The 144179-nt window shown below is 38.0% G+C and overlaps 4 protein-coding genes across 5 annotated transcripts; 2 read left to right on the top strand and 2 right to left on the bottom strand.

The window, feature by feature from the left end:
• Positions 1-17541: 17541 nt before the first annotated feature.
• On the top strand, positions 17542-21665 carry mterf2 (mitochondrial transcription termination factor 2). 2 transcript variants are annotated; one of them, XM_049483624.1, is made up of 2 exons: positions 17542-17630; positions 18439-21665. In XM_049483624.1, exon 2 carries the CDS (start codon positions 18471-18473, stop codon positions 19587-19589), a length of 1119 nt encoding a protein of 372 aa, XP_049339581.1. In that variant the 5' UTR covers positions 17542-17630; positions 18439-18470; the 3' UTR covers positions 19590-21665. The 2 variants fall into 2 exon arrangements, with proteins under 2 accessions (XP_049339581.1, XP_015461644.2); XM_015606158.3 differs by having other exon boundaries at positions 17560-17630; positions 18469-21665.
• A 3946-nt stretch (positions 21666-25611) lies between these two features.
• zgc:153031 (dihydrofolate reductase) lies at positions 25612-31035 on the bottom strand. The gene is made up of 6 exons (XM_007250532.4): positions 30844-31035; positions 29369-29418; positions 27975-28080; positions 26488-26614; positions 26238-26353; positions 25612-25786 (listed from the first exon to the last, which is right to left on the bottom strand). The coding sequence occupies exons 1-6, from the start codon at positions 30945-30947 to the stop codon at positions 25708-25710; spliced, it is 582 nt and encodes a 193-aa protein (XP_007250594.2). The 5' UTR covers positions 30948-31035; the 3' UTR covers positions 25612-25707.
• Positions 31036-32549: 1514 nt separating this feature from the next.
• On the bottom strand, positions 32550-43856 carry cry1b (cryptochrome circadian regulator 1b). The gene is made up of 13 exons (XM_022679638.2): positions 43041-43856; positions 40577-40685; positions 39825-39967; positions 39047-39231; positions 38485-38573; positions 37801-37941; positions 37361-37672; positions 36729-36880; positions 35940-36142; positions 35105-35197; positions 34677-34757; positions 33952-34008; positions 32550-33655 (listed from the first exon to the last, which is right to left on the bottom strand). Exons 1-13 carry the CDS (start codon positions 43196-43198, stop codon positions 33570-33572), a joined length of 1809 nt encoding a protein of 602 aa, XP_022535359.2. The 5' UTR covers positions 43199-43856; the 3' UTR covers positions 32550-33569.
• Positions 43857-50221: 6365 nt separating this feature from the next.
• btbd11b (BTB (POZ) domain containing 11b) lies at positions 50222-143772 on the top strand. The gene is made up of 17 exons (XM_022679637.2): positions 50222-51408; positions 109076-109225; positions 122695-122899; positions 125042-125194; positions 126616-126781; positions 128057-128146; positions 129785-129886; positions 131175-131268; positions 131414-131549; positions 131839-132044; positions 133858-134036; positions 137750-137855; positions 139349-139451; positions 139585-139666; positions 140625-140693; positions 140799-140912; positions 141376-143772. Exons 1-17 carry the CDS (start codon positions 50481-50483, stop codon positions 141583-141585), a joined length of 3093 nt encoding a protein of 1030 aa, XP_022535358.2. The 5' UTR covers positions 50222-50480; the 3' UTR covers positions 141586-143772.
• Positions 143773-144179: the final 407 nt, after the last annotated feature.

Raw genomic sequence — 144179 nt, 5'->3', positions numbered from 1 at the left:
ATAATGCACCAAGAAGGAAGCTTTATATGTGTGATTGTAAAGATGATATATGAATGTATAGTGTATAATGTAATTTATATGTTTGAAAAAAGAAAACTGTACAATTAAAAGGAGACTAGAACCCTATTTGGCTGCCTCTAGCCTAGATATAAAATGTGATACGGTAGTTGCTCACGTATGTTGAAGCTGGGCCTGTAGATCCTGCACACTCAAAGGTTGTCGAAGCCGGCATCCAAGCTGGTCCCATAAAAGGCATGATTGGTGATAAATCTGGCAACTGGGTAGGTCAAGGTAGTGTAGCTATCTGTGGGAGACATTTCTAGGAAACCCCTTTTGAAGCCCCCTTTGAGGCAAGTGAGAAGCAAGTGAATTTGAAAGGGTTGGTTAGCTTATGGATTACTATCTCTTTTAGTCCAAAGTCTGTCAACTGGAAAAAATGTCTTTGAGTGCATCGTAAAAGCATGTCTAGCAGTTAACAGTCTCTCACCAAGAGGTACACTACCCCAAAATAGAAGCTTTTTGATAGAAAAGCAGAGGCAAAGCTGTTTATGTCCAATTGCGGCAAGACCCAGTGTCTAAATAGACCACACTACAGGCAGATTTTTTTTTTCAGCAATCCAGGGTGCATTATTTTTTTGTCATTGGGCATTTTATTGCAGACAAAATTGAGGTGCTTGATGTAGCCTCCTCTGTTTCTTTTAATCCGCTCTGGATCTGTTTTCCTGGATGTTGTGAGAAAATAAATGTTTATTTTAGTGCCGTATTCCAAAAACAATGCCTAGGCTTACACAATATCTCAGATACATTCATATTTGTGAGCCTCAGAGGACCCTGACATTTTATTTTCCAAATGCATCATTCATGCTCCGCGGGCTGACGGGTCATCCATGATCTCCAGCACTTTCTGCTGTCACAGCCTTTGTGATTCATTCCCTGATGTCATCTCTTCATTCAGTGGATGCCTCCTAGTGGATAGTGCATTTCTGTACAGGATCAAAATAAGGCACAGTAAAACTCTGGCACTGTGTACACTACATGGCCAGCCATGTCAGCAATTCATAGGTTTTTAATAAGTGATGTAGTTTAAAGCAGTGATTTTGAAACTGTTCCTCAGATCCACAAAATATAAAAAGAATGTAAATAAATAAACAGTATAAACACATGATTATCTGTGCACCTTAATATTTTTTGTATTCAGTCCTGCATTTTCAACCTGCAACACATTGGGACAGGGGAAATGTAGGGTTAGAAATGAGGTAACAAACTTACTAATGATGATGATTTTAAACAGGTGATGTGTGAAGTGATTAGAATGATTTGGTACAAAATCATTGTCCATCAAAAGGATCTGCACTTTGTTAAAATAAAGATTGGAAGGAATTTCTTTCTTTTCACTGTAAAATATCATTAAATGGGAGAAATTTCAGTATGTAAAGGGCAAGGGCACATGCCTAAGCTGAACACCTGTGATCTAAATCCATCAGATGGCACAGCATCAACTTTTTGGAATGTGTTGCAGGCTGGATGTATGTATATAAATGATAAATTATATGTATAAAAATAAATATTTAATTTGCTCTCAGAGTAAAATATATGAAGAGTGCATCAAAAATATCATTGCGTGGTAGAAATTAGAGCTGTGTTAATGTGATAATGCTTGCGATTAATCTGGAGTCTAGAGTGACATTTTAAAGCAATGTGTTTTTAAAGCAATGTAAACACTTACATATACTGTAAAGTTCAGAAGGTAGATTGCATTCTATTTGCTGCTGGCATGTTTCCTTTCCAAGTTATTGAGCATGAAATATGGAGTTATCGTTCAATTATTTTAGTCCCCCTCCCAAAAATACAAATACCATCATTTAAATATTTTAATGATGATTTTAATCATGATTAATAAAGCGATTGACACAAAAAATTACATTTAAATAGCCACTATTAAAAGCCGTGTTAGAAACAGGAAAATATGTAATTAATTTGATTAATTACACCATTTTTCAGCTGACCACTGAACGTGGGTGCTGAATTACTTGGGTATTATTGGGTATAATTTACATGCCTAAAAAGCTTTTAAAAGGTGATTTAAACAAGTTCAGACTGAGTTCTAAAGCTACCAAGGGCATGATGACCCACATGAAGCTAAGCCAAGAAGACAGTGATATCATTGAGCATTTTCATTGTGAAAAATGTTGTGACTGGCCCTTTTGTAGCAGACACTCACTTTACTCAGAATGGAAAGTCACTGAGTTGGTTCTGACTGGGTGCAGTTCAGAAGAGACTGGGCTGGCTGTCATTGATGTCGGTTGGCATAATGACAAATTCCACAGCCAGCGAGTTCAGTGGGTCCCACCAAAAGCTCAGAGCTGAAAATGATTCCAAGTCTTTGAAGAAAAAAAACTTTACTCTGCTTTGAGTTTTCGAGATACATGAAAGCATGCAGCATAAATACATTTTTAACACACACACACTGGTGTGCTGATTATTTTTAAAATATGGTCTAATGAGGAGTGAAAGGATTTTTTTGCACAAAAGAATGTGGTCAAAGAAAAGATGGCAGATAATGAACAAAATCCAAGTTCAAAGGGGCAGCACCATATTTTTATACCAAATTAAACTTATACCCAGTCTTTATAGGCAAGCCATTTCACTCTGCGGCCATCTTCACAAAGCCACTCATACAAGACCAACCTTTCATCCCTTTGAATATGGAGAAACCAAAATATTCTAAACTGAAGGAATAATTACAATTTGAACTACATATTTTCAATTATGGACAAAGTAGGACAAAAACCATATGGACAGTTTATATAGTTTGGCTCCATAATGCACAAAGTGATTCCTTTGGCCTGGTATGGCTTCTGCACTTGCACAGATCTCCATATATCCCCCCTTTACTCATAGTGTACGCAACAAGCTATTTGGCTCTATTTGTGAAAGGGCTGAATTTTATCCTTGAACTGACACTGCGTAGGGTGTTATGAGATCTCCCAATAATATTCCAATTAGTAGTTTGTATCCTTATTAATAACTTCTCTGACTTTCAGGCATAAAATGGTGAGCACTTCTTGGGGGAGAAATGGGATTTCAGGAGTGTAGTGACCTCTCTTATTCTTTAATACTCTATAAAAGGCACTGTCTTACAAGACTTGTAACAACAAATGTAGATAGAAATGTGCATTTCCTAAAGGAATGTGCAGCTTAATCATTACCATTGCAGGCAGTTGCTAAGATGTTGCTATGTGGTCACTAGAGTAAACTAGCTGGTGTTTCTACTAAGTGGTTGCTGTGGTATACCAGGTGGTTGAAATAGGTGTTGCTAGGTGAATGTTATAGAGATGCTTATTGATTGTAAGGATGTTCCTAGGTTGTTGTTAGGCAATTGCTATGGTATCCTAGGTGGTTGCTAGCATGTTGTCAAGTACCAAGTGGTTGGTAGGGTGTTACTAGTGTATTCGTATCAAATTATACATTAGATCATGTAGCAGAATTTGTATACAAGCCTGAATTGCACAATTGGAGTGAACACTCTGGACATGTAACATTATGGGCACTTACCTAACAGTTCAAAGCTATATTAAGAGGTTTAGCAACTAGTGGCCCTACCTCATTTAAATGCACACTTTGATGCCCTAATCCAACAGGACAGTACTCGTCCACAGAGCGCTTCTTCTGTCTTAAGAGTTTGCTTTAAACACAAATATTGTGCCATGGCCCCCCACGTCTTCAAAACTATTATCCCTCACAACATCAACACTCTGGTCCTTCTGCATAATCTGCAGAAACTACGTAAATGTTCAATCTGCATGGGATGGATTATCACCGGACACCATTAGGAACCTTTACAACTCCATGTGGAGACATCTGGTGTGTGGATGAGTGTTGATGTGTAATGTGCTTGTGTGTAAAAACGTGGAAATTGTAAAGCATCCTTGGGTTTCTAGAAAGAAAGCTGTATAAGTTGAACTTCATTTATTCATTCATCTGGCATGTTGCAATACACATGTATTACACAATATTTCTGTTTGTGTAGCACAATAAATATTGCTCATATTAGTCTACGTATTTTAATCAATTGTTTCCTTACTAACCTGCATCTTACTTATAAATATCAATACAATCTGACACTTCTTTCTGGGTGCAAATTTTTATTTATATCTATAATTGTAAAAAATCTACAATATATAATTTAAATTTATTCATCTCAGGTGAAGCTGTACACATGACCATAGCAACTACCTAGCAACATTATAGATGTTGATATAAATAAAAGAGCTTTGCAATGTGCAATCATAATAAATGACCCAAAATCATGAACACTGACAATATTTGAGTTACTTGCTTGCTGCATCAAACGTGCAGAAATTCATGTGCTCTAATCCAGTTTAAGCCCTCTGCTCTGACTGATTTCTTCTTGCTGTACAGATCATTAGGAAAGAACACATGGTTTGAGTAAAAGCTTTGCTGAACAGAATCATAGACACTCTTCCTGAGACCCTTGGGATGGACCTCGGAACTTTGATGAACTGTTTGATAAGGCTTACCTCTCTTCTTTGCTTTGCTTTCCGTGTCTGGAGAACCAAGAAATATCTCCACAGTATTAAATTGCTCATATGGTCTATCTTCATCAATGTTTCTGAGATTACAGGGCTCGTCTCTGGCAGACAGTTCTTCAAAAAGGCCAGCACTCGTAAGGCCCAATTTATATACCTGATTGTGAAAGCTCTTCTCCAGTCTAATCTGTCACTATCACTTAAGTATTTCTTGGGCTTTTCATGTAGGACAATAATGTCAGACTCACATAAATCTGAAATAAGCTGCCTGAGCCTGGTCTTCACAGCGAAGCCAAAACATGGTTCTGGAATCTTCTCTCAGGTTTGGCCTTTAGATTTATATTAGCATTTTGAGACATTAGCTTATATCTTGACTGGGCTGCAGTGGGCCTTATTTTCATGATAAAGACCAGCCCACCCGGACCTTTTATTCTGTTAGCCAACTGTTTTCTCTGTGACCTTTTAGCCCATGCTTATCAGTATCATTTGTTTTGATTTTGCTACTGTGGGTGCAGGAAAGTAGCTTGATGTTGTGTTAGGCAGCGCCAAGATTCATTACCCTTTCATAAGAAATTTCATACTGTTTACCTGCTCATAACCAGAGCTGACCAATTGTAATGGGCAGTGTACGTGCTAACATGTACAAGAAGGACAGAGCTGGCTTTCTTAATGTTCCAAAAAATGAAGAACAAAAACAGCATTTTACCACTTTACTTTTCAGATATCTTCATATAAATAGATATATAATTATTTATATTGTGCTCATAATCAGTAGTGAATTCTATTTATAGTAACATTATTGATATTATCACTATTATCTTTTTACACTTATTTAGATTTTTCTTCAATTATTCATTAATTTATGTTATTTTCTCTTTGTTCTGACGCTTGTTTATCATCTATTTTTTTATTTAAAAATGTTTCTCCTCACAATTACTCTGGATGTACTTTCACTATCTTTTCAATAGATGGCAGTGCTGGCAATTTCCAGAAATTAAAAAAAAGTCCCTCAAACTTGCTTCTCTAGCTGAGATGCTGATATACAGTAGCTAACCACCTGACCACACAACCATATGCTTTCTGCGGTAGATTAATCATTCTCACACCAGTCCTCAGGGTCCCTCAGATATGAACGATACAGATGGGCTTGTACAGCGTCAAAGCTAAAAACTAAAAAATGCTATTTTAGCCCGTTTTATGACACTGAGATGCTGGGTGTCAATTTTATTTACAGTTTGATTTGAACTGATTCATTAAAGAATATTTCAGTTCTTATTCAGTTATTTTCAACATATTTTAACCTTATGAACTACATTAATTTTAAAATGAATTAACCCTTATCTAACTCTTACAGTTAATGCTTTATATAGTATATATAAATATATATATATATATATATAAATATATAGTATATATAAGTATGTATAAATAATTTAACATGTCCATAACACTACACCAGTGTACATGTAATGTAAACACTTCTCTGTAATTCTCACACAGTTCTACACAAGGAATAAGAAACATAAGAAATTCCATAATGTTTACCTATTCATAACCAGAGCTGACCAATTATAATGGGCCAACAATTAATTTACAATAGTAAAGAAAATAGTCTATATATGTGTATTTGTTTTCAACATCTGATTTTGTGCAGTTATCAGATTACCATGTAAATGTAAACACGCTCTGAGGGTGGTGGAAGGTGGAATTTAAGTGCGCAGCCCAGATTTGCAATGCATCACAGGTGTCAGTTAGGAAATATGACTCTTGCCTGGAGGCTTAATTCCAAATGGCAGTTAGGGAGGATGATGGCCTTTTTGATGAGTGAAGACACAATGGGCCGTCCCAAAAAAACTCGCCTGTCTACCTGTTCTGCATTTCTAACTGTCTCCAGATGAAGGACCTGGTCATGAATCATGAGCTTCTATAAAAAGAAAAGCAAACATTGGGCTGATGGGTAAGCTACTGGTAAGTTGTGTGACAATAGCTACAATCACGCAGTGGGAACCGACATGTAAATTATTATAATCTAGAGACTTTTCAAAGATAAACAGTAGCACTGTCTGGTCTGTAGCGTTTGATAAATACATACGTCATTTTTATGATCCTCGACGAGTGGGGATGTTATGACTGAATACTGTCATAATGAAGAATAAGGAATATTTGGCAGGTCTGGGATAATCAGTCTGTGCTGCACAGCAGTTATTAGATTAACCTATGTGTCTGTGTAAACAGCTATTATAGAAAATGATTTATGTCTAGCGCTATGTCTAGTGTTACTGTGCTTGCTGATATTTTTAATGCTTTTCAACCACCTCATCGCCATAAAATTACATTGAGTGCTCTGAGGCTAAACTCAGGGGTTTGTGTGTCTCACGATGGTACTCCAGATGACCTCAGAAAATTTGCATTATGCACAAAAATAATGAGTAAAATCTATAGATTTGTTTAAATCTGTTTAAATCTTTAGACCCTCTGTGTCCACACTTCAGTCTCTCATCATTAATAAAATTACTATCATTATCAACATCAGTTTCATATGCCCTACAATAGAACCCCTAGCACAATTCCCAATGGTTTCTTTAGTAGAATTAATAGGTGAATAATGTAGATAATGTAGCGCAGTTCACCACACTGTGCACCAGTTATTATCTCAAGATTTTCAAAATGTGTTAGTAAGCACACAGCATTGATCAGAAAATATGATCAATAATTTACATAACAGCCCCACTAGGTGGTACTTGAGAGCTTTAGATCATTTGTCTAACAGTTAAAGAAGCGGATCTTTGCACACACACATATATATAGGCAAGGCCAGATTTAGAAGAATGCATAGCAAGTATATGCTTACCAGTTTTATAAAGCTTCTTTCTCATAAAGTACCCTACTGCTGCAGCTTTACACTGCATAATTGAACCTATCAACACAGCACTCTGTTCTCCAGACATCATCAGCACGCTTCCATCCTCTCACCCATCGACTGCTGCTTACCGACCCAGCCTATTAGAGTCAGGGTAGTAATAGGCTCAAGTCTGCAATTTACAGAAACGTGCTGCTGGCACACTGAAGGACACCAAAGTGAAATGAAAGCGGGGAAATTGTACGGCCTCTGATCAAGGAAGAGATGACACACAGAGCTGCTGCTTGTAATCTGCAGTTCATCATGAGGGTCCATTTTTTAGACAAAACATTTTCTAGCCGTAACATTCATGCAGTGCTAAATATATAACTTGTAAGAAAATCTAGATCAGGATAAAATGTTAAGCATTCTCTTCATTTATTTGTAGTGTTTGACTCATTTTCCCGAAAAATGATTTCATACTGTAAGTATGTTCAGAGCTTTATGATGCAATAATGCATAATAACACAAATTTTGATTTAGTTATTTTTAGAGCTATGCTTCTGGAGTACCAGTGCTCGTTTTCCCTTCCCCCCCCACTCTATTGTAATTTAGTAAATGCTAAGGCTCTATACAACAGTGACATATCAATTAACTATTAAATGACTATTTGCCTGTTTAAATGTTTTCTCAAATATAAGGAGAACTTGAAATAACATTTGTTTTTGCAGTATTATTTTTACTCTTTGCTACAGCACAGAAACACTCATATATGCAGGATCACAGTCCTCCAGGAGCACTGATGGATAGGCCTGTCACAATAAATGTTATTGATTTATTGCGCAATATAAAAGCCTTAATCATTTTTGATAATTGTGTTTACTTCAGTGTTTGTTTACATAATGAACAACAAGATTTTCAGTTCTTAAGGCGTGTACACATTAAAACACACAAATATGCTGCAATCTGACATTTTAGTATGAATAAAAAAAACCTAAAACACACATTTCCTGAACAATGATTAATTTAAACAAATTGCCCTTTCAAAGAGTATAAATGCATTTTATGCTTTTATTAACATATCAGTATAAAATGACAATTATTTTTGGGACAAAATTGGCTATTGTGACATACCATCTAATGGACCTACTGTACCTTATGCATAAATACACAAATACCACAAAACAAAAAGTTTAACACAGAAAAAAACATACATGCACATAAAAACCAAACAAAAAGAGTGACGCATTACCCATAAATTTGCCTACCACAACTACAAAAATGGCATGACTGTGGTGTCAGTAGGTTCTCCAGGTTAACGAAAACTGTAATTAAAACAATGCACATATAAGAGCTCATCCCATCACTGCTTTAAACAATGTTGACAGGTAAATTCAGTATATGCTTTGGGCTGTTGGTTTAGCAAATTCCAATAGTTTGAAGCGTGCAAGCGTAGATGTGACAAGTAAGCAAACCAACTGGTCTTGTCCTCACTACATAAGGAAGTGTCACTTTGTGCCAAGAGCGGTTTCGCATTACTCTCATGCCATGCTTTATCTGCATGACTGCCCCCAAGTCTCACTTATAATAATTCCTTTGTTTTTTTGTTGTTGTTTTTTTTGTCTGCGGTTGCAAAATTATGCTAACAGGCAAATTCAACTATTCAAAATCAGAAGATACCTATTGATGTACACCAGTGTTTTCCAGCTCCAGTTCTAAAAGGTTTTTTTAAAGTAATACTGTAATTGAGCAATAATACAAGGCACCTGCAGACATAAATGAAGTTGGTAAAACAATTACACTCTGAAACACACTCTTGAAAGCCATATGTACATGCGCATTTTCCATTTTACAGTCAGTGACCTATAGATTCAAATGTGGTAAAATCAAACAAACAAAACACATAAGCAATAAACATAAGGGATATTGTAGAAAACATTGTGCAAATGTCATAATCTTCCATACCAAATATCAAAGCCCACTAGTTTGTATAATGAGGTTTTAAAGGACAATTCTACTAATATTTCAGAAATTCTACATAATTCAGTGTTGGAGATGTAAGCAAAGTCATTCAGTGTGGTTATTGAGACATAGCTCATTGTAAAGAGATTTACTATGATTTACAAAGAACATAATAGGAACCAGAGGTCATACAGTCCACAACGTTCTGCCTGTACTTATACACGTTGAAAGAAATATTTTTTTAAAATGTGTCAGAAGTGTCCAGTCTTATCTGTGAGGCTTTGTGTTGCTGCAGTTCTTCATTCCAAATATGCTGACATACCCCATAAATTCTGTAAAAAAAATTGTGGCTTCCTCATTAATGGTTTCCTCATTGCTGGTTTCCCCATTGGTTTAACTTACAAACAACTGAGACAGTATCCATTGCGTTGCATGTATTTGCCAATTGGTCATCATTAGAGTTTAATAAAAGTAATGAAGTCTTTAAACGGATCAAAACCTAAAACTGTATCTTAGAATGCTTTCATGTTTTATATTGTCTTTCTATAGGGGCATTAAATGTTTTAGACAACTGGTTCCTATTGACTATCCAATTCTTTATAACTAAGTATTACTCACCAAACCTGCTTACAATAACTTTGCTTACTTCTTTATCATTTAATTAAGTTGTTATGTGAGGGTGCGATTTTCCTGTGTAACTATGGTTTGCATGATTATCCTTATGCATCCATGTTGGTCAAAAGCAGCTTTTCTGCATGGCAGTGAAATTCCCTTGTCAAGACTATGAGGCTTCCCAGGTTGACAGTCCAAATGTCTATAAATTCCAGGGTTCCTCTACTCTTTAGGCAAATTAATCAGTGGTTGAGATACAGCAGTTTCCTTTTTCTGCACAGATGGTTCAGCACGGCTCTGATTGGTGGCTTTTTTCTTAACTTTCAATATTATAACAACAGTCACTATTGCTATTAGTAGTAATGTCCCAACCACTCCCCCAATCACTGCATACTGAGTTGTGCCAGAGACAGGCTCAGGTTCATTCTTAGGATGAAGTACAGTATGTGATTTAACTCTAGGCTCAAGTGTAGAAGCTGATGTAGATGGAATATTGTAATGACGTGGAGATTTAGTAGTTAATAAACTGGATATAGACTTGACCTTCAGCTGCACCACTTGCTTAAGGAGACACTTGTCTGTGTTTTCTTCTTCGCCCAACCAATCATAATCATCATTATTGGTATCATCACTGTTCTCACCTTCACCCTCTAGTAAATCATCAAAGTTCTCGTCAGTGTATTCATGGGAGTTGTCCAGAAGAACTATGCACCAGTACATTCCACTGTCTTCTAGAGTGATCTCAGTGATTGTGAGAGAAGTGTCTTCGATGTGCAAATTGGCAGACAAGTTTACAGGAAGGTCTCCTGAGTCATAAATGAGTTGTTCTTCGAACTCGTCTTCTAGCTGTCGATACCATTGGATGTTGATCGGCTCTTCTGTGGGCGAAGTGCAACCCAGGGTAACTTTATTTCCCGTATACACTTGAATATTATCTGACACCAGTTCAGAGCAAACCGTGATAAAGTACTCTGCCAAATTGGTGGAACACTTGTATTCCCCGGAGTGATCAAGTGTGATGGAGGGAATGACCAGTGAGTAATCTCCTGCATCTTTATTCATTGATATGTATATCTCACTTGTGCTCGGTGTTGTTGAGTTCACTGTTCCAAAAGGTGTTTTCCAGTATATAAGCCTTGCATTCAAGTGCTCTGATAAACATGACAGGACTGCCTTCTCTCCAACACTGTAAAAAACAGGCTGCACATCATTAATTTCTGGTAGCTGTATATTGTGGAAACTCTTGCACTGCTCTCCTTCCATGATGAGGCAGGTGAAGTGGCGGATGTCTTTCAGACCTTCCTGTGAGATGTGTAGAGAGGAACCTCTATCCCGCACCTGAAGAACATCTTTCATTTCCTCTAGTAGTGGCTTTAGAGATGCCTTGGTATCTAAGAACAATGATGTTTTGGATCCAGGGTTTTCTTCCCTGTACCATTTGATGGTTGCATGTTTCCATTCAGAATAATTGGCACCACACACCAGATCGATGCCATCATCTGGGTCTAAGATAATCTGTTCAGAACTGACCTCCTCATCACACACATACAAGTAGTGTTCATGGTGGTAAATAAGTTCATTGTCCTTCCAGCACTCTCTAATGTAGACACCTGAATCAGAGACAGTAAGGTCCACAACTTGCATTCCAAGTAGCTGGTTGAGTATGTTGGTAGGACTGATCCGGCCCCTGTAAGCCTCAGGAGATATATCTGCAGCATTGGACGAGTTGCCCAGCAATTGCTTCCCCTCGGATCCCTCAGTTCGTTTGTACAATAGGATGTAGTCCACCGCAAAGCAGTAACCCAGCTCCAGCTCTCCTCCCACTGCTCTGAAAATAGGGTCCGGTTGCTCCTCAGCCAGAGCCTCAGCCAGCAGCAAAACCAGTAAAAATCCAAATTTGGTCATTGTGAACGGTGCTAGTTTTCCACAAGAGTGCTTTCTGCTTTCTGAGGGAATTTCTTTCCACCCTGAGAACTGAGCAACCTGTTTCTGAGGTTTGGCATTAAGAACCGCCCATGTCATGATGCACTTCTTGCTTAATTTGCTTGCACTTCTACTTCAACTTTCCCTTGCTTTTATGATTTTTGTGTTGCAACCCAAACCAAACATGCGACTCATTTATCAGCCGTGCTATGATCATGATCTCTTCAAGCATTCTCAAATGTATTATCTTTGTGCTTCATAAATAAAAGAAAATGCGTCTGGTGTGTGGTTGGACAGGTTTACTGTTTTCTCCATGTGTGTGTCTGTATGTGTGTGTGTGTGTGCATGCGCGTGTGGGTGTGTGTTAAGGGTGCAGATGCCAGAAAGTTTGCACAAGGGGAAAGTACACAACGGCATACCCATGACATCTCACACTGTGTGAAAAGGGTGATAAGCCTTCGGATGTTTGTATCAACCCAGTTCACTAGAGCATTGAAGAAAAACTACAGAGAGTTCAAAGCACAGTCCATATATCCGTCACGCACTTACAGACATTCACACTAACTCCTCTGTGTCCCACGACCTTGCAGAGCAGTACAGGTAGAGGAGGTTACACTGTTATCGCAACATTGTATTTTTTCACTCATACTTGTGGTTTAGTAAAACATTCACTAGGCTCGGTGGGACTGTGTTGCTAAGTACAACTCAGTGTTTTGTTTTGGAGAAAAGGCTCTCATATTAATCTACCTTCATCAGCTGCACTTTAGGTGGTGCTTCCTATCCAAACATGCAGAGATTACAATTACTTATTAAATGAAGTCTTCTGAAACTTCACTGCAAATGATTTATTAACTGACAGTTCTTTTTTCGTTACAAAAGGAGCTGTATTACAGTGTCTATGTGTTTCTTGTGCTTTTACAGAGAAAAAAAATCCCAACTAAGCTTTATACACAGAGTGCATTTTTTAAAGTTTTTTTTTTCCCAAACATTAAATATGTGAGCTGATTGGAATAAAAAATGCCTGGATAAGGTTTTACAAGCCTATTTACAACCCTCAAAATGAAAAATTCTAATTTCTAAATTCTAATTTTAATGCATAGAAGATTACGTACTTAATTATGAACTCAGTGTTATTTGGCTGGTTTATGTCTTCAGTCCCCTGTATGTATGAAATAGCACAGCATAGCTTTAATTTTACTATAAAAAGAGCACTATAAGTACTTCTCAGTATTCCCAAATGCCTACTGCATAGTGTTTCTGTCCTTTTCTATTTGATGAAAGTGTATTCAGTTTGCCTTAGCTTTTAGATTATCTTTTAGCTCACTACCAGCCTATCCTCCCTGCATGAAAACCAACAATAGTGCATCCTGTGGTTGGCCCTTCTCTGATTGGTGCTTTATTCACTCATTTTAATGTTTTTTTTTTTACTTTATTACAAAGAATATGAAAATAAAAAATGCTGTGCTGTGCTAGTATCTGTACTTACTACAAATCCCCAATGACTAAATTTCTGCACTGAAGCTACCTGAGTGCTACTTTGCCTAGTGGAGAAACTAATAAACTACAGTTGCAGTTAATTAAGGATTTAAGGAAATTAAAAAAAAAAAAAAGAATTGTTTGTGAGGCATGGGGTGTGATACTCTACTAAACCTCATAATGTTTATGTCTCTATATTGTCAAATTCTAACCTTGATAGACATCGAAACCTTGTTCTAGCTTTAAGTCATTATATAAGCATTATTAGAAGATGAAGATTTTAACAAGATGTTTAATTTTCAGCCATAATTTAAAGTCTGCACAATGATGGTGTCAGGCCCACATACTATCCTTCCTGAAGTATTGAGAACTGACTCCTCCTGCTCACACCTGATCCTTATCCTCTTTTTTAGCCAGCTTTTTAAAACCTGAGCTGATCTCAATATTCATTCTTTTGTGTTGTTGCATCCTTGTATTCTCGTTTGACATGATCTCCTGCTGCTCAAGTTGCATTTCAAAAACTCCAGATCATATTTACCCAGAACAATTAAAGTTCCTGAATGTGTTCTTTTTCCTCCCCCGATAACCAAGGATGCATCAATTGGTGACTCACTAAGAAAAATAAACAGAAATACCCAGAATTCACTGTCAATTCCATGCAGATTTGATGGCAAAGACACTTTTCAAACCCAAAATTATATACTTTTAAGGTAGAGTTTTAACTTAAATAATCAATCTATTTGTGGTTTTAAAAAATAATGCAATGCAATTATACAATAAGAAATGATTAAAAACGTAGCCAGACAGTTGTTCACCTAATACAAACAACTTTCGTTTATATTGTTATGTTGTAAGGCTTGTAATAGCCTGCTGTGATAGCCAGTCTACAGTGCTGTCATTTAATATAGCTAATAAAATAGTACATAGCATCTCAGTAGAAGTCATTTGTTCTTGTGTTTTTGTTTGTTTGTTCTTGCGAGGTAACTGCCAGAAGCCCATTCTTCACGTTTTTGTATTGAAAAACGTCCCTGGACTCAAATTCTGCCTCCTTGCATGGTATTGCCACTCAGACTTTATTGATCTGTGTTCCCCTGTGTTTTTAAATTCCCTGTTTTTTGTTTCTTTACTTTTAGGCCTGTCCTCTTAACTGCTTTGTGCTCTGTTGTTTATCATGAAAAGGATCTACATTTGCATCTCACTGCTGTGTCTGGGTGTTACAAATGAGATTTGACATTAACCAGATTTTAAATTTTAACTAAAATTCAGTGTCTGCCCAACATCTTTCTGATGTCAAGCTAATGTCAATAACCTACTGTTCACTGTTCCACCATTCACAACCTACTGGTCAACTATTCCAAGGTAAATAGAATTTTCTTTATCATCCAAGCTCATCTTTAATTGATCAAAATTTGCACAATCAGTAATTATATTATGTATCATTAGTAGCTCTAGAAGATACTTCGTATCCATTCTCTAAAAAAAAACAGACATCCTCAGCTCTTCACTGTGTAATTCTCTGTGTGCACTCGCATCTGATTCCATTCTCTTTCTTAATATAAAGCAAATGTTCACAGAGTTGCCAGATTGGAAGTGGAGGCTGCCAAGGGTGGGCTGTGGGAACAGCTTGAAGAAGCAGTCATGATCCAGCATTGTGATTAAACTCCCAGGCTGCGTCCAGAAACCCCAAAAGTGTCTCCTTTTTCCTACCGATCCTCCTCCTCTCCTCCGTGACCCGGAAACTGATTTCGTGACGCCATCTTGCCTCCTGTCCGAATACCGTAGGAGACGAAAGAAGCCGCTTAAAATCCACCTGTAGTAGGCTTCCAACGGAGGTTACATCAGTGTATCCTACTCCGGAAGACTTTTAAGGATTTTCCAATGACATCACTGCATCCACGCCCACAGAGCACGAAAATGGGGAAGGCAACGCCCAAATATACGTCATAAACATATTAATTAACTAGGTTCCTTATCAAATTAAACAGCCAGTAAAGCAGTAATATAATTTATAGTTTAGATAAACTGTATGCTCAGTAAAACTATATTTATGACCCTATGTGTATCATGTTATACATATAAAAACATATATTATTTATAATATATATATATATAATTTTAATTAATTCATTTATTTACTTATTTATTTTAACTTAGGGACTGATGAGGAACTGAAACCCTCATAAGGCTGAGGTCAGACAGGGCTGCCAGAGTCACTGGTCAGAGATGCGGCTGGGAGTAAACAGGATTTTATTGGAATATCTGAATTTTTAGCTGTGTGTGATAGTAATGTTCTGAAACGTGCTGAAAGTGAGCGTTGTGATTGGCTCAGTTCAACGGTAGTCAACATCCTATCTAAAAGGGATCAGCTGTCCCATTTCCCCAATTACAGCTCCTTCCCTCCATTCCTCCTCCTCCTCTCCTCTCCTCGATTCCTCCACCTTCTTCCGGGGTAGGAGAGGAGGAGTAGGAAAGGAGGAGTAGGAGAGGAGGAGTAGCAAAAGTTTCTGGACGCAGCCCCACTGTGACTCACTCTCCTCCACTATTCAAACTAATTGTGCTCTGTGTTGATTATGGTGCTTACCGTTGCCGGTGCAGCTTTAGGAAAGTCTGCTGTTTGCCATTGACGTTGACTCCAACAATGTTGTGTTAAAAAAGTTAGATTTTTACGAGAACTTCAGAAGAAATCTTCTTCAAACGCCGTTTCAGTAAGAATAGTAATGTTTAGGATTAAAGTCTTGTCTGAGTCTGGACACCGGTCACATCTTAGGGTGCTTTTACACCTGCTTTGTTTGGTCCGAACCAAAGTAGCAGGTGTGAAAGGGTCCGCGAACCACGGTCCGGACCAAAGTAGCCGGTGTGAAAGGGGCCTTGTAGTGTATACACAGTATTTAAGCCGGACGACGCGGCACATTATATTTAAAGTCCGCTAACTGCCCTGTACATTGTTTACTTCCGTTTAGGGGCGGGGCTAAGACATGATGCTGACAAAGTGGGCGGGACTGGACGGCATGACGCTAACAAAGTGGGCGGAGCTGGACGCACTGGACGTCCAACTCCGCCTTCCTGCAGACTGCAGTCAGTACCCTCTCAAAATAACCGGAAAAGCAGGAAAAATGAGCCGTGGATACAGTTGCTTCAGGAAAAGCACGTTCGTTTGGCGAATTTGAACTAACCTGCTGCTGCTGGTAAAAAAAAAAACACAATAGCAGCACTACTATGGAGACGAAATGAATCTGTTCTTCGCTCCTTAAACTGCAGTGCTAAAACAAAAATAAGCGGACCAAATATATACAATGTAGCAAACCCATGAACCTTGGTTCGGACCACGGTCCGGACTTTCAGGTGTCAACCTAGTCTCAACCTTTTTTGGAATCGTCATTGTCTTGGTTTTGAAGTAAGGTGAAAATTGTTGCCAGGACCAGTCCATCTTTCTGAGGTTATGTTGATTAGGATCTTTTAATAGCTTAACAATAACTTGGGCAGTTTTTTCAATCATATGAGACCAGCCCTTAATTTCTATGAATGGGACTGAATTAATTTAAACTGAATGTCAAGTTACAGTTGTTTAACATATAACATGTGTTAAATCACGAAAAAATCTCATACAAATGGTAAAGGACAATTTGTAGTGTTTGGGTAAATAACACAGTTTTGGCTTTTTATGGCTATGGCGCAAGTGAGTTGTTGTTTTTTTGTTAAAGAGCAAGACTTTGTTCATAAACAGACATGTGTTAAAAAAAACTCCTATTCAAATGTTAAATGGCTGCATGAATGGCTGCATGGTCTCTTAAGAAATAGTGTAATATTATTCCTAAATACATCTCATATAATGAATACAAATTATTATACAAAGAATTAGAAATCAATGTTTTTTTAAAAATCTTAAAATCTTTCAATAAACAGCAATAATGGAAATGTGGTACACTCGATGTTCGTGCTATAACGTGTTATTAATGTTCAAGCAATTATTGTTTTTCTCCATTAATGACAGTAAGTTGAGATCCAGGAGGTAAAAATCCAGTCCAGGGTTGAGCTCCAACTGCATAAGGAGCTGAGCTGCAGTGCTAGTGGAGTTGCTCTGACAGCTAGAGTACAATCCTGGGGTGGATCTTTTCTCTCTCAGTGCAGGAGCACAGGTTTCAGTGTTGCTCCTGTACTAACGGGGTCAGTATTGAGGCATTTCGTGTCGGTAACAGCACAATAAAGAAAGTAGAAACACAGAGTGTTATGGTTTTATAAGGGAGTCTGACCGCTGCTGATATTCTAAGGTATGATAAAGACTTTTCTCATGGGTTCAGACAGACTGAGTTATTAGTGCTGTTTAAAATCAAAGGTTGAAACTGCTTAACTTCTACTGATTTCCACTGACTGACTGTATTATCTGCTACTTACATTGCAAAAAAATACATTTTAGCATGTGACATTCTCTCATTTCAAGGCACCAGTCAAGTTATTCTGATTTTTTGTTTTAATTATATTAAGTTTTACTTCACTTTTTTGAGGCTTAATGATGAATTATTTTAGTATAATTACTATGAAAACAAGCTTACCCCTTTGCTTAATGTAAGCATATATCTCTCAATTCACATATATTTTGCCTAGTTTTTGCCCATTGTTTTTTTTTTTGTTTTTTTGCAGTGCACTGACTTAACCTATTATGTTACTTTATGCTTATTTATTTTTATTATCTTGTTAATTTAACAACAATAACAACAACACTATTTCTGATGTTATTAGAGTATACATATAAATAATATACATAATAATAATAAAATAAATAATAATGTTTTAGCTAACCTAGCTAATAAACAGTAATTTTGGTTTTTAATGGTCAGGCAGATATGTCTCTGCCATATGTGTCCCATAATTTCTTTACTATTAATCTACAATGTAGAAAATTGTACCATTTCATCCCTCCAGTTGTTTGCCATTGTGAATAATGACATTCTGCTCATGTGCGGCTGCTTCAGAGCTACTCATTCTTTTTACATTGCTTAGACAGGGTGTCTGGATTCTTTTGGACATGCAGTGTATTTTGTGGCAAATTATATATTTTTTTCTGTTTTTATCCTTCAGATAAACTGTGCTGACCTGTGATATGTCCAGCCATGCTGCGCACCCTGACAGTGCCCTTATGCCAGCAGGCCCAGCTGCTTTTTTGCCTCACCACCAAGTCCTGCTCTTCCAGCCAGATTGAGAACGGACTGACAGTAAATGCACTTTACAACCTGTCAGTTGACATCTCCAAGATCCGAAAGCTGAAGGGATGGGTGTTGCGTCAGAGCCCAGCTTATACCACGGAGACAGCGACTCTGTTGAAGGACATGGGGGCCAGTGGGCCGGTCATCGCTCGGGTGTTTGAACTCCACCCAGAGGCTGTCCTCTGCAGACCAGAACATTTGGAGGCTCAGAAAGAGCTGTGGATGTCAGTGTGTGCCAGCCAGAGGGATCTGGTGGGCATCATCGAGAAGTTTCCTGCCTCGTTTTTCACCCCGCCCTGCCACCTGGACAGCCAGAGAGCCAACGTCATGTTTTTCCGAGGACTGGGCCTTAATAAACGCATTGTTGCGAAGCTGATGGCCAGTGCACCGCAGAGCTTCAGCAGACCTGTGGAGCAGAATGAGGAGATGATTCAAACCCTCCAGAAGACGTACATGGAGCTAGGTGGGAATGAGACTAGTATGAAAGTCTGGCTGCAGAAGTTGCTCAGCCAGAACCCGTATGTGCTCCTGAAGCCTCCGGCAGTTTTAAAGGATAACCTGATGTTCCTGCAAGGCCGGGGCTTCACAAGCACTGAGCTCCTCCAGCTACTGTCCAAGCTTAAAGGCTTTGTCACAGAGGTCCAGCCTGAGTCTATGGACCTCACTTTGGGTTACTCCCAGGACATGCTGAGCTGCACGGACACTGAACTCAGACAGATCGTGCTTAAGTGCCCGGCCTTGCTCTACTACTCTGTGCCCATCTTGGCAGACAGGTTCAACGGACTTCTTAGTGCAGGAATCAGTGTGCAGCAGATCATGGAGACACCAACAGTCCTGGAGCTGACCACACAGATTGTTCAGTATCGTATACAGAAACTGCGCTCTTATGGTTATGACATACGGACAGGCAGTCTGGAGGCCCTCAATGGCACCAAGAAGGACTTTGAGATGAGCTATGGGAAACTGAAACTGAGGCAAGAGAGGCCACTATTTAACCCTGTAGCCCCTCTTAGGACAGATGAGTGAGAATTCTTTTTAAAAAAAGATACTACCTCCCCCTAGACCAGTGGTCTCCAACCCTTCTCCTGAAGGTCTACGTTAATTTTCCAACCCAAACCCAACACACCTCATTTAGGCAATCAAGGGCTGCATTCCATACCAGAATGCCACAAATAAGGCTCTATATGACTTTACTCGACTTTCCACTACATGACTTGTAGCAGATTATAAACAGACAGGGTATCTCACACACATTACATTACATACAATTCTATTTGGTGCTGAACTGAAACACAAACGCCTCTAAAACATGTGCCTGGTGCTGAGTAAACACAGAAGCACAACAGCTAGATTCAACCATTGTTTGCAAAGAGTCAGCATGCTTTGTACAAACTCTAGAGAAAACTGGAGCTCAATAGCACGGCACGTATTGGTCTCTGCCCGATGTACAAGACAGATTTTGGGTTCTTAAATTTGAATTAACATTTCATCCTTAAATGATGCTGCAGTATGGGGACGTGTAGGGCTAATACCAAAATGTAGCTGCTGCATTATTTAAGTTGAATGTAAAATAAAAAATATAAAAAACTGCATAGTAAGTTCAAGGTCTAGTCTGCACCATGCCCTCACACTATACACATTTTTTTCCTTCAACCATTGACTCTGACTGCTGAAATATCTGCAGTTTAGAACCAAGTGGCACAGTCTCAGCCGAACTGCAAAACCCTGCTAGAAGCATAGTGAAAATCACCTAATGTAACCCTGGCGCAAGGCTATGTTTAGACTACTAGCCCAAATAATTTTTTTCTAGATTGATTTTTGATGTTCTGGACAGACAGAAACCACATTTAAATTGCTATTACAATCAGATTTGTACAGATCTGTCCTGGTCTAGACTTGATTTCAGCATGTCTTTTGCATCACTCACTGAGCAGAACAGAGATGACCTCATCAAATCCAGATCCAAATGTGCGCATCCAAAAAGAGCGCCAAAGGTTACTTGCCACAGCAACCATACTGATGTAATATGTTTGTAATGTACAGCCATACAAACCTTATCTGATCACTTGTTAATAAAAGTGTGGACAGTCATGCAAACAGATCTGATTTAAGAATTAAAACCTATTTTTACTGCAGTCTCAACACAGCTTAAATACAGTGTAAAAATTGGACCCATCCAGGGATGCAGCCGGCTGGGATCAGGAATCAGCTGGCTCAAGTAGAGTCAATTAGATAGATGGAATAGGGGTTGGTGACCACTGCTCTAGATATCTCAAGTAAACATCTTAAGCCTTTAACTTAACTTAATTCAGCTCTATTTATTTTTCTGCATGCGGTGCTAAAATACTTGACAGTTTCTTCTTACTGCATTATGGGATATGTCTTTGTGTTACATGTATAACTGTGGGTGTAAAAACACAGCCTTTGATTTAATTGTTGCTGTATATTTTGACTTTGATGTCAGTATTCTTCATATTGAAATGCAGTGTGCCGGTTCTTGCTCATAGATTTTATGTTGCAGTGCCTTCAGCGATGTTTTGTTAACAAATTTATATAGCTTTCAGATTGCTCCATAATTCTCATCATGCCGTGTGATGTAGACCGAGGCAGGTATGAGAGAATAGCTCTGAGACTCTGTTTCAATAAATAAGTGCTCAGAATCAATAAACACTGTCACCAGCGTGACACGGTGCAGCCAGAATCTCATTTGAGACCTTTAGTACTTTTTCTGCCCTCTGGGCTGCTTTAAAGAAATGTGGTTCTTTTTAGTGATAGAATAAAAGCTCTTTTAAAGCTACACAAACATTGTTAATCAGACATGTTTAATGCTGATGGATTTTTCATTTGATGCATTTTATGATGATGTTGATTCAAATATGTCCATTTAAATATGTCCATATTTGAAGATATCAGAGAAATTCTGAGCACATATCTCTAATCAGTCAAATCATATGGCAGTCTTTTGAAACAAGAATCAGCTTTATGCACCACCTTAAAGCTGCGCCTTACTGTGCCACAATGTTGTATGGTTCTAACTGGGCACTGTTAGATGTTCCTCTGGTGTATAATGGTACAAAATCAGGACAGATTGTTCTAAATTCAGTTTCTGCACATGAATGTATTGAAAGTGAGGTTAAATAAGATATTTACATAGAATTTCTTCTTTTAAGCCTCAGTGTTAAAACATTGTGTTTTTACACCTATTAAGAAATATCAAAATAAGATTAAAAAAATTAAAATGTTAAAAAAAAGATTAAAATGTTATTCATTTGATTTAATTAATTTTGTTCACCATAGCATACATTAAACACCTTAATGTTTTTCTCTTGCTTGTGATCTATGTGCATATTCCAAAAAAAGAACAGCATTATGTATTTATTCATTCACATAAATTCACATCACATAATAAGAGTTTTGCAAAAATACTATAAAATGTTTTATTAGAAATTAAAAGTTAAATTATATGCATTTAATAATTTATTGTTACCATGACAGTGTCACAATTAAGTTCAGTGAAAGAGGCTTAAACAACAGTAAAAAGGCTCAAACAGCACTGCACAGCTCTGTCCTCAGCAATTTTCTTCTGTGTTCAGTAGCTGTAGTGTTGTACAAAACATCATTAAAGTTGTTGCTACTCACTTGTTAAATCTACAGGCAGAATGCCTAGTTGTCAACACTAAGGCCAGCTAGCTAGCCTAGCTATTTATTTGAATGCTTTATTTTAAGTAATTTATGCAGTAGAAATTGAATGAACTTAAACCTGCCATTTGTTGGCTGTTTGCCAACTTGCTGACAGCATTTTGTAGAGCAAATATTATACAACGTATCTGGGACAGATGGAGTATGGATGTGCTGCCACTGCTGAAATGATTTAGTTTAAATGAGTCATTGTTCAGTAAAAAAAAATATCTTGTATGTTCAATTCACTTTCAGCAAATTAGCTTTTTGCCTCGGACAAATATTTTAGGTTGCTAAATATTCTGTTCATCCCTAGATTTAATTGATTGACAGTATTGAAGCATCTCCTAACTGTTAATGCCAAACAGATTTACTCATTTAGAGTTTTTCTTCTAGTCTTGTTCTAGCCTATTGTTCATCAGGCTTTGTCCTCCTCTTTCTCGGTCAGCGCCGGCTGAGCTTCTCTGGCCCCTGCCTGCCTTCTCCTTCCTGCTAATGACACAGTGAGTTATACCCAAAAGCATAGGAGGTTAATAAGAGGGGGTATAAATAGTTCTTTTTCATTTAAAACGTGACACTGGGTATTATTAGTGAGTGTTATACATTGGTTTTATGGGACATAACTCAGGGAAAATATGAAAATAGATGACACATGCAATTAAAACCTCTCATTTCCTGCTCTGCCTTCAGTATGGTGGGATATTAAGGTGGTAAATATTCCATGGTCATGCAGATGAGGCTGAACTGATGTGAGTGCAGAGACGAGCCCTCTGTGGCTCCCTGCTCTCCACTGCAATTCATCAGCTAGCTCCTAATCACAGACACTGTGGAGAAGTGTATTCAGCACCTTCAGGAATTGCTGCCCAACATAAAAGGTAGAAAATAAACTGTGAGAAGGGATAAACAACTGCATGGAAATGTTGAAAAATTATTTATATCCAGAAGCTTGATCATTTTATCTTTGTAATTTTGCAATGCTAAAATGTTGATATTTATTGTATTTTTCTGCAGAATAAAAATCATACAAACACACAGATAATCTCAGTCAAATAGAGACCACTGTTATTTCATAGACCTCTGCTATAAAATATATTCACTAGGCCTGTTAGTTTATACGATATACTGTCACACAAATAATAAGCTTAATGAGCTTAACGATGGTATCATCATTTAGAATTGTTTAAATGGAAAATACAAAATAAAATAAAAACTCTGCATTAATGGGCTCCCCATGCATAAAACAACAAAAAAACAAACATAATAAACAATATCAGTCATGCCTATGTGTTGTACAATTAGTCAAAAATATATTATAAATTATAAAGTAATTATTATGACAGTACTAATGTAATTATATAGTGCTTACATATATAATGATAATAAAATTGTGTCCAAATGCTATTATGAATGAAGCAGTAAAAATGCTCCGAAATGATTTAGGGTAAAGATTTAAGTTTTTTTGCAATATAATATGATAGGATAATTTAAAATAATTATAATTGCTGGAGCCTGCACATATACATATAATTTATATAATGTATTAATCTATATGAGGTACTGTATGACAATAATTATCCTTTGATACATGATTTTCTCCATTTTTATCTCCTTTTTGCTTTTAGGCAGGTTTTATTGACTTCCATTCTAAATTAAAACATATTTATTCCCTTTTAAATTTACTGTTTTGAAGATATGAGGTTTTTGTGTGACAGTGACAATATATAAAATAATTGCTGAGTAGTTTAGAAATGGTTGCTGCATTTGTTTTACGTTAATGAAGTCTTTCTCCAAAATAAGAAAATCTGTAACAGTACTGCTGAAGTAGTGATAACTGGGTTTATGGGACAATATGGTCTTTTAAAACTGGTATTTCAGAAGTTATCGTCGTTCTTTTGCTGTAAATTGTGATTTGCATTATTCATATCCTAATTAAAACATATGGGCTTATTTAATTGTTGGCAAGGCATTTATTTATTTATTTTTACCACATATTAATGACGGATATTGTAATTGATTTAACCTGACTGATGGCTCCATCTAGTGGATGGATTGCTGTGAACAGTTCAGGTTCCTGCTCAAACACACTTGACTGAAGTCATGAGTTAATGACAAGGTTTAGTAGGTGTGTTTAATAACACACATTTTTAGGCTTGAATTCAGTGTTGTATATGTCAATGTAGAATTCAAATCAGCTAAATCTCAACAACACCTCTGAAGGTGTCTTGTGGTATGTGGCCTCAAGACATTAGAATCAGGTTCTTTAAAAAGTCACATCAGTGAGCCACTGGTTGCTCGTCCTTGTCCTCTTTTGCCTGATGTCTGGACATGTTCTGGCCAAGTTATCAACACATTACACACATAACACAGCTCTTGTGAGGCTCTAATTTTAATGATGTCCAGTTTTTCGTTTTTGGTGAGTTACACATGCCTTAAACACTACACACTAAATATAACCAAGAGTTACCTTCAAAACTCCTCAGTAGCATTGTAATCCAATACTTTCTTCTGGGTGCAAATATTTTTTGCAATTATTTGTTTGATGATAAATATATAATGCTCTGCAAAAGGGACCACTTAAAATGATGAGATTCTTTCATTTTACCAAATTAAGAACCTCTGAAATATAATCAAAAGTAAGATGGATAATCACAAGCCATTAAACCAAACTGAACGGTTTGCATTTTTGCACCATGAGTGGCATATCCAAAAGCAGTGGGTAAGACTGGTGGAGGAGAACATGCCAAGATGAAACATGAAAACTGTGATTTAAAACCAGGGTTATTCCACTAAATATTGATTTCTGAACTAAATGACAATATTTTTTGGAATATTTGGAACTTAGGAGAAATGTTGTCAGCAGTTTATACTATGTTCATTTTACTCAAACATATACCTATCAATAGCAAATTCAGAGAAGCTGATTCAGAAACTTAAGTGGTCTCTTAATTTTTTCCAAAGGTGTATATAAGATTTAGGTTTTCAAGCAGTTTTCATGACTAATCAATAAAGCTTTGGTGTGTTTAAGAAGATAAATGGTACAGATCTACTGCCTTCACACAGCAGATGGTATATTAATACAGTTTATGGGTTCTTGGTCCAGGAAGGCCGGACTCCCACTGGTACTCCTCCCTCCGCTAGTCCAATTTATCTTTGTTGTGTAACCATGGTGACGCTGTGGGATGAGTAACAGTGGGTCTGGTGAGTGGTCACAAACTGTTATATCTTTCATTGTGAGAGATGACACGCTCCTCATTGGCACTCACTCCTATTCGGCCATCTGCTGCTGCCTCCAGTCATGTGGCCTGTGATTGGTTATGCAATAAATACATTTCAGCGCAGAGTCAGAAATCAAGATAAGAACCCTCTCATATATATTTTTTAGTATTTTATTTAATTGCAAAAAAGTATAAAACCTCATAAAAATTGGAAAAATATATTGTCCTATATTTTCATTGTTGCTTATTGGTCAACACATTTTCTTAAAGACTTGAAACTGAAACTTAATTCCATTTTCTTCTTGGATCTCATGTGGGACACCAGGAAACCTGTATAAAATTAGAAAGAAATTAAGATTGTGCTCAGAAAGAACTTAGTTATTACACAAGGGCCACAGCAGGTCATGTTGTGGTCTAGCAGTTCATGTAAAAAGCTTTATAGTAAACACAGAATTTACATAGAATGAAAGATACCCAACTTTTGTAAAAGCACAGAAACACCAGATCTTTTTTTTTTGCTGATTAACTTTTAGACACGGTTGTGGACAGCATGTACCTGAGTTAAAGTAGAGATACGCATGGTAAAATCATTGTAAAGTCCTCCCTTTAACCCTAACCCAAGTCCTTTAGACCTTCACTTGAGTAAAAGTACAACAGTGTTTGCCTTTGAATGGACTTAAATATTAAAAGTATTTACAAATACTTTTAACAGTACCAATCCATACAATTTTGTATTAAGGTACATGTAACTCAGTGTAGTCTGTAACTCTAAATTTACTACCTGCTTTGTTTCCTATAAATATTCCGATCGAAATCTGGGAAGAAAACATCACAGTCGAAGTCAGCCATGATGTCAGTGAGGTAGATTAGATCACACCATGGATGTTCCATAGCTTCCTGTTAAATAAAAGAAAATCTAAAAGAATCTATCCTCTGAGTTCATTATTTAACAGTAATTAGTGGATAGACATTCAGAACTGATTTATGAAGGAATAGTTTAATAATAAAAAAACTGTGCTTTTAAATCTCACCCTGTAGACCTCAGTTCCTCCGATGACCCAGATGGTTTCTATCAGGTCACTGAGTGGAGGCTGTGAGGCCAAGCGGATCGCCTCATCAAAGTCCTCACAGATGTAGTCGGCGAGCTCTGGGGGAGACCTAATAAGAAAACAGTAGTTATATGTATGCTTTATATATTTTAAGCTATCTTCCTCAGGTTATTTACCTCACAATGTGATTTTACTTTTGAAACATGAGGCATTCTGGGTATTAATAAAAGCGGAATACTTTATTCTTGACTTGTTATATTAGTTTACAATGTAAAAAATCGGCAAGTTTTTGTGATTGGTTCATGGAAAATATCATTTTACCTTGCATTATTTCAAACAAACATAGTTTAGGTTAATGGAAAAACTATTTTTATTGCACAATTCTCTATAACTCTATAAATTTATCTTCAGTGCATATCTAAAACATTTAATAGAGACTCATATTTTGTAATCTGTAAAGATACCAATACATTTTTTATAAAACTTATTTATACCAGCTAATAAGTTAAATATATTTAATCTTTCTGAAGACAGTAATGTTCCTTTACTTTTTACAGTATGTTATAGAAAGTAATGACTATCTATTCACTACCTAAATACACCCACACCCTAAAACGTCTGGGTTGATTTTTGGGTTGGTCCATATGCTAGGTTAAGTGTGCTTTTTTTTAGCATTTCCAGAGTGCTATATTAAATAGCTGCTAACAGTGTCTGTGTGACAACTGTATTGCAGTTGACTAACATTAGCTTACCAGCTAAAATAATACAAAAAATACCTACTTAGCTCACTTGAATCGAACTTTATATCATTATTATAGGGCCGTGTCATTACTGTGCAGTATTACTGGTAGACATTGTGACAGACTAATAAATACTTTATTTTATTAAGATAAGTCAAGGGAAATACAAAAAAATGTTGGGCCAAAACTGAAACTGAAGATTATAAAAAAAAGCAAATGGCCAAATACAAAACGTGTTTTTTTTTCGTAGGTGTTAATAAGAATAGGATAGAATAAGTTTTGGCCAACAATGTGGAAATTCATATTTGGTTACTCACAGCATGAAGACATCAACAACACATATATTACAAAAATAAATAGATTTCAACAAAATTAATCTTCCATTTTTGCCAAGTCCATAAATAAATAACATAGAAGTATTTTGGAAGGAAATTTGGAAGGAAAATGTTGTGACTTATTTGGCCAAACACAAAAAGTGCTTTTTTTAAGCCAAATCATTATGATGCTAGCCAAATATTCAATACATCCCCAAATTAATAGTACCATTTTATTTACCATGTGTATTCAAACTCAGCACAATAACTCTCATATAACCCATTAATGCTGTATCAGCCTAACCCAGTATTGTTCTTCAGTTGAGTTGTTTTTTTAGTGTGTAAATGGATTGTCTGTTTTATGTCAACACCTATTGTTCTTCCTTTATTTGCTTGATCTATTGCATGTGCTTACCTCAGCTTTTTGGTCAGAATCACATGGAGAGTATTGGCCAGGGGTAAAACACCCTCTGGGCAAGAGAACCAGGTATACCTGCCCCATACCAGCAGGTTTTTCTTTCCTGTGCAGAAACACCACCAAAACTTACTTATAGTAATTTGACAAACTTGCATACAGAACATAACTATTACAAGTAACATTTTCTCTGTGTGTAACATGTACATCCTACACACCACTTTCCAAAATTACTGTATTCAAGTAAACAGTCCTGTTCAGATGCCCAGCACATGTCACCCACACCTGGTGCAACTTATCTGTTGATTACCAGGTTTAGTGAAAGTGCAGGAAATCCCTAAACTGCCGGATTGCATCCCTGCAGAACCGCAGGTGAAAAGCTCTGCTTTTTTAAGACCTTAAAAGGTCTAAATGCTTAAAAGTGGCTCCCATTAAAATATTTCAAGAAAGTACATAGTTTATAACATTTAAAGTGGTTAAAGCAGCTTTACATCTAAGTCATATTTAAGTAAAACAAAGGTTACTGTTGTGAAATAAGTAGACATATAAACTTATGCAACCGGAAACTTACGGAAGTAACTTATATAACTGCACAGTACCCTCAATACAAATACATTCAGCATGAAAGAAACTAAAATATATTAGGTCTTATTCTCCTCTAGTTTTTTGCTCTCATGTTTTTTTTTTAGCAATTTTATGATGTACCCATCATACAAACAAAAACAGTTTCAACCAGTAGGAACTGTCAGATTGTAATGTTATTTGGAAGAGATAAAACATTACCAGCAACAATACATGCTAAAAAAATAGATTGATATGGGCAATAATTATTCAGCTACACATTCATAGGTATGTGTAACGCATGTGTAAATAAGCATGCCAGATGCTTCGACATGGTGTTCCCAAAGGTGCCCTGTGATAATCCATCTCATGTAGGTAGCATAGCATCTATGTCTTTAAGGCAAGCTGTTTAGACAGCAACATTATGTGGACAAGCACTGTCCTGTTGAAACAGGAAGGAAAAATTAGGGCAACTGGTTTCAGGACCTTTTAACATAACTTTAGGCTGTTAAAGTGCCTGTAATGAAGACCAAAGTTAATAACTGAGTGAGCAGAACTGGTTGTGATGAATGACAGAATACAGGTGTATCTAATCACACAAGCTATTTATGTGTGTTCAAAGGTGACAGCAGTCTATAATGCTAGAGGCCATACTCCTGACCCCATGCGTTTTATAGTTTACTGCGCCATATAACAGGTCTCAGTAGGGGTGAGGCCTTACATCAATGTAGAAGATCTTTTTTTTGTTCACAAATATGTGCCTGCTCCTACATCCAGTGTGTTTGTGTGTGTGTGTGTGTGTGTGAACACAGGTGTGCAGATGCTCTCCTTACCTGGCTTACTCACGGCTGTGATCTTGTCCAAAAAGAACTTAAACTCTGACCTGTTGAATACAGAAAAGGCTAAACTGTTTTATAACACTCTTTTATGAAACGTAACTGTGCTTCAAATGGCTCTTTGAACAATGCTGACACAAAAACGAATTTAGGTTCCTTAAATACCCATGTTTTTTTAAGCTGTGTACATGTGAAGAACCCTTTAAATGTATAAAAAAAAACACATAACATAGATGATTCTTCATAAAATCTATAGTCTTTCTTCACTGGTTGTTCTATGGCAATGCTTAAACATACAGAAATCTATAGGTAATATATTCATTACAAATGTATGACATACATTAGAAATGTATATTAAAACATAGGGATTTACCTGCAACTTAGATTTGTCACATTTGGAAATATGACATATGTTCCATCTTGTTTAAAACTGGGATTTTTTTCACATATATCACAACACATATTTCTCAGTATTTAATACATATATCAACATGTGTAATATATTTGTATCAATATGCAAAATAAAATAATACACACATCCTACTTATCTAGTTACTACAGTGAGATTGCAGAACTGATCAATTACTTATGGGACTGGAGGAAATTGGAGATGGAGTGGGGTTCTGATCATCCAACATTCTGACCCCTAAAGCTATTGGTTTTTGCAACCAAATTCTCCCAGCAATGCTCCAAATCTACTAGTAATCTGGTAATCCAAATTCTCCAACAAAAAAAAAACTAATTACAGAAAAAACAATGAATAAGCAGGTGTCCCAGAACACTTTCTATCTGTGTGTCTATTGATTATCCATACTCATTACATAATCTCTGATAGCTCAGAATAATGAATACATGTTAATATTTTAACTATGGAAAAACTACCTTTAAACAACCTTCATTTCTCATTGTCTCACAGATGTTGGTTACGTTTTGATTTATAATAATTATTCTTATTGATATTTAAATGCACCTTTCTATACTGCAAGAACACAGTGCAAGCTATGGGAATAAAAAAATCAATGTTGAATCAATGTAAAAGTATATATATTTTTACATATATTGTACATATTTTAAATATATTTTGATAATATCTTTGTTATTGATTTTTACAATTAGGAATCTCTGCATTGTAATGGAGTATTGCAATTGTAACAAAAAAACATGGGGGGTTAATTACGTATAAAAGTACATTTTAAATATATTTGAACCAGCCCACACAGAACAGCCCAGACCAGCAACAGTCATCTGTATACAGAAACGAGACCTTATGAAACTGCTGCTGCTGTTATGAAACGCTGTGTATTCATTATTAATGAGACCTGAACAGCCTCGGCTGCTGAGAGTCTGGCAAACTCTGCCTCTACCATTCAGCTCACATAAAGCACGATCAGCCACACGGCCACGTCAGCCGGGCACGGCGCGCGCTCTACAGGGAGAGATGAGTGATCGGTAAAAAGTGAACGGGGTCTTACGGAATGCTCCACGGTAGCCGGCCGTCTTTGCCTATGCCCATGTTGTTACAGGCGGCCGCGATGAGGCGTATCGGCTTCCGCTGCGCTCCGTCCTGCCCGCTCATCCCCGCCGCTGCTCCGGACGCTGCTGAGGGGTGTAGTCGCACGCGCAGCGGTGGTAGGTGGAGGCGCGCGGTTCCCGCCCGGACATTGAACCTATTGATCGGATGCTGTGATTTATAATTAAAGGGCCAGAAGCCTGTGCTTTAATGAAGCTCACCTTGTTCAAGCTGCTTTTTTCTGTGTACAAAATGCATGAAATGTTAAGTGTAGTGATTCATTCTCTCTGTATCCAATTCATAGGAATAACATACGTCCTGACATTGACAAGCTGTCTAGGTTCTAATGAGCAATTACTATTCATACCCATTAAAGGGGAAATCCGGTTTAAAATGGACTTGTGGTATAGTTAAACATGAGTTAGAGTAAGAGCTTCTGTTAAATAACCCGTCTCCGTTCTCACCCAGGATTGCAAAATACAGCGCTTTTACCTGATGCTGCCAACCAACTTAAAATGCTAGTGATAGGGGCATAGAGTTACCCATGCTGAGAAATCCCTATCTTTACATCATTAACAAGCTCAACGTAGCGCCACACTTCATTAGTAGAATTCTGAGGGTCCTGACATTTAAATCGAGGCACTGAGAACTTTGAAAGAGCACAGATAGTTTATTAAAAACGTAATACCTTGAAGTAGTCCTCTGGGCAACGCCGTCTTTAAATCAAGTCACGATAATTGACTGACGAACACAAATGAATGAATGAATTTTGCCTGCTTCATTCGTGCTCGTCAGTCTGACTTATGGTGACTTAATGGCAGAACCAGAAGAACTACTGCAACTAACTAATTGTGTGCATAAACACACTAGCTGTACTCTTTCAAATTTCTCATTGCCTTGTTTTAAATGTCAGTCACAAATTTGCAAGGCAGGGGGGAACAAAGACCAGGATAGAAGAACCCTGCCTTTGACTTGTAAAGGCGTCCTACAATGGAAAACAATATTTTCATTATCAAGGTGAATAAAGAGTTCAGTGCAAAGAAGTGACATCCTGTGAACTCCAAATACTTTTATCAGGATTGCCTGCTCCTTAAACACATTGTTGCAATTATGAAGGGGCTTGTTAATGAGCTGATTAATTGAATCAGGTCTGTTAGGATAAGGGAAAGGGGCACCATGACCAGAATTGAGAAACACTGCCCTAATCTAATAAACATATTTTTCTACTTATATAACTTATTTTATATAGTGCAAAGTGTAAAGTGCTATATATAGAACTAACTATCTATTAAAACATAATGTGAAGCTTTCCCAGAAGACCTGAAACTGCAGCAAAGGGGGACAATATCCCAATAAATATCCTTGATTTAAAAAGAACCATTGGCAGAAACATGTTGGGGGGAGCATAATACACATCTTTCTCAGAACACTGTCAGCGAATACATTTCTACCTTGTGAGTAAAGATGGTGCACTGAAGCATCCAAAGTCATTTTGAGTTATTGCCAATGTCAAGAAAAAGTCGAACCTAATCACTGAAGCCATTGGGGTGTTTAAAGGTGGCACTGATTAATTCATTTATGACTTTGTTTAAAATGTCCCCATTTAAACAAACATTTCTTTAAACACTTTGAGAAAAGTATTAAAAAAGACCTTCACAAGCACTGATCAACAGGTCTAATGTTTATGATTTAAGGAGGCTTTAAAAAGAGCACATACCAATAATTCAAAACAAACTGGTATGGCTTTCCATATAAAAAATAACAGTTGGTCTGTAACTAAGCAAGAAAAAAGGTATTATATACAGAGGTATGGTGACTGAAGTACTTGCAGTACATGCATATATACATAGCAGGCTGTATTGTCCCTGTAGTTGTAGAAAAACATACTTTAATGGACTCTTAAGCCATTCAATTATTTGATAAACGTCATCTCTGCTTTATATAAAAATAACAAGTGGGGTCACTTTAGTCACTTGGTTATTTTCTAATTGTAACAAATGCATAAAATATTTCACAATGCATCAGTGTTCGGTTTCAATGTGTACAAATAAAATTGGTCAAATTGCATTAATTAATGTTGCCATTATAGCTTCATTGTAGCTTCATATTTAAATGTGATATGAATTCAATAAAGCTGAGTTGGCTTGTTACCACTGTTTGCTTTTTTCAGTAAAAAAACCAAAATTGAGCTCTACCTCATTGTGCTATTTTTACGTTCATTGCAAAACAGGAATCTCAGAAATGGGGCAGATACAGCAACACGAACGATAAGATTATGCAAGACACGCAGATTTGCATATGCAAAATGAGACAAATATGCATGAAATATTGGAGTGCCTGAATGAAAACATGATACATAAACCTGGCAAACACAAACAGACATTTTCTTTGACAATTTCAACATGAATCAAACACTGTAAATACTTACAGTGCTGTAAATATACACAGTATGCCACTGTACACAGCTTATAAACTGGGTTTAGTCACATGTACCAAAGCATTAGTTTACTTAAGGACTACATGTGGAACAACACTATGGCCTAGCATAGAGGAAAAACTTTGAGGTGGAAGATGTGAAGGCGTGACGTGAACATATAAGAGTACTTTTAGGGAATTTCAGTCTTTAGGAACGTGTCCTGTTGCCAGCCTGAGGAGAGGTGGGTCAAGGTGACATCTCTGTAAGTGTGGCTAGTTACAGCTCTGTCTCTGAATCTTGCACCCATTGCTTGATGATGGGTCCTCACTGTGCCGCTTCATAGTACCTGTTCCTCTCCCTTGAAGAAAGATAGATAAATAAATACAGTATGTCATATGAGCAGCACAAACAGACGTGTGCATGTACAGTTAACTGCTACAGTTTCCACTACAGCATGCAAATTCAATAACTTACAGCTTAGATTGTCTGGGTGGCACATTTTGTTACTGTATTAACTCATAATAGAGTGTATTAACTTTGTAACAGTATGTGCCAAACCAGGACTACCTATCCGTGACCCCTGTATCGTAATATTTTTATTAAAAGTGCAAATACTATTATACCCCTAGATGACAATATTCCAGCTTGGCTTACCTCGTGCCTGCTTTGAATCCTGTCTGTGAGATCCAGCTCTACCAGCTCCTGAGAAGCCTTTAATGTGAGCAAAACAGCACTCAATCAATGTCTTATCTCCGTCTTATCCTCAATTTGCTAGTTTTCAGTAATGTTGCTGTCATATTTTTTTAACAGAAAAAGAGAATTTGTAAAGAAAAATGTACACTATATCCTACAGAGACCCAGTAAAAAAGTATTTACATTTTCTTAACGCACAAGCCGCCCAAAATGTTCTAACATATATCTTTGAGTGGCAAACATCGAGTATTGCTTGCTTTGCGAATGTAGGAGTTATGTAATGATCTTTTAATTTCATAAACATAAACAAAACTGGAAGATGACAAATCTTAAGACTAAAAGAATTCCTGCAGAGATTTGCCCCCACTGGTTTGCATGTTCTAAAATATTTCCAAAAACCTATTCCACTCAGCCCTCTGCTTCCTAAGTATGAGAACTGGATAAAAATAGCAGTCCTGTGGTCCTCTGCAGAGGAGACTTAATAAAAGCTGTAGTTTGAAAGGGTTCAAATTAATATAGATTTCTGAAATCTATATTAACTTTAAAATTGTAAAGAGTTCCGATGCGTGTTTTTAGCATAGTGAGTGAAAAGAACTTCTATCCTAAATCCATTACCCACAACAATCCTAAAAAACAGTCACTTGTTCCACAGAACAGAAACTGTACAGAGCAGCTTCAGTACTCACCTATCTGTTGCTGGGCAGGTTGTTGGTCACTTTGTGTGTTTGCGGAGAAATCTTCTCGAGGGTAAGCTGGGGTTAAGTGCACTGAAAGACGGAGAAAATTCACTTAGAACCAGACAGGATATTAAACAATTTAAATAGACATAAAACACTTCTTTCAGCTACACAGGAATATGTCTGGCTTGCTCACACTAGCACAGGATATGGAAGGAACACACAAGAGCTCCAGTTCAGAATGTCCTGATTATGATGAACCTTAAGGATTGAAGGTCAATTATAATCAGAACCCAGGCTTGAGCTCTTTCACTGCGAAGGAAAATTCTAATAGGCTCCTATTTTATAACTGTTTTATAACCTCAGTGACATCATGCTTCCTGAGGTCATGAGATGTTAAGAGAAAGCTTAGTGCTGTGAATGAGGAGTAAAAGTACCTGCAGCACTGCCCTCCTGTGTGCTGTCACCAGAGCCTGATCCTCCATTATCACCATTACCACTGGAGTTGGACGGTACAGAAGCCAGAAGCCCTGAGGTACAAGGTGAAAGAATATAATAATATTTATGATGGGAAACAAAGAAAACAAATCTGTGTTTTACCCACAAAATATACAATTGTTAAATATAATATTCTAGAGATACAAAGTTCCTACTGCCCTGTGTAAGCTCACACTTTCAGTATTTTTGCTTGCAGCTACAGACCTGAACAACTTGCACTCTCAAAAAAGGTGCTACAAAGGGCTTTACAAGTAATGCCATAGGACAATCTTTGTAAGATATTAAAACTTTTGTAAAAAATAATCTACATTTTGTAGAAATATTCTTTAAACATACACCATAAATAAAAGTGGTTTTAGACTGAGCAATTAATCAAGCAAATTACTCATAAGACCCATTTTGAACGTTAATACTTTCCCCACGGTGTGTGTGTTCATGTTCTGCCCCTTTAAAAACATAGTACTATTTACATAACTCTGTCCCATCCAGGCTATGACATTAAAGCAACATGGAACACTGAGCCAACTAAGCAACTCAAACAGCTTAAGCCAACAAAAAATGCTGTGTCTAAAATTTATTCAAATAACTGTTCATTGACTACAATCAAGGCAATTAAATTAGGATATTGAGATCATGTCATACAGCACTAGTTCTTAGCATCTTTATCTTTACCGTTCTGCATTTGTTAATTTATGCTTTAAAAAACAAAGAAATTATAATCGACATCCTGTCATTTAAAATATGATTTAACTGTTCAACTTGCTTGACACTTACCAAGACCCCTGTAGCAGGTCAGCTGCTGGTAGATCTGTTTCATGCGCTCAATGTTTATTCTGCTGGCCTCTGCATGGTTGACCATGGGTTTGGGGTAGTGCACCCCGATTATGCACTTAGCAAGCTTCTGCACCCCCTCGGGTGCATTCCATGGATCATAAATGTATTTGGCAGGAAACCCCCTCAATATGGGTAAATATCGACTGCACACAAGGAGAAAAAAAAATATTCTTATTTATAAAATAAAACATCTTCACATATAAAGTTAATTTAAACATATACTGTATAGACAAAAGTATTGGGACAGCTGCCCACTCACTGTTCCTTAAGTTTGTTTTGCACACTTTCTTTTTCTGATTTTGTGGAAGTAGCTGGAAGAAGCTATTCTTCTGTACAAGGCAGGCAATTTACTAGTTTCTGGAACACTGCTGTATAGATCTGACTGTATTTTGTGAAAAATGCTTTAATAAAGTTGAGATGAATACATCTCAATCCAAAATAACATTGGATGGAGCACCATAATTTCAGAAAACACAGTTTCATTACTTCACATCTCAGTATTAAAGGGCTCTATACCCCTCTAGCCCATGCCTTGAGAGTCCCATTCTATTGGAGATTGACTTGTAGAATGGACTACAAGCACTAGACAAGCAGTGTATGTGCATTTGCACATCTGTGTCAGCAATGGGTGCAGCTAAAGTATCTAAATGCATTCATTAGAATGCTTGTGTCCACAAACAGTTGGACATATAGAACATGTAAGGGGTAACACTGGAAGAGAGCTGTTACCGTATGTAGTCTCCGTTAGGGTCAGTGCGGCGACCAAAACCCACTGGGCAGTAACAGTGGAAGAACTGCTGGAAAAACGAACTACAGGACAGCCACATCCAGCTGCCTGCATTCACACTCCAGTCTGCGTCCAACAACAGCTCCTCGAACACCTGAATTACACAAAAAAAACACAGACAAATAGATTAGTTAAACCTTTTCAAATTCATCCAAACTAATTAAAATGACACCTTTCAATATGTTATGGCTTTATGCACAAAGTTGTAGCTCCCCCTACAGTTTGGAAGTGCAAATTCTACTTTGACTTAGCCCTCATAAAGAACATGTATTACAAACACATTTTTGAGCGAGCTAAGGCAAAGAGACCGAGCTCTCACTGCAATAATGCCTATTCCATTTTATGTTACTAACTGCAAATTAGCAGCAAGCCAATACCAATGAAAGCCAACAAACAGCAACAACAGAGATACTAATCCTGTTATAGCTTCACTGGAACATCAAAAGGATTTAAATATGTTGCTATTTTAATTTGTTGAAAAAAAAAGTTTAAATGTGAACCACCTTCAGCTTCATACACGTCTCTTTTTTGCGGCAACTTTTTCCAGAACTGCCTCATTAAAATCACACTCTACCTTCATGCCCTCCTCCCAGCTGATCCACAGGTCTCCTCTGGTGAGGAAGCAGGCGATGGCATGTCGAGCCAGGTGGTGAATCCAGCCCTCTTGCCTCAGCTGGGTCATGATGGCATCGATCCAGGGAAAACCTGTCCTGCCCTCTGCCCACTTGGCGAGTGCCTCTGGGTTTCGATCCCAGGGAATCTGCACACAGACAGGGTTGCCCTCCATCTTGTCAAAGCATGGGTTGTTGGTGGCAGCTGTGTAGAAGAACTCTCGCCACAGTAGCTGACCATAGAGAGACAGTGGAGGTACACTATTCTTCTTTACCTGAAATGGAGAGAAAAGTGGTCCATTACACCAAAAGCAACATGTTTAATGGTATCCTAAGGAGTTAGAAAGATTAGCCATACATTTTACACACACATAAATTAACCCAAGTCTGTATTTCTGCTCACCTTTCTGTAGAGGTCTGTGAGTTTGAAGTAAAAGTGTCTGCAGGAGAGGCATCCGAAGCGAAGGTAAGGACTCAGGCCTGTAGGGCTAGCCAGCAAGGAGTTGGCATTCATCCTGGGACGCTCAAAGTTAGCCACCCATGCCTGCAGAAAATCAGGTTTTGGAAGAGAAAGAGTTAAATACCACTGAGACCTGTATATAATAAACCACAAAAAAATTCTTTGTCCAGATAAATTGTCTTAATGATTCATGTTGTGTAGTGGAGCAGAAAAATAAGCAGCTTTTAAATTACACATTAAAAAATGTATTACAGGAGTACAGTAATATGTATAATCTAGCATAATGCAGTTTTAGCACAAAGTCAGAGGCAGAGGAACTTTGATGGAGCTGCACATCAACACATACATATTTCCCTGTAGGAATAACACTGTAAAAAAAAGTCATGCCACAACTGCTTGGTGACCATAACTGCAAGAACATCACGTCACATATAGACTACCCTGCCTCCATTAAGGCTTTACAGATACAAAAATACAATTCATTACACATTATTAGTATGTAATCCTTCCCACCAAACACTTGCATAAAACTCTCTCTGACATTTGCATGAAAAAAATAATCATTTCAGTGATGTAAAGTCCCAAACACTAAAAACTACTATTATGCAAATTCAACCTCCTCCTCACCTTCCTCTCCAAGTGTCTCTCCAGACGAGTCAGAGCCTCCGTCTCTCCCCCTGGCCACACGGCAGAAGACAGACCCTCCGTCTCAAAGCCTACAACAGAATGAACAAACAATTGAACATTAATATTAACATTAACAAACACACTTAAAACCTACTAAGATGTGATTAGTTTCACCTGGGGAGGGGTGAGTAATGGTCATTGCACTACAAGACATTCATAAATATCCTGGTATTTATGATATGGAGATATAAGAGTGGCTACTTCATTTATGTACTGCGTGAAAAGGAGAAAATCCACCACACAAAATACCCAGCCAACTGCACACCGTTACCAATAATTAGGTGTAGTTTGAGAATTAGCAGCTAGATTTTCAGAACAGAAATGTTGGCTATAGGCTGGGTTTGAGTCCTAGTCTATAGGCTCCTTGTGTATTTTTTAAAAATGTGCATACGAACAGGACAAATGCCAGAGAATCTCTGATAATGTAAAATTAATCCTATCCAAGTGGGACTGTTTTTTTAACACAGACAAGAATGCTAAATACTAAGTGGACCAAGCTTACCAAGCTCCTCCAATGATGGCACACCAAACTTCTCGTCATGGTCATCGCCAATAGGTGTGGCACACCTGCCCATGATCTCAGCGGTAATGGTCTCTGCTGGAGTTTCCACAGCATCCATTGTGCTGATCAGTGCCTGGAATCGCTTGTAGGTGAGCGGGGACTGTCCTCCATTTAGCTCAATGATCCTAATAAATGAGAGAGAGAGAGAGAGAGAGAGAGAGAGAAAGAGAGAGCAGAATGAATCAAGGATCATCACTGGTTATAAACAGACTGGAATCCAACTTGTGGGAGGGGAAACTAGACAGGGTTAATCAGCTACTTTTTTTTTAGATTTCAGCCATGGTATAATGCCCCTGCTCTCACTGTTCTCCATGTAACCATTATGACCCCTACACTGAGGACACCACAACCTGACAGCTGCAGAAATGCATCCTGGATAGTTCCAATAACAAAGACAGGTACTTAACAAAATCAATCTGGCATTTGCCAAGCTGTGCGATTACTGGGTTATTTATATCGCTATATCAGGGTACCCAGAACTCAGGACTCTATACTTTGTAATTGTGTAAATAGATACAATGACTGCTACTGTGGCACCTACTGTTCTGCTTAGTGGTTTTCAATCCCAAAAGTTGAACATACATTTATAAATGTTTTATGAATATTAAATTGTTCCTTTATGTGCCACATTCATTAAGTACACAGCCCTATGCTCAGCCCCCATTCTGGCAGAAATCAGAGTGTGAGTTAAGCCATATGGTACTGCAAGTATGCTTACTTATCCAGATCGTAAAGTGTGTGGGAGATTCTAACAGTGACCTCCACCCCTGCTTCACTGGCCAGCTTCTTAATGGCTGCATCCCGTTCTTTTCCAAAGGGTTCAGAGTCATACTCGTATGACAGACGGGTGATCTTCCAGTCCTGCGGCACAGAGAAGGAGTGAGTCAAACATGAAGCATGTTGCTGCCACCCACACATCTTTGCTTAGGACCTACAGTTTTTCTCATGCTGAATACATTGCTCAAAGGAATCCCTGTGGAGTACTATGGACTCCAGGCAATTTAAAATTTCTACAAAAATAAAGTGGCAATCGGTTAAAACTGTGCAATTAACTGTAGCTCCAACTCCTACACAATCAGCTATTTCAATAGGACCAGTTTAAGTCATTTAGTTTAATATAATGAGAGAGTAGTGTGAGAGTAGTAGTGTAACGTGTGAATATGTGAAGAAGGTACATATAGTGCTGGCAGTATGTATAGAAAGAATGTATCAGTGTGCAATGTTGGGGTGGGTAGTTGTAAAGGGTAAAAGTACAAGGTGAATATGTGCCGTTATGCTGTTTAACAGAGCAGGTAGTAGCATTATGGTAGTATAAAAGTTTTATAAAAGTTCTTATTTAAATTTAATGTCAGTCAAGTATCAGATATATTTATAAATGTGTTATTATTAAAAACAATATTAAGATTTTTTAAATTCGTTACATGTCTATAATGGACAATTATCTAAATTGTTCAATGAACCTTCAGTTACCTTGAAAAGCCTTGGAAAGACATCAGTGGGTTGGCCTCTAATGACAAACAGGCGTGAGTTGAGTTTGCGAAGGCTGGCATCCAGGTCCTCCAAACACTGCAGTAAAAACCTGTAAAAGGAAAGGGACAAAAACATCAGCACTCATGCAAGTTTTACATTATATTTTTTCAATGTACTTACTTTTGTCTGTGTGCCTTGTGTTAAACCCTATTAGGGGTTTCCAAACCTTTGCCCACACTAACGTAGCTTTGTCAGTTGTGTGACTTTGCTATGCCAGGCCAATCAAGGACCTTGACCATAAATATGTTGCTTTGTTTTTTTTGCAAATAATTTACATTCATGACACATCGTATATTATATTGATCGAAATATATCACTCCGTCTCTCAACAGAAAGGATTTTACTTTGCAACACAAAAAAAGAACAGATTCCCCCTAGCAATGCCATTAAAGCCCACTGGTTGAAAAACACTACCCAGTGTCATTATAGTATATTTGATGAGTTTAACAGTGTTTTAACTTACACAGCAGCTTCTGAACTGGTTAACTGTATTAGTGAACCCTAAGCAAATGAATGTTTGCAGATGAAGGAACTCCTTCACTGAATTTAACAATGAAGATAGATTATTTATTAACATATACACGTGATGTATTTTTAATAACTATATAATACGCTTGCAATTTAAATGTTTAACCAAATAAATTAGACATTTTCTAAACAAAGCAATGGCTTGCATCTGTTTCACAAAATAAAAGTGTTACTGCTGCCTTTATTTAGTGGACAAATCTATTCAAACAACTCTCCAAATAATTGTGTGAACCACACTGGTCTAATGGTTCTTCAAAAAACAGTTACTGATGTAACTTAATATGCTAAGTTCTTTTTTCACTGAACAAAGATGTTCATTAAAATTTAAAATAACCCTTCAAATGAGGTGACCTTCACTGTGGAGAAAGGCCTGGAGTAATTTTCCTTCTAGCCAGACTCAGATACCAGGCACAGTTAGACCCTTAAGGTCTAAATCCTGTCTGAGCTGGTGCTATACCTCTGCTGCCCTACCAGAGGCATCAGAACGAGACTGGGTCAGCAGGACAGTATCCAGACCAGTCTGTCTGCAGCTTTTTCACAGACCGTCTGATCCACTCCAATCTGACTGGGCTAGGACACACAAAGGTAATATTTACTATGACCCACTAAACATAGAATATTGCTATGGCTTTCCTTCTGGATTAAAGTGTGTATTATGTGCACAATAGAAACTTAAACACAAACAGCACAATTGTTCTAAACAAATCAAACCTAACAAGAAAAAGAGAAAGAGGACCAATCTGGGGCAGATTTTGTAACCTGTACAACTCTGATGATTTAATATCTCACACAAAAAGATGAACTTGTCAGATTTCCAGGAGGGCTGTCCCATATCCTTCTATACAAAGCTGTTACACCCATGCATTCGAGGAGCCAGAAGCAGCACATAAGGTTTCATACAGTACCTCAAGGTGTCCATCATATCAGGTGAACTGAGGAGAACTTGATAGTTCACTTTGAATAGGACACTAGGTTATGAAGGTTATGCTACTGTACTACAGTATGTGCATGTGTGTGTGTGTGTGTGTGTGTCTGAGTGTGTGTGTATGTATGTTCCCCTTAGAGTCTTTGATGGTGGTGTTGAGTAGTGTTTTTAAACACAGCTGCTACAACACATAACACTGGCTACCATTAGAGGAGCGGCAGCAGCAGCAGCACTGTTCTGAGGAGGAGGGAAAGTAGGTCAGAGCTGCTGACAGGAGAATGTGATAACTGCCTCTGCTGACACACTGACCCAGATCCATGTGTCCTGTGCCAGGGCGGGAGACGTGTGGGGCCGCTTGACGTTACATCATCACAAAGCTACAGAAGTAAGTGGCCAAGCCTCCCACGAGGATCTCCCATCATGCAGGCAGTCTTCCATTACTACAAGCAGGAACTATTCCTAAACAAGGACATGTCTTTGCAGCTGTGGAAACACTGACTGACTGCTGGGTCTCATTGGACTGAAGTGTACTGAAGTGTGCTTAAAAAATATAATACAATAAAAGTGTTTTTAGCTAGATTGTTTAAAACGTCAATAAAGGTCAAGATCTGCTTAACTGCTAAGATTGTCAGTAAAATTAGAGGCAAAAAGCCATGTCCTAAGTAATTAGTATACACATTATATGCAATGTAATAAACATTATATAAACGCTTGCTAACTACAACTACAATTAGTAATGCTAAAGTAATGTGGCATAGACAGATAACGTAGCTACCTATCTATATGCACAACTCTATAACAGGTTAGCCTACCTTATTTACACACTGTGTTGATTGTTATTGTAATGGTAGTGGTAGGTCAGGTTATATCAGAATGGCAATTATCATACTTCTCCAATTACTTCCCAGTTAGGCTGATAAGAGCACGTGTTACCTTGCATGGCTTACTCACCTCCATCTATTGATCCCAACGTTGGACGAGCCTGCAAACCAAGGGTCCAGTATGTAAACGCAGCGCAGACTGTCCGCCCCCGCTACAGAGTCCAGGAGTGAGGGGTTATCGTGCAGCCGCAAGCCTTTCCTGAACCAGTGGATCGTGTTCACCACCATAACTCCCAAATATCGTCCCCTTGTACAAGAAGCGGGCTGATAGTAAGATCAGCAACAATTCACCCGAGGTAATCGAGTTTGATTTAGAGTCTGTGAGCAGTTTAAAAAAGTCAGAAAGTAAAAAAAAAGACGACTTGATTCAACCCTGCTCAAGAAACACTTTTCCCATGTTGGTGTTGGTGTGGATGGTGGTAACGGGTCTCGGCGCGTTTGTGTGCTGAATCATCCAGGACAACTTAAGGTAGGAGTAGACAAACCTAAAATCATTTTAGGTAGGTTAGCTTAGTTAGTTAATGTTAGTATTAAAAAAAATGAAAGAAAGCTCGTTCAAAGCCAGATGTCCACAATTTACCAAGCTATTCGAGTGAAAAACGACTAGCTTAACGCTATTTCTCTCCTTCTGTTTAAAAAAAAAATACAGAAATAACGGTCGCTCAGCTAGTTACCAGTTAGGGTAACGCATAGTTAGCTTAGTTACTATTTAGCTAGTTAGCGAGATAAATTAACGAAACGCCCTAATAAGCATTAACAAATACTATTCCTGGAAATGGGTTCCAACTGGGTGTTTCGGTTCAGTTGATCCAGCTGAGCTTCGTCTCTGTGTTCCTCTGTGTTCTGTCCTGGTCGCTCTCAGTTGCCCTTTTGTGAATGTCAGCGTTAATGCAGCCCCGCACTGACTCCGCCCAAACCTCCAACTCGCCCAAGCCGATTGGTCTAAATCAGTCGTATATGTAACGCGCGGTCACGTTTTCATGGTGTGGACACCGCTCTTTTCAAAATATAGCCACAAACTGCCTTAAATACGGCTTAATTTAACCGATACTGCCTGGCTATAACAAAGATTGCTCTCGAATAACATATTTAAGCCTTTTATTACAACTTACGAGCTCGAAATGACACATTAAATTAAACGTGTTTACAGGCTTATTTAGGCGTGTGAGTCGATTCTGCAATCTGATTGGACGAAGGTGAAGTACCCGGATGGGCACATGAACTAAGGCAAGCGGGTGTATGGCCATGCTGAGGCGCGTGTTTGTTGGCAAAGGAAAGATACACACTGTCTCTATGTGCAGTGTGCTAAATATACGCATTTTTCCAGTTTCTAAACATTTATATATTAGAGGTCTTTGAATTGCGTTATAAATAATGTTATACCTATACTATCTCTATGTGTAGTTTGCAAATATATATATATATATATATATATATATATATATATATATATATATATATATATATATATATATATATATATATATATATATAGTAAATTATTTATATTACAGTTAGTTGAATGGCGTTGTAAATAATGTTATACCCTTTTCACAAGGAGACTATATGTTGGCAACAGGGTTGTACAAAATTGAATTGAGAATGACGCCTAAATTCTAAATCCGTTCTTGGATTTGACTTTGTATTTAATTTGAGATTGCAAACAGGAAGCGTAATTTCAATTCAGATTCAAGTTGCAGGAAGTAGAATTGGGATTCCATAAAATTCAAATAAATTCATAATACATAATTAAGGTGTATTTAACAAATAAGCATTACCGTATAACCTATATTAAACATGTTAACAACATGAATACACACATATGTTATTGAATGAACCACAAAATAACATTAAAACAGATAATTAAAATTGTAATAACTTTCACATTGTGGAAAAGCATAGGACAAGACTTCATTTTCCAGAACTTGCTTTATCCAAGTCTTCAAAATGGTTATCCAAACATTTAGGATATTTGAGGAACTGGCCATTAGATGCAACAACAGTACCCTGTAAAGTACTTTATAAATGATAATTGCATTTACAAAAAAAATCATTGGTTTACTCTGAAATAAAAATATTGCTAATGAATCAACATTAAGGGAATGTCTGCTTAATGTTAGTGTCTGAACTTCCATTTGGAAGAAAAAAAATGTTAAAAGTATCACATTCTCAGTCACATGTGCTAAGAGTGAATTTATTTGAATTACAGTGAATACCACTTTTTGTAGTTTCAATTCAAATTCAAACTCAACATCCTATCAAATGGATTACATTTAAATGCATCAATCTTATTTTAATATATCATGGTACATTGGTGACCTACGGCCATGTTTTGGATAACGTAAGTGATGTCTCAGCCACCTTTAGCCACTAGAGGGCCCCACGAGTATGTAGTTTTTTATCGGCTGTAACATGTACTGTAGGTTGAATGGCTTATTGCACTCAGGCAGTAGGTCTACTCAATGCTGTTTGTTCACAATACACTACTGTGTTACAATGCAGAAGAACACCTGCTGGGTTATGTTAAACTGGTTAATCGTTTGGATATATAAATGACAACAAATCAAAATACATTTTTAAATATGAATGTTTTAAAAACAAAAACTATACCTAACAAAATACTGCTCAATAATGACACACTGTTGTTAAAGTGTCTTTACAGCTGCAGAAATTCTGAAATGTTCCAATCAGTGAAAAGATAATTTTAAAGACAAAATATTTGAAATAATCTAAACCCTACCCAGTATGTATCTTGCATTAGAAGATGACATATAAAGGTCAGTTTAACAAAATCAGTTTTGGCTGGCTATCTAGTAAATAACCTGATGTTGGTCAAATGCAATTGGTGATTATCTAAGATTGGTGCCTTTAATTTTTTATTGATCATTTCATCTAATAGTTGATTATTTTAAACTATTGAGAAAATAAATTTTCCCAACTCTGGGAAAATTTCCCTGTCAAGCAGTTGATGGGAACTTTTTCCAGTTTTGCCAATGTTTTATAAAAAATATGCATTGCCACTTTTTGACTGTCCTGTAAATTATACATATGGTTTAAAAGATGGGCTTTCCACTGTGATGTTGTAAAATGTGACAGGGTTAGTAGTAGCTGTAGTAATAGTAATAGCTAACAATAGTCAAATTTAGTCAATAGTCAATATTTGTAAATTGTTTTCCCCTAAGCAATTGTTTACTCTCATTTATTCATATAACATATTTAAAATGTTGAGCCTGATAATTTCAACCTGGCAATAAAAAACATGGAAGTTACACTTGCAATTATTTGCAATTTGTCCCTCAATATATATGTGCAGTTTTGTTTCCTTGATGATGATGTCTCAGGAACTGATAACAAATTAAATAGTGTCTGGGTTAAAACAAACTAAAGGGTGTGTGGTAGAATTGAAATTCTATATAAAATTAATTTATTATTTGAGAAGAATTGTATATTTAGTATAATAACAAATGTATACTTACATTAGCACAAAATGGCATTAATTGCTATTTGTATATGTCTCATGTTCAGTAGATTTTAATGACAGTCAGTGGGGACAAAGAAAATGTATATTTTATTATTTTGGAGGACCTAATCCAGAGAATCACCCAGTTGTTTTAATTTTAACATATATTTAAAAATATCCCAACTTTCTTTAATTTTTAGCTTTCAATCAACAAATGCCAATTAAATCAGCTGCAATTTCAAGCATTAAATACCAAGCAATTATTTTTTTATATCATTTTTCTTCAGGTACTGTTAGTTAATGTGATGATAAAAACATTACCAGGGTTATAACAGGCTGGGTTATTAGTGAGCCACTGTCAGCTCCTCAGCAGGTGGGCTACACAAACAAACTGACTGTGTAAACAACAAACAAGCAGAATGCAAATGAAGAGCCAGCCAATGAACACTAGATGGCAGACTGCTATCAAAAACTCAACCCTGTTTGCAAACCATGTTATGTAAAAGAGCAAAGATATATAAATCATTAAAACTATATATAGTGTAAGAAAGTGTAATAAACAGGTTAAGTAGGTCATCTAGGATATTTTTGTCTGTGTTGCATAAAACTGCCTGACTAAACATCATCACATTTAGATAGAATTCAAAACTTTTTTCAAATAAGATGAAAAACATCTGATCTGTGTCTTATGTTTCAGTTTGTGACATAAGCACATATATAGTCTGCTGCAGTATACACTGTTTTATCTGGAGACTAAAAGTATTAGAGGACTCTGATAATAGCTTGGATACTAAATGCCTTTTAATGCTTTAGACTGCCTCCAGAGGTTAAAAATTTGAATACTTTGTTCTGATCTTCAGTTCCATCCAAAAGACATGAATGACCTTCAGGGCAAGAATCCCCCATTCAGGATAGTGATACATTATGCATGCCATTTATTATTAATGAGCAGGAGTCTTGTTTCCTTCAGCTCCATCTCTGGACAAGACAGGTGTTCATGTGATCCTGCTATTTCTCTGCAAACATTATGCTGCTCCCCATGGCACTGTGTATTTAAAGTATATTGATCTATATTGATCCAGAAGTATATTATATTCCTTACCATACCAATTAACTAGAAGTTAAAGTACAGGACTTATATAAAGGGTGCATCACTGCACAAACCATTCATGATTTTTCTGCAGACCATTTGGCAGGAATTTTGCCTTCACAGACAAATTTGAAATTCAAGACAAAGTGTCCTCTTCAGTTCACTGAAATAGATATTCAGATATCAATGTTATGAATATTTCTAAATGCACAAAATGTGCAAATTCAGAAAAAGTTCAGACTCCATGGTGCCAATGAAAGTAGGTCTGTGGGAGGTTGGATCTAAATCTTTAAAGACCTCCAACTGAATGGAGATAATGAAACACATAATTCAAGACTGTTTCAATGAACACCAGTCTAGTATATTTATATAGTACAGTTTTTCACTGCTGTCTCTGGAGCTGTAAGCTGGATGTGTGCAGCATTGCCCAGATGGGCTGTCCTTTTTTTTAAACCACCTGTATTCAGAATAACCACACCTCCTATGCTAAGATTGGCTAAGAAGAAGTAGTATCCTGCCTCCTTCACAACATGTACATGAACAAACAGAGCAGATATTTTATAAGAATTTGTCATTCATGGTTTATTTTCAAGGCCGCGGAAAAGAAAAAAAAAATAGAACTACAGAAATACTGCTAAAAATATATATTTCTATACATATATTTCTGTAATTTTCACACTACCCTGTAGTATATAACTGAATTTTCTATAAGAATCCTAAACCTAAATGAATTGTTTCCATATGTAAATGAAAAAGTGAGCTAATGTGCTAACTGAGCTAATGCAAACTGATGAACATAAGTGTGAGATAAGGCACAAATTATTAAGTAATGCAAGCAACTTTGCTTAATTGTTATTCAAAATGTATTTGTGAAATTTGAAAATAAGAATAAAAACTTACAATGTTTTTTTAGAAAAAAGCCCAAAATAAAAACAAAAACTAAATATTTAAGCAATAATACACGAGAGGGAGTGCTATAAAGTAATATTGGTACTGCTGTGCTGCGGTCATAGGCAAATGGCAGTGCTGAAATTACACATTACAGCATGAACCTCGAGTGTATTAATGCGATTTTACCAGCTAATAACGTACTCGGCTAATAATAGAATGCCTCTCAGCCAATCACATTGCAGGATCAGAACTAATTGTGGTATAATATATAATAATAGAATTTCATTAAAGCTACAGAAAATTTTGGAGTGATGTAAAGGGTTTTTTTGCAAGTAAATAATGATGAAAACAAGCGAGAAAATCAACCCCGAGTTCAACCTTTATCTGTCAAAATGCGCACAATGCTGTATAACGCGTTATCAACTGACATATCTAACAATGCTAACCAGGTAGTCTGAGCTCAGTGTACCGCTAAACAGTGGCAAATACAAACTTACAAAGTGGAATGAAAAAATAACCACCATGGAAAAAAGTCTCTCAGTTTAACACAATCAGCTAAAGTTGCCATCTCTTAGTCTAGCAGCTTAGCCATTTCACAGCCAAAGAGGATCCAGAGAGTAAATTTTAAGAGAGTTTGGGATTTATTTTGGAAAGGTAGGCATAATGATCATATTTACTGTACCTGGGTTGCAAAACCTGACAAACTAAAAATGTAATAAAGATTTTCACAGTATCTGAATTTTGGCTACTACTCTAACAGCTGAAATAACAGCTAAATAGCAAGCTAGCTTGCTAACTGCAGTTGCTAGCCAGTTAGAAAGCTAGCTAACTGCTTGGTGGGCACCTACAAAATAGTTTATAATGCAGATAAAGGCCTAGAAAACTGAATGATATCATGTTTCACAGCCTGATAACAGGATACCTAAACTTTAGGTAGGCTACTAGTTTAACTGTTGAAATTAGCTTGATAACTAAGTAGCTAGCTAACTTAACTGACATTAATAACTACTCGTATGTAGCTAGTTAGCAGGTTTTAGCTAGCTAGTTACCTTAGATCTATAATAATAATAATGAAACCTCCTAACATTAAAATGTTGAGTAAGTTATCTAAAATGTACAGTAATATGATATGCAGCTATAGCTATTTAGGCATATTTTTACAGCAGTGGTTCAAATTTGCATTTAAATGTGCTTATTCACAAAAAATGACTATTTCTATGCAGCAAGAATAGAGGACAATTTCCTTTGTTAAAAACTGACGGTCCTACCGTAAAAGTATTATTTTTTAACACATTACTTAAAAATCTCAAGACAACTCAAGTAATTTAAACCTTTCAGACCTGAATATATTAATGCTGTGTTCTGTCTTGCACACAAAATAAGACACTACTAACCTAATATAAAATCTAAATCCAATTAACTAAATATTTATTCCTAAACATGTGTTCTAAATTACTAAGCTACTGTTTCATTGGCTGGTTTATGATTATTGTGATGGACAACAGGCCTCAATTAATGTTCTGTGCAACGAAACATTTAAAAAAATAAACTACATGGTATCCATTGTAATTGAGGGTCTTTTCAGGGTCTGAAAAGGTAAAGTAAGTTCATCATATCCAAGCTTTTTTTTCTTGGAAAAAAAATTCAGCCCATTCTTTATTTTCATTTGTGATAGTTGGCAGGCCTGGTGGGAGGGGCTGGTCGGAATACGGGTGGAACAAATAGGGACGCGGCCCCGCCTCCTTCAGCTGCTTTACTACAGCGCGTCTGCTGCGGTGCAGTGAGTGAGAGCCATATACACACAAATACGCACACACACACAGACACACACACACACACACACACACATCCATACATCCAGTCTCACACATATACACACACACTCAGATATACAGAGAGACACACTCGGCGCTGCTCTGTGGAAGTTGCAGGACATCGAGTGGAACATTCGCTGTGTTTCTGTCACTTTTCCTCCAGCTCGCTGCAGCGCTGCGCGGACCGCGGTGGATTTACTGCTGCTCTCCTCACCGGTCCTGAACTTTCCTCCGCGCGCAGCATGAAGCCGCGCAATGGCGAAGAGGGCTAAATCCGTGGCGAGGACGCTGGAGGATCTCACGCTGGACTCGGGCTACGGCGGAGCCGCCGACTCGTTCAGGTCGTCCAACTTGTCCCTGTGCTGCTCGGAGGCGCACGCGCCCCACGCGCACGGCTGCAGCGGCTGCGGCGGCGGAGACTGCTGCTGGCACGTGACTGGCGGCGCGCGCGGCAGCCTGGAGGACGGGACGCTGCGCGGTGCGCTGGCCGCCGCCGACGACTCCTCCGCCGCCGCCGCTGCAGCTGCCGCTGAGACGCTGGAGTGCTGCGGCCACTGCGCGCGGCTTCCCGAGCTCGAGGACGTGCCCTGGAGCCTCGGCGACGTGGAGCGCGCGCTGCAGCGCGACGAGGCGTGGAGGCATGCGTACCCGAACGCGAATGTGAGCGCGCCGCCGGCGCTCCTCGCCAGGCTCTCGGTGCTGGTGAGCCGCGCGCTGGCGCGGATCGCGCGGGAGGCGCGCCGCCTGAGCGCGCGCTACGCCAAGTGCACGCGCTATGAGGTGCAGAGCGCCGCGCGCATCGTGCTCTCGTGGACGCTCTCCGCGAGGTGCTCGGCGGCGGCGCTCGGCGCGCTCTCGCTCTACAGCATGAGCACAGAGGACGGGCACAGCCGCGGCAAGTCCGAGCGCTGCGGGCTCGCGCTCTCCGTGGGCCGCTTCTTCCGCTGGATGGTGGAGAGCGCCGTGGCCGCGAGGGTCCACGAGCACGCGGCCATCTACCTGACCGCGTGCGTGGAGAGGCTCTTCTGCGAGGTGTTCAGCCGCGCGCTCAGGGACGTGGGGAAGGACAACGGGGTGCCCGCGTTCACGTTGGAGGCCTTCGAGCAGGCCGTTAACAATGACTCGGAGTTATACGGTCTGCTGCTGCCGTACCAGCACCTCGTCTGCGGGAAAAACGCCAACGGTAAGTCACTTGCTCAGAGGCTCAGGGGGGGCTGAAGGGCGGAGGAGGGGGTGTTCTCTCATGCAGCAACAGGTGGCACTGGTGTCAACAGTGTTGACCCCTATAGTGAGTGGGGGTCAGTATGTCACCTGTGCCCCAGGAGGCAGGAAAGAGAGTTATTAGCTCCCAAACATCAGCATAAACGGACAACAACAGACAAAGTTGCATAAAGAAATGTTTAAAGAGAGAAGTGTGAATAATACAAATAAAAAGTGCACCTATTCCCGGGCCCTCATAAAGCTGCACAAGTATAATATTATAACCTTTATTGCTAAATTTCTACTTAATTCTGTCTTTACAATATCAGCACCTTCCTAAAATAAACTTGTTTAGTAAACGTAAGACAGTTGTTATAGTTGTTTAGAAATGTTTAACAATGGTTTAAGAGGATGGTTTGTCATACAGTCGCACTGTAAACCCACTAATTTATTTTAAATCTTGATTGAAAAAACAGAATACACTTAACATTTTAACAGCCACAAACTGTAGAACATTGTAGAAAAAGTCAATTTTGTCAAATTTGCTGATTATTTTAAGAACATGATGATGTTTTCAGTATTAGCTCCATACACATTGCAGCAGGGTGGCAAGGTTACACCTCAGACTGCATGAACTCCTTTAACCCTAGGTTAATTATTCAGTGTCCTTTTTGTGTAAGATATTTCATAGTTCCACATGGTTCTCTTTTAGGGCCTGTACAGCTGATGTAAATTGTGAAAATAGTATGGTACAGATTTAAATGAAGTTTGAAGTTTGATCCTCTGAACCCTCTGAATCATTTGAATATTCTATTGGGGGTGTGGCTTAAACAGAAAACTTAAATAAATGGATTAGATGCAAATTACACAGCTAGAAACATGATTGACAACAATTTACATTATATCATCAAATACAGTTTATCCTGTTGTGAGGGCATCTAGAGGGCACCACATTACATTTTCTGCACTAAAGAGGCTTCCCTTTTCTTTACTGGAAAGTGAACTCTTATGATACTGGTTAGTTGGGGTGGCATATAAGGCACTTAATTATGGTAACCCTTTTCTACTGGAAGCGGAAATGGCACAAGGGCACTCATAAAACACATTAACAGTTTCTCTTGATATAAAAAACCACTGTGAGCACTTGATCACTCATTCATCATGGAATCTTGAAACAGCTTAAAGTAATAAGTGCATCTGCTTGAAATGAAAATCTGCAGCAGCCACACCAGCCCTTTATAGGTGAAGTGTGACACTCCTGATCTAGAACCTTTGTTGCAACAAGTATACACACCCATATACCTGTATTTACATCATAGGCATGTGTGAACATTCTGTGACTGCCCCAACAAAAACAGGATGGTAAGATTTAACAGCAACTAAATATTATTACTTGTATGTTAATATAGTTTAGTCCAAGCAATTAAGGTTGATTTATAGCCTCACATTCATGCTGCAAAGTTCTCACAGTATAAGGAGAAGCTGGTGTTTTTAAACAGTGTTTAAACAAGACCAGGCAAGCCTAGTTTTGCCGGATCATCATCTGCTGCAAATCATTTGTCACACAAGTGTCACGTCACTGATATTACAGTAATGGGTACCAGTTATCTGAAAGCAGTTTTCAAATAAATATCTTTCTTTTTAGAACATTTTGAGAGTAATTCATCCATGAGGATAATCTCTAGTATTTTGAAAAATTACGTAAAATCTTTTATGTTTCATGTAACAAGAAAAATCAGCAAATGTGTACTATAAACTGTTACACAAATATTGAAACCATTACATGGTACATTTCTGTGCACCCTGTCCTTACCAGGCTCACTTTATTTACTTTTGATACTGTGCTGCCCCGTCTGTGTACTGTGCTTTATATATTTTTTATTATTGTATATAGTGCATAGTTTGCTCCATGTTTGCACATATGTTTGTATGTTTGTATTTATACAGTGTTTTGTAGTGTTGTGTTACTCTTTGTTGCACCATGGTCTTGAACTTTATGTGATTTTGCATAAAAATGGATGCAAAGTTTTTCCTCAGAACCTTATCATATTGACCATAGATCTAAATCACAGTATTAAGTGATTGTGGTGAATTGTTTGATGGTCTTATGCTAAATATATACTTGCTGTTTTGGCTTGCATATATTAATGCATCATTGTATATATTAATGTATCATGTATAATGTATAATTTTTGAGTATGTGCACAATTGATGCACACGCAGACACAGGATACATGATAGATTAGCAGTAACCACTATTATTTTCACTAGATGCCTTTACTTTTCTTGTCTTTGCTCTGGAATGACTGTCTCTGACAGTGGATACTAGCCAAATGCCCTTGTTTACCAAAGGGTATTTTAGATAATAAGTGCTTAGTGAGGTCAGGATGTTGTATGATCACCACCCCACCTCACATCATCCCTAACTCCCTACCTCATTCCAAAATATTGGATAGAGCTTCATCATTCCAGAGGACACAGTTTCACTGCCCCACAGCCCAATGCTGGGGAACTTCAACCCCCTGTAGCACACAGCAGACACTAGGAATGGTGTCAGTATGCTAATGTTTACCTGTTCCAGAGATTCCAATTCAATTGCCAGTAGACAAGCTGTGTGTGTGTAGTTGCACATCTGTGTCAGTATTGTGTGCAACATAATGTAGCTAAATGCATTCATTAGAAAATGTGTCCACAAGCACAGATATGGATCAGATACAGCAGTGCTTCTGGAGTTTTTAAACACTGTATCCACTCATTGTGCACTTTGTGAGGCACTCCTATCTTGTAGATGTAGTCAGAGACAGAAGATAATCTGTTACTGCACAATTTGTTTGCACTCTGTGTGTTGGTCATTCTCTAGTCCTTTATGAGGGGACACTGCCCACAGGGTCCTGTTGACTGGATATTTCTATTTGATGGAATATTCTCAGTCTTGCAGTGAGACTGAGGTGTTTATAAACTCTATCAGCACTGCTGTGTCTTATCCACTCATACCAGATCCTAAAATAATGGAAACATTCTGCATTACACACTAAAAGATGATTTCTCTTGCAGAGAACTCTCACCTTATAATTTATCTCAGTCTTTTCAGTCCTCAGACTGAATGAAGTTGAAGTGTTGACGGACCTTGCAAGTAACCCTGCTATTATGCTTATCCAACTAAATGATCTTTCAGGCCAGTCGCCCAGGCACTGACATCATCTGTGTACATTACTTTAGCCCACATGAGGATGTTTTGGCCGAAGTCCAAGTCCCAGTCTCTAGCTTCTGGGATACCACTGACTGTTAGGATTTGAGTTTGTGGGAGGATACCACATGGTATGAGTGCTTAAGCGATTATATCCCTATTGTTTGATTCTGATTTCAATAGAGTGACCACAGATGCTTGTTTGTGGAGACTTTTTCTCTCAGCAAGCGCAGTTGAGCACTCGTAATGTTTATGAATGTGACTTAGGGGTTTTAGAACGCGTTTCAAGCCGACCTCAATCTTTCATTTAGTGCTTGGTCTGACATACCATGGAAATGCCAGTGACTCAGTGTCCACAAGGCTTATGGCTCACATCTCTGTGTCAAGAGGCCTGTGGTTTTCCCTCTGTGGAGGATGACATAATCAAGTGATGCTCCCTCCAGTCAAGCACCCATTCTTGGCTAACCTTCCTGAAGTTCTTGTGCAACGTTTATGACTTCTAACCATAATGTGATCTTGGGGAGGCAGATGATGCCATAGTATTTATATATCTTTAGGCTAGAGTGATGACAGCTGATGAGACTTTTTTCTACTAACATCTGACTTTGCGTCAGTGGAAGAAATGCTGAAGATGTTTTAACCTTTGTTTTTTTTTTTTTACATAATATTAATAACAGTGTCATAACGAAGTGTCCTAAAATTTTAAAATCTTTCTTTTATTTCTTGGAAAAGAGAAGCAGCCTCTTATATTGTGTATTGTGTATATTGTGTAGGTGTCCCCATTACAGTATCTGCTGATGCTCCAGTTATTACAAATAAACCCTCTGGTAAAACTCATTGATTCTCCAGTATCAGCAACACCATAGTGTCCCTAGATTTTTGTTGTGCTATACTGATTTATTATTTTTCACTACAGCTCCTTGTAAATGTTGGTGATGTAAATATAAGTCAGCACTGTTACATAACAGTTTTGGCATTTTGAAATTAGCTTGTTTTCCAGCTTTATATTGGTTATGCAGGTTTACTTTTACAGAAGGAGACAACATTATTTTGTAACTCATGGTTTGTTACATCCCATGCAACTCTATCTCTTTAACTATGCCAAAGAAAAAAACAAGACCTTCTATGAAGCTTTTACAAAGGTGATTATTATTTGCACATTTGCCATACAATGCAAGTACAGTGAGCACGTAAGGTAAAAACCTGCAGGGCCGAGATGTAGAAATGTAGTGTCACTAAGAACCACAGAGCTTGCCAGAGAGTTTGTGCAATACAGTGGTTACTGTTAACCCAGGCATTTCAAATTAGCTCTGACATTCCTCCAAGTAGAAGTTAAACTGATTACAGCTTCAGCCACTCATTACTGCACTGATGGATTGCACCACTACTGCACACTTTCAGTGGCCAGTGATATACATGCTGTAATAAACAAGTTAAGCAGAGATTGCATCTTCTCCCTAAGGACCAGTGGAAGATGGGGGCTGTTAGACCCCACACTTTCTCTTTTGCTTCTGAAAGCAGATCATATTTAATTTTTCATTTTTTATTGTTGCATGGAAGATGCAACCACGGTGCGGTGAGCTCATAGCTTTGTATGAATATGTGTTACTGTGTTTGGTGACAGTGTTTATGCATCTTTTACCCAGCAGCTGAAATGAATATGTATTAATGTTTAAAATGTGGCCTTTAATGGAACATGTAGGCTTCCTCCACCTCGCTGCAGTGTATGTGGGGGCTGAGGTGCAGCTGCAGAGGTAGGCAGCTTAGTGTAACAGGTCTATTGAGCTTTGTTTGCTCTGTGCCAAGCACTGAAGGGTGTGTGTGTGTGTGTGTGTGTGTAAGAGAGAGAATGTAAGAGCATCCAGGCATGATACAGCACTGTGGCCGTACCAGGCTGCCCCAGCATACTGAGTCTGAAGGAACTGCTGATGTCTGTGTAAGAATGTGGCCATAAGTGTCTTGTGTTTTTTAAAAGGAAATTCATTACTCAATTTACAGTTATGCAGCCGAAAGCAGCATACATAGGACCATGAATTTTCCAAGCAAACCCTGGCACTCTCAACAAGGGCGTAGCTACATGGGAATGCCTAGTGGGTCAAGGCCTATTCATTTTAAATGCAGCCCCCAGATTTCTAAATTCCTAAAAAAACAGCACTCCTATGCCAAGGAAAATATTACTAAATTTAATTTATGCTGATATCTGGTTATGGGAGGGAATGGGTATAACTACCAATATCACACACTGTAGCATTACATTTTTAAAGCATCTTCTATCTGCATAAAAAAATATCTTCACTGAAATTGCAGTGCAGCCTAAGGACTATAAGCAAAGCAGCACTGGATACTAACTGAATTAGTTCAGTAACGCTTGCAGATATATAATGTAGGAAATAGTAAGAGCTATTGCTCGTAACAACAACCAAGTGATACAGAGAGTAACAGTACAAGCGGAAAGTCAGAAATATTAACCAAAAACATTATCAGGGTCAAAGGTCAGCAAAGTAATCAAACCAAAGCAACAAACCTGAGGGATAAACCAACAGGGAATAAACAAGTTAAAAGGTGGAGATCAGAAACAGGCTGGCAAAACAAAACAAGCAAGAAATTCTCAGTATGCAGCTATCAAGAGGTTGCCAATACTTTGCAAGATAACACACAAACTGAACAAGTATGATATTCAGGCATTAATGAATGCGATAACTGTGTGAGTCTTCCGTGAGAGGTGGATTATGGTCCATGTTTTTGTAACCTTACCAAATTAATACTACATTAATGTGTTATTCGAATCCAGACAAATCTGAAAGGAAACAAAACTAGTTCTTTGTGGCAGAGGTTTCCAAACCTAGCCCTGAAGAAACGGCCACTTTTGCCCCAAGGGGGTTGTTAATTAGCTGACTAGTTAAAAGAGGAGTGTTGTGTGCAGGGAAAACAGTCAAGATGTGCAGGCCAGAGGGAACTCAGAGGGACCAGAGTTTGAAAGCACTGTTCTATGACTGCGCACAAAGAAAAGTTATATTTAAAAGTTCATGTCCTGTGCTTAATTACTGATTCTAAAAGTTGGACTTCTTTGTTGGCTTTGTAAAGTCATTAGCTAATTCTCTCAGAAAAATAATGTACATGATAAATTAAAATCTCTTAGTAGGGTTTACTCTATGATGTCAGTAGAAGACTTTAGTCATGCATTTGCCAAAAAAACATGTAGAAGCTTTTATTTTTAAAGACCCTTTAAAGGGTTTCATTATCATTGTGACCTGTGCCAATGTTGGATACCCTAAGAATTGCAAAGGCCCATATGTTTTGGAAAGGTCTCTAATATTAGCAAATTAAACCTGAGATTTGGAAATGCCAGCTAAATTAAATTCTCAGACTCTTCAAAGCTTAGTACTAACACCCAGCAACTATGGGCTCCTCTTATGCCTGACTTACACTACAAGATGATTCGGCCAATTTTGAGGCAGATTTGCTCTTTTTATTTCGCAAGTCTCCAGATTTCTTCTCATATTATTCTGCAGTGGTTGGTGTCTATAATTCAATCTTTTGTCCTTCTTACAGAACAGGTGGGTCCACCCTGATTGTGAATCAGAATGTATGTTCTACATATTTGTGTTTAGTCACCTCAAGCTCTATTGACTCCTTCATCTTAGCCATGCTTCTGCTGTAATTTAGAGTTTTCAGTTTTCAATTTCAGTTTTAGAGAATCTCTAACGTCTTATGGTTGGCAAGGTGTCGAATGGATGTGTATAATATTAACGTGTGTGGTAATTCATTCAGAACAGATCATTTAGTGTAAGGAGTTTGATAAATAACAGATAGAAGACAGACAAAATCTTATGTGTGGGGTATTTTATGCTTGCAACGTTAGGTTTAAAAAATAAATTGTAATAATCCTTTAGAGTGGGTCAGGCATAAGCAACTGTCTAAAGATAAAACATCTGAAAATTAAAGAAATCATTGACCACAAAGCTGAGGAAGATTGTAAGAAGATTTGTTTATGAATTTACTACAATGGAAGACCAGGAATATTACAAAGAATGTACATAAAAGTGTAAGAGTCAAATGGGTGGTGCACTCTTCCACTGTGCAGCATTGTTGCTTATTAGCAGTTCAACTTGCCACTAAACTCAACTTGTAAAGGGTATAGAACATGTAAACAAGCCAGATGAGATTTGGAGTTCTGTGGACTGATGAAGTCAAATCTTTTTGAATACAGTCAGCAAAAAGGGAACTGCATCTGACAAAAAGAACACCTAGCCAGTGCCAGTGGAACTATCATGCTTTAGGGTTGTGTTGCCGCCAGAGGCATTGGCAGTATTGCACCAGTGGAGGGAAGAATGGATTTCATAAAATACCAGCAAATCCTGCATGCAAATGTCAAACCATCTGTTAAAGAACTGATGCTAAAAAGAGGAGAAGAGGATGGCTTTTACATTGGGATATATATCCACCATAGACTACCTGAAGAGACACAAACTTTAAGTCTTTTAATAGACAGTTTGTGAAAAGACTTTAACCCAAGAATACCTGAAGCATTTTGTAAAAGAACAGTAAAAAAACTGAATATATACTGAATAAATAATAATAATTATGAATAATTACCTAGTACACAGTGCATTTGTCAATGTTAAACCAACACTATTGGTTTTAAAGCAAAACTGTGGAGTTGCAGATTTACTATGTAGATACTAAATTATTCATAATAGATACTGAGCAATTCATAGTAGATACTGACTAGTTAGTAGTGGTAACTAAATAATTTATAGTAGCTACTGAATTAATCAGGGTGAATATTGAATAATCTATTGGAAATTTTGGACAATTTGTAGTAAAACCTGATTAGTTAACGAATATTATATAGTAGGTAGGAAATAACTCCTATTGCATGCAGAATAATTCATGATGGATACTACATGATGGCATTTAAGGGGATGAGAAAAGATCCTAGAGAGCTCTGTCATGCTTTTGTCATTTTTAGTTGTCCTAAAAAATATTACAGAAACACCAAAATAACACGCAAAAACAAACTGATAACATCTTTACCAAAATATCAGCAAGTCTGTATAATGATAGGGGAGTGATAAGATTAACATAACCAATGTAGAGTGTGTTATGGTAAAGCAAAGTGACAGCTTTGTAAAATTCTTACTTAAACATTTGTAAATTTAAAGTCAAACCCTTCCAGACCTGACTGCTCTGTGAACACCTCCTGGGAAGTATCACATACTCTGCATGTTGAAACATATGAGGTTCCTCAGTCAACAGTGGTTTCATACTCTGGGGACATTCCAACATTAGCTATGTCTGACAACCACGGGTATCAGAGGAACTGAGCTCGATTTGGACAGGGATTTGTAAGAAATACCTTTTGCATAATTCTTACCCCACGCAGACAATGTGTAGCCTTGTTATTGCGTGGTCACAAGATCTGGCACAGAACCATGTGAGCTGTACAGTAGGTTCTCCCCTGCAGACATCTGGTGGCATTTGTGAGAATGTGCCGGAGCCGAGCAACAGAAGGTTCCCAGCGTGAAGTGGCAGGTCCTGACAGAGGGGAATGCATTATTACTGTAGTGTGAAAAACAATGAGCTGTGTGTTACACACTGTCTCGCTCACACATTCAGAGTAAACAGGCATGTACTGTACATTTTGTTGTCATGTAAATTCCTAGACAATACTATGCACAGCAGGATTTGGACAGTTGGGGGTTATAAAAATATTGATATATTAAAGTGTCATAGTATTTTGTTTTGCAAATACTGTATCAATTTACAAAAACACAGTATCAATATTTCTGTATTATCTTGCCAATACAGACCCCTAATGGGTTAGTATTATATTGTATTATATTATATTGTGATGCGGTTAAAAACAAATACATTTCCTATTGTTAAATTATACTTGAACTTGAATTTGCATATTTAAATATAATTAATGAATAATATAATGTTTTTAATAAAGTTGGACAACAAGATAGCATACAAGATAGCATAACTACAGTAAATTGCAGTTAAGATGGTTGGCTTTAAAAAAAGTTAAGAGCTTATTTTTATGTAATTTTGAGAGTCTTTTCTGTAGGCTTTTCCCCAGGCAAGTCATACTATGCTCCAGGCCAGTGAATGGCCAGGGGGTTGGGATAGTGAAGTAGGTGATGAAACTGCTTTCTCTGTGGCAGAATAGGTTTTGATTGCTCAGTTGCGCAATCATATCATGCACTGTAAAAAAAATAGACAGGTCAACCTAAAATATAAAGTAACAGAATTTTTAACTTAACTGTGGGTGTTACACCAATTGATATATTGATCATGATCTGATCAGAATCATGTAAAAACTCCACTTATTGGTTAAATACAGAATAAATGTCCTGTGTTCTGAACAAGTACATTCTTCTGTGTGGTTCAAGTCAGTCTTAACTGGCTATGGGAGATGTTTATCTCAAACTTGTGTAGTACAGCTGATAGTTGTGTCGGACAACTAACCATTCCAGAGTTTGTTTGGGACCACGTTTGGGCCCTGGGCCTCTGTGCAGTTGTTTTGCATCTCAGTTTGGATAACAACACATTGCATGTTATCTGAACTTCAAAACATTGGTATGTGCTGCAACTGCAATTGATTCAATGTTTTGTAAGTTATTAGTAAAGTATTTAGGTTAGGACCCCTTATTACATGGTGGAGGTGTTCCTTAGCCTCATCTCAGCCTCCTTGGATAGCCATGGGATAGTATTTATGGGAACATATGATCTTCTGTCGATTGACAAGCAAGCATTTAGATAGTTGCACCACTTTAGAGCTTTAAAACAATGTGCATATACAGAATGTGTCCAGGAAAGAATGGAAAAGTACATAAAGTACAAAACTACTCAGAACTGTGTTTTAAGTGTTGTAATGTTGAGTTTGCTAAAAAAAGTTTGGAACTTTTAAGCATTTAAATACCTGATTAAAGATTGCACTGGGCTGAGGAGCGGTGTGAATGTGGTCTCTGGAGTGGAGCTCCGGCCATTACTTTTGGAATGAGCTAAAGTGAGGTTTGTGGTCCAGAACTGGTCATTCCTCATCAGCTGCTGACTTTACTAATGCTTTTGTGGATTAGTACAGTTAAATCCTCCCAGCAATGTTTCAACAAGTGTTAAGCTGTTTTTTAAAGTTTGAAGACAGTTACTGAAGTGAAGGGAGGAAAGCTTACTTTCTTATGCTCTTTTTGGAAGAAGTATTAAATAAGCAGATGTGTCTTCAACCGTTTTGTCATATAGCTTTAGTGCAGCTTTGAACATTCCATGAATACCTTGGTTTATCAGAACACCTTCAGAAATAGCAATCTGAAACTTTAATGTCTAAAAGTACGTAATGTGTAACTGCATTATAAAAATACTGTGTTTAATCTAATTTGCTTACTTCAGTAATGCCAGGCCAATTTTGTGCGATAAGGACTAACAAACAATATACTACATAGCCTTTTGTTACGCCCAGTGAGTAAGCATTTTTATAAGTACTTGCTTTAAGCTTGTTTGCATTCACTGACTTACACCAGATAATAAGTTTGCAAGCTGTTTTGCTATCAGCAGTCGTAAAAACCTCCCTTGTGTTTGGCCACAGGCTGCAGGGAGATTACCAGCAATCTTCACTGCAGCAAATCCACAACACGGGCCACGACATGTCACATAAATCACAATGCTGACAAGCTAGTTTGAGCTGAAAGAGTGAGAGAGAGAGTGCATTTTATCACAGCAAAGGCTCAAACACAGAGGTTATCTTGGGTCACCTGTGATAACAGATCAATGGAGAATGAGTCTATTGGAAAGATTCGGTAGCTGTGCTGTGAGTGATGATAATGTCAGCAGTGGACTGTGCCAGCTAACGGCAGGGATTGCGTCAGCATGCTAATCCCTAAACATAGTTTACACCAAGCACCCAGCAACAAGCTGACTGATTAAGGTCAACAAGAGGTTAAAGAGCCAGATTCAGCACTTCAACAAGAATATGCCCATGCAGGCTTATCTGCACTACATGAAAATGAACAAGCTACTATGGTCATGCAGTGCAGTGCTTTTAATGTTGTTAAGAGGTGTTATGTAAACAAATACATTTTCCATTAAGCAGCATAGAAGAAAACTTGGGAAATGTAATGCACAGCCAAAACGTATTCCATAGACAATATATTATCTATATAATACCTGCATTAATAGTGCCAAGGAATGCATTTATTGCGTATTGTAAGTTATAAGTTGTTCTTTTATGGAGAAATACATTAACATGTTAAATTTTATGGGGCATTGAACTAGTGTCGTTTCTTTTGCCATGTCCCTAGGCAGTTAAAAAGTGCTGTAGTAAGCTGCGGTAAATGTGTTTGGAGCCTTTTGCATTAAATCAGGATATGGTACTGTCTTTTATGACATGCATTTCTGTGTCCAAGAAAGATTGGAAAGGTAACTTAACCCAGAACTTTGTTTTTCTGTAGTGTAATAGCACAGAGTGGCCCTACAGTCTAATTGCACTAACCTGCACACAGGAATAAACAGTGACAGAATTTAGGCTAAAAGTGCTGCACTGACTTGCTGGAAATGTGGGTGAGATAATGCTTTCTGTGATATATTCCCAGTACATATACACTGTGGATCGAGGAACGGTTCTGGCTCAGATTTATAAACAACTGAAACTACTAGACCTATGTACAGTAGACAGTCTACAATGTTTGTACAGTATGTGACTTCAGTTATTTTTGCTGACCTAAATGTTGCTCATTTTGTTTACTTGCATGTTTGTCTACATCACCAGTATTTTAGTCCATCACAGAATGACCAGTTCATCAATAATGGTGCCTACATTCAATAGAAATGTAGAAATGATAAAGATAGATAAAGATATGCTGCACTGATTACTTGGACAATGTGGACAAAAAGCAAGAGATTTCGTGACAGACCCAAAAACCAGAAAAGCAGAAATGTTGAGGTAGACAATTTAATCATTATTCGTTTATACCAAACCACTATCTGTGCCTTGTGTATCTGTGCTTTGTGTATCTGTGCCTTGTGTACATAGAGGATGGAATTACTGTTTTGATGCTGCTGATATCACCTTCCCCCTGTGAGGAACTGAGAGAGGTCACCCTGAGAAAGGAAAGTGTGTGTGTGTGTGTGTGTGCGTGAGAGAGAGACAGAGAGAGAGAAAGAGAGAGAGAGAGCAAGAGAGAGAGAGAAAAAAAGCCTTAATTTCAGTTCCATTTTGCACCACACACACTTGTCATTACACAGAGGTGTGTAGCATGAACACACTTGCCCTTGGCAAAATTGGCCTCAGTGAGATAATTACCGGTAGTAGGTTAAGCAAACTTGTAATGCAGTCTTTTTTTTAATCCAGGTGTAATGTATTTTTTTGCCTTGCTTAAAATTCATGTGCCAGACAATTACTGCACTACACTTATTTGTATTCCTTAGTTTTTTTTTTTTCAAGTTTGTTTCTTTGTTTATTTCCCTGTAGTTGCTAGCAGTGTAGCCAGCTGTAGGTGTTTGCTAAATGAGTTGAACATTGCAAGCAGAATATGCAGTGTTTTAAGAGACTTCATTGGTCTGGTTTAACAACTGTACAATTTTTGGGGGATTTAAAAAGGAAATTATGTCATTTTGTAATGAAAATCCACTGCTGAAGTTTACAGTTACGCTAACTTGATCCCCACTTAAATGGAAACTCCAAACAAGATGACAACTCCAAAGATATTTTTTTTGCATGAATTCATGGTTTAGGTCTGTTTATGGAACACCTGCATAAGATTCTTTTAAAGAAATAGTTCTATAACCAATAGCACCAAAAGGGTTTTACTAATAAATCCGTTGCAGCATTATTTAGAAATATTTCGCTTAAATGGAAGAAGAGTAATACTATTACTCTACATTTAGATATTTTGAGTCATGTTTACAAAACCATGCTTTAATTAAAAAAAAACTTTTAAGCATGTATTTTAATGGAATGGTATTTAAAATGGTGTCAGGAATTCTCCCCATAGGGGAAATAGCATTAAAGGCATGTTGGAAGCAGTTTGGAAACAAAGGGAGGGGAAGGAGGACTTTTGACCTTGTGTCTCCTTCACACAGATGTTGCACAACTGTGTCTGGTGAGGAGCACACATGTGAGTGTATGTATCCCTAAGGTACATTTATGATTTGATGAAGTTGTGGTCTGTCATTCTGGGGCATTTGTTATACTGACCCTGCTTTTTCTCCTCTGTGCCTGTGCTGTAATAATGCTCTCAACACTGACATATTGTATAAATATAAGTGGATGCATGCTGTCATTATTGGTTTGCGACAGGGTCTTGTGTGTATGATGAAATGTAGGATTATGTACACAGACTGAACTGTATTTCCATACTCTTCAGCATATCAAAGCAAGTGAAACCTGTGTGTAAGAGTAAGTTAATGTTTTAGTGTTTTCCATGCCTCAGCACTTGCGTCGTTAACTCAGTAAGGCCTTGTTAATTAGGTGATGAGTTAAGTCAGATGTGTTGATAACTGGAAAAACCCAAAAATGTGCAGTGAAGCAGTACCCCAGAACCAACGAACACAAGAGAAATAGGCCTACTGCTTTAGATTGATTGCCACGACATACATATCTTACAGAGCTGGCATATGGGATGCATTATTTCAAGGTGTGTGTCTGCTTTTTCTTTCTTTTCTTTTCATGACATTCTTATTGCAAACACATGCTCTTTTGGCCTAGATCTTATTTCATGAAAGAGGCTCATTCCTTCATATTATATTCAAGAAGTAAACCAGAGAAAGTGGAGTAAGAATAGATGATAAAAGATGGTTCATTCAATTTACTGTTTTATGTGATTTTCAATGTAAGTTCATTGTAATTGAAATATTTGCATATAAAACTTGCCAGCGGGAATCCAGAGTTGTTTGTTAACACTATCCTAAGTGGTTGAAAAGATATTTATGTAAGAACATATTTTCTATTTATTCTATTTATTTATTTGGTATAAATATAAGTCAAACTTGAAAAGACGTCTTTGTGAAGTGTTTGAAAACATGTCCTAACATAAATGTCTTTTCAACAACTTGAACAACTACTCTTCCTATTTTTTTGTGTATTTATCTTGATGTCTATTTTGTTCTATTCTATTTATTGTGTTCTTATTTTTATTTTTATTTATTTTATCTATATTTATCAATCTAACAATTGTTCCTGGGTGTAAACTGGATCGTGAGATCACAATTTCGTTCCACCTCATGTAACACGTGATGCGAATGACAATAAAAGTTCCTTGAATGCGTGAATCCTTGAAAAATATGTCTTTTCATCTTTTACTTTCAACCAAAATTAATTGCAGTTTCAACAGACATCTCTGGTGTTTTATCAATGTCTTTAACAACATAGTGTTAGAAGGTTGTGAAGAAATTATGTCATGAAATGAGAAGAAAAAAGCTAAATTTATGTCTTTTGAGTAATTTGACATGTAGAACACCTACTTTGACACATCACCAGATCTGAACCTCACAGCAGTTAATATGGCAGTCTGCAGTGTGCAGTACATTTTGAAACTTGGCAGCGTGTCTCTGTAAACTCTTTGCTTTTCTCTCCTGCAGAGATCATTATTTGGCAGCGTTTCCCCATAAGTTCACTGCTTCTCCCTTATCACTGGTGGCAAAAAGCACTGAATAGAAATGAACCTTGTTTAATGCTCCAGCATCATACTCCCCGTGGACTCGTGTGTGTCGGCCTGTGTGTGTATACGTGTGGAATTTAGCCATAGGGAGTGTTCCCTAACAGAATAATTAGAATATTCATATTGTGTCCCATGGCGACAGAGGTGGGAGCACGCCTGGCTGGATGTCTGTGATTAAGCTGATGGATGGCCGACCACAAGATGTATGCAAGCAGTGAATTCATTAGAGCTTAAGATGCTAATGAGCTTCTGTTTTTTGAGGCTGAACCCAGGAGAACACACCTGGATCCTGGTTTAGTGTTGTGGAAGGTGGTATGCCGGGTATCACCTCATCCAGTGGAAAGAGTGAGTGTGCCAAATCGCGACTGCTCTCTCTTTTGCCTTTTTTAGCGTGCCATTTTCTGAGGAGATTATAAAGACAGTACGTCAGGAAGAGATGGAATATGACTAATACCATTCCAGTTATTTCTTTGTAGTTGTTACAAAAGGACAGCATGCTTTCAGTTCTTTCCTGAGCCTAGAAGATTTCTCTGTCCCATTTCCTGTGAACTTTAATGCCATGTTTAGTGCGGGCTCTTGGTTTTGCACAATGTAAGTGGTCCCGAAGTCTCGAGTTCTAAATGTCTTATATAATTTAAGTGGTTCAGGTGCTCTGAACTAATAGGGGAATTAGGGGAAGTGACCTACAGGCAGATGGTCAGGAAACATATTGTGGCCATTAATCATGTGCATCTGAGCACCTAAAAGCTAATGCGGTTCCAGACGCACTATTCAGATATAAATAATGGTGTTGCATGTGGGCACATGCATACTTTCTTCTACATTGTGTGCCCCCACTCATAACACAGTTTCAGTGTTTACTTATAACTTTTAAGATTTCATTGGAGAGATGCTGGAGGAGAAGAGCTTTAGTGTCTGAACCCTGAATAGATAAGATGAGCAGGGTGGTCTGGTAAGTGAATTAGCACACACCTAGACATTTGTGAGGCCGATGTCCTTCTGTATCCCAGCCAATTAGATTAAACAGAAAAGAAACATCAAGCAAAGTCACCTTGGCAAGATACGTACATGTGCCAAAGTCCTAATCCAGCAGTGGATTTCAAATAAAAACAAAATTTCACAGCAAAATGACTTATTAAACTGACTGTGATTGGTTCTAATATTGGCATTAATTGTTGTAAGACTTTTTAATCACTGTGATTGTTTATAATCATGGTGTCAACTGTTTTGAGACCTCTCCTTCCCTGTGATTGGTTTTAATCACCACGCCATTCGTTTTAAGACCTCCTGACCTACTGTGACTTGTTCTAAACACCACATCATCAGACTTCTTTCTCACTGTGAAAATTAATTCTTAATTCTTTTTTAGTTGTTTGTTTTAATCATGGCATTATTTGTTCTGGGATTTTAACCTGATTGTAATTGGTCCTAATCGCCACATAATTTATTTTAAGAGACCTGAGACCTATTCCTGACGTGTCCTTATTACCACAAAATTTGTTCTTGGACCTCATTCTGACTCCAATCAACACATCATTCTTGGACCTCCTCATAAATATGATTGGTTCTAATAACCACATCATTTGTTTTAGTTGTTAATAGGCATTATCTCACTAGCATACCAATTCTAATTGGCTATTACTATGGTCACATGCAAAAATATTAAAATACTTTTTGAATAAGCCTTAAATGTTAAATGTTTTATGTGGCTCACAATTGTTACTGCTGTCTATCTTTCATCAACTGGGTTCATACTTAACCTTTAATTATCTTTGATGACAGATACCCTTAGGAAGAAAGGGATAAAACAAATGAGAGTCTTGTGTTGACACTGCCCTTCAGAGAAACAAAGTGTGCACTTATCTCATAGTCAGGTTAATCTCATTTACAGCTCCACTGAGTCAATAAGGCATTGGCAGTATCTCAATTGACTGCCTCTGTCATTGTGGTCCAGCTCTAAAAATAGAGGCTTCCTGCTTTGGTCAATACACCAGCAGAGACCAGCCACTTTCTTTACGGTACTTTGCGCTAGAACTGTGCCACATGTGCTTTTCCAGGATGATGCTGTAGTAAGAGAGACTCAATAGAGGGGAAAAAGCCTCCAGTGCTGGCCTCCCTGACCTTCCAAAAGGACTTGAGGTAAACTCATACCGTAGCCTGCCTGCCTTTACGGGTGGGTAAAAATGTTTCCATCCAATTGAGTCAGTCCATTTTCACTTGCAGCCAAAAGTAGGGCGGCCAACGTCTAAACACAGATCCGCCAAGCTGCCTGCACATGCCTCTGTTTGACAGTTAGGATGAAGTTGACGCTGGCAGTCACTTTGGGCCGGGCAGGACAGAGAGACTGTGACAGAGAAAACAGGGCACTTGTATGAGACAGAGCATTTGGTCTAGTCTCACATCGCAGCAGACCACATTCTTAACATGACTGTCAAATGAAGAGGTGGTGACCTCTTGGAAAGCAAAGTCCTGGACTGTACAGCATCTGTCTTAAAATGTTTAAACTTTCCCTTTTCCACCACGGTTTAAAAGCCTACTCTCCAGCTGTGTTTTTCTTCACAGCAGACATAGATGGACTTTACCCCAGGCTAATTACTGTATATGGTACTTCACAACTACACACAGGACTTTTTTTTTTAATTCCTCTGAATATGTTCCAAAGAAGATACACAGATCAAGCTCTACTAAGCATATTATCATATTTTATTATCCACCTTTCACCCTTTCACTCACTCTTTAATGGTCTCCACAGAGCTGCTATTATTTGGGTGGTGGGTCATTTTTGGCATTATAGTGACACTGGTGGTTAGTGTGTTAGTCTTGTATTGTATGAGTGATTATAAAACAGTTAGTTCCGACCTCACAATCTGATTGGTTGAGAAGTGTTCTAGCTGTGCTGATATATGTGATATCATCACCAGCCTTCTCACACTAAACTTGTATCACTCCGCCGATGCGTTGCCGAGTAACGGCATATACACACAGGACACCCGCAGCAGCCTCAGCTTAGCACAGGCTAGCGCTCAGCTGGGGCACGCTCACCCGCAGCACTGGCTCGTCTTTCGTGAAAAAAAGGGAAAGAAAATCACTCAGTTACTGCCGTCTGACAGCCAGAACGCTAACCAGCCAAGCTAGGCTAAGCTAAGTTAATGCTAAGCTAAAGCAGGCTACGCTAACCTAACCACAGTCCAGCCGAATAGCTAAAACCAACACCACCCAGCAAAACAAGCAGAAATGCTCAAAAAATGTGCAGCTTTCACCTGAAGACGACTCCACGGAGCAGGAGAGGAGAGTATTAGCGTTATTTCACGGTCCCAACTTTAAAATCTTCGCTTATTCCCAATTTTGATTTCAAGCTAACTTCCGTGGTGTTAGTCTGTATGAACCATACACCGTTTTATAGTTAAGTTTCAGTTCTGTTACAGTTTTTGTGGAACTACTTTTTGGCGGAAGGCACTCGAGTTCTCGAGTTCTATTGCTTAAATCCATAGACTGTATATAGCTGGACAGAGCATCGTCTCTCAAAAGTGAAGCCACCACTGGTCGGGCGCCCCCTGCTGTTCGGCTGCAGACAGCTGTGTAACTCCACCCATCCCCATTGGTTTCAATGGCAAAACAGACAACTCTCAATCACGTTTTTTTTCTAATATACTGTAATTCTACCTCCATTATTTAAATTCAACAGCTAGTGTAACCTCTGCTTATATTGTCAAATATTTATATCCCCACAGAATTCGGTTTTTAAAACGTTATTCAGCTCTATTCAAAAAAGGTGTGGTTATTGTAAAAGGGCTGGTTATGGGCGGGACCAATAACAGAACGTCAGCTCCGCTCCGCCCCGCTCTGCAGCCTGTGACCGCAAGGCAGCCCTCAGGGGCGGGGTTATTTAAATGAGTAGGCTGCTCTCCACAGTCTTTCTCCCTCCTCTGGACTCTACTGCGCAGAATCGGGTGTCAGGATCGCCAACATGGCGGAAGATTTTGGCTTCGTTTTCATTGAATGAATGGGAACGGCGACACGGCATCCATCTTTTTTTACAGTCTCTGCTTAAATCAGATACATCAGTAATGCTGGAGTTTTTAAACACTGTGTCCATTCACTGTTCACTCTATTAGACACTCCTAAATTCTCCACCTTGTAGATGTAAAGACTGACACTGAAGGTGCCCACGTGATGCTGTCAAAAGGACACAGCTTGCTGGATATTTTGGGTTGGTGGACTGTTTTTAGTACATCTGTGACATTGTTGAAAAACTCCAGCAGCACTGCTGTATCTGATCCACTTGTAAAAGCACAACACACTTTCACACCACCAACATGTCAGTGTCGCTGACAATTTTTTTACAGAAATACAAAGTGCTTCTACGTATATGCTTAGTGGAGTTGAAAAGATAGATGGGTGTAGAAACATAACGTTATGCTTGTACATTCATAAAAACGAGGAACACAGAGCTCTTGCATTTGATTGTACAGTTTAAACCATTTTGCAATGACTCAGACATACACTGCTTGTCCTCCCACACAACACTAAGAGTTAGTAGGAATGTTGGTCACTTTCAGGGAAGTGACAAAATAGCTTCTTTTTTATTTCCTGCACTTGCCTGTCATTGAAAATCACTCCCTTTATTGTAAAACACAGTTTTTGCAGAATCTGTCATTCACATAGACATCTTTTATGCTGACCTACTTTTAACAGAACCTATAATGATTGGTGGATCGTTCCTGTGTGATTCAAGGATTGTGAATGGTGCGGAACAGTAAAAAAAAAATAAAAATAAAAAATAAAATGAATGACCTGACTGGCCTTTTGACGCCAGTTTGCACCAACTCTATTTGATGTGGAAATCAGCTTGAGTTGATAAATGCTGCGTCTTTCAGCACAAGCCGGTTTCCACATCAAACGTGGGTGTTCAAACTTCGTCAAAAGGACAGCAAGTTCTTTCATCTGAGAAACCATTAGCCAGCAAAGCTCCATTTAAAGGAAAAGGGAGACGTTTTAAAGGCATTACAGAAAGGAGGAAGCACCAATGATTCTCCTTTTATGGGCTGAAGAAGACAGTTTAGGGGTTCCCCTCCAAAGCCAAAACGAAGCCTGAAATGCCTGGGGTTTTTGTGAGTGACGCCATGGCTGTCCAAACTGAGTCACATCAGAAGTCAACCAAGAATGGGCTGAGAATCTCTCACCTGACCTGAGTAGATACGTTGATGTTCAGAACCAAGTTCTGCATCCTGTCAGAAAATAATAAATCATTGTGTCAGGAGTGGTGAAGCTTATTTAGAAATTACTGTAAAAGAATGGAGACATTGTCTTGCTATTAAGCAATTAATAGAATCAGTATGTTTAAAATCCATAACAAAAGTGTATCTTAATAAATACACCATAAACCATAATACTTATAAATGGGAATGATCTGTACACATAGCCTTAATAATTTTTGCAACCTCAATATTATTCATTGCGTTTACTTAGATAAAAGAGCCAATTCATGTGAATGAATCTGTATATTGATATTTTATTATTTTATTTTAATTCCATTTCTTAAGAATGAAAATGAAAAATTTAAAAGTAATGTGTAGTGGTGTAGTAGTGTATTTGCATTATTATGCTATTGTATTAGCATTATATCAGTAACCTACCTAAAACAATTGTAACATAAAGAACAAATAAAAATAAATAAGAGAAAATGGCAAGATTTAATGTCCTGCAAGACTCTTATAATTGCAGAATTTAAGCCCTACTGATATAGTAATAACAGGAATATTGTCTTCGCATAAATGTGGCATGCATACATTTATTACAGTTATTAAATTAATTAACATGAAAAAGTTGTTTACATTTTTTTTCTAGGCATGTTTGTACAGATTGGATTGCTGGATTAGCTTTTAGCCTAGCATGTATAATCACTTGCTTCACTCGATTGGCTTCTCAAACTACACTTTTAAGTCCACCTTCTGATGTGTGTTTAGCTCTAATCTGAGGTAGTATGGCTTGTGTTTGAGAGAGCAGACAGTAAATAGAAGAACTGGTCAATTACCTAGCTTTACTAGCTTGTTAGCTTTACTTATCATTAGCTTTCTCACTCTTAAAGTTTGAGCTCTCCGTCTGTGGACACTGGCACAGTCACTGTCATGATTTCTGGTCTTAAAAACTAACTAAAAGGTGTGATATTTTCCTAAAGTGGCTGTTGTGTTTTGCAGCATTAGCTGGCTAAAAACTTTCACTAGTCAGTTGGGTGTTTGACATTTTTGGGGATGTAATTTAAATGAGTTATTACATTGGTCTTATAACAGGTAGTGTAAAATAATTATACTGAAACATGAAACAGGTACATGGAGATGTTTCAGTGTATGCTGCTACTAATATATATAAAAAAGCTTTAACCCAAAAAAGCCAATCTGTGACATTCTTTACACATCTACTAACACATACTGAACATCCTAAAGGCATCACAGGACAGCTAAATGTATGACTTATTTACAGATTGTATGTGTGCTGTGTTAGTTCTTAGATAGAATTAGTTTCTTTTACATGTCTGTTCCAACCGTTTTAACAGTTAAAATGCTTTTATTTAAGTGTTTTACATGCCATAGTTCTGATATGGTAACTAAAACAAAATGCTATGTAATTTATGTTACATTGGTTATTTAACATAAGCATATTTACAATTGTGTGCCCTTTTTATGACGGTAAGAAAAAAGCTGCTCAATTTATATTATTTTATTTAGAATTTGAACTAATATCCAGAACTGGGTCTGGACTCTTATAAGTTAAAACAGTCATCACACACTACACTTTAAGCTAATGCATGGTGAATGCTTTGGTTTCAGATGAATCATCTCTGAACACTACTTTCTCACACTGCTTGAACGAGTATTCTGGTCATTTTAATCATTTCAATTTTGTCAGCGGTTCAAATGCTTCATTATTAGCCCAGTTCCAGCATTAGCAGAGCTGTCGGGCTTTAGAAAGGAGGTTTATAAAAGGTCATTGCTTCAGGGTATGACTGTCACCTCAGTACTGTCCTGTGATGATGCCTGCTTTCTACTCTTAGAAGCTCCAATCTACATTTTTGGGGCCTGAATTGCGAGAATTGCAAAACATGTTTATATGAAAAATATCAGGCCACGCTAAGGGGCCGATGTCAAAAGACATCAGTGAACAATAAGCCAGTGCCCCCTGCCAATCCCTCTGGCTTTTGTTCAGAACTCATGCAACCATCCCATCTGTCCTGAGATGCTCCATCAGAAGCGCTCCTGTCTGGCTGCCCTTATATTTATCTCCCTGCCAACACCACATTCCCCCACGGTCAAGCTGTAGTGCAGATGGGAAAAATGTGTTATGCCTGTGATTATGGTAGATGGCACACAGACTTCTGTTGCTGTATCCTATCCTATCTCTGGGGGGAGGGGTTTAAATCATTCATTTATTTTCACCAAAGCTGGCTGATTGAGGCCTATCTACATAAAGGGGAATCAAAATGTGTTCGTTCACAGTGGGACACAGAGGATTGGGTTGTATTCTTTTCAACACAACCAAATAAGATTAACATGGTTTGAAAGTAGATGCTTATTCATATTGAGAATGCAGAAGCATGGATTAATCTGTAGGCTACATAGTTTACCTGTTGAACTGGCTTTACACAAAACACATGTTGACTACTGGGTAAAATGGATAGTATTTAACTGGGCAATTCCATCAGGTTTTAACCTTCAGTGATGTGTAAATGCTTTACACTTTTACAAAGAAACAGGAAGCATGTATGTATACGTCTGTATCTAATTCTGTGTTACATTTGAACTCAGATGTTGGCAAGTAGTAAACTGCAATTGGAACTTGCGCCACTGGTGAGATTTTCTACTTGAAAAGTCTGGAGAGACTCAACAACTTCAAATTCAAAATCAAAGATGGCTGTACTGCACATGAACAGTAGTAAAAGCAGTATTATACAGTGTATTAGCACTCCTATCTATTACTTACTAATGTGGGGCAATGCTAACAGTGACATCCTGGGACATAAAAAGTGGGTCATATTTTGGTTAGCTTTACCACAAAACAACAGTAAAGGAGTTTCTAATAATTTGTGGTAGGTAAAGCCTTTAGAAGTCTTAACTGGAATATCTGATCTCTGAGGTAAATTGAGCACAGCCTAAATCTTAAAGAAGAGTTAAGGAGAGTTATAATTCTAAAGTCCTTTTTCTGACCACATGGAGAGTGTTTCTCTGGAATTTCCAGTCTTGTTTGGATCTAGATTGATTCATCTCATTTTTTGTTCCTTTTTACCTTCAAAGGTTAATTGTCTTCCCAAATAAATGATTTTTTTCCATAGTATGTCCAAACTCTTATTCCCTGGACTTTGAGTAAGAAGTTACTTCTGATCTGTGTCAATTTTTGCAATTAGCTTGTTCCATTGCCGTCTTCACCGATATCACTGTTCAAAGGCATCACTGAGTTTTCTGTCATACTTTTGTTTTATTCTACAGCTTTCTCCATAAAATGAAATCATAGAAAAGACCATAGCTTGAACAATTTTGATCTTTATTCATTTTAATTCCATTACCTTTGAAGATGTTTTCAAGCTACTTAATTCTCATTCTGCTAAGTGGCATTTTGTGTCACATATATTAACTGCTGAATCCTTTAATGCAAATAATTTGTTATTTATCTTCACTGCCAGTGGTAAACTTAGTTGCCTTGTTGTTATAAGATTTTTTATTGTTTTTCGTCAAACTGAATACCATCTTTTCTCTCACTGTTCTTTACTATAATAATGCTCATAAAGGCATCTTCTTGACTTTCCTCTACAAGTGTTGTATCACAAAAATAAAGTAAAAGATAAAAAATGTAGAGGTGTATGAAAACACTCAAGCATGTATTTTTTAAGTCATGAGCATGAAAAAAGTTTATAAGTTTATATATAAAGGGGTATAAAATTTTGACTAAAAAAGCATGAATACTAAAAGAAGGAAGGCTAGTGACAATAAAAAGGAATTTCTGCTAATTAGGCAAAATAAAAGAACAGTGCATCTCCATAAACACACAATTCCATAGACACCCTCAGGTCTCTTCCTAACACAACAGAGCTGGATATAGCAGTTACTTTTATGCAAATTGATTGTAAATTACACAGGCTAAGTTTACTTATTTATCAGTTCAGAGTAAAATCTGATGTAATGGCAACTTGCACTGGTTTACAGACCTAACGGGCAAATCTGGCGACGAGGCATAATTACAATGATTGAAAAGCTCAGTCAGCAACGATGATGTCCACATTGATCTCTGATGCACATCCCAGTGGCACATTTCCAACAGGCTGTACTGTTGGACTGGTCTAGAATAATCTCTACACAATCACTTTAAGCCCAGGATTCCCATATAATAGTGTGGTAATGGACATCCAATCACTAATATGGATCTTAATTACAACAGCCTATGTGTGCCCTAAATGGGGGCTAATATTATGGGGATAGTTTACCAGGTTGCATACCCATATGGGAACTTTTAAGGGTTGCCCAAACTGAGTACCAGAAATATTTTTGTCCACAGGTTCCATGTGGGCTATGGTGGAGTGTAATTATGGGGGTCATTTGGGAGGGTCCAAGTAAAGCCCAATTTATACTTCTACTACGCAGTACCTCAGCATAGCTGCATACCCTACACCATTGCCCAACACCACGTCCCCAGAAATGCAACTACACAGACAGCAGCAGCTGTGATTGGTCCGCCAAGTCTTGTGTTCCCGCCCACACATTCCTGCCTTTGTGGATTAAACTGAAAAGTGGCGCAAAGTCAACACAGATGCAGGAACACAGAAGTGTAAACACACCCAACTGCATAGAGCTCTCGCTCAGGCAACCCATTAACCCATTAAGAAGTATTAACCAGCCTTAACAGCACACATACAAACACACTCAAAGCCCATGCCCACCTGAAACCCACCTAGCCCAAGCATGCCCCCTGCCTCACATATTGACTGGGCTATAACCTTTCAATAGCCCTATAATTTACATTATCTTGCCATAAGAGCACACTTGTTTTGCTCACTCACAAGATAACACCTCACAACACCATATTTTGATATGCCTAACATCTGATTTTAAGTGTTTTTTTTATTGCAATAAGAAGTAGGATCTATCTAGTGCTCAGGATTTAAACACAACACAATATAAACCACTAGTCTTTGCTTTCAAACTAATAATTCAAAATCAATACTGTGTTTTAGAAAATCAATACATCTTTGTGAAACATAATATTGTGATACTTCAATATATTGATATTTTCTTACACTTCTATACAGCACCAGTTATTTACTTGGCTTTTTTCAATATCTGCGTAGCTACAGGGCCTCAGTTCAGTAGCCAATATGAAGCGGGGAGTCAGTGCTTCCTGACCTGGGTCAGCATCCGTCGCACTGTAGATTGATCCCTGTTTATTTGCCTATGCAGCTTTGGCCCAGTGCTCTAAAAATAAACCTCTGGCAGCCTGCTTCCGCCCAGCGGGTCGGCTTTGTGCGGCTCAGGCTCATGATACCGGGCTCCCCAGTGCTCCCTGGAGCAGCCTGCCTGCCTGCCATTGACACAATTCACACCTCTCGTCTAATAAAGGAGCTGCTGTTCTCCCCCTGATCTAAAGGGCTTGAGCTTAGATCATGAACTCCATCTCTGAGGTGTAGTCTTTAGAATATGAATCATTAAAAGAGATTTTTGCAGCATAAACAGGGTTCATGACTCAGACTCAGGCTAGGCTCCATTATTTGATATGAGACAATGGCGGCATGCTTGAGCAGTTCATTCCTTTCATTTATTTCTCATTTGCTTGGTATTAGTCATTCATGCCCAACAGCATGGCTTGGAAAAATATTTAAGCATCGTTTCAGGAGCTATTAATGAAGCCTCCTCGTTCCTCATAATTGCTTCATTTGCGGTTGAAAAGCTGATTTACTTGGTGGTCAGATACCACATGGATTCTCGATCCAGGCACTTGGCTGGGCCCTCAGACTGAAGAGTTGTTTAAAGGCACTGAATTTTAAGCAGCAGTCCTGATATTTTTTTTTTTCACTTTTAAATTGAAAGCAGTAGTATTCCTGAGTTGGGAGCGAGCAAAATATTATAAGTATAAGTGTCCTGGCATGACCGTCCCTGTGATATCTAACATAAGGTCTTAAAACAGACCTACCATAGTGGTCTGCTAGGTTTTTGAATATACTGTAATTGCTCTCTACATTGTATTTCATAAATGAACAAAATGAACAAAAAACATAGCATTGCACAGTATACAGATGCTAGAAAGGGATCTTAATACTTTAACCCTTAATAGTACAATACCCCATTTATTTAGTACTTTAGTACTTTGACACAACAAATGCACCTTGTCATCTTTTTAGCTTATTAACTAAAGAATGCCTCAACACTTGAGCATAAACCATATATAGCTAGAAAAAATCCTACTATTTCTAAATAGTAGATTACAATTACTAATAATCCATTGTGTAAAACACTTAATAATAAGAGCTCCTTAATTTTTTTTTTTCAAATTTTCTGTGACTTGTTTTCAGTTTTCAGTCACAAACACATGTTCTGAAGTATAATCCAGTGTCTGAGGTGAGCTCTGTGTCATCTCTGTTTCCGCACAGCTGTGTATACACTAGTTTAGAGCATGAAATCAATGCATGGCTGCTAAAAAATCCGAAATACCCAGCTTTTAATTGTCTTATTTTCCAGTTTCCTCAGCTTTTCATCATTCGAGTGAACTTCGATTACACACTGGAGCTTGCATGTGGGCGGGGCTGACGCTGTAACTAAAATCTTTTACATTTTTTTCTGAAATGTTCTGGTAAAATGGGCTCTCCTCTCAGACAGTTTATAGCTCACAGACAAAGTTAACTTTTAAAGAAATTCCATAAACGTATTATATTTTTATTGAAATGAAGAATATACTTCTTCACGTTGTTAATTTTTTTATTATTATTAACAATAAAAAAATTACTTCCATGTTAAATCTTCTATTATTCCATTAATTTCTGATGTTTTAGGTTTTAAAATGGTATCTTTTCAGTATTAGTATTGAGATATTTAGACAGGTATCATATTGAAAGTAATAATTTTGGTATCACGACAACACATAATTTTCGCAGTAATTTATTTACATTAACCTGAATTAAAAGTACTCTTCTGCATGCTCTGTGCATTTACACATTCTCACCCAAGAGAGGTCCTAATCCCCAAATGCCTAAACTTACGGACTGTTACTTTGAATATTTTCCACCTATTTAAAGGTATCTGCTTTGATAGACAATTGGTGCTATGTGTGAGGCAAGCTCTAATTCAATAGTTTCTGCTGCTATGACTTTGTACAGGCTCTTCCTGTGGAGTCGGCTCCGTTTATCCCTTCTGTTTGGAAACACTGCATGGAACATTCCATTTCTGCGGTCTCAGTCTCTGCATCACTGGAAATCATTACAGGAATCTCTGCTAACACCCAGCAAACTGACATCATCCTTCAGATATCTCACGTAAACAAGAGAGAGCTCCTCTTCACCACTGCAGGCTGTTATTAGCGTTTCAGTATCTATTGATCTTTATATTTATCTGCAATAATACAGATTTTGTATGGTAATATGCAACTTTTATTGATGTTCGGTAAAGGATGGAATACATATCCACAAATATGAGACTATAAAAAAAAAATCATACACATTTACATTTGTTTACAGAGGGGGTTTTAGGAACTAATGGTTACCATATCCACAATACAAATATGGCCTTTTTTAGTTACAATCGAAAACAATGTTGTTCTGTGTATTTATAAGTATTATGAATAATGATAGTATATACTTTTTCCTAACAAACTGCATGCACTTCTCCTGGAACCACTTCATAGAAAGGCTTTCCATAAAGGAGCTTTTAGATGCATTACTGAACAAACATTCTCATGTGGGGCTCACATCAGTAGAACGTGGGCTAGGTGGTTTTCAGGTGGGCATGGGCTCTGCTTTTGTATGTATGTTTTTGGACTTCTTGAATAGGCTATATCATTACAGCCTACCTTAATCTAACATGGGTCCCATCTAGGCCCAATATGCAACACACATCCCTAATCCCATTACTGGTCCCATTACTTACCCTGATGTCATCTTTATGTGCGGCCGAAATGGAATTGAGGGCAAAACTTTCTGGGCCCAGTTGGGCTACCTATACAGGCCTCACATGGACTGGTATCTGATTATCTGACTAATTCTGATTTCTAGTTCCCTGTACCGCTATTATGACTACTTTGATCTGGACTGGTGCATTTCAAGTTAATTTACTCAAAATTACTTGAGTGCATTCGCAGTTTAATAATTCTTTGTAATCAGTTGCCACGAGTTCGTCAGTCACTGCCTTTGTTATCAGTGAGTTAGCATTCTTAACTGCAGTAAAGCAGTATGACATGTTTCTTTAAAGAAATTTCTAGTTAGGAATAGCAGTTTCTTTTAACTCTTGTTTTAGTAGGTATCTCTGCAAGAATTTTTATTATCAGTTATTCTTGTTTCTTACCAAGAAGTTTTAGTCAAACAGACAGATGTGGGGGAGCGGTAATAAGGTGGGGTTAAGAAGATGGGATGGAGTAATGGTTAGCTGAGGAGGGTTTCCTACAATGACTTACAAGGTGTAGGTGTAAATGCAGGTGTGAATACAGGCATATGCTATTACTATAATAATTATTTTATTATGTTCAATGTTTTTTCAGATTTCAGATTAGAAAAGTGAATCTTGGAGTTCACCAACAGAATAATTATATATCAAATTCACTATATTTCTACGTTCACTGTTTATGTACCAGCACATTGCAGTGTTGAGAATGACCCACAAACCAAATAACAGCCGCTCTGTGGTGGTCCTGTGAGGTCCTGATCATTGAATTGCAGGGTGAAAGGACAGAATTAAAGTATGCAGAGAAACAGAATACAGGACTGCAGTCTGTAATTATAGAACTATGCAGTGCTCCTCAGTGAAGCTGAGCAAATGGACAGTCAGTGTAAATTCTTTCAGTATCATTACTTTTACAAGATATCAATAGTGTTATTTTTATCAGAAGATACATTTGCATCCCAAAGTCAGACCACTTAAAGTGTTTTGTTAAGAGTGTGTGTATTTATTGTTTGATTTCTTTGAGACAGGATTACATACTCAATTAAACACAGAGATGTAACACTTCAGAAAAATTTCTCTGAATCCTTGTTTACACCGTGTAGTAGATGCTGCATGAAGTCCAGTGAGAGATTAGGATGGATTTTTTGGAAAAAATGACGCCCCTCAGCATGTTCTATTGATTTAGCTGGTAGCCTGATTGGTGTTAAGGATTTCTGCTGAGTTAAAAAAAAAATAACCGGAACTAATTTACATGGAAGTTATTGATTGATGATTTCAGAAAATTTCTCAGAAATAGATGCCGTGTCAGAGAGAGAGCAGATGGGGAGACAGCAATGGCACAGAGAGGCTCATAGAGTCGGAATCATGTGGATCAGCTGCATTTCTGGTTGGGAAAATAATCCGAACACATGGTCAGGCACATAATATGGAGCTGATCCACATTCGGATGAAAGGAGAGAGCGGACTTAATCTAGAGGGGAATTAGATTTAATCTCTACCTCCTTCAGAACTTCAACACACCTTCCTGTGTGTACTGTGGTGCCACATAAGAGTTGGAATTATCAGAACATCTGTTTTCTTCTCCTGGCAAAGAGGAAGCAAACAAATCAATAGGAGACTCTTGATCTTGGCTGATTTTATCAGCAGGCACACCTGCCAGGTTTGCTTGATTTAGCGGAGGAACCAGTATGTTTAACAGCATGTGGCTTAATTTTTTAGTTATCTAAAATTGTGTTTGCTTTTCAGTAGAGATGTTTTGGTCTATTGCTTTCTTCTAACATGTTGAAAATAAAAGCTCTCTCAGTGGCTGGGTAGCTGTAGAAGTTCCGGAGTTGTATTTTGCATCTTTGCTGATGGATTTGTGTTGTTAGAAGTAGCTGTACCTGTGACAGTTGGGGTTTTTAGTTCGCAGGAAATGTAAGTACATTTCTAGATGGTACTTTTACTTTTGCTTCTCAAAAACTGTTGCAAAATGATTCATTATTTATTTTTTGTGAGAAGAATGGAAGTGAAAGTCATGGTTTATTTTGGCAGATAGATCATGGTTGATTGTCTAAGACTGCACTGCGTAACCTAAGAAAAACTCCAAAATTTTGCCAAGGCCATGCAAAAACCTTGTCTATTTTTGCCTTGTTTAGGAGTGTATCTTGCTTTTGTTGGAGTAACTGTCTCTACTGACCAGAGATGATGTAATTGCTGTCAATAATGAGCGTAAGGTAGTGTAACTCACTCCCAAATCCCTAATCCTAAAAGTGTTGGACACTATCATTCCAGAAAACACAGTTCCACTGCTCCAAAGCTCAATCATGACAGGCTTTATACTCCTATAGCTCATGCCTGTCATTTGGCATGGTGTCACTTGGATTATGTGCCAGAAAGTCCTATTCTGTTGGCAGTTCAGGGATTAGAGAAGCTGTGTATGTGCATTTGCACATCTGCATTAACAATGGGTGCAAACTAAATTATCTAAACATATTCATTTAAAGGCATGTCCACAAAAATGTGCATATATAACATATTATAGCGTCAAGGGAAGGCAGACAAACAAGGCCAGGGCATAGTCCCATTGACCAAATTATATTTAAAACAGTAGAAAGTGTGAATGGTGAACTTCATAAAAAGGTAGCTCCGCCCATGGAGACCCTGTCCACCCTCTAATCCAACATCAGGGATTGAAAAATAGACAGACTCTTTGGTTCCATAAAGAGCCATAATTTTATAAGACATATGTGAGTGTGAACCTTTAAAATTTGTGAAGGTTCTTTATATCAAGTAAAGGTTTTTAGACTCCTAAAATGTTTTACACTCACAGTCTATATCTCTTATACTTACAAGGTTGTTAATGTAGTGAACATTGGGGCCCAATGGCTTTCTATAGCACTATAGCCCTTTGTTGTAATTATTATATTAAACATATATTAAAGTTCTTGAAGGTCGTTTGTTTTGGGATTTTTGTACTTTGTGTCTGTAAAAGCTGCTGAGGGAGTCGACTCTGAAGCTGACAAAGGAGCGATTATATTTCATACTGCATGCAACAAATCTCTGCCTTTCCTGTGCGGGCAGGCCGGCCTACTTCATTTAAAGGACAGTCGTTTTGCTTGCCAGCCTTTTTAGCTATAACCTGCCCATCAGAGCTGTCTGTCTTCTGTCTAGTTCTTGTCTGTAAAGCTGTGCTTGTCATCCTAGACGTTGCCCACGATTAAAGAATTACTGCTGATTTTAAACAGCCTTTTGTGAGAAAATATCCTAAATATCTCAGCACTATATTTAACTCTGACAGTAAACATTGACCCTGACTGCCAGGAGGAAAGGGATTAGCAGATATGGCGTGTCTTATATAGAAATATAGTCAGTAAATGCATGTAACTGCGTTCATAAAAGAAAAGAAAAGCTTTTTTTTAATTTTTCAGCATAATGTAGTATAAAACTAGGGGTGCGTGTTTTATGTGGTATAACAGTTTTAAACATTTAATAGAAATCTTTAAGGTTTTGTGAACAACACTAATTGACAGATACTCTGATTTTGTAAATAATAATAATAATAATCCCTTAAACCTTTCCAAAAGACCAACCTTAAATATTACAAAAAAAATATTATAAAGTATAAAAAACACAACACATTAAAAGTGCAGAATGTTTAGTGCATGCGTATAAACTACATACAAACAATTCTACAAAAAATACCCTGAAGCTTTACACTAAATCATGAAACAAATATGAAATAGATTGATTTTAGGACATAATATAAAATTTATAACGATATGATCATTTACAATTCAATATGACACTCCCCCTTATAAAACTATAAAAAAGAATTTTTTTCAGGACATAACTCTCTGTTATCATAAACATAATTTAAGTGTGTTTAATTGCCATCTTTTACCTCCTGCTATAATTAATGCCATTAGCAATTAGATGCCTAATTGCACTGGCTAAAATTCATGATGGTGATTAATATACAATTAGTTGCACATTCCAAGGACCATCCATCCACTATTGATAGCCTCTTACTTGCTTAGTGTTTCTCATTGCCTTGAGATATTAACAAACAAGAAGAGAAATCAGAGGAGATGAGCTATTGATTGTCTGAAAGTCCACAGGCCTTCTTCTTGCCAATTCAGGATCCAATAAGTGAGTGCTGAAATATAAATGTTTTGATTTGACCAAAGGCCTTATCCCTGCTAATGTCTGCCCAATTTCTGCACCTCAGGAGAAGCTTAGTGAAGCCTTGTCCAAGCCTAGAAGCCCATCTTCCAGCATTAGCCTTTAATAAATGTTAGTCTGTCCTTAAGCATTGTGCATTTTAGGGTCTTCCACTGTAATTTCACTGTGAACTTTTCTCAAAATCTGCTCTATTCAGCGCTTTCATCATTTGTAATTGCTGTAATCACTTTTTGGGTCGTGAAAAGTAGTAGGGCTTGCACTGCCACTCGCGTGTGCTGCTGGAGGTGGGTGGAGGACATGACGGGCAGGATGAGACATGTGGAGACAAGTGAGGGATGACGGAGATGAATGGTGGAAGAAGATTGCCTGTCACACTGGCAGGATCCGCTGTTTTCGTCGCAACACAGTGCTCTCATGTGCTAAGCCATGCGAGGTGGTTCTGTTAGATGTGTGGGCAACATCAAACCACCATGGGGCCCACACATAAAATGACAAAGCATTATGTTGCGTGGAGACAAAGTACAGTATGTTGTCAGATTTAATTTTGTTTGTTATGTGAGTTTTATAAAACTTAAATTTTGAGTATTTCTTTAAAAAGAGAGGATTATTTTAGTAAAAACATCAGTTATAAGGAACTGCAACTCTAAAGGGCCTTTGGACTGTTTGGACTTGAGAGTTCTCTGCATGGTTATATGTTTTTCTTCATGGACAAGCTTAGTTGTATACGGTTTTACAAAGATCTCTTTGAAGACAGAAAAGAGGTTCCCACTATTGTTAAAAGTCAAAGGAAGTTTTTTTTCTGCTACACCCTCAAAATTAGACTCCATCAATGTCTCTTCAAAAAGGCTAATTAACCTTAGAAAAGAAATAATTAACCCTTTAAAACAGATAATTGATCCCTTTGAATGGCCCTACACAGCACTTAGAACGTCCCCTCTGTTGTTACAAACTAAAGATGTCTCAGTACTCTTTAGGAGCCTCTTTACTTCCTTACTAAGTTTAAGGATGTAATAAATCCCTAAAGAAAAATTGATTCCCAAATAGTTTCAGATAATTATACATTGAAAGCTGGGTGGTGTAGTGTATAACAACACCACCTTCCTTTATTTCCTTCGGGATAAATAAAGTATCTATCTATCTATCTATCTATCTATCTATCTATCTATCTATCTATCTATCTATCTATCTATCTATCTATCTATCTATCTATCTTTATACAAGCTTTGGCATTGCCATTTTAGATTGTCTAAAGGCTGTGTTATGACTGGGTCCATGTGTAGCCAAATTTCAGCCCCAGCTTCAATATGAAACTAATAATAGTGTACATTGTATTACTGGACACTCTGAAGGCTCTTACAGCTTGATGCTTTATCGTTTTTTCGAAAAATGCTTTTCTTGATTTTTTTTTCTTTTTTGGCTCAGTGATATTCGAACTTTCCACTTCATTCTGGGCATAAACATTTCATTTACACTCATGGTTTAATACATGTTTTAAAAATTCACGCAACTTAATGAATGGAAAACCTGCTTCTGTCATAACCCCAACTTTACATTTTAGACACACTCTACAATACTACAACAATAGCAGTCAATGCTTCTCATGTAAGGCCCTCTAAATTAGACAAATACCATAAATGTACCGGTAAATTTAGCAAATCCATTATTGTTCTTCTGTTGCATCAATTTTTAAGTCCCCCAATTATCTTTGGGGTCAGTTTGATTTCATTTGATTCGTCATGTCTGTGAATAAAATGATTGACGTAATTTTGCTTCATATTTAATGCTCATATTTAATGATTCTCTGTTTTGTGATCACATTTCTGTAAAGCTGCTTTGTGACATCCGTTGTAAAAAGCGCTATACAAATAAATTTGATTTGATTGATTTGATTAAATGCAAGGTTCTTTAGGGAACCAAAAAAGGTTATTTTATGGCATCAATTCAAATAACTAATTCTGGCACTTTTTTAGGAGTATAGTGCTGGACTGAAAAGTAGTCTTAATGCAAAATGGATAACTTCTACTTAGAGTGTAAGACAGTTGAAGATTAAGCTTAATCTCTTTCCAAATAAGCAGACTTCAGTGTCCTTCATGCTTAGCCAAGAGAGAACAGCTTCTTCTGTGTTCATTAGTTCATTTCAGAACATTTAGTTTACCCGGTTTTTCAGAATGCAGCTCCGTTACCTCATATCTTTCTTTCTGTGTACTGTCCTTCAGACGCTTCTGAAAGCTCGTCTGAAACAACTATTTCTGTCTGTGGTCAGACAGCAGTATCCTACTCTCCTAACGTTTGTACCCCTCCTACAGTCTTCCTGTAGTTTATAATGTGCCTCTGTATCCACTGAGAATCACTCCCCCTCCACCTCTCAGATGCGAGGAGGGTAACTCTGGGAATTAGGAATGGACAGCCTTTTTCTAGCTAACTGATAACTTCAGCACATTGATCTTCTTTGCTTTGTACTCTGCCTATAGATAAACAACATGTGAGCCTAGTGATATACCTTACTGTCCAACCAGTAACCACTACTTCATTTACCTTTAAATCAGCTCCACTGACCTTATAGCCACACTCTACTACCTGTTGTTCTGTAATTACAGACTGTAGTCCTTCTGTTTCTCTGCAAACTTTATTATCCTCCTTACTCTGTTCTTTAATAGTCAGGACCCAACAGGTTGTGTTTATATTGGTTGTTCTCTAGTATTTTATCTGTAGTATTTTATCCACAGGACGCTGTAGTCCGGATATTTCTGGTCAGTGGTCTATTTTGAATCAGGCAGTGACACTGAGGTGTTAAAAATTCACTGGAATGGGAAATTGTACATTTATACAAGAAAATCACCTCTTTTGTAGCCTTTGCTAAGCAACCACTGATTCCAAGATCTTCAGTTATAATACAGGTTATTGGGAGCTGTGGCTACTTTCCCAAGGTCTGGAAGACCTTAAGCTATTACCCTCAGCTGAGGGTAATTGGTTTGGGTGGTCAGGAACAACCCAAGAACCATTAAACCGCCTTTGCAATAAACTAGAAGCTGCTGGAACATCAGTGTCACAGTTGACGGTTGAATAAGTTTTACATTGCCGTGGACCTAGAGGCTGCCATCCATGAAGGAAGCGCCTGCTCCAAAATTGAAACCGTCAAGCTTGACTAAAATCTGCAGCTAAACATGGACAAAGAAAAAAATATTTTTATAAAATGGTTATATTGTCTGGTGAGACAAGCTTGGTGGTGGTAGCATCATTCTCTGATGCTGGAGTGTGTGGATTAAACAATGTTTTGTGTCTTGAGGGAATTAACTCACTGTAACTGGCTCATTGAGAATTCTACTGGCTTTCCTCATTACCAATGTGGACTGTGTGGCCAAAGGCTGAAGGCCAGGGGTCAGTGTAAAGCCTCAGGCAAATAGGCTTTAAAACATGTGTCATTAGTTATCACCTTATTTTGAAAATGAATGACCAAGGCTTGTTTTTTTAATTCAGTGGAACACACTTTGTGTTTTGCCCTCTCTCTCTCTTTGTTTTCTCTCTCTCTGCATGTAAAGTATGCGCCCTCTAAAACCTTATATGGACGACTTGACATTTAATCACAGAACCCCATTCAACACCATTAGTCCTCTGGCATTATTAAAACAAAATAATCTGTGATGCGAATGCCAAAACAAACGTCTCTTGATCCACCCAGGCTTGGACTGAGATGCAACTTTGGAAAAGCCTCTTGGAGACTTGTGTGATTTTCTTAACGGGCGTCCACCCTCTTTTCCAAAACACAGCCCTCATCAAGAGCTTGGCTGTAATTTCTCTGGCAGTCCAGTTTAGCATTATGTAACACATGTGAATGCGCCTATTGTAGAAAACACACAAAAATATGATGTTAATGGAAAAGACTGTAGTGGTGTGTAGCATAAAAAGGGTACAGATGAATCACTTACAGTTACATTAGCATGGTTAATTAAGTGGAAACTTATGAGTTGAAGACCACATCCTGCATAGAAGGTCATAAAGACATGAAGCAGCTAATGGGGCAGCTTTGTCCTGGTCTAATCCCAACCCTTATTCCTCATCTTCCTGCTGTGTAAACCTCACTCGGTTCTGATCTCCAAGGGCCAGTTGTTCAAAGGAAATCTGATCGGATTTTGGTTATCGGATTGGATCAAATCTGAAAAACAGGTTGTTCAAAAGGAAAAGAAGCATTCTGAAATCGGATCAGATCATGTAATTCAATCCTAGTTTGTAAATGGATCAAACCTTCAGTTTCTGTTGTTCAAAACTTTTCAGTAGGATTTGGATAACTTTGATCCGAAAAAACAGGATTACCCTGATCCCAACAAGGGGTAGGATTTCAAAGTGGATTTCATCAAAGTTTTAAAGTAAAAAAAAATACATTTGTACAATTTAGTGTATACACATTTACTTCTATTTTGCACTTGACCTGTTTAACCGTTACAGTGATAACGTAGACATTGGCTACCAATTAAGCCTTTTTCTATAGTAACATAAAAATAAAAACAATCTTGACCCCATTAAATAAACCCCCCAAAAGATTTCAATATCAAACAAAAATAATATATTAATTTTTTCATCTACGTCACTGTCATTCATCACTGTATATTAATGTCAAAGAAACATTCATCAGATATGAAGCTGTCAAAAATAATTTCGAACAATCGCAAAGAACACCAGAGTTTGTTCTGGTTCTTCAACAGGCTCAGGTGCTTCATGAACATCACAGAGAGGGACATTGCGTCTGGTAGCAACATTGGGCAGGACAATACATGCAAGTGTTATGTTGCATGCTCCCTGTGGTTCGACTCACAAATAGTTAAGTCATGCAAAGCGTCTCTGCAGAACGCTTAATTGCTCGTATTGTTTTGCAATAAGCAGTATCTTGTTACTGCAAGAAAAGGAGTCATCAACCCCTGTTGGTTCTTCTATCTGTTTTTTACATAGCTGGTAATCCGGATTAGGTAATCCTGAAAACTGTGTTTCTGGATCAGGTTGATCCAATCCAATATTGCTTTGAAAAACTGGCTTAAAAGTAAGATAGATCACCTGATCCTGGATAGCAAAAAATGTGATTACCAAATCTGGATAATTTTGATCTGGATTACATTTTTTGAACAACTGGCCCCAAGATCTTGCTGGATGTGAAGGAATGAGGGACTGCATGCTTTTGGAAAACAAGTTAACACTTCATCAGCGCGGGTTTCAGGTCTGGAGCCGATTTTGTTCTTGACAGCGAGTCTGGCTTGAGCTCAAACCTCTGAGTCAGAGTGATGCAAGTGAGGTTCCACCTCCATGGCCTCCATGCCAGACAGAATAACACTTACACTTCAGTTCCATAAACACCTCTTTGTTGTTTTAAATGGCACAAAAACAGAATTTATTTAAACCTTAACCTCCATCACTTGTCTGAGAGCAGCGCACCAGCTGTTGCCATGCACGTTCAGCTGTCTTAGCGTGGTTTGTTTATAAAGGTCAGCAAGCATGGTATTTGTGAATTCACTGTAGCTGGCTGATTCATGTCATTAGTCATAAAGTCGTTAAACTACTAAGATGTGTGCCAGCGGAGCAGAAAAAACAGCAACGCTGGCCTGTGAGCATGAGGCTTGGAGCAGCTCGACTCTTGGGCCTTAGCCACCCTTAATGGGATCTAATCAGTTGAGCATGAAGTGCCTCATGGCTCTCTGCTCCGTGTGGAGCTGCAGTGCAGGCTGAAAGAGAGCTCCGCTGATGTTTGTGCTGTGAGAGAGCAGAAATTCTCTCTTCTGAGGGCCCACACTCACAACCCTTTGATAGCAGAGTTTGGGGACATCAACATTTCCAAAATGTTAAAAGTGCATATTTTCTCAGGGGCAGATTTACCAAAAAAAAAGTGGCACTAATTACTGGCAATCTACAAACACTTTGCACTGGTTTAAAAATAAGTATTTTTTTATATTCCGGTGGTTTGACTGATTAAGGTTAACTGAGTGTGTCCTGGTAGTGAGAGAACTGCGTGATTTAAAAATTGTAGAGACTTTGAACTTGCAATAGTAAGTAATTAAGTAATGTATAGCTTTGATAATGCAAAACATTTTTACTTAGTATGGATAAAAATAAATTATTATTATTATTATTAAATTATTTTAAATTTCAATGGAAGTCAATGTAAAAAAAAAATATTTCAGGCCATTTCTGAGAATTTCTGTTATTCCATTTATAAGGAATTTTTGACACAATATAAGGGGCAGTTTGTGTGTTAAAATTATGTTGTAAATAGGGTTGCAACGGTATGAGATTTTCACGGTATGATAACCGTCTCGGAAAATACCGCGGTATCACAGTTTGTTACATATATTATTAAACTGACCCTTAAAGAAATTACAACAAAGGTTTTTTGTTCAATTAACTATTTATTGTAGAAACTACACCATCAGGTGAAGGAAACCATGTTTTTCCACTACTCTTAAGGGCATTAAGAGTGTATATATATATATAAAAAAGTTGGTATATAACCAGATACTGCAGAAAGAGGGGATTTATTTCTGACATGATCCTCACAATAGAGATTTCTATTTTAAGGCTTTCACACCTTAAAACCTTCAACATATGAAAAACAGGCACGTCAGAATTTGAAAATAAACGCATGTAAATGAATGGCGTCTTTCACATCCAGTCCGGCCAGGACCTTTACACGGACACGTGAATCCATCGTAGCACGCACTTCACGCCTGTACCTGCGTGCCCAAATTTCGGATAACTCAGCGCTTTTCCGGGCGCTTACCGCATGGGTTGTGCACGACTACAAAGAGGTTTTTATTTATGTTCAGATTAAAATTATAAACTGAACACATACTTTCCGCTGCACAGCGGGGTGGTGTTTTCGAAGATGGGAGAACAGGTTTGATGTATTTCCTCCTTTAGCTGTGACTACGGCCACATTGATTACAAGCTTGTTGATTACAAGATTACAAGTCTGTTTTCAGGCTGTTTGAATGAGCGAAATATGATCAGAATTATGTTAATTAACACTAACATAGAAGCATAGAACTATTATTTAATTAAAATGATTTTTAAGAACAGCTAAACACAGTGCGGAGAAGTTCACGTGCGAGAGATAGAGACAGAGAGAGAGACAGAGAGAGAGAGAGATTTGCGTGTTCTGATGTGAGCTACTCACAGGTAAAGGTTCTCTTTTATCTCCTCGTGCTCATTTTAGTCCAATACATAATTCTGCAGTTTCTCAGTGTTTTCTGTCGTATTTTGCGGCTAGAGCGAGCGCTTACAACTAACACCACGGACCGCGAGGTGCTGCCGCGCTGCCGCTGTTGTGCCGAATCCGACTCCCTGCTCAATCCGACTCCCGCTTCGCGGACAGAATCAGCACAACACCTCCCGCTGTAGAACTGCGGGAGTGAAAACAGCGCTTATAAATAAGTTAGTTAAGTTTCACTTTCAGTTTTTGTTATTTGGTTCGTTTTCATTAACAATAATAATTGTTAATGAAGCTCTAGTCTAGCACTTTCTGCCGTTCTCACCGCTGTGTGCTGAGTAGCTGAAGCGGAGCAGAGTTGCGCATGCGCGGGTGAGTTTCACCACTGGCTTGCGTTTTACCGGTAATAAGCAAACACACACGGTATGATAACCGTGCATTTTAATACCACGGTATACCGTGAAACCGGTTACCGCTGCAACCCTAGTTGTAAACAAAAAAAATGGAGAAACTTGTTATTCATTGGAAAGCCACGATATGTGGATTTATGCCTTAAGTTTACTTCTGTCTTTAGTTATTGACCTCAAAACACCAGAATCTTCGGGCAGCTTTAAACAGCCGAACTCCGTGGTAAGGATTGGATCTCTCTATAGCAGGTCCATACAGCCGCTTTTTCCGTCAGGGTTCCGTCCGTTTAAAATACTCTTCAGATAAAATATTTTCAATATGTGCTTTTGAGCAACAGTTAAAAAAGAGAGAGAAATCAAGTACATTTTGGCAAGGAAAACAGTTTAATAAACATGAATCTGAGATGGGCTTATAAATATACCTTTTTTATTAATAAACCGAAAAAGAACTGCACAGTTTTTTTTTCCAGAGGGATAAATGTTCCCAAAGTTTTGATATGCAGTGTATAAGAAACTATAAAGAGACATTTGTTAAAAAATACTTTAGAAGCACAAGGCAGTGATTGTAGTATAGCAAGAAGTGTTATGTCTGTGCGTAATTTAAGTATTCTCAGGTACAGACTATAAAATCTATCACACACTTCATGTGCTGGTAAACATGCGCTACACACCTCCTAGAGGACTGAGCCAAAGGATATTAAACAATCACTGCTTTTTGACATTTCTTCTTTTAGTGTGTAATATGAAGCAATGGCCGGAAATGGGAGGGGGGCATTTTGCTGAGGTGGCTTATTTTGGTTTTAACGAGAGAACCCTCTCTATGGCAGCTTCCTTTTCTCCACATTCCTATATATATTTGGCCCATAGCCTGTGGGGGTTTGTGAGTGCATGTGAGTACGAGAGAGAGAGAGAAAGAGAGAGAGAGCATGTAACGTAACAATAATGCTTTGAGACCTGGAGGGGAGACTGAGAAAACCAGCTAGAGCTTAAAGTGTGCGTCCACCTGTTATACTGTAGAACCGCTATTAAATATGGTACTTTCAGGGTTTTGTCTGAAGCACGAGCGGAAATATACCAGTTTGAGAATAGCATTTTAACTATTTTTTTATTAGAAGAGACTCACACTTTTCATTATGTTTTATTAATTCCTGCTATGATATTTTTACCTATGTTAATTTGATGCACTGTTTCTCCCACAGTCCAGTTAAAACTGGGTATGAGGCCTGAAATTCCCCTGCAGGTTCTAATGAATGACTGACCTCATACCGGATTGCCCTTATATATTATACCCTGACTGGTCTGCCATGTATTTCACTGCCAGTTGATCCAGTGTAGATCTGTTGGCCTTGTTAACAAATAACAGCAGATACTGTTTTGCTTTTGTTATTGATTAAATAACTGGTATACACTCTTAACAATAAAAAGCCACTTTTGTAGAAAAACACTTAAAGCAACACTTTGTAAGTTTGGGGGATTTGGTGAGAATGTGTAATTACAAAAAGAAAAAATTACTAAGAAGACGTAAAAGACAGTTCTGTTTTTAGAATGAATATATTTGGCTTTGCATGGATGATCACATAAGCACAGTAAGTTTTGCACTTTTCTCAAGATTTGCTCTAAAAACTAAAATAAGAATTGTTCTCAGCTCTGCTCTTTTGATGATGCATCGGTAAATGTCAGAATCTTTGTGAAAACTGCATAAGTGGAATTTAAGAAGAAATGTGTTGAAAGATTGGTTAATAAGGCAGATTGTTATTCTTTAAATCTGGACCTGGAATTCTGTTTGGAGTCCTGGATTTTGTTCTCAATTTAAGTTTAAGTTTAAGTTGTTGATGTAAATGATTGGCATATAAGGTCACATCTACTAAAAATTACAAAGTCCAAGTTTACATGCTTAATAAATAATTTAAAACACCATTGTTTTAAGAGTGTTAAAACATTTCGCTGAATATTGACAGTTTCACAGTGTATCATCTTCAGCAACATTCATCCACATCTATTTGAAGCTTTCAAAAATGTCCTATTGCATTCAGGTTGAAGTAAATGCACTCAACTCTTTATAAGCACATGTCAAGGACTTTCAAGAGGAAATGCCAGTATATTTGATTACTACATTCAGCCTAGTGCTGATATTCAATCTCTGAATCCCAAACAGAATCAGAATCAATTTTAGTGAAGTGTCATTGACAAAGAATTTATCTTGGCAGTGGCATAAATTGAAATAGTGGAAAATCCCCACCGTGAAGGAAAAGCAGCTGAGTTGCTGCATATTTCAAAACATTGTTTTTTATAAAACATCTAACTAGTTTTTAATGGCTTTTAGAGAACTTTAAACTCTAAAATGGCAAAAATTTATGAATGCTTGATATAGCTGTTAGAAGAGGGGTGGTTAAGAAAAGTGATTAGTCTAAATGTTGATGCTGTTTGCACCAAATTCCAACCCTATTATGTGATCGGAAATCAAAGTTCCTTAGATCTGTGCGGTGGACACAGCTTTATCCAGTCTTGGTGAACCTTTGCTGCAGCCTCAGCTTTCTGTTCTTGGCTGACAGATATGAAACACAGTGTGGTCTTTTACTGTTGTAGACCATTTATCTTAAAGTTGAATATGTTATGTGTTCTTTGATGCTGTTCTGCTTAACTCAGTTTAAAGTTGTATGTTTTTCAAAGTTACGATGGCCTTCCTGTCAGTTTAGACCATCTGAGTCTGGCCATTAACCATTGATTTTATTCATCAACATCATCATATCATATTCATCATAAAATCAATGGTTAATGGCCAGACTCAGATGGTCTCAGCTGACAGGAAGGCCACCGTAACTTTGATAAACACACAACTTTACTTTTCTGAGTTAAGCAGAACAGCTTCATAGGGACAATATAATTGTCCCTCACTGTATTTTTGTTCTGGATTTTCTTCTGTTGTTTGTTTCTGGATATCCTGGATGTTAATTCTAGAGAGCAATTCAGAACAGTTCTATTTTGATTGTTAAAGAGCTGCTGGTGCATAGTTTAATGCACTGTATTGCTGTAACAGCTGGGTAATTAGATAATTACATTACTGAGTATTACTGGGGCTAAGGTGTTTCTATTAGTGTGTTTAAGGTTTCAGTGCATTCAGTTTTTGATTTGCCTTTTTCTTAAGTACAGTTCACAGGAGATTGTGGTTGGAGAAATGTTTTAGGATTAAATGTTGATCCTGGTGTTTCTTGTGAGTGAACTAAACTAATAACACAGTAACAATTGTACTGGCCATATCTTTTAGTAAGCACATTGAGTAAATATCCAAAGTGCAGGCTAGAAAAAGTAAGTAAACCTCTGTGTTAACGACACACTAGGGAGCTAACTACCAAATGTTACCATGTGTTTCAGTTGGTAGGTGACATTGGAATTTTTTGCCAGTGTTTTAGTGAGTTTATATTTTGACAGAGTACCTATACTTACACTTAAGTACATTTGAAAAGAGACAGTTACAGTCTTACAGTCTTTATTTGAGGAAGTGGAGGTGGTTGCGGAACAAATGTTCTGTCATTCAGAGCACCATCTTCTTTCCCACCATGGAGAAGGTCTTGCTGTGAGGGGTCTCCAGCAGGCCTCAGTATCATCAGTCACCGCCTGCATGTGCAGCCCACGGTAAAGCTCCAATAACATGAAGCGCCTCTCCGTCAAGTCAAGATGATGAATCGTGCGGGGCCAGTTAAGCAATTATGGCGCAATTTGGAGTTCAGTCGCACGCAAATTACCGCTGCACTCGGGGAAGAATGTGAAGAGTAATGAGAGTGGACTACAAAAGAAAATAAAGGTCCTGAATATGAATGAGGCACAGAAGAAGCCTCTTGGGAACGCACTGTAATCTGCAGGACTTTCTGACCCACATCAGCGTCCGGGTGGACGGGAGGCAGAGCTTATCCCTCATGGGCATCTTCGCCAGAGTGTCCAACAATGGGCTTCTCTCTGTGAAATGTGAGTGGTGTGTGTGTGTGTGGGTTGGTAGAGAGCTCTACTGTGTGTCCCAGATATCTGTTAAGTGGAGGACCGTGGCTGACGATGGTGTAGGCCATCATCAGACGCAGCAGGCCAGAGAAATTCCTGTTTGGGTGGATGGCTGATGCGTCTGGAGGGAGGTCGCTGCATGAGGCAGTGATTTCCATTACAGGTCCTGCCGGAGTTTTCCGGAAAGAGGTGCCGCGGGGCTCCCGAGGCTGGCTATGACACGGACATTTAGCTCAATATCATACTGGCACACACAGCAGGCGCAAACGGCACAGTCATTACCCAGCAGCCACCGGGAGGACGTGTTTCTGCATGACAACGTGACTGTGTGTGCGTGTGTTTGCCTTAAGTGCAGAAGCTGCTACTCCTCACACGTCTAGCTCAGTGAAACAGTGAAGTAACTGTGAATTTACTTCATCAAATGTGATATAATTTCAGAAATGTGATGTAAATAAACAAATAACACATAGACATCTGTATTGTCCGGATCTTTTACTGAGCGCATTGAGTAAACATTTACAGTCCAGACTAGACTATTGCTTTTCAGATCCTCAGAGAGTTCTTTGCCTAATGGCTAATTGGGCACAATTTGGCCATTTTCACTTAGAGGTGTACGCAATTTTGTTGCCAGTGGTTTAGAAATTAATGATTGTGTGTTCATATATTTTGAGTGCACAGCAAATGTACACTGCTATATAAGCTGTACACCGACTACTTTACATTGTAAACAAGTGTCATGACTTCAGTGTCATGACATGAAAAGATATAATAATAAAATATCTACAAAAAAATGTGAGTAGTGTATTTGCAAAATGTAGGTGCTCCTAAGTGCTGAGCCCATTAAATAAAGGCATACAAAGCTTGATAACTGATAAATCTGTTCTTCTTAGTAAATACTGAGTAGTGTAAATGAATGTTTAATGTAAGCAACTTTTAAATGACCTTAAAAGATGAGTTATATAGATGCATGAAGCAGGAAAAATCTACAAACGCATTTCTAGGGATCTTGGTGTACCATCAATTCACAGGTAAACAATTTATCTACAAATAGAGAAAATCCTAGGAGTAGACATCCTATAACAATCACTCAACATACTAAAACATAAACAGTAAAGCTGCTTGGGCATTATTAGTTTATTTATATTATTAGTTTATTCCTGATAATGATCATATCAGGAAACATCTATTTGAGTTGCTAAAGGGTGATTTATAGATTATTTAACTTTGAGAGTACTCAGCATGCTCAATCAAAGACATCCACAGCCTACTGTTTGTGTTATTAGATTAATTATACTATTCTTGCCTGTAATTATGAATTAGAACACATTCACTCAACATTTTATCACTAAACAATGCATTAATCTAGGTAATTCCGAAGGTTTTGCTTAGATTTTTTTTCAACTGTACATTAATAGAATTTCGTAAAACATTTTCTTACGTTTAATTGTGTTGGTGTACCATATTTTTATTAAATACTATGCAGGTTGTTTCCTCAAATAAATTTTAGTATTTCATTCACAACCTTACTATCTATTCCCTCGTTACTGCAGCTGTTTATTTTGTGGTGAGTCAGCCTTGGTTGTGTGAGGCTTTATCAATAATGGAAAAGCTCTCCAGCTTAGCACTTGAGTAGTCAGTCCAGTGGGCTTTCTGACCAGAAAATAATAAGCCATGGATTATCCTGCCTTTGAGATGATAATGCTTGCACTCTGGCCCTCTCAAGAGACATTTCGAAGGAAAACTGAAAATGTATGGTTATCCTGAAACATAAAGGTTAATCATTTCATTAGCTGTTCATCCTCAACGAGCAACCTGTTGGAATTCAGGCTGCTGAGAAAGGAGAAAAGCAGAGCAGACTGCCTTATGCTTCTGCGAAAAAATATTCTGTGAACAGATGAGACACAATGCAATATTTAGCACCAATGCATAAGACTATGTTTGTTTACTAGAGATATGCTGAGCCTCTTGCGTTGTGCGCGCCTCGTCACCTTGGTCTTATATGTGTTTAATGTATTTAATATAAATCCTGCTGTGTTGCTTCTTAAAAATCTTAATGTTATAGTAAACACTGCGACTTGATAATTGCAATATATATGTCATTATTCTGTATAAATTATTTCTCCTTATTTGGCTGATTTTTTTTCAGTTTTCTGCGGACATTTTTTTGGTTGCCAGATTTACAGTGCATCCCTATTAAAAAGGGTTCACTTAGGTTTTTTTGCAACTGTATGTTTTCTACTAAAAGAGAATAAACCTTTATTTGAGTTCTCTTGAGTGCTTTGCAGTGTTTCTGCTTTCTCTACTTCACCATTAATTCAGTGTTTGGTTTGGGCATTGCTGAGTGCAGTGTGTACATCCTGAGCACTCAGAGTCCGGCTTGTCAGGGTGTGTGTTTGTTTCTATTAGACTTGTGGGAATGTTGAGGCTTCTGAGCTGCCTGTTTCTCACCAGTGTTCAGGACTTAATTCATGCAGACTTGTGGAGCACCATCAACAGCAAGCTTCTAGACATGTCCAGGCTTGTGATCACCAAGCGGCTCGCAGCAAATCCTGTTGCCTAAAGCCAGTAAACGGCTGTGGTTGGCCATTTTCTGGGATTCATTGGAGTCAATCATAGAGTAGATCTAGAGACGGCTGAACCCCCTCGTACTCTCTCCCCCTCTGTCTTCTTCTCTCCCTAGCCCAGGCTTCCTGAGCCTCATTGCTGTACATATGGTCTCCATCTGCTGTGGGCGCAGTGTGTGATAGCAGTTTCTAGAGATGGTTGGCTCTGCAAACATGTGCGATTTAACCCATTAGAAAAACACACCCACCAGGGTTCGACGCTATAGTGAGAGCTACATGCTCCAGGACTGAACTGATTTTGGCGAACGTGCTGAAAACTGAAGGGCGTTACAAAATGTGGCGTAGGAAAAGACCACCACTATAGTTCAGCTATTGCTCAAGTCCCACAAGTGTCACTAAAATACCAGCTTCTGCTGCCAAGACATATTAGCGATTATTCTTCTGGTGTGTGGGTTTAGCTGAGCGTAACGCTGGCGAAGCAGCTGATCGAGCCCATCGCCGTGAGTGCAGGAGGTTGCTGTGGGTGGTAGATCTCCATGCTGCAGATGAAATTACAAACGATGCGAGGTCGCACAGTGCCCAGCGTGGGGACGCGGAGCTCGGTGAGAAAGCCTGAGAGGTGTTTTTCCACGAGAGAACGAGCGAATGTCTGTGTGGAATGGGCTTGGCTTCACTTCCTTTCAAAATAGATTTAAATACAGAGTGTGAACCGCAGCGAGGTCAGTGGCTGATCCAGGCCTGGGAATACTGGGAAAAACTCCTGTCTTGCCTAGTAGCTCCTCTTTAACATGCCGCAGTATCAAGTTGAACTAGAGCTTGAAATGGGACCCTATGATTCACATCAGGTTCCGACATCATTTCTCGAGTGTTTCTCGAGCTCAAGGCAGGTTCAGATTTCACATTCAGGTTTCTACTAAACCACCTTATTACATTTATTCCTGCCTTTACCACAGATGTACCATAGTCATCTACACTTTCAGCAGTTTTCAACAAAGGTCCACTGAAAAAAAGAATTTTTAATGACGTGCTTTATTTATTTTTTTACCCTTAAATCTGGCGTGCTGTAGTTTTTTGGCACTTTGCTTGAATTGCAAACAACACAAATGACTTGAGCATGCCAGAGCTCTGTTTATTAAATTGCCATCTAAAAGCTGTTAAATAACAGATAATTAGTGTATCCCTTTTATATTTTTTCAATGCACTCAATGCACATTTTATAGGAGGGCTGCAGACATGATTGAGGTCATTTCTGTATTGTATGATAATTTCCTAATGTAATTGTGTAATTCAATTATGCAGTGTAATTAAATGTCAGGGAAAATACAGTAATATATATAAATATAATTATAATATAAATATTAGAAAATAATTTATAATATAAATATTATAAAATATATAAAATGTATTGTACAAAATGTTTTTCTACAGTAATATAATGTGGAAATCTGTCCCAATTTTTTGGAGTTTGGTTTAAATCAGGTTTAGACTAAATTATCTTCTTCGGAAAGAGTTATTTGTGGTGGTACCATTAAAGAACCACCTTTATACCCCTGTTATTGGATGTTTCTTATTATACATACGTATTAATTATGTTAAGACAGAGAGTTGTTAAATGTGAAGAACCCTCGCATACTGTAATGCTAAAATCACCACCTAAAGTATTTCCTCACAGATGAACATCCAAAACAAGAACCGTTTACAAACTTTTTAGGAACCTTTTTCAGTTTGTGGCTGTGTTCAGTTTTGAGCACAAAGTCAGGCAAAGATTAAAGCTCTAATCTGAACAGCCAGGTACAGTCAACCCCCCGGGGTATCATGTAAATCATGTTTTTAAAGGGTGATGTCAAAGCCAACAGATTTGCAGCTGTAGGCTCTGGTGACACATCCGTCCTGTTGCTCTATTGCCAAAACCAGCCCCTCAGGCCTTGGCACGCATGCTATTCAGAATATTGCCAGTCTCTTTACTTTCTTTTACATTGTTGTGAGGCACAGGACTGCGTGCAAACACACAATCCACCCAAAGTCTCTGACTGACTGGCTGTGTCTTGGATGTGTTTATGCATGTGATTGTTGCCCCATGTCTTTGTGTAGACTATATTAAATGAACTGTGCCATCATGTGGTTGCCTTGTAGTGGCGTTCTCTGTGAATACGCTCTGGAAGAGGTCTGGACCCTCTGTGCTGGGGTTTTAGCTAATGTTTTGATAAGGTCAGTGATTATCTCACACACATCCTCTACAGTTTCATGGCGTATTTGAGGTTGACCGAGAGGTTTATTTAAAAAGCAAACTCCAGCCCTTTATTATTGCTTATCGCTGTTAAAATAAACACACTTGCTTGTAATATGGGCACCACACCACTGGCCCTGGCAGAGCCGAGCAGAGCGGAGCCTCGCAGATCTTTTGTGTGAGAACGTCTTTCTGTATGAATCTCTCCCTGACCTGCAGGCCTTTGCCTGGGAAAATGGGGCGCGCATGCTCTGGAGCTTTACGTTGTACTTTTCCGATCATCTCTCCTTCAGCTGCAGGGACTTCTGCTGGAAGCTTTCTTCTTCTCTTGTTCTCTGTCTCTTTCTGACAACACACGCCAAGAGACTGCTCACTTCTGAAGACCTGTTTATTCAGTAGAAGGAGCACTCTGGACCTCCTCCGAATAAGTGCCCAGAGCCAGTGTGTGCTGGGAGAAAGCTGGAGATGGAACAGGCTTAATGCACTATGGCGGCGCTGGTACAGTCAGCACACTTAAATGAGGAGCTGTAGGGACATCAGTCAGTGATAGATGCTGCGTTAGCATTAGCTTGATTTCATTATTTAGGCAGCAGTGCTTTACATGATTTTTTTCTTTTAGATTGAAAGCAGTAATATTCCTGAGTGAGTAGGGGACAAAATGTTCTAATTAATGCTATCGGTGTTCTGGGATGAGCATCCCTGCAACATGTAATATATTTAATATATTCATTTTAAAAACAAATCTACTACAGTGGTCTGGCAGGTTTGGATGTAGTTGATTTTTTAGTGTTTCTTACTTAAATGTATTTCTTTAATGAACACAATTATAATGAATTGTTCAGTGTAAGCAATTTTTATACATTTTTTTATTTATTTTTCAGTTAATGTAAAGCTACACTAAAAATACTCTTACACCTTCTCATCAGAGTGGTCTTCAAATCCCCAAAATTCACAGCAAATAATTTGGAGGCTTTTTCATCTACTCCTCAGCAATGTAAGCTCATAGTAACTGAACACGAGGCTGCATCAACGTGATTTATTTATTCATGTATTATTCAAATGTTTATCCTAGACTTTTAGCACTTGCATGCGAAGTGTTGAATATGTCCAGGTAATGGAAGCTGATGTTGCCCTCATTATGTAAATCCATTATGCATCCACCCATAAACAACCACATCCACCCATAAACAACCACTTTCTTATTCACCTTGTCTCTGGTTGTAAACATGGAAACCATGTGGAGACCACTTCTCAACCTGGTGCCCCTATCCACCCACACTGACACCCTTATAAAATGCTTCTCTTGGAAAGGCACATGTTTAGGATCTATTTAGGATCATGACAGCTTACAGACCCATTAGAATGCATGATTGGTTCTTTTGTCTGGTTAATCGAAAGCCACTTGTATGTGGTTCTTTATATATCCTGGATCAAAAATTATCCATCAAGTGTGTTTAAATCAAGACAGAATAATTTACCTCAGAATTTCGATGTTGGAGCTAAAATTATGTCACACTGTTATGTCTTAGTAAGTGGCATTCCAGTTAAACATTTAGACAAAAAAAAAACACTGAAAATACTTATTCAGTCAAATCCAGCCAAACTATGTGTTCCCTGGTTATCATTGTTAGCATGATCAGTTAAAAACATGAAAACATGTTCACAGAAAGAATTACAGTACTGTGTGTAGGACTGATATAATAAGACACTGTAAACTGTAAAATACTAGTGCTTTTTCTAATGTTAATGTGTTGCAGCCATCTTGGATTTTGGACTTGTTGAGCCTCTTCTAAAATTTCCTACTATTGTGACATTCTATTTCCACAGAAAAAACATGTTATGAGGCCCTTAGTGTAAAGTCTCCCATTTTTGTTTTTGTGTTTTGCTTTCTTCTTTGTAGTGTGTTGATGTCTCTCTTCATAAGATATCATTATCTCTAACAGAGCCAGCATACTCCTACATATTTAAACATCTTTGTATGGATGAAAATATTCACAAAAACAAAGTTTTGAAAATATATTTTTTAACCTGAATATTAAAAATTGCATCCTAATAAATACTAACGCTAATGCTGATTATAATAAATGCAGGGCCAGGTTGTCCTCCAAGTCCAGATATCAATAAACACTGACCTATATAACCCTTATTTTAGGGTGCACATATAAACTCACCCACACCCCATTTTATAAAAACACAGTTTAAACTTTTAGCTTTTAGTTACAGTTTTACTTGATTGCATGACAGTCTTTTTCTCTGAACTGTCAACATCTAACATCCAACTGTTCATTAGACCACTTGACTAATATATTATTATGCTGATGTCTGTAATGGTGTGTCTGTCACTTTGCTATGCTGCTATTAAACTTAACACATAATTACAGATAGATCTGCTCCATCTCCATCTGCTCTGAACTCTGTGAAACCCTCATTCTATACATTCAAGACATCTGTCTTAAATGTTTTGTTCTGTGTGTTTACTGTATTGTAATCATTGTCTGGCACTGAGCCTATTTACTTAAAAATAAATGTGTTCTAAATAGCAAATGGTTTGAAAAAAGAGCAATGATATAGAAGTAGCATTTTTGGTTCCAGAAAGAACAATGTTTGTAAGAGAGATGTGCTAGTGTGAACTTTTCACAGGTTTGAAGAACTTTCATTTGAATTTGATTTAATTGTTTTTTTTGCAAATTTTAAGCTTCTTTACACATATCTCTGTAGTAAAAGTATATCTTTATGAAACCAAAAGCTGTTCTACTTTGGCATCCCTCAAGGAAAGCGTGTATGTGCTATTGTATATTTATAAAAACATATAAATCAATCAGTATAATCCGCATTAGATAAAGATACAAAGAAAAACAGTGGTAGCATTACACTAAGTAACAAAAATGGGGTTACCAAAACAGACAGGCTAACTCAAAAGGCAAGCAGGGTTAAAAAGTCAGAAAAGTAGCCAAACCATACAACAATCCAAAAAAAGGCAAGCACAAAAAGGGAAAACATCATGAATAAAAAAACTGTGAAGCAGGAAAGATAATACTCAGTACGCAGTGGATAAATTGGCAATACTTTACAAAGTACAAATGCAAACAAACAGTTATATATACAGCCAAACTATTACTATATTACTGACAGGAGTGAGCAATTCTAAAATCAAGATACCCGAGTCACTGGGGAATGTCCATGATTAGCTGAAGACTGGCACATGACAGGAGGCTCAGATGAAGGTAGAATATGGGAAATAAATTCACTTTAGCCAATTGAGCCAAAATCACAAAACCTGCTTGACCAAAAGCTGCTTTTCAGTTTTCTATCACTTCTTCACTGGTAAACAAATTTGCTTCTCACAGTTGACAGGGAGTGGGCTAAAAGTCAGAAGAAAGAGAGAAAAAATAAATATATAGATGATCTTCGTCGCTTTGCAGAAAGATCTTACCAGACGCACTCTCCCCGTTACTCTTACTCGCTCACGCCTTCAGTAGAGGAGAGATCAGAGGCAGGCAGTCATGCTGGGCGTTTTACACGCACCGCACATTAAAGGTGTGTGTGCATGTGCAGTCTTTACAGCCTGCTGTAATTTCACTCGTTTACCTCAGAAGTAAAAAGAAATTGGAGTGGTGAAAGTGTGCACGAAATGCCAGCCTCTACCACCCGCTGCTTTAAGTGTTTCAGGCTGGCTGAACTGGAGCCTAGCACCCTCGTTTGTCATGTAGGACTGTTGGGATCGCTCTGAGATGTTCACATTTTTTAAGGCTTTGGAGTCCTGGGTGGAGGATTGAGGCAAGCTAAATGTTTTCTGCCCTGGTCTTCCCTTTACTCTTTACAGAGTGTGCAATTACAAAAGGTAGGGACACTGATTGCAGGACCCTGCGATGGGTTGTCAAAACGACTGTAAGACCAATGTGATCTAGCATTGTACGAAATTGCTCCCCACATCATGCACCAGGCTTTTAAGGTGTGACACATCATCTATTGTTTTAAAGTCATGATTTTGACATTCTTTCTGCAGAAAAAAATTAAGTAACACAACGCTTTGTAGGACCTATAAAGATTGACCTATAAAGATCAGTGCAAGGACACAGTGTAAAAACTTCAAATACACGTCTACATACAGAATCACAGGATGGTTGATAACAAAAGCACTGCTCATGATGTTTATAGAGGATACAAGAGACGAAAAATAATACTCTGAAAAAAATGTAGGCTTGAGAAAGAAGTGCCATATAGCCATCTTGTTTGCTAACCTCATCCACATTACTACTGGAACACTGTTCTGTAGATGGATGAGGTAATAAGAAAAGGTACACACTGTTATGTTTGTACAGCAGTAAGTCAGCCCATGGCAGTGATATTAAACACACAAGAACTTTTGATGTATTTTATTGAGGATCCGAAACACATCCAAAAAATGAATCATCAATAAAGTAGATTTTTGGTCAGTGTCCTAACCTTAACAGCACTGAATTGCTGCGGTGTGTGGAAACAGTCCGTTCAAGCAAGACATCCCAAAACTGAAATGGAGAACAGGCTAATTTACCCCCAAACTACAGTGCAGGACCATTTAACTGTTTGAGAAAGCATATGGGAAGATTACTGTCAGGAAGGGAGGTTCAATTAGATTTACGTTTGAGGATTTACAAACTTTTCTATCATTGAACTTTAATTGTTTACACCAGTGACTGTAGAAAACATGGACGGCATAACTTTTCTCAATCGTGAAGTCACCACAGATCTATCGCCTTTGCTGGCTGCTTGCAGTATGATGTGTAGCTTTTCCCATCCCTAGATGTTTCATTGACAAAACTGCCTATTTTTAATTTGTGCCCAGAAATAAAAATTTAAAACCTTATTCTGCTATATTATAAGTGGGTGGAGTTACAGACAGACTGTCTGCAAGACCTTTCTGTTCCTTACATGAAGTAGCATGGAGTTGTAGTCAAGCTGATAGACAACTTGCTAGTTAACCGTACTGTTATTGTGTTATTGATCTTGTGGTGTTATTGTGCGGTTTATTACATTAACAGACACTCTGTACAAAGTTCTTTCCAGATTTTCCAGTAAATCTTAAAAGGCCAATGTGGTCTAATTAGTAGTTAGCTAATGTTAGTGTGGTTAGATGTGCTGGACTGAGACATACCATTACTCTGCTAAAATCCAGCTCTTTTGATCATATTTTTAGACTGTTTCTGTGACTACTTAAATAATCAGATAACTGCATTAATCAGATGTGCATTCAAACACACACAGTGATAGCTCAGCGTGCTGGGTCATTGATGTCAATGTTGTATAGGTTCAGTGCCTGGGTCTTCTAACTTTAACCCTATCTACTCCACAGATATCATAGTGTGGTTGACCCTGTGCACTGAATCAAGTCAATATCATATTGACCTTGACTATCATCTCTTATATAAAAAAAATTTGTATATTATAATGGCAAAAAAAACTTCTTAACTTTAGTCAAACTCATTGAGGAAGGATGTAGTTCAAGTCTATTTAGAACATTTCTTTTGGCCTATTCCAACCAGGTGGATGTCCAATGTCAATAGACGTTAATTTCAGGTTAAATGGAATAGAAGTGGAGTAGGGGATTTGATCACTTGTTGGGTTACCAGGTAATGAGTTTACAGTATGGCCTACAGTATTCTGAGAGAATTCGTCCTGCAGGAAATCCAGCCGTGTCTCCTGTTTGGATAAACACGTCAGACCTGGCATGCACTCTCAGTGGAGTACATACACGCGAGTACAGCAGAGCGTGGCTATTGAGCAGTGAGGTGTGGTTCTGCATCTCTAAACACCTGATATCCCTCCCCTGCCGCAGGCAAGCAACCCACCCACCCCTGCACCCCTGCCCTGTCGCCATGGCAACCCGGGGTGAATTTTTCAAGGATGTGTTTTTCCCTCACCAAGCAAAAACATGCTGACTGTAAAAGAGGCTTTTATGACTTTCAGATACGTACTGTACGTAGTTATTCTGTGATTTAAATGATCCAGTCTGATAGGAGCTGTAATGAGAGTAGGGTTTCATACGCAGGACCTGGGATTCTCTGTGATTGAGAGAAGGTGGGGTTGGGGGGTGGGGTATGTAGTGGAGTGAGTAAATCAATGTCAGCCTCCGACTTCCCTGAAATTGTGTTTACCTCACAGCTGTAAATGAAGCAGTTCAAACAAAGGGCTCCCTGTTGACTGCAGGAAGGGAGTCATCGTTTTCTGTCACATCATAATTTAACACACCGCTGGCTTCAGCCGCACTCATCGGCGGGGTGAGTGACAGGAACACAAAGATGGGGCGAATCCAATTTTCCAGCATCATCATCATCTATGCATGAAGTAATAGTAACTCTAATGTGAAAATAAGTTAATCATCTAGCCTTTGAAGTGATGATGATGATCTGTGTTAAATACACTATATATCAAAGTGCTTCTTCACATCCATTCTAATGAATACATTTGGATGCTTTAAGTTGTACCCATTGCTGACGCAAATGTGGAAATGCACACACACAAAAAGCTTGTCTAGTCCCCATAGAAATTTATTGCCAATAGAATAGACATATTTGGAGAAGATAAGCATAAAGCTATTTGCACTAGGACGATTCAGTATACAGTATTTCACAATTTTACCATACCGCTTGCAGTATTGTGATATACAGTGGGTACAGAAATTATTCAGACCAATTTTAAATTTTGTAAGGAAGAATGGTAGAGGATCCCCAAATCCAGGTGTGAAAAAATATTGGCATCATTCCCAAGAAGACTCATGGGTGTACTAGCTTAAAAGGGGGCTTCTACTCAATACTGAGCAAAGGGTCTGTATACATATGACCAGTTTTTCTTTTTTAATAAATTGCAAAAAATCTACATTTCTGTTTTTCTTTTCTGTAAAGATGGGGTGCTGAGTTACATTAAAGACAAATAAAATTAACTTTTTTGATTTTAGCAAATGGCTGAATTAAAATAAAGAGTAAAAAAAAATTAAAGAGCTCTAAATACTTTCCTGAATACTCTATCTTGTGATACTGTAGGCAAAGTGATTTATGTATATCTCTTTCCTTGTAAAATAAATATTTAGATCAACACAAAACATCACAATACTCAAATCTATAAAACTGTCACTGTTTTCTCAACCCCTAATTTTTACAATGCCATGTATTGTGTCGATCATGGCAGGTACTAGGAAAAAAAACTGATTCATTCTAGGTTTCCTTCTAGGTTATACAATGTTTCTATTAGAATAATAATAGTGTAATCAAGGGTTTTCACCTTGCATTAAAGTCAATTCTTTGACCAATCAGGTTGTGAACTCATTGACCTGAGCACTGTATTAGCAGCAGGTGCTGTGTTTATCGTCAGTGACAGGAACATGTTGTTCCTTACAGTAATTGCTGCGTGTTCAGAAACATAATAGCACTTCAGATGGCCTTGTCAGAGAGTGTGGATAGAGAGCCAAGTCTTTCACCTTACACTGTCTTGGATCAGAGACCTGCTTGCTTGTCTAATTGCAAGACATTTAGAAAGATTGGAGCTATTTTACAGGTACATTGCTGTTTTTTTTATCAACACTTTAATTAAAAAAAGTACGGTGAAATTAAAAAAGAAGTTAACCAAAGAGAGTGCCAGAAATGGTGTGCTGCTATTTTAAGGTGTCCTTTTTACTGGTTTACAGAGGGTTATTTTTGTGTTGTTGATGGGGGATGAAAATGTTCCCACAGTCTGATTCTAGTAGATGTTTCTAATAAATCATGATGTGCATTTTTAGCTTATGGGCAACACTGGTCAGCATTTGTGTTGGTTTTGGGCTCTGAGTAGCTTATCAGAGTAACATGTCAAAATGGCCAGTGGATCTTATGTTTGAATCTTAGATCATGCTACTTTGGCATCAGCAGTTGGAGTCTGAGAGAGCACAATTTGCCTTGCTCCTTTTCTTTAAATGACAAAAGAGCAGATTTTTCATTTGCGCCCAGAAATATTTTTTTTTATCCTTATTCTGCTATACTGTAATTGTTACATTTAGGACTGAAATGACTGATAGCCTTGGCTAAGACAGACTGTCTGCAAGACCTTTCTGTTCATTACATGGAGTTGCATGGAGTTGTAGTCAAGCTGATCGACAACTTGCTAATTAACCACTCCCACAGTCTGATTCTAGTAGATGTTTCTAATAAATTATGTGCATTTTTAGCTTATGGGCAACTCTGGTCAGCATTTGTGTTGGTTTTGGGCGTGAGTAGCTTATCAGAGTAACATGACCAGAGGATCTTATGTTTGAATCTTGGATCATGCTACTTTGGCATCAGCAGTTGGAGTCTGAGAGACCACAATTTGCCTTGCATTTCTGAGTGGGTAGATGGCACTCTTTGGCCTAATTACTCTTATTGTGATACTGGCATCTAATGTATCATCTTCATATATATGGGAGGAGGCCTGTGCTTGTCTTCTCCCTTCTAGTGTTGGGAGCACTGCAAGTAATAAGGGGGATTTCTAGTAAGTAGATCAGCACCAGGAAACTGCTACTAGGAAGCTTTATGGGATGCACTGCTACTCAAGTCACATGTTAGTTTAGAGAAGAGGATGGAGTGGGAGTCTGTTGCAGCTGCTGAAAACAATTCAGATTTTAGAAGATACTTAAAAAAAACGTTACAACCTGAATAATCTAATAAAGGTCTGAGATGTTTGCATGCTGCTCCTTTCCGTTATTCACAAAAAAATAGTGCAGAGCAAAAACTATACTTAATAAAATAATTACCAAAACATATGTAACTACATATCAGCAGTTTCTGACAAATCACACACTCCTAGCTTGTGAACTCACTTGGAGTGGCGTCGAGTGTGTGTAGTATGACTAATGAAAAGTGAGCGCAGGCTGCCTGCAGCCAGGTTTGTGGTATGGAGGCCATGGGAAAGTGTAAAGTGTGCTATGTTGGACGTTCTACAACTTCAGCAGTGGGCAGTCCCTCTTGGCTGGGCTTCAGGGAATAATGGAGCTGAAACATATTAGCATCTCCTGATGCCAAGTGTTTTCCTATTAAGTCAGCTTTTTCTCAGTATATCTAACTCTCTCTCTCTCTCGCTCTCTCTGTATCTCTTTCTCTGTATCTCTTTCTCTTTGTCTCTCTCTCTCTCTCTCTCTCTCTCTCTCAGGAATCCTGGGTCTGCCCGACTGTTTGAGCCTGCACAGAGAGCAGCAGCGGTCAGGGAAGGCAGGTGATGGTCAAGCCTACAGTCAAGCTGAGCTACGCACAATAGAGCAGTGTCTACTGGCCACGCGTGTGGGAAGCATCGCTGAGCTCAGTAAGTAAACACGCTTCTGTCCTCAAACAGCATCTCTTCCTGTTCTGTTTACAGAAATCTGTGTGGGAATATGTCTGGTAGAACCTGATATCAAAATTTTGTAACTGAAGATGATAATATAATTTAATATATTTGAATATGGTCAAAAACAAGGCTGTATATTCAGGCCCACAAGTTCCTGATATGTTTTTTTTTTTGTGAACTTATTTGCCCTAATCATTTGTGGATTCACTGATGCTGCAGTTACTTAATAACAAAGCCCATAATTCATACATTTTTGTTTTGTCAATTTAAGAAACTGTTTTCACTCAAAGAAGTCTGGATTAGAGCCTAAACCAAGGTTGAGTGTTTGTTTCAATGTATAATGTACATTTTGTTGAGTTAGTCTTGGTTTCACACTGCAGTTAATTGAGTGTAGTTTACACCAGCATAATCTATTGTGTCTGTACTGGTTGAAGCGAGTGCACGTAAAGGGAAATCGACATTTTCTTCATTCTTCATTGTTTAATGGGTAAGAATTACCTGCCTTCATTTTCTGTAATTAATCCAAAAGTTTGAATCCCCAGTTTTCACACTGCAAAAGAACCAGACTACCGTTAAGTGGATTCAGACCAATTTCTCTCTTTTGTTGAACTTTGATTTTGATGGCACCTTTTGCTGTGTTTTAATTTAGAAAAACTGAAAAATGTGTTACTTTGATTAAAACTGTAGTAAACTTGAACAGGGAAAAACACAGTGTATCCAACACTGCATGCATCATTTATATAGAATGAGACTCTTTTTAGATACACTGTGTCTGTATCAATTCTATTTTCAATTAGTATTATAACTACTTTATCATTGATTCTGAAGATGTGTGTGTGTGTGTGTGTGTGTGTGTTGTTTTTCATTAAAATACTTTAGCCATAGTAATAAAAAATGTCATAGCACATAGTATGCACATCACTTTATTCTGCAGCAAGATAACAGGTAAGTGTTAACAGGTAAAACCTGTTTTGTGTCATAAAACCTTTTAGCTGAAGAATAATTTAATCAGTGGGGGAGTATGTAGTTATGATAATAAACTACATTTTTTGTCATCACATATGTATTTCTGCACCAAGATAGTATTTAGGAAAGTAAAAGAATTACAGTGAACACAGCAAAATACTGGGATGGTAGTTTAAGCTGTTCTCCCACTTGTACTGCACATGGCCAAATAAACAGAAAAAATATATAGCAGCTGAATAACAGTGTTAGATAATGCATGGTGTTCTGTTCTGTTACCATAATAGCAGTGGTGCAGAAATTTCTTTTAACTTTGGGGAGGTCAGACAGACTGTATCATCAGATACAGAATAGAACAAAATTTAAGGCCAAACTAAAGAAATCAGTCCAAAATGGCACATCAAATAATTTATTTACTAAAACACAAGGGGTCTTACTTCAGTGATAATTGGCAGCACATCTTACATAAATACTGGCTGTGCTGTTTTTAATGATAACGACCAGTTCTGAGCATTATATAAATCAGATCTAATTGGGTGTTATAAAAACCAAATTGGGATGTTCCTACTAATAAATACTGTAAAACACTGACAGCAGAGATGCTGCAAAGTTACTGCATTAAGTCACACTTTACGGTAAAGAAAATAGCAACTTGTTCTTATGGCCTACACCACTGTGCCTGGGCATATAACCATTACATAAAATATAACTGAGTAGACTACACAATAATGTGGAGCTAGAGTGGAGGGACACACCCATTTTTCAAATGAATAATGTCAGGGGCCAATAGGAAAGAAAAGGAAATTTTTGTGTAAAATACAAAAAAAAATTATATTTTTTTGTGCTACTGAGTGCGTTTTAGCAATTTAGGTAATATCTGCTAAATTATGGGGTGAACTACTCTTCTTACTGTTATATCAGTTGGGCTTTAGTGTTGTGCATGTATGTGTGCAACAGTATAAGGCCAAGAGTCTCATAATAACTGTGTGTTTACTCAATGAAATCGTGTATGCCTTGTTCCATCTCTCACACACACTCACACACATGCACACACATCTCCCATCACCTCTGCATATTTAAACACATGACCTTATTATAAGCCTCCCAGTCCCTGCACTGCTTCCCTCTATGTGTTTTATGAGTTACTGTAAGGCCACTGTTAGTTACAGCTTGAGTAGCAGCAGCAGCAGTTACTGGGGGGTCATTTAAGTCCAACAGTCTGCTGAGATTAGAGTTAGAAACATTAGAGATTCACATCACACATGGCTGTTTTCCCTCTCATAGAAGTCGCTGGAAAAGATTAAAGCTAATGTTTGAAGTACTCATCTGTAATTGGATTTGGAACGTGAAAGAAGTCATCTCTGAAGAAGCCAGTGACCTTTCTGTATAGTTCAGTCGGTTCTGTAGCAGTTAATCTGTTCTACTCTGGACACCACTATCATATGTAATAATAATATAGATTGACTTCAGCTTAGCTCACAGATTGAACTCATAAGCAGACAGCCCTGGCGGTAAAATCTTCCAGTAAATGTGCTGTAAATTATTATTCGAGTGTTACTGTAGAAGGTTTGGAACTTTTGGTTTCATAAAACAGGTAATGTTACATTCAGCGCCAGTGTAAAGTTTGGACACATCGTCTTGCTCAATGTCTTTCTTTATTTCTCTATTTAATTTATTTTCAACATTGTAGATTAATATTAAAGACATGAAAACAATTAAGGGACACATATGGAATTACAAAGTAAACAACAAAAAAATGAGTTTGGCCTCTAAAATCCTCTGACCTAAACCCAACTGAGATGGTGATTTGGGTCAGCACTTCCAATAACTCCTTTAAGATGCTGAGAAAACTATTCTAGGTGACTCTGCCTCATGAAGACACTGAGATCGAAATACCAAGAGTGTGCAGATCTGTCCTCAAAGCTAAATGTGGCATGTGTTTATCTATAGCTTTAATGTTTTTCCTATTAAATGTAAAATGTAAAAAAATAATTAAAGGAAAAAGTAATTGAAGGAGACAGTGAAAGGTGTCTCCAAACTTGTGACTTGTTACTAAATCATTTATAAAAGATACTGAATCATTTACAAAAGATAATAAATAACTTACTGTAGCTACTGAACCATTTATAGTAGATAATGAACCATTTGCAATCTATAGTGAATCATTTATTGCAGTTATTAAATAATAGGCCAGATAAGCCACGGTTTTAAGGCGTTAAAGGCTTAAAGAACCTTCCCTTGATGTAAAAATTCTAGACAAATTTAAATGTTCCCCAAACTCACAGATCTCCTCCAAAAAAGCTTCTTTACAGAACCAGGAGTAATTCTCCTGTGGTATCGCTCAAATACGCTTTTTTAGCAACTTTATTAGTTTAGGACCCGAAGACCTGTGTAGTGTTTGTATTAATTTTACAGATTTATTGCAGTGGGAAGAAGCTGACCTGTTAGTGGAAGGAGATAAAAGCAGACTGTGCTGCCCACTTCCTCCAAAACACTCCAGCAAGTCCACTTTTATACTGACTGTATCCATGGAGACTTCAGTACAGCATTTCCTTCAACTTTACCTTTATCTTCAAACTCTCTCCTTTTCTCTTTTTTTCTCTCTGCCACACATTCTGTCTTATAGCCTCTCTCTCTCTCTCTCTCTCTCTCTCTCTCTCTCTCTCTCTCTCCCCTTCTCTCTCTCTCTGTACTGCGTGTTGTCCTCAGTAACCCTGAGGGGGAAGTTGAGGCCATTTTGACCTCTGTATGGGGACATCACCCCTCCTCCACGCTGCAGACGTCCGGCGGGCAGGCCGCAGTATCAGCCAGATCAGGGTCTGTCACACTGAAACTCTCACTGTCTGTTTGGACAGTCATCACAGAACACACTTAAAGGGCAGAGTGTATTTTAAGAGAAGTGAGTTTAATTATGTAGCTGTTACATGTTCAGTGGACATGGATGTGTTTGTGAAGCTCCCAGTAGTATTTCAGCAGTATTTGACAGGACTATGTTGCTTTAATTGATCTTAATTTAATCATAGACAGTGGTTTCACATCTGTCACGTCTTTTCTCAATGTAAAAATATATTTTTGCAACTACACAATACCCCTGTGCTACAAAAACACCACTAAATTCACCTATATACACTATACTATATACACTATACTGTATAATATTGAACACACCAAATTAATTCAACTTATGTATCTGACAAATTAAAAACATGTTAACATCATAGTCTTTACAAAATGTATTTACAGCTATATTTTAACTACAGCATTCAGCAGTAAGTCATAACTTTCTCTTACAGCTTTCAACACAAAGGCCAATCAAGCACAATTTAAAATAAATGTTGAGTAACTAGATAGGCAAAGCTAGCATGGGGGAGAGACTAAACAATGCTGGTAAGTGAGGGGGACAGACAAACCCATTATGCAAATAGATGGTGCAAGAAAACATTGGTAGGAGTGTGATTTACTTATCAAGGCATCACTACACAAATGAAAAACACATACATTTGTTAAATCACCACACTCTGGAAAAAAATCACCCCAAGCACAGTGGCCAATAAAATTTGTTGCACGTGTGGCCATGCCAGATCATACCTTTTGAGATAGTATTCATGTAAATGAATTAGACTGTGAACTTCTTTACAGAAAGAAGCTAAAGAATGTTGGAGCAATCTGACATTTTTGGTTTTGTGAATAGCAAAGGAAGATGAGCTGCTGCTTCATTAAATGCAATCAGTTGCTGTTGTGTAATTAAAGCTTAATTAATATTGTTTTAAAAGCTATTTGATTTAATTGAACACACCTGCTCCTGGTCATTAAGATTTGCGTAGCACCCGATTGTGTGAATTAAGTGAATTATGTTTAGAGGGACAGCTAAGTATCTGTAGGACACTAAACAAGAGCAAAATATTTTCAGCCCCACTGACCATACAGGAGCAGTTTGTAGTTCTTTTTAAGACTATAGTCCTTTTGTTTCTCTGCATACTTTACAAAACTATGTTGTAACTGTACCCTAAATAATCAGTTTTAGAATCATGTTGATTTTGTAAAATATTACAAAATCAACATGATTCTAAAACTGATTATTTAGGGTACATTTACAACATAGTTTTGTAAAGTATGCAGAGGCCTGTCTCGATAGTTTATTGTACGATTTCTATATGCACATGACCTTAATCATTTTTAATGACCTTAAAATTGCATATTGTGTTTACTTAATAAGGAGAGGCCTTTAATGTAAATGACAATTTAATTGGTGTTTTTTATTTATTTATGATATTATTAACAAAAATAGGCCACTATTTTTTATTTATTTTGGTATCATTTTTAATATAATTTGGACAATATATTCTCCAAAAAATGTTTTTATCGTGACTCACCTATGTCTACCATTAAATAAGTGAGTAGTAGCTTAGAAGACTTAAAAATACATTTTTCATTTAGCTACAGCCTTTCGTTTGCTCTCTGTACTGATGTCCTACTGGTTATTTGAGCAGAAAATGAAAACCGGGGTGCTCTTTCTGTAAACTGTCAGACTCTTGCAAGGTCACTTTGCTCTGTTCTCATAGCTTCTCTCCCAAGGGAAACTCGAAATTCATTTTGGACTCATATTAGCCACGAACGTCCAAAGCATTAAGCTTAAATATTGAACACCCAAGCTGAACCAAATTTAACTCTTTCCCTTTACTCAAGTTGGAGTTTTCCTGTGTCCTGAAGGTCCAGTGAACCAAATATAACTAAAGGAACTCCTGCTGAAGAGCCTGCCTGCCTGCTGTGGTCAGAATTAGCCAAGTCTACATCCCTTCAGAATGCATCTCATCATTAATGGTTAGGTCATTTGATTTAATGAGACCTCTCCATTCCAGATTTTGCACTTACTTGCTGTAAATTAACAGAAAAGCCTGGTGAAGGTGCAGGGCAGTGTAGAAGAGTTAGAGACAGGCTGTGTCAAGAGTAATCAAACTATTAGTGAAATACTGGGTGACATAAATGCATATTACACTCCCTTTGTGCTGCAGGAAAGCAGTATGTTATGCAGGCAGTGTAGAGGCAGTTTTATGTTCTGTGACCTGAGTCCAGAATCTCATTCCATCTAATCAGGCTGAGGACGAAAGAGACACTGATGAAAGTGGGGCTGTTCTATTGCATGGTATAGATTTTCTCTTTTCTTGCCTGATCCTGTTCATCTGGATGGCTTACTGGGTTTGAACAAGCCTAATGCACTGTTTTTCATTGCAGAGATGAATTTGTGTTTAGAGGGGTATAAGTGTGTTTGTATATGGCGTTAGAGTGGTGTTACATAGCGCTGAAAAAAAAAATAGTAAATATCTAGTAGGCCTGTCACGATAATTACATTATTGACTTATTGTACAATATCAGGACATGCAGAAAATAGTTGTTGCTCACTTTCACACTACCTCTTCTGTTTTTCTTAACAAGGAGAGCAATAACTTGAACAAGTTGGTATGTTAACTTTTTATGTAGATTACCTAAAATGTTTATATTCAATTTTCAATGTTCCAAATGCTTTTTTGGTTGTAATTGCAATATTATATTAGTATATCAGTGGAATCAAGTGGTCACAAATGACAATAATAGTGTTCATAGCAATTATTTTTGGGACATCATATCATTTATTTAGTGTGACAGTCTTATGAATATTGATAAATCTATAACTATTCTATATAATATATATATAAATGTATAGTATTGTAATATCTTTCTGCTATGTAGGTTACCGTCCATGTGTGATTAAATTCAATTTTTTTTTCATTTCTGTTGGGATGACACTTCACAGACTACTCTGTTGTGTTGTAGAAATATTGTGATTAAGAGAGCAGCACGAAGACTTAATTTCACCATATTAAACTACATCATCCAGTGCAGGATTGAGGGGAGCTTCTCTGTGGATAATTCTTAATACTAAAACATTAAATATTAAAATAAGGAGGTTTAGCTTCTTTGTGTGTGTGTGTATGTGTGTGTGTGTGTGTGTGTGTGTGTGTTAGCTGTGGCAGTTCCATTGTCAGAGCATTATTCACTCTAATGGTGTTGAGCTGGAAGGTGGATAAGGGTCTCCAACATAGAGCCTCCATTTTATAAAAGATCTACTACTTGTTTGCTGTAGAGCTGCAAAATATATCATTTCATCATCAATAGTCACATCGCAGGTCATAACATGAGAACAATTCACACTGTTCTCATTTTACATAACAATATCTAACATTTTACCAATTATATCTAACAAATACCATTACTCTTACTCTAAAGATTGATACAAATATTGCATTATTAATATAATGTATTATCATCATATGTTGGATCATTGGCTTCTGGAAATATTTGGTAAAAAATTCACAACATGTATCACAGAACAAGAATTTTTTTTCCAATATCGCACAGCCCTATTTTGCTGGCCATTCATTCTCTCATGTTCTCAGCAAAGTTTGGCCTCATTACTCCGCCTCTGGTGATGCTACAGTACTAATTGCATTGTCAGGCTTATTGACATAATTCAGAATGGTCTATGTGTGCAAGAAGTAAGCTCTTACTGTCGATTTTACACTCATTAATAGTGATTTTAGCATTAATCTTCACTAATTCCACCAGCAGCCCTCGAGGAACTACAGTCTTCAGAAAAAGAAACAAACAGGCCCAACGAGCCGCTGTGTCTGATTGAAACATGTTCCATAGTAAAGAATGGTCATTTGGTTAAGTCAGGAGGGGGAAATTAAAAAGTCACGCTTGGGTTGCTATCAATGAGCATTTCCATGTTTCGAGTGTGCTTTTCACTATGTTTTCATAAGAGATTCTCTTTCCTCTCATAACTATAATGTGTCCTAAGAAAGCTTTTATTACACGTCACGGCTTTAGTTATTGGCACTACATCTGGTGACTAATCGCCAGGCCAGCACTTACCATTTAATCCCTACTCTACACATTCCTACCTAAAATAATACCTTTCTGTTAATGTTGCGACCTTTTACTCTGTGGTTATTTTATTATTTGCATGTAATAAACATGTAATAAAGAATATCTGATCATCAACCTGTAGCCTAAAAGCAAGGATTCAGTGCAAGAAAACAAGTACTCAGCTCAGGAAGTTGAAAAATGCTATAAAAATGGAACTCCAGGCATGTTTCTCCTCCAAACATTTATTTTTTCTCTATTCATGAAGTTAATAAAAATTTTCATAACGTTTCATATGCTTATTGACATAAGTTAGAACACTTTTCACTGTTACTCTGTTTACTGTGGGTGATAATTCCTTCTATGAGGCAGTTCTGGTACACACGTCACAATATAGGTAGAGGACTGTTAAATGCCTGTAGAACAGTGGAAATTAAATGTCCTTTCATCTAGCACCCCCTACATCAGCCCTAACTTAAACTCCAATAATTTACATCAATTTACATTACCTTGTTATGATCATACTGGCTAATGTTTAATTTCACTCACACCTCAACATCTCATACAGTCGTCCCCTGTAGTAAGACTTTAAGATTCAATTGCATACTGCTATCCCATGATGTTTAGCATTTATTTATGTAGAAGTGATGCAAAAGGAAATAATTTTGGCAGAATTTTCTCAGGAGAGAAACTAAATACAACTACAAGTCCTCCTTTTTAGTTTTGCTCCTCTGTTTTGTTAAAAAGCTCTAAAGCCATTTTATGCTAATTTCAAGCTTCAGCCTAATTAGAATATGTGAGATGGAAGAAAATACTTGTCTGACAAGCTGCTGAACAGACCTCAGCCTGATAAAGCCTGTTGTTTGCTCCTGTGACAGAGTGAAGCAGGCCTCGCACCTGCTGCCTATCTCACCGCTCATTCCTTATTCATGCTGGAGAGGAGGCAGGATAAACAGTCATTTCAGCTCAGTTTTCACAGTTAACCCTTGGAAGACACAGTTATCACAGGTGACGGCAAAAGTCTGGCTTCATTTTTAGTTGTTGATTTAGTTATTCATTTGTAGCTTATTGAAAGAAATTAAAATATTCTGTTAAAAGTGTGGATTGCAAACTTTCTAACAAGACTGATTTGACATATGTGAATATAGGAATATGTAAATATTTGAACCCTTCCAGTGAATAACTATATCAACCTATATTTCTTCCTTTTGGGAAACCTGTTATTTTATTTCTTTTCACATAAAAAAAAACAAAAAGAGTTGATATGTAGTATTTAATTGGAAATACTGGACTACAGGCAGTTAAACAGGTTTATAATTCCACATTGTGTAAATTAGATTAAATTAAATTCGAGTAACAGAAAGATTTTCTACTAGATTTATAGATTTTAGTGCAATGCCATGAGGATTTTTTTTGCAGTCATCAACAAGAGCATTAGTGAGGTCAAGACGTTAAATGATCACCACCTCATCTCAAAGTATTACATAGAGTACCATCATTCCTGAGAATTGGGGTTTTAAGAGATTCATGGTTATAAACTCTATGGAGTCTGGTTGTTTTGGAAATACTTCTCTACAGAGTCAAAGTGTGTGTGTGTGTGTTTGTTCATCTTATCAAGCATCACAATACATCGAAAATAACTAAATCGAAACATTTGTATCGCAATACATACATATCAACAGGTTCTTGACAATACAGAACCTTAATATCATAGCTGTCCAATGAAAAACATGTATATCCAAAACAGCAAATTTACAGAAGAGACATATAACCCTTTTAACTTTTAAATGAAAGTCAATGTAAAAAGAGATTATTTTAGGTCATTGTTGACAGATTCTGAGAGTTGGTCCATTCCCATTAGGAAATTTTGACACAGTGTCAGGGACAGTTTTTCATTGGACAGCGAGGATATATAAATTGCAGCTGTTCAACAATATCCATTTTTGTTGGTTTTGGCATCATTTGAATCTGACTGTTCTTTAAACTTAATCAATATTTCATGATGACTGGGCAAATATAATAGCTTCAAAACTACTTGGAATCTTTTACATTGACCTTCATGACCTCAATTTAAAGTAAATTTATTTTGGGAATAAATGTGTATGTATGTAAAGTAAGTACACTATATTCATTATTTGCATAGACAAAATGTCCATTTAATAGAAAGTCTCCATTCAAAAAACTAGACCTAGACTAGTCTTAATCCCTTTCTAGGAAACTGCCACTAAGTATAGCAAAACCACAGTACTAGCTCCAGGCTAACAGTTACAGATCATCCCTTTCTGTACAGCTGTGTTGCTGTATTCCCACCCTCTGCTCTCTTTCCTGAAATGAAGGTCACCTTCATGACCATTAAGGGGCAGGGTATTATGGTCTTCTCCAGACAGAGAGGGGGAAAATGTGCAAGGAGGGGAAAAGTGGCTCCCCACTGGTTAATCTAGAGTGGGTATCACTCTCAGTCAGCTCCTGCTGCCCCTCGGACTCGTGGGAAATGTCACAGTCCGTCATGAATAAGAGATGAGAGCGCTGGCCATAGAAGCGCCCTGCAGGAGAAGACTCCAGTCTCCTTTTCACTTCACTGAGGCCTCTCATCACCAGTTCTACCTGCTGGAGCTGGGGGCGTCGGGTGTCTGCTGTTTGTCTGTGACTGTTTATGTGACTCTTTTAGTCTCAGAATGGTGTTTTGATGGTTTTGGCATCAGTGTTTTTCCCTTTTTGTGAAGATCAACGTAATACTGTAAACTTCTGTGTGAATATTTAAATGCTTTCTGAAACAGGAGTATCAAGTCTCCATGTAATCCTGTCATTCTTGTAATTGTGTAATTGACCCTTCCATGCTCCACCCACCAGTGTGCTTTTATAGCAACAGTTGGACAAAAGCTTTGAAGAATGTTTGAAACTCCTAATTACTATAATCAGAAAAAATACTTATTATATATTTAAATACATATCATAAGACATTTTACTTTTATATGATAATTAATTATTTCTGTAATTTTATGTTTTTTTGATTGCAATTTTGCTTGTTCAAATCTAAAATAATCAGTTTGGGATTTTATTAGTCAATTTTGAATTGTGTGTAATAAGCTGAGTGTACATTTAATAGGACATGTGTAAAGTGTAATATGACGTACTGTGTATGTGTGTGTGTGTGTGTGTGTGTGTGATATAAGTATATTTATATTTCTCCATTAGCTCCTGGCTGGTAGATAATTGGGCCTGCGATTGTATTTGAATACTGAATACAATTATTAAGCATGTCATGAAAAAATTGGCAAAATATTATACTATGTCAAACTGACACTGATACACATGTTATTACACAACCTATACAACTGTAGTTAATATATAATACTGTGGACTAAACCAGTAGTTACACTATTATTACATAAATTATTATTTTCTAACTACACAGTTAATAGAAACACTTATTATAAAGTGGAAACAAATAAATAAATGTATGAATAAATTGAAAAAGATTATGTCGATTAGAGGTTCTGAATGTATGTTTCAATTCAACTGTTAATTTATCATATAATGGTAATAATGTTAAATTATTCCTATTATTTTCAAATAAACCTCTTCATTCAATATTATTTGGCATGGATCAAGATTAATTCAAACATATATCTTATATTCAAATCCATTGCTCTAATAAAATAAGTATTTGTTGGTCAATTGTTCTGTATTTAATTCCTCATTACTGTCAGAGAGTTCATGTCGCATGCATTCAAATCTTTCAGTTCCCTGCTGATTCCTCCTTCTACAATACTCCCCTCGTCATATTGTTTCTGAGAACTCTGGAGTCTGGCTCAATTGTAGCAGTTAAATAAAGTGTTTATCTCTGGCACTGACTAGGCCTGTAGGGCCCATCACACACTGGCTGTGGTGTATTTAATTCATTTAGACAAAGGGAGATGTGAAATGCACTCCAGAGAACAGCTGAGGCTGCAGCACTCTGATTGCAGGGTAATAGATAGAGGCTGCTGCTCGGTAGCTCTCGCAGCGTGGCACTGTTTGTTAGCTGCTCTGTTCAGTGGGCAGAACTGTTGTGTTCTTCTGAATGGATTCAAAAGTGCCAGCGTTCATGGATTCATAAGATCATTTGAAAGCTTGTAATGTGTAGCAGTCACTAGACAGAGAGAGAGAGAGAGAGAGCAAGCGACAGTGAGAGAGGGAGAGAGCGACAGAGAGAGAGAGAGCGACAGTGAGAGAGAGAGCGACACAGAGAGAGAGAGAGAGAGAGATGTGGTTAAATAGACACTGAACTCTGTTTGACCCTTTGTTTTTATATCATGTTCTAAAGGAATTCATTACAGAGTTAGATAATTGGTCTGTGCTTGGCTTGTGTATTTATTATTTCAATATCTTTTTCAAATAATATGTTTAGCCATACAGAAATCTGATAACTGGCCATGAATGCACATATATACACACATAGTGATATACATTTTAAAATACAAACATGAATTTAGCGTGTTTATATAGAAATAATATGCTTACCTCAGTTACTTCATATCTGATACATTGCAATATATGCAATATAGGCATATATTGTAGTAATGTATGTACAGTACATATAGGGATTGTATAAATAAATGAATCACATATTGGTTGTGCACACACACACCTATATATGTACATTATCATGGATAATGCATGTATTTCTAATCACTAGGTGAATAAATGTACATGCTTTTAATTTAAAAGAACCACATATATCTTAAGGGTATCATATACAGCATTTTTTATATGCATATATTTAATATATTTTTATATACATTGCCATATATAGGCCTTTCACAGTACCTGTTTTTATTGGATGATATTTTGTCCTTGATATTATTCCCCAATGTTACATTTTGCTGTATTACAGGCTGTCATAATGATAATAAAATAGTGTAATAATGCATTTAATGTTTTTTTTTATGCTAAACTGCTATGCTTAAGAATGTTGTGAAAACTTATAAATTGTGAAATTATTCTAAAAAGGGATTTGTCAATGTCTTACTAATTAATATCAACTTGCCACATTCTGTCGTAAGTACTATTAAGAAATAAATAAAGTAATTAATTAATTATTTTCATGTATTGTATGATAATATGATAATTACTGTGACAGGCCTAGTCATATATCAGATTTCCATATGAACAACTATCCTAGGCACCCAATACTATAGAAATGTTCAGTCATTGTCATTTTTCTTTCACCCCTTTCCCTCAGATTCTATTCCTAACTCATTGTCCTCTTGGTGTGTGTGTGTATGTGTGTGTGTGTGTTTGTACACAGACCCTTGTGCTTTCAAAGCCACTGTAGTAATATCACCACATGACAAGTGCAGCCATACATTAAGGGTGTTGCATAACAGGTGGTGATGACAGATGACTTGAGTCAACAGTTGCATCACTGCGAGGCATTAGGACAGAACAGCCCTGGCCGGAAGACCCGGGACCAGTTGTCAGCTGACACACAGCAGGACGCCGACGCATTAATGAACAGAGCAGCGCAGCCAGGGCCCTATTAGTCCTCACTGCTGCCACCAGCTGAGGCTGACTCTGTCTACCACCCTTGTTTGCAGGTGACCTGGTGTCCAGAGCTATGCATCACCTGCAGCCGCTGAGCGTAAAGAACCACAGTAACAGCACCCCCGTCCACCAGAAGAGCGGCCTGACGCACTGGGAGCCCGAGGCCCTCTACACTCTCTGCTACTTCATGCACTGCCCTCAAATGGAGTGGGAGAACCCCAACATAGAGCCCTCAAAAATCACTCTGCACACAGAAAGGTGAGGCCAGGCCTGCAGCCACAGTCATAATATCACACTCACGCTCTGAGTAATGCCATTAAATTAACCCTCTAAATCCCAGGGGGGACGTAGCTATTTTCAGGGACATGGGAAGCTGCTTTTCTGCTGGGGGTGCCGATTTTGTTTTAGCAGCATAAACACAAAGTACAAGCTTCACTGTAAAACAAGCACACGTAAGCCTTTACCAGATTCACAGTGTTATGTTTAATCAAATATCTTCATATGTTTAATTTTATCCACGGCTGTTATAAACAGTCCTGATTTAGAGGGTGCTACTGCCCCCTCAGGACCCCCTCTTCCCACATCCCTGGCAAATTCTTCCTTTTAATCTACTTTTCACCTTTTATGACACAGTTTCTCAGAGCTGTGTTAATGTGTACTGTGATATATATGCTTAAGATAAACAAGCTAAAAATGAAAATGTATAAGAAATATTTGTTGTTAGTTTCACAACATACCGTTTTGATGTAAACACCCTGAATAACTGCCAAATTCACAATATGTTAAAAAGTAGGATTATGATAGGTTACGATATCAGTGATTTTACCATTTTTTATAGGTATATATTTGAGTAAAATGAACATTGTTTTTTTATTCTAGAAACTACAGACAACATTTCTCCCAAATTCCATATAAAAATATTGTAATTTAAAGCATTTATTTGCAGAAAATGAGAATTGGTCAAATGAAAAAAAAAAAGATACAGAGCTTCCAAACCTCAAATAATGCAAAGAAAACAAGTTAATCACAGTTTTCATGCAGCTTGGCATGTTCTCTTCCACCAGTCTTACACACTGCTTTTGGATAACTTAATGCCACTTTTGGTGCGAAATTTCAAGCAGATCAGCTTGGTTTGATGGTTTGTGATCATCCATCTTCCTCTTGATTATATTCCAGAGATTTTCAATTTGGTAAAATCAAAGAAACTCATAATTGTTAAGTGGTCTCTTTTTTGTTTGCAGAGCTGTGTATTTATTGGGCAATATAGTGTATGTGTGTGTGTGTGTGTGTGTGTGTGTGTGTGTTTGTACTATAATCAAATGCTTAAATGTTTGACATGGTAATACACCACTGCTACATTAGATAAGATTTAGTGATTACTGATGAGCCCAGGCTTTTATTTCTGTCTCATATCACTTGGGAACAATTCATTTGCGTAGATTTTCATGTTGCACTAATATATACCTGAGAAATTAGGCACATAGAAAACACCTGTGGCTGTTTTCTATTTATAAATCATAAATCTGCCTTATTCTTTATGTAGCATTTATTCTCATTGTTCTGTTCTGAATATAAAGGGAAACTGACAGCTTCTGCTGAGCTACAGCAAATTAAATGCACATGTAACTGTACATGTGAATGGGTTTTAAGGGCTTTTGTGAACTAGTTGACTAGGTTTCACATGATACAATTCTCAGTTTAAATGTTTAATTGTTTAATTGTTGTTTTATGTCCACATAAGTAATGGCTCAAAAGATTTACTTTCCGAGATTACACACTCTTGACAGCATTTATGTCAATATAATGTATTAATATTAATAAAGTTCTGCTGTAACCAGTTTTTAGTAATTTATTCAAATGGAACAGATGTACACATTTGAATCAGTTCAGCAAATGCCTGTCGTGTTCAGATGAGTTTAGTATAGGTTACCTCACTGTTAGAGTAGCTATAGGGAAATAACTAGGAAAAAGGTAATGTTGCAGGCAGATTTCCAAGGTGAGGTAATAGAAGCAATGCAAATAAGCATGTCAGTCTCAAGCACAGATGAGGCACAACCACAGGGGAATACCCACACATTTAAAGCATGCAAGGATATGTGCTTGGAAGCTTCTTAAATACAGATATTTATATTAAGCTTTTGCCATTATACCTTTATAAAAATGAGAGCAGTTGGTATAAAATGAACAGGGCTTTGGTGATGGCAGGTAATTAGGTAATAGCAATTTTAAATTCAGAGTCTCAGGTTCACACTCCCAAGTGAATAGTAGCTGTCGAGAATCTTCGGTTTCAGTTGTGAAATGTTTCTCGCCAGAGTCTCAGGGGTTTGGACATGATGAGCTGCTGAGAACTGAATAATATGAACTAGAAAATGAGAGTCTGCTGGTTGTCTCCCCCTACAGGCCGTTCATGGTGCTGCCTCCCCTCATGGAGTGGATCCGAGTGGCCGTGGCCCATGCTGAGCACCGGCGGAGCTTTTCAGTGGACAGTGATGATGTCCGGCAGGCGGCCAGACTCTTACTGCCTGGAGTGGACTGTGAACCTCGGCAGCTGAAGTAAGAAGCACTTTAAAACCCATACAGCTCTACATAATACAAGTGAACCACAACAAAAAACAATGCCTTTAGAGCTAATGAAGCCAGCATACAGTCTGCTGCACATATGGATACTCCTATCTCCACTGTCAGACTCTCTAATGTAATAGGCCATTAAGAGGGAACTGCACTCAGCATTAAATTTAAATTGCTTTCAGAATATATTATTTTTTTGCTGTCTGTTATCTGTCTGCAGCATGTCCATATTTATATCATGAAAATTACCATTTTCAGAAATAGTCATTGCCAAAGAATGGTTACATCCAGAAGGAAGTGTCAGATTGCAGTGCTATTCATAAGGAAGATGAAGGTCACAGAAAACAATGAATGATTTGGCCGATGTGAAATGCTCTTAGTTATATTTACTGAGCTGCACATAAAGTAATTGTGTGTAATGCAACATGTCAGATGTCTCAGCTTGTAGAAGCTGTAGAGGTTCCTAATGGTGTCCTGCAATAACACAGTGCCTGCAGATTTTGCAGAAGGGGTGGGGGATTAATAACCCCTCAACAACAGGTGAAATAGGTCAAACAAAAGGTCTGTCAATGAGATGGCAGGAGTTTATAGACCAGCATTGTTCGGTTACAAATAGCCCACCGGAGTGTACATTCAGACAGGTACGACCACTGGTTGCAAGACTTCTTTAACATAATTTTAGGCTTTCAGAGTGTCTGTAATGAAGACAAAAGGTGATCTGGTATCTGGTATACCATGGCATCAGACCTTATTGACTTGTAACAAGTGACAATAAAAAATTGCTGAACAGGTGATCTCTCCACGCACAGATTTGTTGGTTTTGTCCACCAGTAAAAGAGTGGGAGTCATCACTGAAGATGACCACTGGCAACCACACCTTTCTCATCTAGTCCTTGACTAGCTGAATGAAGTGTGTTAAAAGTTAAACCTGCTGGACTGTACAGAAGAGGGTGACCTCTGCTGTACAGCAGTATATCAAGATTAATATCCACAGTGAATAAAAAAAAGTAATCACATTTCATGCTAGAAAAGTGTACGTTTAAGTGTTTGCCCCTCTTTCAATTAGCTCCTGCTTGTAGAACTGCTATAGACAGTTTTTAAGATACCACACATTACTTTATTATGGTCCAAATTTGACTGTCATTTTAAATGTCTAAATTTCTTTTTCTTTTACCTGTGTGATGTAGATTCGGAGCCTTATTCACCAACAATTTTTCTTCTTCTTTTTCTTCTTGTACAATTTACTCAAAAACACTTTTAGAACACATTTTTTAGAAAGATATTGGAAAACGGACCCATTTTCTTGTTGCATTACCCAGCTGCGCTCTAGCTTAAGCTTTAGATGTTCTAACATTATCCTGAAATATTACTTATGACTTTTTTATGACTTTTTTTATGTTCCTCAGGACGGATGATTGTTTCTGTGTGTCGCGGAAGCTGGACGCTGCCTCCACTGAGGCAAAGTTCCTGCAGGACCTGGGTTTCCGTATGCTCAACTGTGGCCGCACAGACCTGGTCAAACAGGCCATCAATCTGCTGGGACCTGAAGGCATCAACAGCAAAAGTGAACAGGTGAGACACACACACACACACACACACACCTCATTAATACACCTAAAACAACACAGACTCACGCTAATTGTACCTACAGTTTGTATTTATAAAAAATGTTTTACTAATGAAAAAGCAGTTTATTAATCACAGAGAGTGGCTTGTGCTAATAAATCACATCACAGCAGAAAGCAAACACTTTCGTCTCATGGCAACATCAACTCTAACAGATTCCTCTCATCACATCAGCACATTCGCTCACACTCGCGCTCTCAGACTCTCACAGTATTTTATGCCTGGCCGTGTCAGTGAGACGGAGCTCGCAGTCCACGTGTCACCACTCTCTCCATCATTCTGCTAGCTTGGCTGCACTGCTGAACTCTGGCAGGGAAATGTAAGCCATTTCCAGCCTTTCTCACAGAAGCTGGGATATACTGCTGGATTTTCCATGCCTGTGCACTAGTGCTGGATTTCATGGCATCTCTTTTTATACACAGATTTTCATGGCACTTATTTAAAGGGTTTCTAACTGGTACTTGGCTCTAGGACGAAACCTAAGCGGGTGTAGTACAAATCATAAAAATATATACAAAGATGACTCCTTAGAGAACCACCCAATAATAGGTTCTTTAAGTAAAGGAACGTGGTTAATAATGTGCCTCAAGGGCCCAACAGTGGTAGCTTATTGGACCTGGGTATCAAACCCACAACCCTGTCATTAATAACTTCATGTCATCTTTAACATCTTTGTATATTACACTTTGGCTTGGGAAGACCAGGTTTTGCCTAAATAACAATGTGATGGGTTTCTGTTGTTTTTTGCCCAAAGATGTTTTTAATGAGTTTTCATCTTTTAATGGCTTTTCTGCTACAGTTATATATAATTCAATATCTCAAGTAAATAGTTTGCTAATGAAAAAAATAGGTATTTTAATGGTGCTATAGAAGAGCCAATTTATAGGTTTAAAATGGAAAAATAATGTAAAACTTTTGAATGGAAGAGAGTGTAGTAACAGAATCTGGACCACAATCTGGTTAATGACTGGACCAGAAAAGCTTAAATAACGAAAATAAAAGGAGAAAATATGGGTGTTCTAAAACTTTTGACTGGTGGTATTTGTGTGATACATAAATCCTGTTAATTCTGAAATACACTATCAGGAGAAAATAAACTTTTCTGCATAAAAAAAGAATAAAAAATATGTCTTAATGTCTTAATAATATGATGTTATTTTGACTCAAACATAAAGTAAGTGTGGAATATGAATTATATATGTGTATGTGTCTGTTGATAAGGGTATGACTCCACTTATGTATGCGTGTGCGCGAGGGGACGAGGCCATGGTTCAGATGCTGCTAGACGCTGGAGCTGACATCAACTGTGAGGTCAGTGAAAACAGTCATCTCAACACTCCACAAACTCATCTATATCATACGTTGATTGTGCTCCATGTAGTTTCATATGTTGTGTTTGTGAGCTGTGCTGTGATGTGACAGGAGAAAACCCAGACAGAGCTCAGGGTATTATAGGTAATAAAGGTACAGGAAGATCAACCTGGAGCTGCAGACAGGAAATGATGATAAGGAAAGATTTAACAGGAACTCTCTCACACTCATGTATTAGTCACTTTTTTGACGGTGCATGACTTGCTGGTGTGACCTGAATCAGTCAGGTGTTAATAGCTGGGAGGATTCGGTAGGATTTCGTGTACCAGGTAACAGTCAGGGAGGAACACTTTTTAAGAAACAGGTTTGTCACTACACCCGTCTACTAATCTACTGCTGAACTCTTACAAAAAAATGGGCTGAAACTGTTCACACAGCTCAGTTACAATAGTGATGAGTTAATGAGTCATATAGATTGCGACATATGCAAACTTAGTTCTGAGGATTTATAATATCGGATGAATAATAAGAATAATCAAAATAATTACATTATCAAATTTATACAATAGATGAACAGGGCTTCGATAATGTTTGCAGACCTCCTTATTGCCTGTTGTGTTTACTTGCATGTATTTTAGTAGAGGTGCCTCTCTGTCTGAAGCAAGGTCGAGTCTGTGAGCAGACAAATGTGTAAGAAAAGAGGCCGGTGCAATGAGTTCAACCAAAATAAAGTGTGGAATAGTTTCACTGCTGCTGTAGTCTTTCACACTGTTCAATCCAGCCACTTAGCGACATTTGTAACTTCTGTTCCAGTGCCAGATAAACAAAAGCAATTTTGTCTCACAATGATTTTAATGTGAAACAAGCTGCAGAAATGTGGTGTTTAATTTGCTGCACATTTTGATTTATGATATTTCCTCAGTCAGTCAGCTTTTTACATTATGTGACTGAGACTCAGCCAGAGCTGCTGTAGAATCTGTACAACTAACAGAACTTATGAGGAGTACAGACTTATCACCCTAACCTGAAACCTATATATATATATATATATATATATGAAAAATATCCAATCACTCCAAAACTAATATACTTTCACTGAGTTTTGAACGTTTTAAACACAGTGGTTTTATTTTATTTATGTTTTATTTAAGTAACTAACTATTTAATTAAAATTCAGCTTAAAAAGACAAAAGAAATTACCAAATAAAATAATTATACAGACTTATCAATATGATAAAATAGGTTTCAAGCCTTATAACAGACACAGAGACACAGATAGACAGATAGATATATTTTTATATGTTATTTTTTATATGTAACATTTTGAGGTCTTACTCTGCATTATAAAGCTCAGCCAGTCGCAGGAGAGCTTTGAAACCGGAGTAATAATTTACAACTCATAACTCACAGCGGTCTGTGGTAGGACCACACAAGTGATTTAATTTCCCAGGCTTTCATCAAAGTCCAGCACTAAAAGTGACAGAAGTCCGCTGCAGGCGCTGCTGGACTGAGTGTTTTTTAGCTGAGTACAGCTGTACGCTTTTCCTCAGGCCAGCACTTTTCCCTGCTCTGTGTGTGTGTGTATGTGTGTGTGTGCGTGTGTGTTGTGCCCTGACTGTCCCCTGTACCTCCCCTCAGGTGCCCAACACAGTGCACCAGCATCCCTCAGTCTACCCTGAGACCCGGCAGGCCACGGCGCTCACCTTTGCCGTGCTCCATCAACACGTCCCCGTGCTGCAGGTTTGACCCCTAACACCCACTCTGACCGCACACCACTGACCACACGCTGACCACACACACACCTGTTTCAGCTCTACTCTGTACAGCACACACACCGGAGTTACACTGCAGTGTTAGTGGAATTTTATGCATTGTGCATAATAATTCCTGTGTTCTCTCCTGAAACCACGCTGTGTGTGTGTGTGTGTATACGTGGGTGTATAAAGCTCTTCTCTGAGTCTTTGCATAGCGATCACGCTACACCCCATTTACCATGTTTCTCATTATCACTCATTTCCAGTGTGTTTTGAGTAGTTAGTGTGGATTCAGCTGCTGAGGCTGGCTGTGTTTCTCACTCAGCACAATTTGTGTCAGATAAGCAGTTTAGTTTACAGTCTAGATCACATTACATCAAAGCTGTCCACACCGGTCAAGTTTGAGCTAACTCTCCCTCCCTCCCTCCCTCCCTCCCTCTCTCTCTCTCCCTCTCTCTCTTCCTCTCTATCTCTCCCTTTCTCGTTTCACTTTCATCTCTCTGACTTCCCTCTCTGTTGGTCTCTCTCTTTCATCTCTCACTCACATTCTCTCTCCCTGTACACTTTCACTATCGTTCTCTTCCAAACTTTCTCTTTCTTTTATCCTCTTCTATCCTCCTTTTTTTTCTCTCTCATTCATCTCTCCCTGACTTGCCTCTGTGTTCACTCCTTTAATTTCCTGCTCTCTTATTCTATCCCTGTACACTTTTTTTATTTTTCTCACGGTCAAACTCTCTCTCTTTCTTTTATATTCTTTATATCTGCTATCCCTTTTCTTTGCTATCCCTTTCTTTACTTCTTTCTTTCTTGCTTACATGCTTTTGTCTTTCTCTTTCCTTCTCTTATTTGTTTTTTCATCTTTCTCTGATTTCCGTTTCTGCTGGTCTCTCTTTTTTTATCTCTCACTTAACTCTTTCTTTCTTTCTTTTTACACATTCCTTTTATCCCTTTTTTACAACCTGTTCACGTTGTCTTCTCTCTATTTCTTATAACTGTTTATACATCTCTCTTTCATCTCTTACTTATTCTCTCTTGTTTTTTATCTTTTTTATCTCCTTTTATCTCTTTCTGCATCTAATTTCCTGTTTTCTCTTTTAATTTCCCTATTTTCTCAATATTTTCCCCTCTCTTCTCCTTTCTCCTCCTCCCGTTTTTGTACCCCTCATTTTTTTCTTTCTTTTTAACCTGCCTGCTTGGTTGCTCTCATCTGTTTTTGCCTCTCTCCTTCTCTCTCTCTCTCTCTCTCTCTCTCTGTCTCTCTGTCTCTCTTTCAGTTGCTGCTGGATGCGAGAGCGCATGTAGAGGGCTCTCTGCAGGATAGGATGGAGAACTACACAGAGACTCCTCTGCAGTTAGCCACCGCCGCAGGTACGCTAACCCAGCTAACCCACAGCACCACTCAGTGCACTAAACTGACCTGATTCACATTTGAAACTTAAAATTATATTTTTATATACAAACTGAATGATAACTCTTGTGTGATGTATTTTATTGATGTGGAAATGTAACACAGGGAACTGTGAGCTGGTCAGTTTGCTGCTGGAGAGAGGAGCCGACCCGCTGGTAGGAACCATGTATCGTAATGGCATCTCCACGACCCCAACAGGAGAAATGAACTCCTTTAGCCTGGCGGCAGCACATGGACACAGGTAACACACACACTCAGTCTAAATTTCATAGCACAGACAGTCACGTGCTTCAGCTGCCTGATCTGGAGGATATTGTTCTACAGTATACAGTTTTCCAGGTTTTATTACAGCATCCAGCTGACTGTTATTTTGAGAGCACTGTGAGAACATTTCCCAATGAATATTCCAGTAGTTACAATAACAGATGTTAATAAAATATTTTCTTCCTCCTATAAAATTACAGTTTCAGGTATAAATACCAAGTATTATTGTTATGGCAGCTGATGACTTTACTCTTTGTTCTGTTCAGGAATGTGTTTCACCAGCTGCTGGCTCAGTCAGAGAAGGGGAAGGGGGACGTTCTGTCTCTGGAGGAGATCCTGGCTGAGGGCTCTGACGTGGGACAGATAGAGGCCTCGCGCACCGGGAAGGCCAAACTCAAAGCCCTAAGAGAGGCTATGTACCACAGCTCAGAGCACGGATATGTGGACATCACACTGGACATACGCAGTTTAGGTTAGTACCGTGACAGGTGCACCATGGCTATACATTAAAATAGCAATGGACAAAGGCTGAGTTTAGACTGAGTTTAGGATTCAGTGTCAATTTAGTGTCAGTAAGGATTACCAGTAAGGATGTCTAGATCAAGTTTTTTTGCCCGCTGATCCTATGCTATTAACGTAATGCTGACAATACCGATCTGATCTAATCCTGTCTTTGTGTATGCTGAATTTGAGCCAATACGATCTGATATGGTCTGATCTTTGTGTATGTTGACTGTCTGCTAATATTAATTCAACTGATCTTTGTGTATGTTGAGTGTTCACTGATACTGATCCAAACTAAATTTAGCTTTGTGGATGCTGACTGTAACCCGATACCAATCTGAATCATGTGTATGCTGACTGTCTGCTGATACCAATCTGATCTGATCTTTGTTTATGCTGTTTTGTAGATTGTAATCCGATCAAATCTGATATTTGTGTATGCTGACTATCAGGGATACTAATCAGATGTGCTCCAATCTTTTTGCATGCTAACTGTAATAGAGGTGTATGCTGACCATACCATTATGGTCTGCTGTTGAAATGTATTCAAAGTAACTGCTGCACTATTTAAGGTGGAATGGTGAGCCATCTTTAAAGGTTTTCATTTTTGTTTTGTTTGCCAAAATAAGGTCCCAAATGAAAGCTGTCAAAGGTAGTTAAAAACTGGCAGAGAACAGTGGAGTAATATTAGCATAATTCCGTCTGTAAAATGCTATGAATTAACAAAGCACAAGAATCGAAGATATTATATAAAGTTTTTTTTTTTTCACTGGTAAATATTGTAGTTTTACTTTGCAGACTCTGAACTGTTTTTTTTTTACCTTCTGAAAAGTCCCTGACTGCAGCATGACCTTTATTTTGGAACACGGCTATTATCATTCGAACACACTATCAAAATGCCATCTTAATTTTACACCTCTAAATCCTTAAAGATAATGCAGCCTTAATCTATAGTTATACACATGGCTCGAGAATGAATATAATGGGGTGGCATCGACTGCAGTAAAAATTACTTCCAAATTTGGATTAATATAACTGTATGACTGTCAGAGACTGGGTGTTTATATAAGAAGCAGCTGCAATTAATAACTCACACAGAATGCCAATTCCACAGTATTAAAAAGTCTTATTATTGCTGTGCTAGAGAGCTTATAAATAAGCTGAATAAATGAACAATTTATGAATTTCTAAGAAACAGTGGAGCAGTAGAGGACATGACATTTCTGGAAAGTTTTTTTGTACTATTGTATAGCTATGGTATATACAGTAACTGCCTTTATCATACATATTATTCATACATTTATACATATTGGATATCTCTCATGAACTTTAGATCCAAATGTTTGTTGACACCCTTTCTAAGGAATGCATTCAGCATGTGTTGCTACCATTGCTACCATTGCTGATACTAGAAGTGCACACAAATGCACACAAGCGGCTTCTTTTTTTATGCCTGTAGATAAGTACTGCCAATAGAATAGAACTCTATGGAGTGGATAATCAATATGTGAAGGTACTGGCACCAAGCCTAATGCCTGACATGAGATAGAAGGGTATAAATCCCCCTCCCTAAACATTAAGCTGTTAAGCCGTTGGAACTGTGTTCTCTGGAATGGTGCTCCAATCAATGCATTTAAGAGTTTAGGAAAAGTGGGATGGTGATCATCTAACATTAACACTGTTTTCACTGTATGCAATCAAATCCTTACAGGCAATGCTCCAAAATTTAATTTGGTGTAATGTGCTAATTCTGTGTATGTGTGTTTTTATGTGTGAGTTAGGAGTGCCATGGACGTTGCACACCTGGTTGGAGTCTTTGCGGACGTGTTTCCTGCAGCACAGACGGCCGCTGATCCAGGGCCTGCTGAAGGAGTTCAGCTGCATCGATGAGGAGGAGTACACGGAGGAGCTCATCACACACGGCCTGCCCCTCATGTTCCAGATCCTCCGAGCCAGCAAGGTCCGCCCCAACCTGCACTCTCCACACAAACATACAGAGCCCACGCAGCCCGCTCATCCCACACATACACACAACGCGCTGATGTAGATTTCTAGTTACTTGTTGTTAGGGGCAGTGTTGTAGCCAGCATGGAGAAGATTTCATAGTCCTCTTTTTAGATACGAAATGCAACCTAAGCCATATAGGTGTAAAGTCCTGTAATATTACTCTTAACATCTCAGTCCAAATGCTGTTTTACTTCAGATGCCAGTTCTGAACCTCACAGCTTGTCAACAAATGCATGTGTACAGCTGCCTATGAGCTGCAAATCAAAGCATAATGTGTATATACCGCAAGGGAGTGAAAGTCAATTACACTGCCCAACTGCAGGGGGAGCCCAGGAGCAAAAAATTCCAAAAATCTGGTGTTTAATTCAAAAAGGCTTCTGCTTTAGAATCTCTTTGTAAGTTAGGTAACCTAGGAATGAATGCAGGAGTATAAATCTGCCTTTACACTGTAAGGTTCATGTTCTCATGAGGCACCTCTAACTTAACCACAAAAAAATAACCATAAAAACAACATCTGGTGGGGGCGCCTTGGTGTAGCAGCTATCTAAGCGTTGGCCCTATCATCAGAAGATTGCAGGTTCAATCACTGGCCATTCGTAGCTGGGAGTCCCAGAGAGCATTATTAGCCCCGTTCTCTGTGACTCCTAGCAATGAATGGCCATAGATTGAACCTGCAATCAACCTGAAACTGTGCAACATTTGATTGGAGGTGTTTAATCTACAGTGGGTGGAAATTAGGAGAGCTAAGTTTGGGGAGAATTTTAGGGGAAAATCTACAAATCTAGATCTGAAAATAAATGAACAAAATGAACAAAACAATAGACTCAAAAACACAAACTTGAGAGAGTGCCATCTTAACATTATTAAAAAAATGTACAAAAAGTACATTCTGTACATTGGCATGCCTGTGGCTGCAGTTATGTCTTTAGCCTGCCTTGGGTCTTGTGGCCCTGAATCGTCTGAATCAGCCAGTGATCTATTAGAATTTTTAATGGAGATATTGCTTGAATGCGGTGCTGCATTATGTAAGACTCTGAGCTTTGCTTTGACACTGAGTGGATCTCTCTCTATCACAAACACACACACACACACACACACATTTGCACACTCTTCCACCTGTCTCACGGCCCATTCCTCCTGCCAGCTCTGGCTGTGTGTAGAGGAGATGAGATGCAAGGCAGGGAGCGGAGACACGTTCACTCCTCTCTGTCCTCCAGCAGAGAAACTCAGAGAAACTCCTCATCAAGCTGACGTTCCAATCACCCTGACCGCCAGCCTGGGCCTCTACAAATCACCTGCTGTCAGAAACACAGCTGCTCTCGCTCTCTTTCTCTCTCTCTACAGCTCTCTCACTCACTCAACTGGCAGCAAGGACGTGTGGTTGAGTGTGCACTTTTTAATGTTTGTGTGTGTGTGTGTGTGTGTGTGTCAGAAGTGATGTATTGTAAAGCTACTGAACCTTATTCTGAGTTCTACAGCAATGACTGATGGCCTCTGCGCTCTGTCATACCTTCACTAATGATGTGTGTCGGAGAGCTGTACCTAGTGTGTGTGTGTCTGTGTGTATGTTTGTTTTTAAGCATATTTGGACCCAGATTGTTAATTTATCTTTTATTGCTAGGCTACTATGCAAATTTTGCCACCTACTGCTTTGTAAATTGCTTCAAACATAAGCTACATTTTTCATTTTGAAACCGAAAGTAAAGGTCATTTTTAGGTTATAGAGGTCAAAACTGAAGTTTAGGATTAAGCCTAAAAAAGGTGTATTATATTGTGGCCCTGGGGTAATGGCGTGGCCACCGTGACCCAGCAGTCAGGAAGCACACAAATACACAGACACAGGGATTAGATGAACTCAAAACATACCTTTATTCAGCTTTAAGGCTCTCCACCACACCCAAAACAAACTTAAATAAACATATCTATGGCCCAATGGGGCTCTAGTCGTTCAAATCTCGACTTTAAGTCCTTTTAAGGGTTCATGTTGTCTTAGCCTGTACAGAGGCAGAGTCTATAAGACTGTCCCAGCTGGCTGCTTAATCAGTCCAATGCCGACCAGCAGGGACATGTAGGGGCTGTGTGTCACAGAGTGGGGGGACCTCGCCTCTGCACGCCACAATATATAAAATGACATGCAAAAAGTCATAGAACATCATGTGGGACACCCTCTGGCCTGGTGAAGAGCAGCAATTAGACATGACATTGATTCCACAAGCGGATGAAGGATGTCTGGAGGAATGTTAAGCCATGACATTTGAACAAACCAACTGTGATATTTGTAGGTGTTCAACTGGGCTTATTTCAGGTAAATGTGCAGGCCAAATAATTTATCAGAATTCTCCAGAATGCCCCTTGAACCAGTTCTGGACAACTTGGGCATGATGACACAGCACATTCTATTACTGGAATATTCTATCAATCTGGGGGGTAATATTGCAAGTATATAAAGGGATGCAAATCGTCACCAACCAATGAAAATTGTGGGCAGCCATCAATAACATATGTGAAAGCAATTAAGAATCACACAAAGTGGTAAGTCACATAAAATGGGGCATTTATGTGGCCTTCAGATCAGCTTAAGAATAGTATAGAAAGCTTTTGGGAATTGGTTGGAGTAGCTGCTTACAAGCCTTACATCACCAAGCCCAATGAATAGCATTGGAAGCAGTGGTGTAAAGCACTCTGCCACTGGAGCAGTGGAGACATGTTCTCTGGAGTGACAAATCACACTTCTCTGTCTGGTGCCATCAGATTGATGTATGAGTTTGGGTTTGGCAGCTGCCAGGAGAATAGTACTTCTCTGGGTGCATTATATCCAATGTAAAGTTTGGTTGAGAGGGGATAATCTACCATGACCAACAAGCATGTCAACCAGCAGGACCAACCAGATGACCAAACTGGTTGACCAGCATGAACACCTTGACCAAGCTAATCAAACAACCTGACCAGACATGAAGTTTGTTAGTCAGCATGACCAGCATTATCAAGCTGCTTATACTGCTTGACCAGTTGGGTCATGCTAGTCATGTTGGTCAACAAACCTGGTCATACTGGTTGTCTAGCTTCAGCTAGCTGGTCTGGCTGGTTGACAAGCTTGATAATACTAATCATGCTGACCTAATACCTAGCATCAACTTGGCTAGGCTATATTTTCCTTCATGATTAGCTTTTCAACCAGCTTGACCGTCAAAGACCAGCTTAGACCAGCTTAGCCCATTCAGTCTTGAGCTGGATTTCTCAGCAGAAATCAAGTATGGGATCTGATCCCACATCCTGACATAGATATAAAAACAAAGGTGAGTGAGAGAGGGGGTGGAGATCAGAAGAGGCACTCAGGGTAAGCGAAATGACAGGTTGATGAGGAGCACCTACCTCACAGCCTCTCTGATGAGTCACACTACAGAATTATACTTCAGAGAGAGAGAGAGTGGGTAATTCAGCAGAGGATTTGGTCGACCCATGTTCCACCCACCCATACAAAAGAGAGCTGCTCCAGAAGGCACATGATCAATCAAAATAACATTAAATTCCCCTCTCATCTGCATTCAGACTTGCCACTGAGTTCACACACTCCCGCCCCTGCAGCACTTGTGTTTGCTGCAGCACTTGTGAGCAGGATTTGTGATGGTCATGTTTGTGCCGTTTGTTTGTTTGTTTACTTTACAGAACGAGGTGATCAGTCAGCAGCTGGCCGTGATCTTCACACAGTGCTACGGACCCTACCCCATTCCTAAACTAACAGAGATCAAGAGGAAGCAGACCTCCAGGCTGGGTGTGTAGCTCCATATTACATACATTTTATGTTAAGATACCAGTTTATTTGTGTCTACCGTGTGTCTGCACTCTACTGTGGTCCCCTTTATGTAGATCCAGTTACTGAGTGTAGTCCATCTGATGCTGCAAAACGTATCAGCCCTCTTCCATCTGCTGTATCCGTCAGTGGAAAGGGACCACCACAGGACTATCTTCGAACAGATATTATTTAGGGCGTGGGTCATTTTCAGCACAACAGTGACAGTTTACAGGAACAGCAGGTATGCTGAGGTTCATAAACACCTCAAAATCACTGCTAGGTTGAGAACAGTAGGCCAGCCCCAGTCCATATCCTGCCCACAGTGGCTAAAGCACGAACAGCTAGTGAACAGCAAAAGCACGAATACTCCATATGCAGACTCTTGTTTGGGCACAGATCTCCACTTGTGGGGGGCTGGTGCTGACCCGCCAATACTCACAGCATAAGCAGCAAGCTGATAGTCTCTTCTTTTGTTGAAGGGCAGGATTTTATCCTTGAATGAATGCTGGGGAGTGTTACAATAACTGACAGTCATATATATATATATATATATATATATATATATATATATATATATATATATATATATATATATATATGTATATATGACCCTCCTTAAGTTGGGTGGGATTGCTAGTTATGGGGGAATAGGGATTGGGTAATTGACCACACCAACTGGAAAGAAAGTCAATCATTACTTTACTTTATATGGTGCAATTTTCCTTTTAAATTGCAATGTTTATTTGCACTTACAATTTGTCTGCATGTCAATATGTTAATGTTTGTGAACACCCCATCATGGCATTCAGCTTTTTAATTAGTGGATCTGTGTTCTCTCTTATGATTATTCTTGATTCAATACTTTTGGAATATGTTGAGGATTTTGGTGTGAGGTAGGGTAGTGACAATCTAGCGTGTTGACCTTTTTTATGCTCTTGTTCAGTAGAAAGAGTTACATTAAACAAATTCTCCAAAAACTCTTTTTAATATCCCTGATTTCAGAAGAAAAAAATGAGCATGTTTACCAATACATTTGTCCACTTGTTGTATTTTTTTAGGACTATACCTTGGTCATCAGTTAGACAGTGTCTATCACAAATTGTGCTCAAACTATATAATTTGATCAGTTATTGTATGATTAATAAGTTTATACCAAATAATTTTCATCTCCCTTTTTATTTCCCTTCTTTTCCCTTAGTTTTAATGAGCTCACTGAGGTGAGCATTAGCAAACAGCGATCCTCATGAGTCTCATACAGCTAAAGCAAACGCATCCATGCTGGTCTCTTTGCTTTAGATGAAGATGCACAGCCACATCTCTTAAACTGGACCTTCTCTGCCACCTAGTGTATAATGCTAGTGTTTTCAGCACTGCAGTGTGCTGCAGCTTGCCCTGCATTGGTGGTCTAGGGAAGAAGCTTCTCATAAATGATTCCTTTTGGTTTGTGTTTGTGTATGTGTTGTATGTATTAGACCCCCACTTCCTGAACAATAAGGAGATGTCAGATGTGACGTTTCTGGTGGAGGGAAAGCCCTTCTACGCTCATAAAGTTCTGCTCTTCACCGCCTCCAGCAGGTGAGACAATGTTCTGCACTCACAGTTGGGGTTTCGTTGCAATCAGGTGCAATCATGTCTGCAGTGAAATGTTCAGAAAGGTTATTATTGCGTCTGTTTGATGCTATATCTGTTTGTCTTTCTCTCCCTAAAGGTTTAAATCTCTATTAGCGAACAGACCTCCATCAGAGAACACCTGTATTGAAATCAGCAATGTGAAGTATAATGTGTTTCTGGTATGTAGACTTCATCAACTATAAATATGCTTAAAACACATAGATTTGATAATTGTCCATAGAGTATATTTGACATTGGATGTAATATGCAATCACAAATTTAAAAAAATGACGCTTAAATGTAAATACATTAAAATAAAAACAGTATTCAAATACTTGTAAATCTCATTTACCCATATTCTATTGACAATCAATTAAACATAAAACACATATCAGATGTTAAAAGTGATTGTTTTACCATTTCATTAAAAACGTTAACTTATTTTTAACTTTCTTGATGGCAGGAATGCAGAAACATTTGAAATTTAAAATTTTGATGTGCATTGAATGGCTGTAGATGGTGTTGTCATATGGCTTCTTCTTTGCAAGATACTGCTTTAGCCTTCTCTGAAAATGATTTCTGAGACAAAGTGCAGTAATTTCCAGTACAGAATCATTCCTGTTTTTAATGCCGTTCTAACTAAGGGCCCGAAGATCACCACCATACAATACTGACAATTGGTCTTGTTTCTTGTGTTCAATTCAGAGGAGAAACATTATCTGAAATTGCCCCACATTTTTAGATACCGTTTTTCAGATAAATGTCTGCCTGTCTTTGCTTCTCTTTTCAAACACAGTTATGAGAGTTAGCTGCAAATTGCTGAGATTTCAGATGTTTTTCATTAGTACTGTTTACTTTCTAATTTTTTTGTTGCCCTTTCACAACTTAAAGAACATAAAGTTCTAAATAAGTTCATATTATTTTATAAATAAAAAATGCACTCACTTTCAATGTATGATATGTGTTATGTACTATTGTCAATTAAATATAGATTTTTCTATGAGAATCTTATCGTTTTTGCATCGTATCATTTTTGGATTTGTTGTTTTATAATACAGGCTAAATGTGTAGTAAGATGATGCTAACTTTTAATATTAAGATCTTATTTTTAATACTAACTCATTCATTTTATCACAGTTGGTGATGCAGTATCTGTACTATGGTGGAACTGACGCACTACACATCAGGAACACCGAAGTTATGGATGTAAGGCCTGTTTACCTGCTCTTAGTTTCTAGCCACGCATGATATTAGTATACAATGATACAGGTGGCCTTAATTACAAGTGTGCCCATTTCTTTTTTCCTACAGCTCTTGTCTGCTGCAAAGTTCTTCCAACTGGAGGCCCTACAGAGACACTGTGAGATCATCTGCTCCAAAAACATCAACACTGAGACCTGCGTGGAGATCTACAACCATGCCAAAGTAACTTTAGTCCTTTCTGCTTTTATGATACATTATTTGCTGGTTTATTGGTTGCAATAGTGCAGTTGGTGGTTATGATCGTATGTTCTGTAGTTTAAGTGGGACATGGCAAAAGTCATGAAACTCAATACTAATTCCTGTTCAATTATATTTAGCATGTCAGTATCAACACATATGGTAGGTCTTTGAGCAATGAATGTAGTTACAATGTAGGTGTATCCAGGAACTATTTTGAGGAGTGGGGGAGTTTGCATATCCTTGGGAAGAAAATGACAAGAATTTCCCCTTTCCATCATCTATAGATTAGATCTGAAATATCCATAAAGGATTATTTGATTCCTTACAAATTCCATATAAATATTGAGAGTTGGGGGCTAACAATTTCCTTTAAAAATATGACATATTACATTTTTAGTCTCTTAAGAATGTTTTACACATTTCCATACTTGTCCTTTTTCCACAGTTCCTAGAAGCACCGGAACTCTCGTCCTACATTGAAGGCTATTTCCTGAAGAACATGGTGGTGTTGATTGAATTGGAGCCATTCAAACAGCTGCTATATGACACTCCCGTGGACAGCACGGGCAACGACGTCCTGCAGGACCTGGAGAAGACTCTGGCCACGCGCATTCACTCCATCCACTTGTCCTCTTCCAAAGGATCCATCGTTTGAGACTGTCATGTAGCTGCTTTCAAGCATCTGAAGTTTGCAGCCTGACCGTATGCACTTCGTCCAGTGCTAGAGCAGTGCAGGCTAAGTGTGCACTCCATCCAGTAGCGTAGCAGTATTTGCTAAGTGCACTTCATTTAAAAGAGCAGCTCTAATAGGCTTTTTCAAAGGGAGCATAAGAAAGCCATAAAGAAGAGAGTGTCATCGATTTCTGCCATTGTTTATTTCAGGTATACTCACAATGAACAATGCCTCTGTGACAGATTATGGTAGATACAGTCTATTTACAAATGGTGTTGGATTATGTTAAATATGAAAAGTTGAACTAAGAGCGGTGTGTAGAAATGTATTTGTGATGTATGATAGATTAAAAAAGAGTTTAAGCACTAGTTTTTCTTTCGAAGCGGCAGCTGCAAGAAAGAGGGGCCACAGTGGGCTGCCTGAAAGTGCCACAGAATTAAACATAGTGATGTACTGATTTAACTTGATTGAAATGTTCAGGTGAATAGAATATATTTCCAAAATAATTAAGAAAACAAGATTAAAAGTAGGAAATATGTTATAATGTGTTATGATGTTGACACTATGCTTTCATAGTAACTGATAAAAGTAATGGAATATTTATTTCACTATACCACAATAGTCATGCCAACTTAAAAAAGTAAAGTAACTCATTTTAAAGTGTTTTTAAGTTTGTCCAATATGCAGGTAGGACATGTTAACTCTGACTGTGGTGTTAATTGGACTTAAATGTATAATATCCTGCGTCTTGATGAGCAGTAGTTAGACAGCAGGGCCACTCTAGAACTGTAAATATACACTATATAAAACAGTTCCCATTCATTCTTGGACACAGGTCTGTACAGATGTACAGATGCTACAGATGGAAATAAAACATAAACAAAATGACAACAAGGGGCAACATTTTTCTTTCTGACCTGCATCCAACAATTCTGGGGAGGTCCTGTTGTGAGAAATAGATGGAAGGATGGATATAATTATCTGCACATTAAAATCAAGTAAATTTAATACATCACTTTTTGTTTCAGTCACAGGGACTCATGGCACCATGGCAATAACAAATGCAGTTTTAACAGGCTGCCCAGCTCTGGTAGATTCATTTATGGCCAATAGACTATATAGCGGCTATTCTTCAAGATAATCTACTGCAGATGTGTTGTGGCATGCCTAACTCACATGCTTGCTTAGACTCAGCCATACATTGTGAAAGTGGCACAGATACTGCCTTTATCATCACACACTGTATAGCAGGAAAAGGGAGAATATTATATATGGCCACTTATGTAAATACGCAGTGTAAATCTCCACCTGTAATTATATGTACATATAACAGATGTTCACTTAAGACCCAATCACAGTGTATGTGCAAGAGTGTTCTTTAAATCAGCTAACAGTTGTGAATGTGCAGATGCATGGAACTATTTTTGTCATTGATTTAAAGCTTCTATATGTGCACTGAAAAGGTAATGCAGTAAATTGGTTTGATTCAAACAGTTACACCATCACATTCATAAAATATACTGAATAACCATAGGTTTGTAGGTTAATTTGGTTGCTTTGCATTGCCTGTAGAATGGGATGATCTGAGGTCACCATGCCCAATGTCAGGAGTCTGCTAGGGCCATAGTGGAACTGTGACCTTTGAGGTGAGTTGAAGTGGTTTATGGGATAAAACTAGGGTAGTCACACTGAGATAATACATCACTTTTACAAGTGAGCTCTGGGCAAGACCAGTGCACTATAAATAATGACAGTTAGAGGGCAAATACACAAACATACATACACAAATATAATTTCACAAGACAAACATGTAAATAAAAAAATGGGAATTATTTACATTGATTCAATTAAATAAATTGACCCAATCTAAAGAAGATCTAAAGAACATTCCATGTGAAAGGTGCACTATAGGTAAAAGCTATGTTTTCAATTTCCACTGTTATATAGCTACTATAACGTAGTTTGTACAGAGACCACCGATTTTTTGACAAGAATCAGACAAAATTAAGGAAACTGAGCAATAATTGCTTAATACACAAAAATAATGCAATGTATTCGACATTTTAGTTAAAGAGAAACCCTTCATTATTTGCAGTGGTGAGTTAAATAATTGGCATGTGTTATTCATCTCAGTGCCAAATGATGCAAAATTAAACAGAATTCAATGATTGTTTGTGTTGTATTTTTTGGTCATGTCTATAAAAGATCATCATAATATAAAATTGGTTAAAAGGTAGCTTCAACTATATTTATTTTCTAACCTGCTGAGAAGAGCGATAACAGTTCCTAAAATAAAATCCAGTTTTTAACCTGTGCAGAATCAAAAATCAGTATTAGACCTCACTAATGCAGATCTTCACAGCTGCATTCTAACAAAATGTGAGAGGCTGGGTAGGTAGTATAATATATTAAAATATTAGTCTCAAAAAAAGCATTGAATGAACAGGTGTCTACAAACCTTTGGCACTATAGGATCCTGGATTAGGAAGGATTCTGAATGGATATATAGAATGCTGTGTAGTCCAGGAATGCTAAACAGGAATAAACTGAGACCTGGGTAAGGTAGGACTCTATGG

The sequence above is a fragment of the Astyanax mexicanus genome, chromosome 9 (assembly GCF_023375975.1).
Source record: "Astyanax mexicanus isolate ESR-SI-001 chromosome 9, AstMex3_surface, whole genome shotgun sequence".
Classification (NCBI taxonomy): Eukaryota; Metazoa; Chordata; class Actinopteri; order Characiformes; family Acestrorhamphidae; genus Astyanax; species Astyanax mexicanus.
Note: the sequence above shows the minus strand (reverse complement) of the source record. Positions and strands in the feature narration are given on the sequence as shown.

What these genes read in the sequence shown, in the direction of transcription:
- mterf2 (XM_049483624.1), top strand. Translation starts at nt 18,471, where the DNA reads ATGCTGCGCACCCTGACAGTGCCCTTATGCCAGCAGGCCCAGCTGCTT.
- zgc:153031 (XM_007250532.4), bottom strand. Translation starts at nt 30,947, where the DNA reads ATGAGCGGGCAGGACGGAGCGCAGCGGAAGCCGATACGCCTCATCGCG. An exon ending in GAGGAACTGAGGTCTACAGG is followed by an intron (nt 26,354 to 26,487) that starts GTGAGATTTAAA and finishes TTTATTTAACAG; the next exon opens with GAAGCTATGGAACATCCATG. An exon ending in ATTTATAGGAAACAAAGCAG is followed by an intron (nt 25,787 to 26,237) that starts GTAGTAAATTTA and finishes AATTTTATACAG; the next exon opens with GTTTCCTGGTGTCCCACATG.
- cry1b (XM_022679638.2), bottom strand. Translation starts at nt 43,198, where the DNA reads ATGGTGGTGAACACGATCCACTGGTTCAGGAAAGGCTTGCGGCTGCAC. An exon ending in ACACTTTACGATCTGGATAA is followed by an intron (nt 39,232 to 39,824) that starts GTAAGCATACTT and finishes CTCATTTATTAG; the next exon opens with GATCATTGAGCTAAATGGAG. An exon ending in ACCTGCCCAGCAACAGATAG is followed by an intron (nt 34,009 to 34,676) that starts GTGAGTACTGAA and finishes CTCACATTAAAG; the next exon opens with GCTTCTCAGGAGCTGGTAGA.
- btbd11b (XM_022679637.2), top strand. Translation starts at nt 50,481, where the DNA reads ATGGCGAAGAGGGCTAAATCCGTGGCGAGGACGCTGGAGGATCTCACG. An exon ending in CTGCGGGAAAAACGCCAACG is followed by an intron (nt 51,409 to 109,075) that starts GTAAGTCACTTG and finishes TCTCTCTCTCAG; the next exon opens with GAATCCTGGGTCTGCCCGAC. An exon ending in AACACGTCCCCGTGCTGCAG is followed by an intron (nt 129,887 to 131,174) that starts GTTTGACCCCTA and finishes TCTCTCTTTCAG; the next exon opens with TTGCTGCTGGATGCGAGAGC.